The 121523-nt window shown below is 44.1% G+C and overlaps 7 protein-coding genes and 1 long non-coding RNA gene across 10 annotated transcripts; 4 read left to right on the top strand and 4 right to left on the bottom strand.

The window, feature by feature from the left end:
* The first annotated feature begins 40390 nt into the window (after positions 1-40390).
* Positions 40391-42441, top strand: LOC121202673 (uncharacterized). Its single transcript, XR_005898497.1, has 2 exons — positions 40391-41252; positions 42222-42441. It is a non-coding gene; the product is annotated as an uncharacterized LOC121202673 (long non-coding RNA).
* On the bottom strand, positions 42218-45218 carry socs9 (suppressor of cytokine signaling 9). 2 transcript variants are annotated; one of them, XM_029171115.3, is made up of 2 exons: positions 45067-45218; positions 42218-44255 (listed from the first exon to the last, which is right to left on the bottom strand). In XM_029171115.3, the coding sequence occupies exon 2, from the start codon at positions 44133-44135 to the stop codon at positions 42468-42470; it is 1668 nt and encodes a 555-aa protein (XP_029026948.1). In that variant the 5' UTR covers positions 44136-44255; positions 45067-45218; the 3' UTR covers positions 42218-42467. The 2 variants fall into 2 exon arrangements, with proteins under 2 accessions (XP_029026948.1, XP_029026949.1); XM_029171116.3 differs by lacking the exon at positions 45067-45218 and adding an exon at positions 44783-44971.
* A 105-nt stretch (positions 45219-45323) lies between these two features.
* On the bottom strand, positions 45324-56572 carry LOC114867933 (protein Smaug homolog 2). Its single transcript, XM_029171114.3, has 13 exons — positions 56217-56572; positions 54620-55131; positions 54027-54497; positions 53635-53877; positions 53397-53506; positions 52990-53076; positions 52495-52762; positions 52235-52320; positions 51908-52023; positions 51488-51686; positions 50709-50835; positions 49122-49205; positions 45324-48145 (listed from the first exon to the last, which is right to left on the bottom strand). The coding sequence occupies exons 2-13, from the start codon at positions 54813-54815 to the stop codon at positions 48117-48119; spliced, it is 2016 nt and encodes a 671-aa protein (XP_029026947.1). The 5' UTR covers positions 54816-55131; positions 56217-56572; the 3' UTR covers positions 45324-48116.
* Positions 56573-59449: 2877 nt separating this feature from the next.
* On the top strand, positions 59450-61197 carry gmfg (glia maturation factor, gamma). The gene is made up of 7 exons (XM_029170620.3): positions 59450-59599; positions 59983-60079; positions 60191-60240; positions 60321-60370; positions 60594-60676; positions 60832-60905; positions 61041-61197. The coding sequence occupies exons 1-7, from the start codon at positions 59597-59599 to the stop codon at positions 61110-61112; spliced, it is 429 nt and encodes a 142-aa protein (XP_029026453.1). The 5' UTR covers positions 59450-59596; the 3' UTR covers positions 61113-61197.
* Positions 61198-61278: 81 nt separating this feature from the next.
* On the bottom strand, positions 61279-66186 carry paf1 (PAF1 homolog, Paf1/RNA polymerase II complex component). Its single transcript, XM_029170619.3, has 14 exons — positions 65943-66186; positions 65098-65127; positions 64663-64755; positions 64462-64583; positions 64277-64343; positions 64093-64194; positions 63903-64008; positions 63695-63763; positions 63496-63599; positions 63291-63407; positions 63057-63185; positions 62485-62590; positions 62246-62324; positions 61279-62132 (listed from the first exon to the last, which is right to left on the bottom strand). Exons 1-14 carry the CDS (start codon positions 65987-65989, stop codon positions 61702-61704), a joined length of 1602 nt encoding a protein of 533 aa, XP_029026452.1. The 5' UTR covers positions 65990-66186; the 3' UTR covers positions 61279-61701.
* Positions 66187-70626: 4440 nt separating this feature from the next.
* Positions 70627-81191, bottom strand: taok1a (TAO kinase 1a). Its single transcript, XM_029170617.3, has 20 exons — positions 81051-81191; positions 78468-78722; positions 77387-77458; positions 77198-77299; positions 77051-77096; positions 76855-76951; positions 76631-76744; positions 76424-76515; positions 76146-76239; positions 75974-76055; positions 75711-75878; positions 75403-75603; positions 75162-75290; positions 74644-74880; positions 74410-74538; positions 74108-74311; positions 73752-73991; positions 73194-73406; positions 72901-73083; positions 70627-72780 (listed from the first exon to the last, which is right to left on the bottom strand). Exons 2-20 carry the CDS (start codon positions 78597-78599, stop codon positions 72238-72240), a joined length of 3078 nt encoding a protein of 1025 aa, XP_029026450.1. The 5' UTR covers positions 78600-78722; positions 81051-81191; the 3' UTR covers positions 70627-72237.
* Positions 81108-88923, top strand: tsr1 (TSR1 ribosome maturation factor). The gene is made up of 16 exons (XM_029170618.3): positions 81108-81249; positions 82441-82599; positions 83162-83265; positions 83356-83584; positions 84292-84426; positions 84517-84965; positions 85068-85215; positions 85574-85755; positions 86937-87154; positions 87267-87426; positions 87502-87612; positions 87691-87823; positions 87975-88091; positions 88249-88389; positions 88496-88570; positions 88656-88923. Exons 2-16 carry the CDS (start codon positions 82473-82475, stop codon positions 88832-88834), a joined length of 2508 nt encoding a protein of 835 aa, XP_029026451.1. The 5' UTR covers positions 81108-81249; positions 82441-82472; the 3' UTR covers positions 88835-88923.
* A 7510-nt stretch (positions 88924-96433) lies between these two features.
* hic1 (hypermethylated in cancer 1) lies at positions 96434-105606 on the top strand. 2 transcript variants are annotated; one of them, XM_029172101.3, is made up of 2 exons: positions 96434-96690; positions 102476-105606. In XM_029172101.3, exon 2 carries the CDS (start codon positions 102493-102495, stop codon positions 104659-104661), a length of 2169 nt encoding a protein of 722 aa, XP_029027934.1. In that variant the 5' UTR covers positions 96434-96690; positions 102476-102492; the 3' UTR covers positions 104662-105606. The 2 variants fall into 2 exon arrangements, with proteins under 2 accessions (XP_029027934.1, XP_029027933.1); XM_029172100.3 differs by lacking the exon at positions 96434-96690 and adding an exon at positions 97525-98330.
* The last annotated feature ends 15917 nt before the right edge of the window (positions 105607-121523 follow it).

The raw sequence follows: 121523 nt of genomic DNA, 5'->3' as shown, positions 1-121523 counted from the left end.
TGACATGCTTTGCTACCACACGCTGTTCGCATTTGGACTCGCCACCCGCTCCTCCACTCAGGCCTCGGCAGAGAAGTAAAATTGTAAATACACATTATCCTGGTTCCACCTGGCACTTAGAGCAGATCTGGGACTCGGCCATGTAATTGAGACTGTACAGAAATACATTAGTACATCTGTCCAACGGCGAGGCCCTGCTCTGTGCCGAGCGTCTTCGCGCTGAAAGCCTTGTGTAACGCTAGCGCACGTGAGCGGAGAGCAGCTGTTTCACGGGGGCCGTTTTGCGTCGGCGCCGCGGCGCACAGCCTTCACACGCTGACTTCAAGGACCCTCCCCGTGTTGCGTGTTGACAATGCTGTATCCATAAACCCCTGGGTTGGAAAATGATGCTCGCGGTTGAACAGCTGGTGTTGCTCGGTCACAAAGGAGCGTGCGCAGGAAGACAGGGAGGCGCCGCGGAGCCCTGGGCGCTAGCGGTTCTGCAGCATCAGTGGTTGAGACCGGGTGCGCTCAGCATTTGGCCCTTTCCTATTTCCTGCCGCTGTCATTTTAACCAGAGTTGTGATGAAACCTGTTTGCTTTGATAGCCCGTTAATTTCCCAGAGGGCTGATCATTCAATATTCAACAGCGACTGTTACGCGGCACCAACTGTGGATCAGGCCTGTGTGGCTCCTCCGCCTGACCGCCGTCATCCAAGCTCAAAACAAGGTGATCACAGGATCAGACTGAGCCATTACAATGAGAAAAGCCCCACTTGTTGCTATTATGTTGTTTGTTTATGTTGTTTGTTTTGTAACTAGCGAATCAGTGGCCGGTAAAATGTAGAACTTATTTATCCATATTCACATGTAAATCTATCTGGATTCCTGTTGGTAGCTACAGAATTCAACCGTGATGCGGCCACTGATGAAACCCCATCTTGGCTTTTGCGTCTTCTACTGAAGAGCGTCTTTTCATCGTTGCTATTGAGGAGCCGACATCCGCTTTTCTTAAAAACAAGCTGGGCTTGAAGTGAACATGTCTGACCACTACACATTTCCATTATCCGACATCACAGTCCATCTGACGAGTTCGAGGTTTGAGCAGTGCTTCTGCACAAAAATGCTTGTGTTGTGGTTTCAAGTTAAATTTGTGAAGATGCCGGCGCATTGTTTGACAGGACAAGATAGTGGATGAGACAGTGGATTCAAGTCCTTAGGTCTTGATAAATATTCTTTGTGAGTCCGAGCGACAATTCTGTGACAAAGTTGGGTCAAAGCTGATCTCCAACCCTTTGCCTGAAAAAGGTCCTGGGTGAAAGCAGTTAGCCTGTTAGCATTCCATTCATCCACAGTGTTGCTAGCCATGTGTTTTAGAAGCTCCTCGTGCAACGGTCCGTCCCGGCCAGTTCATATTTACAAAATGCAAATAAGTTGAACACTGACCACTGAAATCTTTGCTTCGTACTTTTATCAAATACACACAAAAAAGACAAGCCAGTGAGTGAGTGGGTTTGTGGCGCGCATGTTAAAACCCGTCCATATTTTCACAGAGTAAAGCGTCTTTCCAGGCGCAGCTCAGAGCTAAATGCTGCCGCTGTGTAGAGCAGAGCCTCATGCTTGTTAGTGCCGTTCCAGTATACAACACTGGTTGAGGCACGAGGGGGAAGATCAATCAGTGTTTAATCCTGTTTTGGTTCAACTAGGGACTCTTTTGAGCTATTAACTCTGGAAACGATGGTTGAGACGGTGTGTAATGTCTCCACACACGTTGGAAGCCTTTCATATGAGCAGAAACGCATTGGTTTGATAAAAAGATGAGCTATGTGCCATTCAACAGCGCTAAACATGTAAATGATTTGTTTGTGCACTGTAGGCTTGGCTTTGCAAACGCCTGCGTGTCCTTGAAGCTGAACAGAAGACGAAGAAGAGGGTGATGAGTGGGCTTAAATGGGACTGTTGGAGGCAGAGGAGAGTCTCAGACATCCAGGTGACGTCGTCTGGCCGCATTTTGCCTACGTCAAAGGAAGGAGTCACGACTCAACTTCCAGACGCGTCCATTAAGAAAGCGTTAATCAACTTCAATTGTCTTGAGCAAAAATTGTAAAGAAAACAGATTGGTGACATTTTCCAGCTCGGCTGCAGGACGCTTTGTGAGATTAGTGCTCCCAGGGTATCAAATGGCATTAGTTGTTTGCGCCAATGCCCCAAAATGACATTTGTTGAAATGACAAAGCCCTCTAGCAGCAGCTGGTAGTCTGAATTTAGTCTACATGCAAAGGAAGGAATAAGCTTATTATGAGACACCCAAGACCAAACCAGTCATTTAGGCTTCGCCGGTCGGCTGCTGCGTCCACACCTGACCCAGTAGAACCCTTAACAGGAACAGCGTCTTTAGTTTAGGCGGCGATGGCTTTCAGCACTTTTGAGAGGCACTGACAAATGATGTCATTGTGCGAACGGAGGCATCTAATCAGAACGCGCGTCGCCCTCAGGGCCAGTCGCCCGGCGTGCTAGTTTAACTGGGAGCGCCTGCTGAACTTCTCCCATGCTCATTAGAAGCCATCAATAAACTGCTGTTGTGCTCCCTGCTGGTTCCGAGCTCCACGCCTAGCGGCGCCGCTTGCACGGGAGAATAAGACAAGACCACTGCAGTGCCCGTTGTGCCGCGCGCAACTATATAAAATGCTGTAATGTCAGTTTAATCACAAAAGAAACTGCACCTCACCTCCGTGTGACGTCATCCTCCTGGTTTCGTGGGGACTCCTGACATATCCGGGAATAAAAAGCTGATTTGATCCTCCATGACGGAACCAGAGCAGTATTTTTACATCAGCGTCTTCACGGGTTAACAAAATGTTTATTCAGTACAAATAAAACCACTACACACACGTCTTACAGGTTCACGTCCGGTCCCTGACATTTCTGCTTCTGGTGTAAATGAGTGCATCATTATCTGTCTTTCACCGCTAATTACAAAGAGCACAAATTATAATAATAAATCCAAAACAAATCAGTAAATTAATAATGACAATGGTCAAAGAATGAATAAATCATATGCACCACTGAGGCTGTGGAATGGTCTTCTAAATTCTAATCAGTTTCATTAGTGCACTGACTGTCGCACATGCAGCTGTAGCTATTGAAAGCACACACACAGTAACCAGATACTGACCAGGTAGAGAGACAGCCTGTGGGTTTGAAATTTAAAAGTAATACCTAAAAAAGTCATACTTTACTTTTTATTAAAATTACAAACGCTTCAAATGACAAAAACAGTTCTTCTCCAGACATTAGAAGCATCTGGTACTGTATGAGCATATGAGAGTTTAATTAGGAACTGAATGTGGCAATTAAGTCCAATTTCTGATGTTCTTGTTGTAATGGATTTATGTATGAGACAATTTGTGAGATTATTAACAAATTGGTAATATTGGATTACACTGCAAATAACACAGCAGCACTTTTTGATGGAGCTAATACAAACAGTGCCTCCACCTCCCTTGTTTTTGGAGTTAGAGCGAGTTAGAGCGAGTCCCCATGTGTTTGTGAGGGATTCATCCAGCAGCAGAGCACCAAGCGCTGAATCCACCAGCAAAGCCAGGGCACAAATTGTCTTTGTTCGATTTCGACTGCTCTTGATTCACGGAGCCTCAAGTGATTTTTCAATTTGTTAAGTAGCAATGGACAATCTGAATGAAATAATGTCAGATCCAATACGCAATTTGAATTTCTGTCTCATTTAGGTACTAACACTGTGCACTGCCACTTTGCGGAGGAAACTAATCTTGGCTGCTTGCGTGGAGATCTCCTCCTCTTGTCCTCAGACACAGAGGCGCTGACGCTCTCTCCCCTTCACAGGAATAGAAGAAGTGATAAACCACCATGATGTGATGAAGCTACACATGTCTGTTCTTTAAACCCCATTTTATTTGGGTCACAGTGTGTCCTGTTGTGTGGATCTTTGATACTGTATGTACTGTGAGTCCAGGATGGAGAAGGTGGAGGAGGAGGAGGAGGAGGAGGAAGATGAGGAGGAGGAGGAGGAGACGCCCTTTAACAATTGGACCAACTGGCTCCAAACTCTTTTTGCATATTGTTGATAATATGCAATAATAGTGATCATTGAGTGATTAGTAGTGAAAAGTGTGTTTGTGACTGCGAGTGTGAGTTGTTTATACATTTGTGTACACTGTGTTGTGTTCTTGGTTTTCTCCCATTATCTTGTTTGGGAATTTAGATTTTAGTTAATGTCCTTTCATTTGTTTGTTATATTCTCATGATATATACAGTGGTATAATTCATTTGATCTTACTCTTGATTCCAATGCTGATTTTGGGGACCTTGAGGTTAAATCCATTACATCTCATCTGCATTTTCATCCCAACAGGTGACTCACACAGGTGAGTGTTTGTTATGGGTGAAGTGTGTCAGGCACAGAAGTCAAACAGCGAAGCACCACTTGGAGCTTGGAGCGTTGAACCCCTCGTCCCACCACCTTCAGCCATCTAGCCCTGGGAACCCAAGAGTCAGTTTGGCCCATAGGCACAAAGGACAGAGAGGAGCACCCGCCCCCAGCTGAGAAAAAGCTCCAACGCATGACGGCTGAGCTGGCTAAAACACCACTAATGTGATCATTTCTCTGAGGGGCTGAGGAGAGAAATTCATCTTCCACTGCACTCGTCCAAACAGAAAACAAATCAAAGTAATCAAAGTTGAAAAGTGTGCGACACAACAGTCACAACTTATCTTCATGAAACAATTTAATCCCAGAAACGGCTGCTTTGTGTTCACCAGTCACACCGGCAGCTGAAATGAATTTGTAGTTTGCTGAGTAGAATCAGAAAGCGGATGCTGAGCAGCTGAGCCCACATCAACTTGCTGCTGGAAACAAGGGCTTTGATAACTTCTTCAAAATCAGCAGATGCAAAATAGAGATTTTTTGTAGAGCTACTGGAGGAAGGCAAGACAAAAGATATTAGGTATGGAAATAAATAGAAAAGATGGATTGGAGGTACAACACTTATTACTTCATATTTCTTCAAAATGAGATCAACAACTTTCAGTCAAATGGAAAATCGTTATTCAACAATGTGAGTGAAATTATTTTTTACCTCAGTTGTCTAAGAAATGAGTCAAGACAGTTGGAAGGGAGTGTGGCCAAATAAACAGAATGGGTTGGGAAGGAGAAAATTAATTCATCTTGTTCCTCTTCATGAAATGTGACATTAATGACAGCCAAGGAAACGGAAACAAATGCCAACGTGGGCCTAAAAATATCTGCCTATTGAAAGGCTTAATACGGAAACATGATGGCAAACCTTAGCATGCACATTTCTGAGCACTTGGATGGGTTTTACTTTATCAGCTCTTGTTTTTACCCTTTTTACCTTCTTACCTGCTTTTGGCCTCATTCAGTGAAGTTCAGTCCAGACTCCTATTCAGTTAATAATTAGTCAGAATGCATTTAATAGGATTCCCTCCAGGTGTGAGGAAGGAACAAACACAAAGTCACAATGGACTTGCACCTTCAAGCACCAAGACCTAATGAGTCCATTACTGGGTCCAAGTGGACAGACCTCAGGGTGTGACTAAGGTCAGCCATGACTGACGTGTCAGATAGATCATCACAGAAGCATTTTACAGACATCTGAGAGAGCTGAGGCCTGATGTGACCTCCACTCCACCTTTAAGGATAAAGAGGGTTGCTTTTCTGAATCAAATCTAGCGTAAACTCTCACACCAGGTGTCACCGGAAGAATGGAGCAAGAATATGTTATATTATTAACGAGCATGGGTTGGTTCCAATCATTTTATGACTCTGTAGTCATAGAAGTCGGAAATCTGTATTTGCAGCTCTACGTGAAACCAAACTGCGATTTAGTCAAGGCCTCTAATTTGGTGGATTCTGATTAGGTGCTAAAATTGCAGGCGCCTTGTGCTGCACACAGTGCGACGCCACACTGTGTCACTGAAAAACAATCCAAAGTCGTTTCTTTGACCCGTCTTCCTCCGGTTCAGTTAAAAGCTTGAATTCTGCTTTCCCGTCGCACCAGCGACGAAGAGCAGGGAGTTTCCCTCAGAATGGAAATCACCACTTTACCAGTTGCTCTCGTATCGCTGTAACGCGTGAACGGTCCGTCTTTCGATGCCATTCAAACGTTTAAGCCTGTGACAGTCTGCGGAGAGGTGATTCTCTGCAGAGTGAAGCATAATTACTTCCAGTTTGCACATTACGGTCGGATGATACCGACGAGTAAGTACTGAGATCTCGCGCTGGGCTCTCATCATCCGTCACTTTTCAGATGGAACACTCCCAGCGCAGCTTCACTCACACGTAATGTATATTCAAGTTTTCATTCATTTAAAGGGAACCTGCCCCTAATTTGAAATGATGAATAATTGACGTCCACCTGACATTATCTCTTCATTATAACAAATCTGTGACTGTATATATAGCTATGGGTGATATTTAATTGGACACTGGTTGTCATGAAAACAGCAGCCTGACCTGGGGCCAGTCACATAAGACAGAAATAACCGCGCACCGCTCTGTCACCGCGAGGCTGGAAACAGGCGCTCACCGGCTACGATGAGCCGTTCACAGATGGAGCAACGCGCTTCATTCCCCGGTTGGATGTCGGCGCTCGCGCCTGCTCAACCGCCTGCTGGACGCGTTCGACGAAATAACAGAAATCATAAAAAGCAATCAGTGAAATGATGCAGCACTCGGGAGGTTCTCCAGCAGCGCCGTTGAGGGAATGTGCTTATTTATCTTATGGTTCTCATGCTGCTAATTCATCAGTCCACAACAATGTGTCAGTTATTATTAAATTGACAGAAGGACAATCAGCGATTGGTTTGAAGAGCTGAGGCTCAGGATTGGCACTGATGTTAAGTTGAATGTAAATCACCCAAAAGATCAAAGAAAAAATCATTAAAACCTAATTTAGTGATTAAATTGACATTTGTTTTTCAGACAAGTCTGGGTCAAAAACCAGATGAGGCCACGTCTAAACAGTGGAAGGATAGTCGTCGTTAATTGCGGCTGATGAAAACAAACATATTTCATATGTCTGCGCTGTACATCAGCTGCGAGCGGCGCTGGAAAATCGATGGGAGGAAACGGTCGAAGCTCGCCAGGCTTTTATGCTTACACACTGTTCACAATCCCAGAAGTGCAGTAGACCTGCTGTGGGAAGTAAAAATATACCTGCCTCCAAAAAACGAGCAGCTTCCACAACGCGTCTCTCAGCCACATTCCCATCACTTGACCACTGGGTGGAGGTCAGAGCTCCCACTTGAGTGGAGCAGCATTAAATTAGCGATGTTACATAAAGACCCGCAGATCCGTGCAGCGGACAGACGAATGGCCTCACTCTGTACAGATGTCTGGTGGGAGCTGCGTCTTAATGACTGTCATTATGAACGCCCCGTCCTCGCGCCCTCGTCCGACTGTCAGCCTTCCCTCACCGCCGTTCAAAGAGGAGGTGGAGGTGCTGCCCTATCGGCGTGTGCTTCGCTGCCTCCGGCTCCCTCTTGATTGCCTGACATTCTTTATCAACAGTCAAGTAATTCCGTTCCCCCGGCAACGGTTTCCTGCTGATACAAAGAAACAGGTATCACCTTGAAAGTTTAAGTGCGCTTGGCAACCTCTGCCTATTCATTTGCATGCAGCGCCGGCGATTCGAGTGGAAGGTTTCGCTGGAGGTTTGAGGTTCCGGCTTCATTCCCTTCCCAAACTGTCCTGCATTCAGGTCAGGATTTCTTTTTCTTCTTTATCAAGTCTGATCAGTAATTGCAGCACAGCAGAGAATCTACACCCTTCAAAGCGGGCTCTCTGCTGCCATTCCAAATGTGAAGCACTGATTAAATGGAGCTTCGTAATTGAACTTATTTATGATACAAAGCGCGGCTTGAGCTTTTTCTACCTGCCTCTATCTTAGATTACAGCCGAATAAATAATAAATAATATTCACCCCTTTGAAATAAGTCTATAGTCAGGGAAGAAAGTAAAAAAAATACATTTTGGGCAGTCCAGTATTTCTTGTCATTTTTGCATTTGTCGTTGATCTGGGTTTCGACCCTCCAGCCTTCAGGGGTCCCTCTTGTTTTGGGTTCGGTCTGGTGTTCTGTGTCTTCCTGTCTTTCTTCCTGTTTGCGTAATCATGCTAATCACGCTGATCGCCTACACCTGTGTCTCGTCACCGTCTGTCAAGCTGTTTTCTTAGTTTGACCTCACTTCGCTGCATTGCAGGGTTCTTTGGCTCTTGGTGTTGTGTTTCCTCTGGTATTGCGTTAGCGATTGTTAGCTCCTGTTCCACGTTTAGATTCATTTATGTTTTGCTGCTCAGCAGTGTTTTGACTTACTTATTATTTTTAATTACATACTTTATTATTTTCTTGTTTGCCTTTCTTCCTCTTTGTGTTCATATTTAATTAAATCTTTATTAGGTACGATCACAATCCTATGAGTGTTTGTGGTCTCTTTCACTCCGTAAACTTGTCTGGCTTCAACCTCCATGTAGAGCTTGTATTCATATTGTTGTTGTTTGATATTGTGGATGTAAAAGGTAGTTTTATTTTAGAAAACCACTGGAATATAAACAGTCTCAGGAAGTTAAATGGAACAGTTTGCTGGAACATCTTGGCAGACGTGATGACGGCGCTTGTCAAACTAGACGTCTCCGGCGCATCCGTGTGTGGTGCGTGTGACAATGGCTGACAAACGTGTTTGCCAGGTGTCATTTCTACGTGTTCACTCGCGTTTCAAACATTACAGTGCGAGGCAAAGTCGCCGTTGGAGGGGGGGTTTGAGGGGACGCGGCCATTTTACCTTTTCAGGCCTAAGCTCACGTCTCATTTGCACAGAGAGAACAGCGAACAGACAGGAGCAGCTGTCAAAACAAGGGAAATGTGAGGAGACGTGCAGCTGTATTTTTAGGAAATTAACATTTATTTGGGAAAAAACTCCGCTGGACGTTTTTACTCTCCGTCCGCTGATTTACAGATAACTCCCCCCATAAATGCAATTGCATCCTGATTGCAAATGGATCATAAATGACCACGTTGGTCCAGCGACAACAAAGATAATTTAGACGACTGCTCCTCCAAAAGCAACTCAAGGGCATTTTCTAACCGGATTACTGTGACAGGTTCCTATTAATGTGAAATACATGTTGTTTATAATTGGATTGCTTTGGGAGGAAAAGCACATGGAGCATAATTCACATTTACATTCTATGCTAGATGTTTATTGTGCATTGTACAATTGTGGCACAGCATAATATTGCTGCAGGACTCGAAGTATTCAGCCGTCAATGATGTATTTCAGTCAGTGGTGTGTTTGAGATCAGTCAGAATGAAATGCACTGAAATCGTCATTAAATCAGCCAGTCAGAGAACCGACAGTAATTGCCTGGACTTCTGTGTGACATGTTAGCTGGACCTTTGTCATGGAGACGTTCAGAAGCTAATATGTGAGCTCAGATGATTTGTAATTGCACAGTGGACTCTTTTTTAATTAGGGCCAGACTGCTGGTGCACATTATTTGCTCTCAGTCATCACATCATTACAGCAGCCCTGATCTCAGGACACGGACACTAGGTAAAGGGTTTTGAGGATGAAAAAAAAAAGAGCTCAGCTGTCCTCGAGCTATCTGTGCAGAGCCAAGCTACAACTCGTACAGAAGCGGCACGTTAGACTCCAGACGTGTCTGGGAAGAAATATGAGCCTCATTAGGAATTTTGAAATGTTTTACTTGGAAAAAGTGCAACTTAAGAAAAAAAGAAACCTCACGCAGAAGGTCGAAAGTTTGTGTCGAGCTGTGCTGGTATGTAATGACAGTAGGGATATCTTTGGATTTTGGGCCGGGGCCTTATTTAACATTATTATTAGTTTGCATCCTGTTTGTTTTAATGATGCTGCCTTTGCTGTAATTCAGCCCTCCAGCCTTTTGGGGCCCTATGTTTTTTTGTTGAGTGTCGTCTTACTGGTTGGCGTCGCGTCACTTCTTGCTTGACAAGTCAAAGTAAGTGTAAATGCTCCGACTTAAGTGACAGTAACACCTTAAACTGACAATGGTGCATTGGCATTCTGTGGCAATCTGGGAATTTCTATTTTGCTTATTTTGCTTTAAGATCACTGGTAACATGTTTTAGCATCATGTGTTTCATCTTGAAAATGTTCTGTGCAAAATGAATTGACAACCTTTGGTCACGTCACCCTGTGAACAACTGACATCTTAAAAAGGTTCAGTTGTCCTAATCCAGATGTTCAGAGCTTATGTCTCTGATTAGTGTGAACAGTGTGCTAAGGTCTGCAGATGAGATTGTGTCAGAGTCAAGCTTTTACAGGAACAGTTATGTGTATTATAATAAGTTTTTCTTTTGCACAAATGGCCTATTATTGAATTTTTCAGCATTCCGGCATCATTTCCTTCTAGTACTACTCTGAATCTTCCAACTTCCTGTAGATACTTCCCACATAATCATAAAACCTGAGGAATAGCATTCAGAGCCGGGAGAAGTTGGCTTCATTTCTGCACAGAGGCAGGAAGTGGCTGGTGACACATCATCCATCAGGGCTACAGTAGACGCATTCAGGGTTATTTCAACCATAATCTTATATTACACTTTTATAAAAACCCTGTGTCACATTGAGAGCAGTGTAAAGACAGGATTTCCTCCAGTACGTGTGCGAATACACGGTGGATTATACGTGTCACACAGTGTGCGGATGTTGTAAATATGAGCCAGAGATGGGTCAGCGCGAGGGGCCAGGGTGAGCAAATGCCCTTCAAGCTCTCGAAAATAAGCTCCGCACTCTGGGGGAGATTTGTCAAGGCAGCATTGATTGGGGCTGTGGTAGAATGGGTGACATGCACAATGTGCTGAAAAAGCATTCTCTCAGCCCAGAGCAGCATTGCCGATATTTCATCCTGATCTCTTTATAGGCGGCTACAGCAGCGAACACTAAACACATCTGATTTACGGCTGCTTAAGAATGTAATTATGAGCCTGATCAGCTGATCTGTGAGGATACTATGGAAAAGAATGTCTCATACTGTAGATGTTGTGAATTTCTCTATTTCAATTTGCCTTTTTTCTGCTCAGGACGTCACATTGATTATCGCAGATGTAATCAGCGGCCTTGGCAGCGCGGCTAATAAAGACAAATCTTAATACTTTGTCGGAAACACTGTCCTCATTGTTTTTGTGTACTGCAAAGGAGACGCTGTAAACAAAGCGGGCCTGTGCACAGACGCTGCTGTTGTCCTAATGATGCCGTTTAGTTTTTCACATGATGACATCGTGGCATTATCACAGTTGTACGCCCAGTGGATTCTAGACATAAGCCGGGGCTACTTGCCAAATGCTTCCTAATGAACTGAGTCGCATTTCTTGCATAGCCAAAAGCAAACACACGCACCCGGACATGGGAACCCTGCGTATGTCAGGTCAATTTCTAATGACTGCACTTTGCCCAGTACGAGCAACAAAAACAAATGAGGGGAACTAGAGGATTATTAAGGTAGGAGCTCCAGTTTAAAATCTAATAAACCACATTTGTGGTTCCAAGGAAACAATATTTGTGTGCACAAAACGACATCATTTCTTCATCAAATGTAAAATGTGTTGGCATTTATCTATAATTTGTTTTTATGCAAAGTTTTTATTATGCATGCAGTACAAGTTAACACTAGTAGCTATTATACACTGCAACGACATCATCGTCCATTCACGCGAGGCCTGAGTGACACTGGCACTTTGTAAATATGTTCCTTTTCTTGCACCCAATGGATTGATATGCATGAGCAGAGCAATTAAAAAGGAATATATGGACAATTAAATTAAATTGCACTAATTGCTCCAATCATCGGTTCACCGTTCATATTTCACATGGCTCTGAATTCATTCCCGCTTCTATTAAAGGTCCAACAGCAGCATAAAATTTCCATTAGCGGAGCCTGTGAGCCACAAAATCTGTCTTTCCAACGCTGACTGTTCACTATAAGTTTGCTACCAGATACAGTGTTAAAATTAACATTCAAGCTAGTTCATCATCCATCTGTGGATCAGATCGCTGGATGCCAACTTTAATAGTTAATACTGAGCTTTTCCACGAGCTTAATTTTGAAAAGCATGGAAGGCCTTCGTGGTGTTTGTAGGAACAAGGAACCCCTTGCTACCCACGCCGGCTGCAGATACTGAGTGTCCTTACAGCAGCGATGATAAACACCGTTGGACGTTCTGTAGATCCATCACTAAAGACAGCTATCACACTCACCTCGGTGAGTAATATAGGAGGGCTGTGATCGTGACACGCAGAGGACGTGGCGTAGGTGGGTTTTACCTTGTGAGACATTGCCAGCTTACTCATGAAAACTGGTCTCTAGTACAGTACCGTGCAGCAATCAGCACACTGTGAAGCTAGAAGCACTCATTCATTTGAGAGATGGCACAATCTGTCAGCTGGGACAGATTTAACTGTACCATTCATCCTGAGCTTTGGTCTTCCTTTAACATTGCTGGGTGCTTAATGAGCTCCAACTTCCTTCAATTTGATGCAGCACTTTAAGGGATCAGGGATTCCAATTGCTGGTTTATTCCAAGGTGTTGTTCTCCTTCCTCCCTCCACATTTGCACATGACTGTACAGAGGAGAATAAGACCATGTGTTACAGTAATGATGGCGACATGTTCTGTGTCAGTGTCTTCTCAACTGTCTGATTCCACCACTGCCCTACTGATGTACTTAAAAGATTCCTCTCATAGAAACCCGGTTTAATAATGCAGCAGCCGGACCGCCACGTCATATTCAATTCATCCCTGCTGCAATAAAGCTTTGATTATTTTATCAAGGCCATGATGTTTACATCTGACTCAGCTGAAAAAGCAGCTAACCTTGTACAGTGAGCAGCACACACTGTAGAAGTACATGTGTGCAGCAAGGTGCATATTATTTAGGACAAACTTTTGGCTCACAAACACGATAGCTAAGAGTTTAGACCCAGAATCTGCTGGTATGTAATGACAGTAGGGATATCTAAGCACTAGCAACTAGAACAACAACAAGGGTGCGTATCAATACAGTATCAATACTGCAACAACACACACCTGAACTGATAAGAACAGGAAACGGTACAAAATCTACGCAAATAAACCCACACTGCCACCAACAGGCTGGAGGCAGAATTGTAACACACAACAGAAAAAATTTAAATATTAAAAATAATTAAAATATGTTTTAATTCTGAACATCCATTAAAAATTGAATAAATACTTACAGGTGAACAATAAGTAACAACGCTGTAAAATGTGCATCCTGTGAGCAAACAGGAACGTCTCCACATTACATTGCACTGCATGCAGTCGGCCGCAGCGGAGCCACAAGCGGGAGAAGATGACAACCTAATGAAACCCACCTGGCGGTGATGAGGGCAGCCTGACCCCTCTTTGATGAATCAAGTGCTGCAGGTCTTGCAGAGAGAACCTGTTTAGCATTCCTGATGCCGTCTCCTGACAGTTTTCTGTACCTACATGATCCGCATTTCAATTGACACCCAATGTGATTTCTCCCCCCTCCGCTTCTTATCCTTGTCATTTATCATTCATTTGCCTCATGTTATTTCCTTTTATTTCATTCCTAAAATATGGATGAACTACTTTGCAAGGGCGTCATGGTTCAGCAGCCCTGCGGATTGCAGCTCCGGGTCCAACCACACATCCTGTCTGTTATCACAGCAGACATTAATCCCTTGAATTTCGGCGTCTTAAACTTTGCCTTGGACAAATGAAAGAATGGACGATAAGGATGTCCTGAGAAAATCCTGCTCACTCTGAGGCCTGCTTCTCTCGTCGCCATTTTAATGTCACTAAATCAAACGCTGGTCTGATTTTTTCTACCTGTGCTACTAACAAAGCTCCCGTGAACCCAAAGTGATGAAATGCAAGACCACACAACTTGCAAAAGCAAGTATACAAGCACTTTCAATCAGTCATTGCACAGTGGACAGCAACATACTGAACTCAGTGTGAATCAGTGCATCATTGATTGTAGCCTGTTGCCGTTGGGTGTCAGACACTATTGATACTCAGTCTGTGCTTTAGACCTCCTCCATGCTGGTAAATAGAAACACAGACCTGGCACCATGTTTAAGACTGATGCTAATTGAAGATTTGTGTGAAGAAGAGTCAAACAGGTGCTATGGTGCGTTCCTACTGGTCTTTGGTTTCTGGTGGAGTTTAAACTGTGACATCAGTGTTAACCGTTTTACAAAAAGGTGAAGAAAATGTATCAGTCCATGGAAAATGGGTTTACACATTTGCTAGACCTGTGTGATGTTCCGCTGGAATAGCGATTATGAAGACTGAGTGGATCCTAGTTTCTTTAACCAGGTCAAAGATATCAAGAAAAACATTTTAGAGAAACACACTAGATAGAGTTGTTGGTGTCCATGAATGTAAAACAAACAACAAACAGACAATAACTTTAATATTTTTAAGAGAAAGCAGATCTAGTTGTGTGTATGTGAGGTCTTTTCCTTTACTGTATCTAAAGGAATCATGGGGGTCGGATTCCGCACGGCGCAGCCTCCCGATGACAGGACACGTACAGAGGTGAAGAGTTTACACACGTGCAGCACTTAAGTCAGCAAAGTGCTCGTCTAAGTGTTGTGTTAGTTCACCACAAAGGTGCAGGAAATAGGTCTGAATATCAAATTCGAACACTACAGTTTCAAATAGAGATGTGATGTAGCTGAAAATTTTAGTAGTCAGAAAATATACCATGTAGCATCTCCATCAGCCACTCGCCCTGTGAGGATGAGGATGATGAAGGCAAAAAGCTTTAAAATGGACGTGACTTTTGCCTCCAGCTGCCGTTTGAAAGATTCTGTTTGCTTCACTGTGGACCGACGGCTTTGCTCGAGACAAGCGAATAAAAGCAACAGCGTCAACAGGTGTCTAATGCAGCCTGTAATTTACAGCGACGCGGTGCGGGTTCTGTTGTGGTGGCGCAGACACACCTGTCACCATGCTAAACGCTGGAACAATGCTGTTTTCTCTGTGCTCCGGAGGCTCCACAACCTCAGAATCACAATGCGCCGATGTGATCCGAGCTCACGACGCAACAGGAAATGAGAACAGATGCATGCTGGATAAAAAACGTTCCAAATGATAATACAGAAAATAATGATAATATTTCACCATTTGCTTTAAGCAGCAGTTCTGTCTTAGACTAAGTTCGGCTGCTCCATAGGGACGCTGCTGTGTGTTGAAACGACAGCACTTTGGCTGTGAACAGAAGCGAGGCGCAGTCAACCACCGCCTCCTCCACCCGGTGACCTCCCTCCAAACATCGGGCTCTGAGAGCAAACCGCTTTCACCGTTAGAGCTATTTCATGATGTAAAATCATGCCGTTTTCAGTCCATAACTGTTTTTACTACTTCCTCTAAGACACACACTCTAAAATGTAGGATCTGTCCGCCAGCTACATGTAACAGCATAAAAAATGTACTATGGCTATTTGACACAGCAGCTCAATATTATATTTTTACTGCAGAACTATAAGATCACAGGAACAACAGCTTTACTTGCCTGCAGCGCAGATGTTTGCTCTTTATTTCATATAATCATAGACATTTGACTGAAGGCCAGTTCCACCCGACGGGACTGTGTCTATAATATTTCCTCAATGTATAAAATTACACATAATGGACACACACATAGCAACTGAGGGTGTCTTGGCATCAGAAATGGCCTCAGCACGAAATCAATATTACATCTCTAAAAAGCATTTGGACACAATCGTGTATAACTGCAAATGAACGGCTGCGTGGTCGTATGTGTACTTTGAATAAAACACTGTTCACGAGGGAAGAGCAGCAGCACAGAGCCCTTTTAATAATGAATGGTGAGCTGGTGGTGTGATGGTGTGACGGTGGAAGCAGCCGTGGCTCTAGGCTTCTCCGGCAGCTCCGCTGGAGGATCACGGCCGGGTTGAGAGAGTCGATCCCGGCTGCAACCTGCCGTTCGAAGCTGAAGGACGGGCTCTTAACATCACGGCTCGTGTGGCGGCAACACGTCGTCAGCTCCCACACACGCGTGTCCACGGCTCAGGTTTGTCGGTGGAAATGTTAATGCTGTGTAATTGCTAGAGGAGTCTCATTTGAATGTTAAATCAAGCCCAGCTCACTGATTTATAAGTTTTATAAAGCGATTATTTGCAGTCATGATCAGCCTGTAGATTTTTCTGCCCTGCTATAGCCACCGCACCTGGTCCTAATATGAATATCACAGCTGCATTCAGTATAAGGGAATAAAGGCAATTATAAGAACTATAAAAAATTGTATTCTGTCTTTTTCAGCTTTGTGTGTTTAACTGTCTTGCTCAAGGACACATCAGAAAGGCAGATGCTCACCAGGGCCAATAATCAGCCGTGTATCAGCTCAAACTTAGACAACTAGACCTCACACTCCCCGGCTGGGTCCTCCCTCGTATCAATTTATATTAAAAAAACAAAACTCCGGCATGTCTAGAGGAGCTCCTTGACTCACAATGATCCTAATCCAAGGCCTAGAGGGAGGATCGACAGGACTGAAGGGGGGGGCGAGGGCGCCGCTGAGCGAATGCTGGAGTGGACTTCATCGTGAGGTCACAAAAACAGTTAAGAGTCCGGGCACTCGGCTCGCTGCAGTATGTCACAGCCCTGTAGCCACCACTGCAATTTTTATTTCCCTGTGGCCTTAATTTGTCAAACGGGAGTGTGTGCGTGTCAGGCTTCCTCTTAGAACCAGGGATGGTCGAGCTGCGAGGAACCAGAGGTCTAAACAGCTGGTCCAATGCTAATACCCCTCTACTTAGCGCGGAATAATCGCTGTCAAACAAGTCACACGACTGCGCTTCCTCGGCCCTGCTCCCTCCCGTTCCCCTTGGCTTCAGGGGGTTGGTGTGTCACGCCCGGCATAAATAGAAAACAGCATTTCCATCTGTCTGGTAAATAAGCTGGCTAAGCTGTCACCTCAGTTCAACCATTTTACTTATTTTCCGTGGATGAGGAATATTCGCATGCGTTGTGCTGCACAGAAGCATTTCGGCATTTGAGTTCTATAACATTAATTTCACCTAAATGAAATGAAATGAGCCCAAGGACCTACAAGACTCCAGACATTCTGAGTTAAACATAGTGCAGTGCCTATGAACCTTCACAATAAAGAAAATTTGTGTTGATGTACAGTATATGGAGCTAAATCAGGGCCACATGTTTTGAAAGCAAAATAAAACTATTTGAAACTGAAATCTGAAATACTTTTCAGCTTCTGTTTTTAGGTTTTCAAGTTTTTTCAGGATCAGCACTTTATTTCAGGTTCAGCTCTATTTTTTTCGGGTTTGGACTTTTGGCAAACGCACCTCGGACGAAAACATGTTATGGACATGTTGCCTTAAGGAAATGTAAAAGCTGGGACAATTATGACCGCTTAGAAGTCATAAGGAGAAGTTTTAAACTACCTACTGTACTTAAGTGTTTGCCTTGAACAAAATGGGCATCAACGACAAGAAAATACTTTTTTATCATCTTTTAAACTCCCATCACTTTAAAAACTGTTATAGTGTAGCGTATGGTGTCATGGAACGTGGTACTGTCGTATTGCCACAAATGTCCAGCAGCAGCCACAGCCTGACAGCTGCAGCTAGACACAAGCTCCCTGATGCAGAACGTGAGGCTAAAGATGTCCTGGCAGTGAGAACAGTGCTGTGCGCTTCAGAGCGAGTAGACATTAGTTATAGGAGCTCTCCCTGATACATCTAACTAATATCACGTTAGTAACATGTAGATTTGACAGATAAAAACTACGATACCATGCGCAAAATAGGTTTTACAGCATCGATTAAAGCTTCCAATCAGCAAATCTAATTCTCTGTTCATTTACTGTGGCAGTACGAAAGTACCATGTTGTAAAAACACCATAAACACGCTGTGCAGGATCATTATTAGCTTTTAAACAGGTTTTATAGTGATGGGAGTTTTAAAGATGGTACAAAAGTATTTTCTTGCCTTTGATGTCCATTTTGTTTGAAGCTTAGTTTGAAACTTGCAATCAAAATTCTTCCAGTTCCACAGCTTCATGGCAACGTGTCCATTAAACTTTTAGATAGGACCTGATAGGAGGAAGTGCAGGTGCCAACAAAAAACAGATCTGGAACTGAAAAATGGCTTGAAACTCAAAAACAAACTGAAGTTAAAAATAATCCAGTTTATATTTGAATTAAAAACTTTGCATAGGTTTTAATACAAATTTAGGTATTTAAGCATTCAGTTTTAAATTGCGTTATTTTTATTTCAAAACATACAGCATCAATTTAGCTCCATAGATGTGTTGCTTGTTCAGTGAGTTGAATAGTTTTTCTTTAATGTGGTATAGAATGAATATAAAAATCACCGTTTATTAAAAGTTTATTTAGTCCAGATCCAGGATTTCAGGATGTGTGGCAGCATCATTAAAGATGATTTTTTATATTTCTCAGACAGCCGAAAATATGTTTTTTTCTAAATGCTACAAATTGAGAAACTGCACTACACATATTTACACATCTACCTATAATACAAGTCATCATGATTGTTGCCTATGTACGATGTAGATCTGTTTATTCCGTACTGAACTGCCCTGTGAAATCAAATAACAGCTTAACATGATAACACACGATGAAATGCCACGCAGCGATAGTGGAAACAATAAACGGGCAAAAACAAAACAACAATAGAACAAAACAACTGCAGCCCAGCAAATTGGTTCACACCACAATCACGATGGCCACCGTCGGTTAAGGGTTCATTACTATCACACTTCGTCTGATTTATGTCGCTACATTTTCTCAGCGTCATTGTCGACGTTTTGTTCCTTTTGTAATGAGCGATTATGAAATTGAAATTTATTCAACACCTGAATGGGTTTCCAGCGCGAACCGGAGTCAACGGTGATTGGGCTATTTATGCAACTTCAACCAACAATTTGTCTCTATAATTATATGAATAATGATGGACCCAAAAAAAATCTAACCTTTCAAGGCCTGTAAGCAATTACGTCCTGTTAATGCTGCGCGTGCCACTCAAGCAGAAGCGTGCAGCGTATGCAGGCCATTCATGATCCTCGGGCGCTCATTGTATTCGCTTTGGACTTTTCCTCCACAGTTTTTGCCAAACTTCTTTCATGTCATTATCAGAAAAAGTGTTTTATTCACCTGCTCTAAAAAAATACTCGACAGAAATTCTAAATATGGAAAAGCTAATTAGACAAAAACGTGGTGGCACATCTATGATCTGCAGCGAGTATTTAATCCCGTGATTTCATGTGCAGTCACCGTAGGAGTCATAGTTAATTCTGCAGGCTGCTCACACACACAAACACACGCAGAGCCAGCAGAAAAAAAAAAACACAGATACACACCTCTTGCCTCTTGTCAAATCGGTTTACCGCTTCATAAAGAAGCCACAAATAAGCAATGACGCCAAGCACAAGCTTGGTAAAAAAAAAAAAGCGACAGCTGTATTTATATCTCCATCAGGACAGAGACGACTCCTCTCCTCTGTACACAACTTATTAGTCCAAGTAATCGCTTAACAGTGATGCAGGTAATCAGTGCAGACAGGATCAGATGCTCACCAATTTCAAATGTGGCCTGTTGGGCAAGGATCTGCATTTTAAAACGCCACCCAACAAAACAACACAACTGCTTGCTGTCACCAAACCTAATAACACGAAGATAAACTACTTCAATTTAGTTTCTTGGGGCCAAAAAAACAACGAAAAGTCGTGCATACGCTACCTCTTGATGCCAGAATCATGTTTTTCTCTGTGAAATCGAATCTGTTTTTATGACAGAGGTAGAGTCTATTGCACAATTTGCATATCATGAGCTGGGGAGGACTGTATTTGTCGTCCAGGATAACAGCATTGAAGACCAAAGTAGTTGTAGTTCCACGCCTCCACTCGCAGTAGTCAAAAAAAAGCATTTTTCTTTTACTAAAATTAATTAAATTGTTGATTGAAATTGAAAATTCCTAGAAAGCATCCCTCAACGCTCTCTCTCTCTTTCTCTCTCTCTCGCTCTCTCGCTCTCTCTCGCTCTCTCTCGCTCTCTCTCTCTCCTGGACTTGATTCATGCAGAATATAAATGAGTCAGACCAATATTTGTCCTCCTTTGGGATCAAATACGTTATGAGGAGTGCGGACAGCAAAGACAGCAGCGAGAGCAGCTCTCCGCTCCTCCCATGATAGAAGGTGTGGCTGCTACAGATAAGGTGTCACCCACTGGAAACAACGCACTCCATTTAGTCCGGTGGTGACCCCGCATCCCCCGATAGGGACGATTTACAGCCACTTGTGTTAACATCACATTTATTTACCCGCTGACCTTTCTCAAGGCAAGGAGAACTTCCTTAAAGTAACTTTTGCTGTTCCAGCTCTAAATTCAATAAAATGTCGAGATGCTACACCGCTTGGCCTTGTCATTGTCATTGTCACATAGAGACTCCGGTATCAGACTCTAGCTTTTGTATTATTGGGGGTTTACTATTATAGGTTTTACTCTATGGGTCATTTTCCCCAGAATTTAAGCTGAGACATCAGAACGTATGGAGCGACATGCTTTGGTCTTGCTGTGGCGTCCTCATTTCCTGGTAAGGAAAAACCTGCCTCCAACACGTTTAGGGAGATTAAGAGCGAGCTTGTTATCGTTCCACTCCACGTTCGTGTCTTTTGCAGGACTTGAATTTCAATGCGGGGCCAGACACCGGCAGAACACAGACGTCGTTCATCTGTTGCCGCGGAAATGTTGTTTAGCCACATCAAGGTCCCGCTCACATTGATGAGGCGCGCCGCTCTGAAGGTAAAGTGATGCAGAACCTTTAAAGACTAACAGGCCAGCTGTAGTTAAATTGCAGTAAAAAGCTTTATTATGTTGAGCCTAACAGTGTTGGGGAAAAAAAAACAACTCACTGTATTTTCTAAAGATGCTTTTTCAATGTGGTTTAATCAAAAGCATTTTCAAACTTCAGCTCGATTTGATAATTCTAGCATCATCTAAAAGAACTAAATAGTGGACAGGCTTCACTGGTTTTACCTTCGGTAATGTTCCTTGAATGAACAGAATGCCCTGGGAAAACATTCTTCTGCAGAAAAGAGCATAACTCCCTCACGAGCACCAAGTTCACGCCGAAGTAATACTCGGGCTCACAACAGCGTCTTATTGATGTGCAGAAGATCCGGGGGTAGGCGGAAAATCCCCAACCAAATTTCAGCAAGACGGATTGTGATCTCATCATGGGGGAAAGACGATGGCTGAGATTGATTGCGCTGCGTCTTTTACACAGAAGGAGGAAAAAGAGCTTTCTCTCAGTAGCCCGCGTTTCTCACAGGAAAATCGGTGTTTGTTCACCGAACAGTGGCTCTGTGGAAATGGACACTTCGCTCCGGGAATTAGTGTTTGTCAGCCAGCAATATTGTCCACGGTGGTATTTTACATTGACGGTTAGGCAGCCGTGTAGTTAAACACTTAGCCAGACTTGATGACCTATGACCTTTGTGTCTGCAATTATGTACCTACAAATTACAGTCAGTGCTCGACGCGCGTGTGAGTTGACAAGGATCAAATAAAAGGATGCGAGCGTCAGAGGGACATAAACAATCAGCTATCTTCCGTCTACAGCGTATCTGCCAGTCTTATCTTTCTCCTCCCACTACAGCAGCGTTATTGATATCTCACCCAGTGGTTACAGCGCACGAGCTGAACTAGGCCCCGTGCTTTGTAGACCTCATTTGATTTTCAGTGCCGATAGCGGATGCAGCAATTTATACCAGTGCTCGCTCGAGTCGATGAAGATCAAAGGACCGCATCGCGTCCCTGTCCTCCGTCCCGTCTCCCGTTCCATCACACGTGCAGCCGAGGATTCACGCGCTGAATCACCAGCTTCCGAACCCATTCCCACACGACAAATCTCTACTAAAAGCCTTGAGTTTACCAGGTGCACTTTGGGGAAGCGTCTGTGTTTACGCGTTTATAAAGGGCTGCATTATGAGTCGCTCTAATCCGTGACTGTGGTTAAAGACAGAGTGTGACATGTTATTCTCTTCTGCAAAGCCAGAGAAGACAGCGAGGGCTGCCGGTCGTTCCCAGGTATTACTGAGGTTTATGAACGATTGCATCACTCTTTTCTGGAAACAAACTAATCCACAGTGTAACCGAAGTTATTTCGCCTCATCTATCAGTGAGCTCAACATCTAACGCACCACAGATCGCCGCGGGGAAGAAGGCAATTCTCAAACCCAAATTTATTTCGGCATTTCATTTATGATCTATGCATAATGGATTAGACATAAATAGTTTTCTGCATTATAAATCCAAAAGCAATACACTGTACATGCTGTAGTGCCATTCAAAGATATATTCAGAGCACATTTCATAGCATGAGAGCTGTGCAGACACGCTCATCATCAAATGCTAAAGTTACATACATATGAATGTTGTACATTTTAGAGCCAGGAAATAGGTCAAGCTGAGAAACGCCTTGTTGTGACGAACTGCGCTACTGGGGTCCAGCAAGCGTCAATCAAACCTCCTCCCTCAGTGCCGCCGAAGCTACGCCCACCAACCCCTTCCTGATCACTCGCTCGGGTAAAACAAAGCGCGAGCACAAGGAAAGCTGCTGTGAAGCTCAACACAGACGCGTGTCAAGAGGAGACGGTGCGATAGACGCAGCACGTCTCGTCACGTTCCGAAACGAGGCTCGTTCCAAGCCGCGTTTCCCTCACATTCGTAGTCCGGACCAGCTCTGACGGCCTGTGAGATACAGTGCAGTCCACGCCTGAAGCTGCAAGCGTCTGCGCTTTAAAATGGAGGCCCTGTGCCTGGCCTGGGCTGGAGATCGCAGGGTGCAGCCTGGGATGAAGGGGTGAGACGATGAGTGAGTGAGTGAGTGAGTGAGTGAGTGAGTGAGTGAGTGAGTGAGTGAGTGAGTGAGTGAGTGAGTGAGTGAGTGAGTGAGTGAGTGAGTGAGTGAGTGAGTGAGTGAGTGAGTGGGCCGTCTGGCCCGTGGGGTATTTTGGGCTCAGGGAACGCGGCTGAGCGGCGGCTGCGCGTGGGCTGCTGGTGTGGGAGGTGCTACGATCACAGCGTTGACACCAGTCCTGCTGAGTTGAGAGCCAGGTGTTCACATCGCTTACCTGACACATCCATTATCATCCTTATCACCCATCCAACAGGCCAACTGAAAAGCATGTCTCTATTCCATCCACACCACAACACGCTGAGCAGTTATTAAACCTTTCAGTATTTTTATAATTTACTATATACAGTAGGTTCAAAACCCAAACAAGATACCAGATTTACCTTTTCAGTACCATGACTGTTTTTAATAATAATTTATATGATGCAGTTGCTGTTTGATTCTATGAGTTGGCTTTTTTAAAGCATAGTGCGTTGTTAAAACCAACATCCGGGAGCAACACACACTCTGTCCTTAAAACACTGACACGGGCAGGTTGGATCTGGACAGGAAGAAGGAAAGCATCAGAGTGGGATCACAGAGGAATGATGGAAGCAACTGACCTGTTCTAATGGGTCGTGTTGTCTTTAGTGTCACATGGGTGGCTGTGGAAGAGATGACGGCAGGACACACTGCAGGAGCCGCAGACGTCTGCAGGCACCAGAGCAAACCCTCACGCAGTGGATCCTGTGGAGCACATGCCATGAGCTGCTCATCACAGCGAGTGCTCGTCAGGAAAAAGGACACGGCAGCTCGATTAACAAGTATGTGAGACAGTAGACACCAAGCATGAACCATTACACTTAGCTTCACTGCAGCTTCAAAGCTCGTTGCCAAACGGAACAAAGCAGAAAATGATAGAAAACGACCCACATAGTAATATTTACATTATGCAGCCAAGGTACAGATCACAGTGTGTCATTAAATATAAACTAGGCCAGAGGTGTTAGACATGAGCCTGGTTACTGACCGTGAAAGGTGTAATTATAATGCTGTAATTCACTAATAAGCAAAAACATACATGTCTTTGTGATGGAAACCTTAGACCACCTGGCTGTGGTTCTGACTGTTCCGTTCTGTCTTTGGAGCAGCTGGCGATGTGGTTCTGTCAACATAGGACAATAAACCAACAAACAAAGGAGCCAAATGTTTTACCTGATCGTTAGGAGGGGGATTATGGGACGCAGAGACTCCATCAGAGGAGATGCAGTCGCACATCATCTGTAGGCAGCAAATCTCAAACGAAGGAGTCCCTGATGGCAGCCAACGTGTCACGCGCTACCTTGTAGTTAGCGCACAAAACACACACAGCCACTGTTAAGCATTAAAACACAAGGAAGTAGCACATCAAAATACTTGCATCTAAAAAAACAATGCACTTATTTAAGAGGAAACCGAAATTTGATGCCACGTGCACAGACAACCGATGGCAGATGACCTCACCGACCGCGTGTGGCCCTGATTGCTATATACTGCACAGAGCACAGCTACTCTGTTGTTTTCCAATTTTCACTGACTCCTCCAGGTGATTTTTTTTTCTCCCTCTATCTCGCACCTACTTCAAACAAGCGAATGAAGATGGAAGATAAAACTGTAACCTGAGTGGCAGGATGGAAACGACTCAGAAGAATCAAAGGGAGATTTATATGTTTTTCATTTTTCAAGTGTTGGGGAAAAGTCTGTGTTTGACTTTGAGCTCCTTCTCTCGAGTTGCTCTGAGGTGTCACACGCAGCTCAGCCTTTTCAAATGTCAGCTCCAACCTATAGGAAACAGTACAACAAGACTTTAATGGCAACATTGTTTAGCTTTTGCATCTGACGTCTCCTGTATAAATGAATAGATGCATACACAGCCTGCGTTTTGGATTTATCATGATTATTTCATGGGCCGGAGCAGTGACCCAGCAGCCATGTGATTGGTGGTTCTCATGTGTTTGTCCTTGAGCAAGACACTGAACCCTGAGTTGCCTCCGGCATGTCAACTAACTTGGTTAAGTGTGTGTGTGTGTGTGTGTGTGTGTGTGTGTGTGTGTGTGTGTGTGTGTGTGTGTGTGTGTGTGTGTGTGTGTGTGTGTGTGTGTGTGTGTGTGTGTGTGTGTGTGTGTGTGAGATGAACCATTCGTATTCCATTAAAAACAAGTAGGGAAGGAAGTATCATCCATTCAAGGATGAACCTGTGGATTTTAGGGCTCAGAGGTCAAAGGTCACTGAGGCCTCTCATTTGCCCTGATGATGAATTGATTAGCTTTTGGTGCTCAAAGGCTAAATGTCACGGACCAAGATCAACTTGTGTCAGTACCTGCACAGTTTTAATGTTGTCCCAACAGAAGCTGGTTATTCATATATGCCCCCCCCCCACACACACACACACACACACACCACCTTGCAGTGTCATGTAATCCACTGTCCGATCATAACACCAGCCACAGGGCACGCTGCAACCAGAGAGAGGAGAGACTCATTTGAACAGCAGCTGCACACGGGGGAGGTCTGTGCTCTCCCTGTCAAGATGCGATGACCCGTAGCACATGTATCATAGCTGATTTCCTTTCTTTATCCTATTGGTCATCCTTCCCTGAAAGCTCTATACGACGTACAGGGCACAGTTTATCCAGACCCACATCTGCTGTAAGAGCCGGTCACTTTCTGGGTTTGTGATGATAGTCGGGGGATCTAATTCACTAACACCACGTACAGTAGAATAATCTTATCGGGTTCTGCAGATGCTGCTACTGAAATCTATCTCCTCTTCCTTCGGTTGACACACAACCAGGTTTTAGAGGGGTGATGTAATAATGAGCAAATGTTGATTTTTTCACATTGCAGGCGGAAATCAGCATGTCCTGAAGTGTTTGAAACACACGCCCACAGTAGCATCCTATAGCCCGCGTCTGCCTCAACACAGCGCGTAACGCGGGTGATTATTTAATTAACCGCCGATGATACGGTTGTGTCTGAATTCCTAATGCGTGTATACATTTCTCCAAATCATTCTGTCATCTGGTTCACGCGCGGGATTCAGACTGTGAGAATGGTTAATGGATCCGCATAATATCATTTGCTAATGTCTGCGGTGCTAACAATTCAACAGCAATTACAGTGAAATGGATTCAGGGGTTAAGAATGGTGGTGTTGTTGATATCCACCGTAATGAGCCTCCTGTGTTTATGAAGAAGAAAAGATATAGTCAGGTCCTTTAGTGATTATGGTGCAGCATCATTTATCATCATAATAAAATGCTTTTGAGAATATTTCTTGTGAAAGAGAGAGCTGGAATCTACCAAAGTTCTACCTGACATATTTCACTGCACTTTTTGGCCTTCACAGTTGTTGCTCATTAACAACCAGGTTTAAACAAAGCAAAATAAAGTGAAGCCAGTGAGCGAACCGCAAAACTTTCTTTAATTAGTCGACTTATTGCCCAAATATTTATTCATCCAATTAGTATTTATTGGGAATTGTTGGTTAACTTGATCTGGTACAAAACCAGAAACCTACAAAAGCTAAGGCCATAAATTGTCGTTCCACTTCTTAAGGTGGTTAAGGCCAAAACCACTGGTAACTGCGGACTGATGTGGATCACAAAACCTCGACTACGCCGGCGTTTTCCCGTTTAAGCGCCGCTGAAGCGTGACAGGACAGACTGGCCTCCTCCCGACAAGGGATTTCTCTTCATCACACCAAAGGTTAACATCACGCGCTTAATTTCCTTGAGGCGGACAGTTAGATTTTCTAGCACAATGACACAAGTGTTATAAAGGGTTCTGTGTGTAATTACTTTAATGAAAATATTAAATGGGAATGACATGGGCTCTATGACTGGAGGCTCTAATGCTTCTGACTCACCAACCTAGACCGGGGTTCCAACTCCCTGCAGCTGCTTTGGGTTTCTTAAAAGTACAAGGTTTGGGAATCACACGCTTTCCTTCTCCTTGGCCACATTAAAATATTAAATGAGACTGTTTTACATTTTTACATAATCAACATTTTATTTTACAAAGTTTCAGTCAAATAACACAGCGATAACTCACATATTTGTCTTCCCTTTCATGCAACTACAAACTCTTGACCATCAGCTTATGCAGCTCAATCAAAAAGTAATGAAGGACAACATGAAACTAACTGAAAACACAACTGATTTATAGATACGGGTTCATTAAATACAAGTAGACATAATAAAGAGATCATTTATTAAGAACCAGTGGGAAACTGTAAAATGAATTATTGCAAACGTCCACCAGTCAAGGAGGGAAGTGTTTCTGCACCACATTATTGTTCAGGTATTTTCAGCCTCAGATTAATTTAGCTCATTTCTACATTAAGTGCATGATAGATATTTACCGAGGTGCTAATTGTTCCGGCAGCCGTCAAATGACTGTGTAGGAAAATCTGTAGGAATTAAGTTCAACCCAGGAACAAATGAAAATCTCATTCTGTACATTTATAGTCCAGTGCTATGTAGGTGTCAGCGCATTGAAAGAGTATAAATATTTGCTTCTGCAGAATATTCTATCAGCACCAAACCATGAGACCTTTTCCCAACGACGGCAAACTAGTCCAAAGTGATTCTCCACATAATCAATATGGCCTCTAAAGCCAGGGTCGACCCTTAGGCCCAGTAGATGTGGACAGGACCAACTCCTCAGCGAAAAGGGCACAACGATGCTTTCACGGCGTTCTGTTTATCGTTAATACGCATCAAATCTCATTTTAGGGTCGATGTTTTAAAATTAGTGTGAATTCAACTCCTCTCCGCTCAGAACAGTCCGACGCTGACACGAGGATGAATAATCCAATCTGGTTTTGTGTTAAAAGGTTAGCGCTCTGCTTTCCCTGGGCCCCTGGCCAGGTCTGGACCACCAGGTGCCCGGTCTCCCCTTACAAAGACGGCCAATGTGCCTTATTATACAAGACATTTAGAAATGTCACGGTCATTACCAAATCCAGCCAAAGCCGTCTTCTTCAGGGGGAACAGCGAGAGGCCGGAACGCGGTGTGATACTGTATATGATGCAATACATAGATAAACACCCTCCTAATCTGGGTTCGTTCATTCATCTACAGCCAATATTAGCTCTATACAGAGCACTAGTCCCGTCAAATCCAGCTGAGGTGATATTGCAATTTGGCACAAGCGAGATTTACTTAGTATGTTGGCAGCGGGCCAGCTCCAAACTATTGGTCTAAGACTTGAGTTTGGCGTCATGCCACGCGTGAGCACGGCCTGTGATTTACTGTGTTCTGCCCTTGGGCGCGTGTGCAAACCCAGTCACTTACACCCACGAATGGTTCGCTTGTGACACATTTATGACCCTGAGTTTCTCGCTATGATGTCTCTAATTCTGCGCGTTTATAAGGCTGGTAGTTTGAAAAAGGGAATCATTATTCATTATCTCTGGAGGTAAAATTGCAATTTGGGTCCCGGACCCCACAAAGCCATTCCCTCCAACCACCCACCGCACCACTGCGACTACTCCACATTAAAGCATCAGATATGAAATGTTACACGGCCTTTATTTTAAATTGTGGGAATGTAATTTCATGCTAGAGGATGCAGCACTAATGTGTGATGTCACCCTTGTATATATTCACAGTCCTGGCCATGACAAACAGAGACAGAAGTGACATATCCATTATGTCTACCGGAAGGAGGAATGACCTTTGAAACGCATTCTTCTTAGAGCACGGAGCATAGATTATTCATTTTATCATCGAATCAACCCTCCTTCATTTACCTGAAAACGTCACGATCAGTGTGAAACACAAAAGAAAAGAAATAAGACTGGAGGACTGTCCCAGGTACTGTCACGGGTCTAAAATGATTTATTTCACCATAACTGCTGGTTCTGTGCCTGGTTTGAAGCATATTCCAACCACAGGAACGTGGGAAACACACACGCAGCTAATAAATCCAATCACAGAGAACGGCCCTCATCCCTGAATGAGATGAGATGCAAACTCAAACCAATGTACTGTAAGTGAGCTCTACTGCCCTAAACGCCGTTTACCTTTGTTTCCCGCAGCCTGCTACCAATTCGCCGTTCAACTCCACAGGTTCGTAGAGAAATACGGTCCCTGGTGAGGATGGATGCAGCGCATATTAAACAGGAACTCCATGAAGTATACTTTAAAGTGTGAGCTTGGCTCGAGCTTTTACCGCCAATTAAGAGCAAAGCAGCCGACGCAGGGGTTTGCTCCGTTTAATCAGCTGACTGCTCGTTTGCGGCAGCGACGCCGGGAGGCTGCGTGACTGGCCGCTCAGAGGGCGCGCTAATGACCGTCTGCGCTCCATTAGGCCGGCCTGCGTCTGGCGCAAAGCGCTCTCCATCAGCCCGCATCCCGCACAAAAACTTTGCCGCGCGCACAGGCGCCGCCTGCGCGTCCGAGGCCGCGCAAATGCGATTTCCCAACTGAGTTGTGAGGACGCCGTGGCGGCGTCATTACTCCTGCCTCCCCACTTCATTTACCCGGCGCCGGCTCGACAGTGATACGTCGGAATGAGAGTCTGCTGCTGCGGAGACGGCGATAACGGGATGATTCATGGTCGTTCAAAAGGGGTCACTGATTCGTCTGCCTTTACAACAGGAATTTGGGATTCCCCGCGCGCACACGTCCGAGGGCAGCGAGCCAAGTCTTCCCATTGGCATTGGAAATGAGCTGCGGTGCGGACGAGGCGTCTCGCAATTCATTATCCCGAGGTCCAACGCTACCTTTGGATGAACATAAAGGCAGCGTTATTTCCAAAGAGTCACTTGAACGTGAAGGTTTAAATCCCAACAATACTATTATAGGACGGATAAAGATGGAAACAAGCAGCTACACTTGTTCACTGACCGAGGGGGGGAAATTGCATGAAGCAACACACGGCTGGCGCAGGATCAGCCAGACGGGCCATGAAAATTCACTTGGAATAAAACAAGGGGACGTGAAGGTTAAACGCGAGCTCCTTCCTCCATCCTCCCTGTTTCTAATTACTGGGAGGGAGCGTGAGAGAGTCACGCTCCTGATTGCAGCTGCAGAGTGACTGCGGCGGAAAGCGGATCTGCTCGTGTGTCTGCCGTAATGACAGCGACCGGACCCTCGGGCGCTCCGCCGGCGTCGCTGCGGGGCGAGCCGGGCTCCGCGGCGGTTCTCCGGCTTCACCCGGGTCCTTCCGGGGGAATTAGACGCCGTCTTGATTTCTGGATCATAACCGACGACAGCCGTCAGCGCGTGCTGTCATGTCGGGGACGCGCGCGCGCGCGCAGGGGCGGCGCCCGGGAACATCACGACACTTGTAATAAACAGACAAGATCATTAATTAAAGTGCCATTTTAATGAGACTGTCACTGCCTCGTGGCTAAACAGCCTACACCGTGATGTACTGCATAGTAGTTAATACTATTATCATTGGAAGCTATTGACTGATGAAACGGAATGCGTGTGGTCTGTCACAACACAGTGTGGTGTTAGATCTCATTAGGAAGTTATGCGTTATTTCTTCGATTTCAAATCACTAAAAGTGACACATCTGCATTAATGTTCCACACATCACACAGAGCATTTCCAAACACCGAGCCTCGTATATGTTCCTTGTAACATTTATTTTTTTAAATAAAGGCCAGATTTCAGTCGCAGATACGCATCAAACACTTTCAGATGCAGAATTTGAAACCGCTGCATTGAAATCTAAATTTATCAGATCAATTTATGCCTCGCAAAGTTTTTCAATAGATGTAATCAGTTTGTAACTCTTCAAAGTGCCGTCACACCAATGAGCCCTGTGACTCCACACACACACACTCATTCAAACTATTTAAATAAAGTTCTGTTTAGTTAAAGGCACCAAGTATCAGTTACACCATGAAAAATATTTTATTACACTGAAAACTTTCATTATCTTACTAATGAGTTTTACCCTGTAATTTGTTATTTATAAATATAATTTGTTCATATTAACTGCAACCAACTATTCACACACAAAAATAACATAATAAAATATACAATACTAGGAACTAACTGATATTTAGATGTTGACTGTTAAATGAACGTGAGCTCACCATCACATTGATTAATTGACAGATGACAAATTATGACAAATACATTATGTCAACAACACAAATATATTGAATAGATATTGAAAACAGTCACCTTTTGCTTTAATTACAGCTCTGTCCAGTGATGGAGTTCAAATACTGGCTGATCACGCCATCCAAATGAATGGCAAACAAAGCAAGCAATAACTAATTAAACAACAAAACAAAACAATTAAAACAAATCATTTGTCAATTCAGAGTGCACTACATGTAATTAAATTGTGATTATTGATCACTTGGCACAATTTGAATCAATACATACATAATGTTACTCATGAAGTGCTGAGTGTCTATGCAGGACTTAAATGTGTGGCAGTAGCACTGGAACATTTGATGAGACCGGGTGAGAGAGTTTTTTTTGACTCGCGTGTTGTTTACAGCCACAGGTCACTCGCTACAGATGACTTGTGGTCGTTTCATCTCTTTAGAAGCAGAGAAGATGCTGCCTTTAACAACTGCAAGATCAATAAAGGTCATCCTTATACCTGAGCTTTGCTTGTGCTACTGTTTTTAATGATTTTCACCATAGAAAGGCCAAAATGTTTCCGACTCGCCCCTTTCACAACAGATATTTGCTTTAATTTTATAGAAGCAACTGTCTCAAGGTTATAATTTAAAGGCTGCATCTTCTGCTCCACTTTGGCTAAATAAACCCATAGGTTTTGTCTGTCTATGTAATGTATACAGGACAAGCACATTGGACAAACTTGTGCGATTTCACAAACTCACGGTACGATATATAACCAAAATAATTCAACCTGTTTATTTTGACCTGTTTTTCACATTTACTTAATATTTACTAGCAGTGTCAGTGCCTCTCTCTTTAAGGTTGTTAAGGTTCCTAATTAGATTGGGCTTCTACAGTTAATAATGGCAAAGAGTGCTTGTATAGTAATGTTCACAAGTTCAAAGTAAATCCAGACAAAGCTTGTACAAACCCTGCACATACATCATTGTGTAACAGGGGACAACACAGTGAATAAAAATGAATGGGGAGCATAATTTAATGTCGCAACACAATATGGCGTGAGCGGAAATCCTCCCATGGAATAAACAATCAAATCACATGTTCACTGTCGCTTTACCAACACTCAACCTCAGCTCATCTTCATCATCTTGCCGATCTCATTAACTCTGCTAATGTTTTAATGTATATATTATTACCATTACTTGAGTTTTGTTTTGTCCATTAACTCTAAAAATAAATGTCAAAATAATGAATGCGACTTTTTTTCTAGCAAATATTCCCTAGTTCCCTGTGCTGCTCTTCTCCATTTATTACTAGCATAAATTGAATATTTTGGATTTTACTGTTGAGCTTTCCCAGAGGTGTAATGTTTTTTTTTTCTCACCCATAAAAAAGGCAAACAGATCCATCCCAGTTGAACAAGTCTTAAATGTAATAGGTTTGAATTTGTCATGCTTTAGTCTCCTCAATTCTACCATGCAATAGTAGGTTATTCGTAAAACTCTTGGTTTTCTAGGAAGATGTGAAGAAAATAACAGGTTCATCATTTCCTGGCAGCTGTATGCAGATGTTAGGAGGACGCACCATGCGCTGAATTGTTTCCTGGCTCTGGTGCAGGATGCCCCACGTTCCTTGTGCAGCAGTCCTACTATCGTCCCAGTTCTCCCAGCAGGCATGAGATTTCAATGGCTTGCACTTGAAATCATAGCTTTCAACATGGATTTTCATAAGTAGTTTACTAAAACCGTTTCCTGTTATTTGTTTGTTTCCCTCAGGATGCTAATGAGTTCCTGTCGTCCTGTCTCCAAGCGGCTGCCAGCTTCCAACTGCAGAAACAGAATATACTGTGTAGTGGCTGATGAGTTCCTGCAGTAGAGACGCATATGCTTCTACTACAAGTAGGAGGTTATGTACACACAGATATATGCGTAACCCAAAACTTTAAACGCATTTAGTGGCAGGATCCAAGTAATTCCTGGCACAGAAAAATAAAGTGTGGTGCTATAAGTAGAAATACTCAGTCACTTTCATTTTAACTTGGTGTTTTATCAGTCAAGTACATTTTATACACGACCAGTTCTTATGCATATCAAAGCACTGTGTATTGTAAAATATAGCTTACAACAGCATATAGAAAGATCATTAATTAGTGGTCTCTGAGCTTCATTTCAGTTATTTAGTCAAAGCACTGGCTGATGCACTGGTTGTGAGCCAGATAAAGGCCAACACGCCAGGGCAGGATGGGATCAAACCAGTTCCTCCTGTTCTTTCAAATCAACGATCTCCTTATTTCACATTCCCGTGTCAAGAATGAATCGTTTGTTCTGCTCCATGTACTGAGTAGTCATAGTTAATCTATTGACTAAAAGGTCACTATTACAACTAAATGAGTGTCTTGAATCTTGGTGCTTAGCTAGAAACACCTTCCTTCCTTCCTTCCTTCCTTCTTTCCTTCCTTCTTTCTTTCCTTCCTTCCTTCCTTCCTTCCTTCCTTCCTTCCTTCCTTCCTTCCTTCCTTCCTTCCTTCCTTCCTTCCTTCCTTTCTTCCTTAATTGGCGTGAAGGACTCAATAATAACATAATGATAACAATATTGGTGCCAGAAGAAATATATATATTAAAACAGTGAATTAAAACCGTTTAGCCAAAGCACTTTTTAACCTGAAGTGGGCGTGGGTCCATTGCACCTTATTAGTTCCTAGTACTTATTAGTTCAGAGTTGTAAACTGAAGTTGTGAAATCGTCATTCAAACCTCTCCCCTTTGTTTTTGTGTGTGTATACATTTACACTGATTGGAAAACAATTGAGTATTTACAGGTAATTTTCAGGCATATCTTGGCATAACGATGTAAAACTGCAGGCAATCATTGTATTTGTTTAGTTTATATTTCAGAGGCCTTGTGGGACTTTTGAGCAGAGTTTGGTGATCCTTCACTCTGCTGCCTTTACTTGCCTGTGTCCAGTCCGGCTTTCTAGCGCTGTCACCCAGAGGTTGTGAATGCCACCATGCCTTTCCTTCTGTTACGTCTGTGGGCATGTAGGTGGGTCTCTACATGGATGTAAATGAGAGAGGAGGTTCTTTGGGTCTGGAGTTCTCCAGAGTCATTTGTGGTTCTGTTGGTTTGAGTCATTCTGTCATTCTGTTGTTTGCATATCGTCGAGTAACCGTGGGCCATTTTCTTCCCCTGAATGAATGTTTTGGGATGAAAGCTGTGTTTGTGTCGTACGACATGTAGAAAACTCTGGCTAAATGTCATGTAGATTTTATTCTTTATTAGTTCCTATATTGAATACTACCGTGATGTAGCATTTAGGTTTCGATGCTCTCTTCATTCGGCCCAACTCTACTAATCTGTTCCATTAATCAGGGCCTGTCACGCAGTGAGTTTAGTGGGTTACACAGTTATCTGTGCTTGAATGGCTTTCTGTTCCCTTTAAAATGGACCCACCTCCATCTGGTCAGATTACCTGATAACCTGAAGAACGTAGTTGCGTCTGCCAACAATCCAACATGGAGACTTGAGGGGGCTAAATGCCTTCTGTAGAGTCTCCCAAGGCAGGCGGCTCATAGGTGTCGGTCCAGAGGAAAAGCGTTTTCCAACTTCCAAGTTCGGCCCCAGGCTTTAGCTCTTTGTAATTTAAGGTTTTCCCTTTGTCTCTGCAATTTAAAAACAGAACTTCTAATAAATAGAATCTCAAAGAAGCTGCAGCTGCATTGTGTATGCAGGATTCTTTCATTCCCAACTGGATTGCTTATCAAAATAAGAGCTGTTCAGGGGATTTTGATAATAGCGTAAAACTGCACCTCCATTATATTGTTTGAATGAAGTGTCACTGTCACAGTTCCGAGGATTTAAAATGAATTAAAATCAGACACATCTCAACAGGTATTATGTTGCTCTCGTCTTTCAAGTCACTTGTTTAATCTGCTTTATAACCTTATGTTGGAGAACAGCACCATCTGTTCTCAGACCCTGGATAAGCAAAACAGCTGACGATGAGTCCTCCTTTCCATATGTGCAGACATGCATTAAGTGTATGTACAGAAGCACCGGGACATTACTATTACGATTAATCTTAAGCTTGAAGTGTTTTCTCATTGTTCTCTGAGACCCAAACGGCCCCCAATAACTGATGATGCACACTGTGTAAATGGTAACTTTTAGATTCACCGACGTTGTAGACTCAAAAGGATGCAAAAAGCATCTTTGACTTGATTTCTGATGTGTGTGTGTGTGTGTGTGTGTGTGTGTGTGTGTGTGTGTGTGTGTGTGTGTGTGTGTGTGTGTGTGTGTGTGTGTGTGTGTGTGTGTGTGTGTGTGTGTGTGGTCCACATGATATTGTGTGGTCCACATGATATTGATATCTACGGTAAAAGTAGAGCCAGTAGAGTTCTGGCTTTTCTGCTGTAAACAATGAAGTTTTTTGCTGGTTAGTCCTTTCCAGTTCCAGCCTGTTTGATGCCAGTTCAACTGGCTGCAGGACAACGATTAGTGGTGCAACATCCCGGGTTTTTGAGCCATGACCATCAGGCCCAGGCCACGTACCTCACACCCACGGAGCAGCAGCTTGTTAAGGAGCTATATGAAAACACCGCATGTAAAAGCAGACAATATGCACGTTGCATCTATCGTGATCCACTACATCCCTTCAACTGCAGCCCAGTATTCATCCGCTGCCTCCAGCTCAGGTACATCAGCAGCCTCTTTAATTGGCAGATTTGGCTGAGTGAGCAGCAGAACTATTACCTGGAACACGCGGGTGTAAAAGCGCATACTCGCGCCGCCGGATGACGCGCTGTCTCCAAGAAGACGGTGGAAAGGAAACCAATATAAATGCTAAGCGCGTTAGCTGTAAATACCGCACGTCCAACGTCCCCCCACAAACGAAATAAAGTCTATTTTAAGGTAATGACTATGCTTAACAGTAGACAGGTAGTGAAAGGACAGACGGTCGATGCAGGCAACAAAATGTTACTGCTGCGCGTTGCCACCGTGGTGTAGACATTATACGTCAGCTTTTCATAGCGCTGCCTTTCACAGCATGTACAGGCAGATGCAAATGGAAGCAGACTTGTAGCTTTGAATATAATTAGCGTGTTGCTGGTCATATTTCTAATCCAATCTGCCTGCTTAACAAAGACTGAGACCTTAAGGTGAACTATTAACAACTAAAAATGATCCAATCCATAACTAAGATACACACACTCACACACACGACACTCAATCGACTACTAGACAATAATACCACAAGCTGCCAATTTGATGCTATCTCATGTGTAGAACATCAATGCTGGATCTCTTTTTCTTTTTTACAGAATCCTTTCCTTTAGCACAGAGGGTGAGGAGCGTCTGTTCTATGTTTGGCTTCCTCTTCATCTGCTCATATGGCACACCTTCTCCAGAGTCTCATTATTTAAATTTTTCCATTATGGCGCTGCAGCCTTGTGCGCACCTGTCTGTCTGTGCCCAATACTTTATTTGTCCTCGGAGGCATTTGTGTTGTCTCCGTAGTGCGTGGCTGTCTGGTGTTTATCAGGAAATGAAGCCTGTTATGAGAACAAAGTTTTTAGCAGTAGCTCCTGCCGGGACCTGGGACTTTAGCGTGGCAGCCTCTGACACACTGCTGGTCCCACGTCGAGGTCGAGAGGGAGTTTGGTTTCACACCATGGCATTGATCATGTCAATTAATACATATATAAACAATCTTATTTATTACTTCATAGTAGTAGTAGTAGTAGTAGTTTATTGTCCTCAGAAACAAAGGAGAAATACTCATTTAAATGTGTGTTTACAACCAAAAACTGTAATAAAACACTGTCAATAAGGGGCAAAATACCTCAGCAATTATTTCCAATGAGGTCAGCCACATTAAGGAAGTTACACACTATTTATTATGTGATGGTGAAGGGCAGGTCGTTTACAAGACAAACATCCACATGGTGCAAAGTGACAACAAAGAGGATGTGAGGGTTTGTCTGATTTCCACAGAAGTATCTGCTCCTCCCATGTGTTGAAATGAAACTTGACCAAGAAATTCAGCAAATTTGAAAAGACTGTAAAATGAACATCTGGAAACATCCCTGGCTCTTCATCATCAAGTACAACGCCACACACCCTTGCTTGTCTAAGACACAACGGGCTCACTAACTGCCGCACAAGAGAATAATTAGACACACAGAGCAGGAGTCATGCCATTTAATTCATCAACACCATGATGCATGGGGCTTTTAAGCAGCCATTGTGAAGGCTTATGATAATTAACCATTCCTTTCCAAGCAAACAATGCTTATCTATAATTATATCTGTGTTATCAGCTCCATTACAGGCGGCATGTACAAACACATTATGATGAACATTACAACAACATTTTGACATCAAATTACAGGATGTGTTCAGTTGAAAGGTTCATATACAGTCCAACATCATCATCATCTGTCCGCGGCAACGCCGCAGAATTATTTTCTGCCTCTTGTTTAATGGCTGTGTCATTTACACAGCAATCCCATCAATCTGTGCTGTATCCATTGGCTTAGTTGTAGCGAGCCCAGCACCCCCATTATTCCATCAGCGACCTGTCAGAGCAGCGGAGAGTGAAAGGCAGCGGCGAGAGGAACACAAGCAGGTCCAAATTAGAAAACTGATGTTCTGTTTTTTTCTGCAGCAGCGGCCGCGTCTCAGCTCCCTGACGCCGGAGAGAGCAGGAGTGCATTAGATCCGAAGGGAGGGGGAATATTACGTTGTCAAAAGGCTGCTTTCAGGGAAACAAACTTCAGATGTAAGCGTGCCACGCCGTGACAGCGCACCTCCCGGGGCACGGGAGCCGCGAGACTCGCGTGAAACTTTAATATCTCAGTTGTTCCCTATTTGTTCTGCGCGCGCGCCGATTGAAAAGGCGGGACTTGGAAAGCAGCGGCGCACGTGCTCGCGCTCGGGGAAAAGGAAACGCAGACACGCGCGTTTGCGCGCCGAAAATAACTCGCTCAGCTGCAGCTTCCCCTGGCGCGGACGTGCGTTCTTCTTCTCGGGCTGGATGGGAAAAATAACGTCTCGCCATATGCGCCTCACAACAGTTGGAAATCAATTTGATATGCCCTCCTCTGAATTAATGGCCTACATACGCAGCGTCCTCTTGGCAGCCGAGTTAAAAATTCATGTGTGTCTATACACACCACGGCGTGAAAAAGAAGCAGCGCTGCAGAAACGTCAAATAAGCCAAGCTCGTGCCAGGTGGAACCATTTTAGGGCATTTGTTAGATTGTAACAGTCAGATTATTGAGGAAAGTAATTGTCCCCAGGTGTTGAAGATTCCAAGCTTATTCTCCACCCCCGCGATGCTCCACTGTGGAGATTAGGCTTAGAGGAAAATCTCTTCCCTCGGTGGAAGTGAGGATGGGGGGGTGGAAAAGAGGTCCACAACAGGCACAAACACTAAGTATGTGTAGCCAATCAGCTTTCTGCTGCGCGCGAGCGTGCCGCCCCCCCCGGGCCCGCTGATCCACGCGAAGAAAAGTCCTCGTCCCTCCCCGGGGACCTGTAACACCTGCATGATGAGTGCCACGGCGCCGCCAGCTGCGGCAGACACGCTCAATCCCGCACATCTCCGCGCAGCCGCACGCGGACGACGCACTGAAGCTCTTTACAGCCACCTGCTGTGCTGCGCGGAGCACAGCAGACGGCGGCGACGCGGGGCGCGCGTCGTCCCGCGAGCCGCAGTTGTCCGTTTGATGGGCGTTCTAGCGGTTTCTCAGTGGAGTTTTAGAGGAAACTGCAACGCATGGCTTCATCGCGGAGCTGCTGTTGGACGCTTGATCTGCGGAACCGCCGCATTTCAAATGGTTCTGTCAATAAACGTTCTTCGCTGCTGACAACCAGGCGCGCGCGCTTACTTCACAGGCTCAGCAATCGATATCTCGGGTCATTTGAAGAAGCATCAACTTTCACTGCTCCTGTGCTCTTAGAATGTGACATATGTTAAATAATCCAGGGATGAGAGTTATTCTCCATCGCCCCACACTTGAGCACTCGTCCCTATTATTGTGGGAGAGACGAGACAACAGCCTCGAGCTGTCACGGGCCTGAAATTGCTTGTGCAGAGTTCACAGTGCAGCCCACACGCCTGACACATCGAACTGTACAAAACGGACAGTCTTATTTTGGGTTTCTTTGTTTTACTGTGACTTCATTAAGCTCACAAAGGTCAAAGGTCCCGAGGCGGCCGATTTAATGGAGGCTTAAACGTTGCTCTGGAGCTGCCGTTTAAATGACTGTACAGCAGCTTCATTAGGGGCCGAGTGCTCGGCGAGGACGATTTGCCTGCTGCTTATCAAATCATCCATCTCTGGGAAAATGCAGCATCACAATGGTGGAGATGATGATGTGGAATCCATTCTCCACACTCGGCCATTACCATTGGGACGGCTGTCCTTTGTGATTACTACTTAGCACATGTGACGACGGGCTCCGTGGTTTCTGTGGAGTGCTTCCACTAATAAATGCTGTTCACACACAGCCACAAATGACTCCGCTGGAGGGATAAAACCTGCAATTCATATTTGAATACGTCCTAGATGACAACAGTAGATGAAAGTACGTCTGGCACGATTTGCTTTTTATTCAGGTTGTGTTATGGGGATTTTTTTTTCACTCCTGGATTATATGTGCATGTCACCGCCTGCCATTGTAAACCAGTCTTAAACTTTTTTTCAGTTTTCGTGTTTGTGTTATATGAACTATTTGCACTATCGTAAAATTCTTTTCCAGGTAAAACTCATTTCACTGGAAACACTGAAGCAGGAGTAGTTACATTTCTACAGGCATATGGGCCAAACATATCATCTCTTGAATTGCGAATTCTTTTGCCTCTTGACTTAGACACATTGCGTTTGCTAGATTTTGATTTACAGCTGATTCTGAGTCTTCAGGACTCTGTCTCTGTCCCTGCTCCCCAGAACGCATTCCCTCTCAGAGGTTAGTAACTACAATCATGTGGGCAGTAGTTAAAAGATATAGTTTCCTGGTTTGCATCGATCACAATTCTGGAGGAATTTGGGCTCATTCTACTTCACATGGCTCCACTTAGATGCTTGTTTTGCACATCTCACTTTGCATTTTATTAAGGTTATTCCAAAAACCTTGACTTTTTTTAATTAAGTATGTAGATTTACACCCGTGCTTCAAATCCTCATCTTGCATGACCTCATTTTGATAAAGCCTGCATGACCTTCATGGTAGACCTGTATCTGCGTATTATACATATGATATGATACGTATGTATCTGTGAGAGCAATCATAAGTGGGCAGAGCAAATTCCCTCTGGGATTAATAAAGCTTTTTGAATCTTGAATTACATTTCATGTTTGTGACATTTTCCCAGAAAAATGTTTTATCAGATACTTTACTTTTGTGTATCAACTTTGTTACTTGTACTCCACGATAGACAAAAGTGCTGCAATTTTATTAAGAAACAACATTATTTTTTTGTGCATATTATTATTAAAATCATCAAGTGGGAAGATATGTCTTTATTTTTTGTTTTATATTTTATGCATCTATATTTTTAATTCCTCTTTACCATTTGCTTTCTTAATTACTTCAGTAAGATTTAAAACATACTTCTGATAGTGATGAAGTGGTACTTTGTGAGGGGTATTTTTGCGTACTTGCATTTATACGTAAACACTAAATACGTAAACTACTGCTATACTTAGTCTGTCTTACTGTTACTTTTCAATTCACGGTTTAATTTATTACAGCCTCATTTGACCCTTCGCTTCAAACCTATTTGAAACTATGACTGGTAAAAGGTGGAGGCGGAACTCAAGCATCACTTAGTCTTTAAATCTGAATCACAACACTAAACTAATGTGAGAATATATTGCCTTTACTATGTGAAGACCAGTCTCCTCCTTAGGCGCAGGCAGCATATGCACATCTCTTATAGTCAGCCTAGGGCCCATTTGGGAAATAATGATTAATACTGCAAACGTGCTGGATTTCTACACATCAATAGAACAACAACAACAAAAAAAAAAAATCAGTCAGTATGTGTTCAACCTTCTCAGCACGTGACTGATGAACAACTCTATTATAATCATCTCAAATCACACTAGGATACTTTCCCCCAGTGTCAGATAATGAAGCTGATTTAGTCACACTATGCCGAGGTAGTTCTTAGAACACCGAAGGTGGACTGGGGGCGGGCCCCACTCTGGGCGCGGGGGCATCTTCTGGCGGGCTCCCTACGGACCGTGGGTCCTCGGGCTCTACTCTTTCAGGCCGACCCTCCCGCCGGGGGGAGTGTTTGCCCCTGGTTCTCATGGGGCGGACAGCGTTGACCCCCGGTGGCCCACTCTGGCCTCGGGTGCTGTCTCTGTGGCTGCTGCAGCTCTGCCTGGGGGGCTCTGCCTGGGGGGCTCTGTGTGGGCGGCTTGGGTCGCAACACCTGCCCTCCTGGAACTGAAGGTGTGTGTGCTCCCTGGCTGCTAGGATTCCTTCCTCTGCTTGCTGGATGGGCGTAGTGGCGGAGCCCCTCACATCACCCTGGCTTCCACAAGTGGCATTGTTCATGCACCAACGTCTGCCTCACCCTTTGGGTGAATAATGTTAAGCTACAGCCTTACTAACCTTGTAGTGGGACACTTTCCAAATCCAACTGTAAGTATTATTGATACTTATCACTACCAACATGAATAATGTGTGAATATGGAATTTGTGGTGTTGTATGTCATGACTTTTATTAAGTAGTATGGGATATGTATAATAATGCACATATGTATGTATATTGTATGTATTCGTTTGTATTAGTATGTGCACATACCTTAGCACTATTATTGGTATTAGTATTAATCTCCAAGGTAAACCACAGCACAAAAATTGTTTAGTTATGAATGTGTTAGCCTAAGGTACATCCATGCTTCTTATTTATTTTATTTATTTTATTTTTTTTTTTTTTTGCTCCGATTGTTTACTTAACAGATTTGCTTGGTTTCAGCAGCTGGTTGCACCCCTTACCCCCCCCCCCCCCCCACCCTCCCGCATACACACCCTAAAGCAGAAACCTAACCTGTCCACCAACACAGCAACATCACACACATTTTAGAAAAAAAAGAGAAAAAAAAAAAAAAAAAAAAAAAAAAAAAAAAAGAACACCGAAGGTCAAAACAGGTTTAATCTGAGCGCAGAACTTGGGAGTGTGGAAGATCAGTAGGGTTACATATTGTATCAGTGTAATTTAATAGGATTGTTAAGACAGGTACAGCAGGAATAAAAATAAATAAGTACAGTGTGGGTTAATACGGCGTAAAGAACACAAGTTCTTCAGTTCAGAGGACTCCTGCAATAAAAATGAATTTAGTATGTTTTTTTTTTTTTAAATCAATATTCTTTTGCTTTGCTGTTCTTCATTCCCACCAAGTATCCATTCGCCGTACACGTACTCGCTGCTTGTAGTGGTATTCTTTCAGATGCTTTTTCAATGCATTTGGGATTGGAAGCATGTTAATGCCATCGTAGGTGGTGCAGCTGCTTATGACCGCTCGGCAGATGTGCTGCAGGCTGAAGGGTTGCGTGCGGTGTATTGGATTGGAGAGCAGCGGCTCGAAAAACATGCAGGAGTTGGGGTCCTTGTAATGCTCAAGCAACCCGGTGACTGTGGGCGCGTGGAAGACGCTGGGGTCGTGCACGTCGAAGCTGAAGTTGTGGTTCCACTGTTCGATGCGCGCATGGAGCGAGCGGCCGTAGCGGCGGAAGCTGACGGAGAAGAGGTAGTCCTCCTGGGCGGAGTCACGCAGGAGGAAGGTCCCTTCTGGCTTCCCCTCCAGCAGCGTCTCTGCCTCGTAGCGGTCCATGACGCCCCAGTAACACGGGAGGGTCGTAATCTGCAGCAGGTCCGGAACCAAACAGTGGATGTAATCAATCTGCGTGTGAATGCGGTAGCCGTCGTGAGATTTGTGATGTTCAGTCTGAGGAAGAATGGTTGCGGCGGGCGTGTTGGTCACTGTAACCTCTGGATCAACCAAAGGGTCGGAGATTGTATCACAAGTATGGACGGAGGCCGACGCAGAGGCCGCCACCTCATCCAGAGTGTCCAGACAACTCTGAAGCAAGAGCTGGTGCTGTTGCTGCCTCTGCAAAAGAAGCTGCTGCTGTTGCTGCTGCTGCTGTTGCTGCTGCTGCTGCTGTTGTTGTTGTTGAACAGAAGCTCTGTCAGTCCCAGTTAATTCATTCATACCATGGGCCAGTTTAGGGCCATGTTTGTAGAGGGGGTTAATTTGGGCTGTCACCTCAAATGTATGAATCTCTGCATTGGGTGGTGGCTCGACACCTTGCTCAATGCTGATGCGCCTGCGCTCTCGCAATCTGTCATCGACGTCCTCTACGACTGTGGCCATGCCCAATGTTGGGGGGCTGCACACCACTGCACAGTCGAGCACGGGAGGCTGGGTAATGGGGGCCGTGTGCTGCTTAATGAGATACCACTTTTGAGCGAGATCGGATCCTGCAGGGAAAGGGCAGTCATCCAACATCAACTCGCTGAGATGGATCTTTCGCCTTGAGGCGGCACAGGCCGTTGATGAAAGAGCCTGTGGAGGTGAAGGTGGTGCTGCCGCACTGTGTGTCTTTATTGGAAAACACTGCCCCATTGCATCTTGGATTTTCTGCCGAAGAGTGCGACTGCTGCTCATTCCTCTGCCATCAAATTCGCCTGGCGCAGATAAGTCGCTGACTGAGCCACCTGCTGCCAGTCCGGGCTTGGTCATTAGCATTTCCTGTCCCAGCAACGAAGCACTGATCTCCAAATCCTGCAACCTCCAGCTCTCCTTCAGGGGAGAAGTAGTGGATTTGTCTCTGGCCTCTAGGTCACTTAACAGCTCACCGTATTCAAAGCCATCGCTGGCAGGCCGCTCGGCTGCTGGTTCGTGGGAAGCGAGGCCTTTTTTCTTGGCTTTTCCACCTTTCCGGCCACCACCCGCGTCTCGTCTCTCCTCTGATCGGCTCTGCCTCACCTTGGGACGAGCCCCCCTCTCGCGATCCTTCCCCCGACCTTCTGACTCTTTTGGCAATGACATAATTGACGGCAGTTGTCAAAAAATAACTTGGCGCTGAGTAGGAAAATTCCCATCCACATCCTTGGTATGACACTAATATGTGCCCATTATGGTCCCACAGAATGCAACCGGAATGTAAATCTGCAAAGCAAAATGAGAAACAAGACATATGTGCATTAGTATATAGAGATAGAGGGTTGAATGTTAGGACGTTTTTAAGCGTTAATAATTTGCTATAGCGTTGCCGTCCTTCACTTTTATAAACAAACTGTAAACACTGCTCATGTTTACTATAAACCTGGCTCTACCGTTGCAAACATCCAGTTGTTATTCAGTTTAATCATTTAGTAATATCAAAATCTTTAAAAAGAACAACGCTAAGAACATCTATTCACATTTTACAAACGTATGATCGCCGTATATGAAGATAGCTATTACAACAAGTAGGGCTGCAGAAAGTCTTCCAGCGGGTATAACTTTAGATGATATGAATCGTTATAGAACTACAGTTTTCTTCACTTTAACTCAGTTATGTCCAGCTAAAGTCCTCTCAATTTTGTTATCTTGACGGGATCATGGACGCACGACGAACGGGATCGGACTCTTCTCTTGTCATACGAAAGATAAGGGAGCCGAAGGGCGATTTAAAATCCTTGAACTTTTCTCACTTCGTCTTTAGTGACTTGGGCTCAAACTCCGACAAGAAGAATTTCTTAAACCAAACCGGCATCTCAATTATACAATTAAAGCTAAACCGGCGACATTATAAGTCTTAGCTGGCTACTAAAGTAAGCAGATGTTCACGGTCGGCAGGCTAAGTTAGCAGAGCAGCTAACTGCTAGTTATGTGCTAACTTGGGCGACACCAAAATTCAGTGTAGGAGGAAAGGTTACGTTGCACTTAACGCAACTTCTGTCAAACTTTAGCAAGAAAACACACACGGTGAACATACCTAAGCAGTTTTTATCAAGTTTCCGGATGAAATCGCCCGTCTTTGGTCTCCCATAAACTAATGACGTTAACAAAAAGATAGCTAGCTTACTTTAGCTTTATAAATAAACTGCTGCAACCCGGAAGTATAACGTAATTGGCGTAATTCTCTTCTGTGACGTCGCAGCGCGCCGGGTGCCTGGAACGTCAGAGTGAAAGCAACACACGGTGAACGTTTCCCACGAGAGTTGCGAAAGCAAATACACATAAACCACAAGGTAGGTTGCAAAAGAACTGAACTTCTTTATTTGGACTGTCAATGATCCGACGTACTGCAGACCATTCACACATATGAGTGACAGTAAAAAAGTAGAGTGTAAGCACGGGATGCAAAAGGTTCATAAAATGTTAGAAAAGATCCAGGGACTCATCAGAATTAAATATGGATCGTAAAAGACAAATATAAGAAATGTAGCCTACAGCTGGCTGCATTGACTCAATAACTAAGCCTGGCAGGGACAATAACATGATCTAAGGACCACTTGGTAGATGTCTCCAAATGACACAGGCTTGGTACCTCCTAGTGGATGCCTGGTATGAGAGAACACACCAAGCTGAACCTATGAAGCGCATCTCCCCCAGCTCATTTCATGCATCACTGGAATGTAAACATGGAGTAAACATATTCCTTGGCCTATTATTAGTGTTCCGTTTACTCCTAATCACACCATTCGCGGCTCAGATAAGCATTGTCATCCCCTGCTGCATCTCGACTGTGCACAGACACTCGCAGCGACGAGCCGCATTGTACCTCTGTGTCTCTGCACTAACATGTGGGGCGTCTTCAGAGGCTACAAAAAGGATCATCTGAGCCATCTGTAACATGACACGATTGAGATACAGTAAAGAGTGTGGTTGAAAGCAAGGTCGCCAACATAAAAGTTGAGTCAATTGCTGACTCGCTTAAATTCTTTGTGGGCATGAGTATGATGCTTTTAGTGAATCAGATCTATCCAAGAGCCTGCTCTGAAGAAATCCAGGACTATAATACCACTCAGGACCGTTAACCAACTGAAAATGCTGGAGCTGTGCATTGCAGGCAGCACACACAGGAGCTAAAATGCCAGGGAGGCCAACTTCTATAACCACCACATGGTCGGCTCACACCGCTATCACTTTATCTACTGAGACTCATATGGAGTCCATGGATCAGTGGGTAGAAGGCTTGCAGGCTCCACCCAGCCAGCTCATGTTTGAGAAGGCTTCAGTTCTTTAATGTTGGATACTCATGACATGATTTGGGGTGTTATCCCAGAGAGATGTAAACTGTGACATTTAGGCAATATAAACAACATTAGTTGCAAAGTTCCTCCTGTCTACTCGCTGGCAAGTGAGCACCAGCAACCATGTCCTCTATCTACAACAGTGCTGTATTAGTGTGGCAAAACATGCGATTATAGAAAATAAGGATAAGTTATCATTATCAAGGGAGAGTAAAAAAAAAAAAAACTACAATTGGAAAAGATATCTGTAAATAACCATCTTTACTAGACATACGTCCTATGGCTCTGCTGAAATAAAATGTGAATGGTTATCCCTGCCTCATGATGCAACCAAAAGTGATCTAAAGGTTAAGACCATATTACACATACATGCACCTCCATTCTGCCACATTCAAAGGCAGAGGCTCACAGAAAAGACAGTTTTTTTTGATTCAACACTGATACCACATGATAATGTTTGGGTTTTGACTGAAACACACGGGAGACACAAACAGAAAATATGGACAACGTCAAGCACCTTGAAAAAGTATGATTCATCAAATCATCACATTGGCCGTTTGAGGAAGAGGGCACCGAGACGGCAAGGCGCTGCGCACCAGCACATTTATTACGAGATCAGGTTTCATTTTTCCACAGCCAATCATAAAAGGGGGCCACAGGGTTGAGATGGGTTTCATTTAGTTTTCTCACCCAGCATTAGAGTGTAAATTGAACACACTCTACCCTCCTCACTTTTATCAATTCAATATCCAATCACCTCACAGTACAAACCTCACCAGCCCTTATTCATCCCTCTGGCTTTTCCTCGGCACAAAATGAGATTCATCATCATTTACGTAGTCGGGCATAAAATAACAGAGACAAATTGCAGCTGGCATAAATTCTTGAAACTGCTTTTCTTCTTAAAAAGAATTATATCATCCTGTTGCATGTCACTACAAATATTCCTTGCAAATGATCAATCACACAACCCCTCTCTTTGGCTTTGTAGACGTTCAGAGGAGGACAGTTATTTCTACTAGGACTTCATGTTTAAGTCGAACAACCAAGACAAAGGCTATGCTCGGGACTTGGGTTACAGGTTTGGTTCTTCCATTTCCTGTCTTCGCCACAAAAGGTTTTCCTGAGAGGAGAGAGAAGAACCAAGGGAAGGGATTTCCTTGCAGGAAAAAAGAAGCTTTTGACTAGCATCGCATTGCGAGTTGTTTGGATCTGACCGGTGTCTGTTCGTCGACGTCTGCCTACGAGTGGAATCTCAGTGAGCATAGCTGTGGGCCAATTACAGTTCAGTGCCTAATATCAAAGATACCATAATAAAAGTGCCATAATTCTGGCCGACATTTCTGCATCTACATATCATGTGGTGAAGGGGAGGCTGAGGGTGTCAGTGTGTTCTAGGTAGAAAGCCCTGCTCCAAGGAGGGGTAGAGTAACTCAGAGGGCACAACCCCTTTAAGACAGCACCAATCCACCTGTGTTTTTTTCTCAGACCACGGCAAACTGAGCCTCCACATCATGTCACAGTCCTGCAGGTGACATGGAACGGTCTGCACACTTAACCTCTTTGTTTCTCTGTCCTGCAATATAATAATCATCTGTATTCCATTTTTAATAAACTTAGTCGTATATAATAAAGTACAAAAATATTAGAGAACATATACACAGTTTTTTTGTCATTTTGTAGTGAGTGCTTTGCCTGTTTTTGTTTTTTTTAAGCGTATGTATATCTTTGTGCTGGGTGATGAGGAACTGAACACGCCTCAACTGAAGTGTTTCTTCCTTTCTTCTTTTCATATTGTTGATGTCCGGTCTGTTCCATCTGAGGAAGACATTAAAGACATTTATGAGGATAACATATACTGCACCATTTATTTATCTTTGAACGATTACCTCCCTGTTTCTTTCCTCCAGTGAGTTCTAGCCTCTTTCCCCCTTTTTCATGCCAGGAAAAGCTAAGTATACCTTCTTTAGGGCCCATACCTTCTTACCTTTGCCACATAAGCCATTGTAAAGGGAAGAGACATAATGATTTTCCAAAATCCAAAATTTAGTTTAGACCCAGATTTTTGAGCCATGGAATAGTTAATTAATTGCTTTCTGTTGTTTTTGCTAATTGGGTTATTGGGGGTTTTCCTAAATGCAGTGGACCAGACATGCAGCTGACAGACAGCGCCACTCGTCCTTCTGAACAGACACACAGCCATTCTGTTAATGTAGGCTGTCCTCTTATGACAAGAAAGAGCTGATTTCTGATACAATTTGTTTGTATTTGGGAGATTTCGTATTCTGAGCTATGTTACATGCTCTGCATCATTATTATTAAAGATCCTACCAATAACTTCCTTCAAAATTTGTATTTGTTAATCACATTTATGTATGTAATCAACAGTGAAAAGAACATTTATCAAAGTGAATAGTGTAGATAATAAAAACATCAAAACAGAACACACACACACATAATACCGTCCAGAAAAATAACTAAACTAGGCTGAACCCACTGTCACATTACCTTTAGCCTCTATTCAGACACAGCAAAAGGCAATAATAACCTTCACCTGTCTCAAACAAAAGGGAGACAATACTTTAGTTTCTCCACTACTCAAACTCAGAACATTCATGGAACCCATATTTCTGTCCAGACCTTTTGTGACCCTTAAAACTCTAGACCTGTCATCTCTGCACAGGTTAGTAAGTTATTTTATACTTTTCGCTCCCTTGCTCTCTAGATGCATTGTAGCTACACGCTGTGAGAGATTTGCCAGCCTATTTAGTATCAGGCTGCTCAGGACACTTACCCCCTAAGGCATGCTCTGTCATACTGAGGCACAGTGACTCCAGCGTGGGGTTGATCTCCAGGTCAGCACCTGGAACTTGGCATTCTGAGAGAATGAATATAAACAGCCCACAGGTAAAAGAATGAGGGTTTATACTATTGGATTCTATGCAGCCAATTATAATCTCACTCTACATTTACAAAAACAGTCTTATCTACTGTAAAAAGGTTGTGTTTAAACACCATTTAAATATAAATAAATAATATAAAATAATTCTAGTCCAATAATATCTAAAAGTAATGCAACTGAAGTAATTTTTCAGTAGGTTGACAGCATACACTAAGCATATTTCTTGTTTGATTAACATTGTCCTCACAAATGTTCAATCAACGTTTGATATTTTAGTTTGGTAATAATAGTGACAACATTACAAATTTCTTTTCCAAAACAGAACTATTTCAATATGGCTTGATCTTCTAACACAACCTGTGAACTTGTCTACATATAAATAAATAAAGTCATCTGAGTGAGATTTAGTAGCACATCTCCAACCTCTGGCTCTGAGATACTGAGAGATCCTCAACGTCATAGACTAATCTATGTTACCACTGTAAGAAGTCATAAAGGCAGCTAAATGTACAATCTACAAGTCACAATAAATTGCAAAAGTGTGCCATGGTCTACATGTCTTGTACTGTCATGTCACATCTAATAAATGAAGCATAGCAGATATAGACCATCGCGCCAGAGAAAGGCCTGTTGGAGAAAGACACCACTGCTTTACTGCCCCGTCCGCTGTCACTGTGATAACTACAGCAGATCTGGACAAACTGACAGTTCACAGATTCTGATTGTACATGGTAGACCTAGCAATTTAAGTCAAAAATTGTCCATTTTTGTGCAGGCTGTTAGAATTGATCTGGGGAACTAATCCATTGTATTGTGGCCCAAGTTCTTTTTTTCTGAACTACAACACGTTATAACCTCAGTATGTGTTTATAGTGTTTCTGAAGTAAACTGCAGTATGAAGTGGTCACAATCTCTTTCAGACATGGACTTTAACAATGTGAGGTTGGCCTGTTTAACGGACGCATTATTGGCTTTCCCACAAAACCCCGTTATGCATAACTTCACCCTGATTCAATTAAACACAACAAAGCCATTACAAATGAATTTGCAGTGCTTGTATATGGCACCTGGCACACTGAACCAAAAGGTTATATATGCTGTACGAGGTGACAGACTGTTTACTGCAACACGCTGTTAAGCTGTCTTGTTATTTTGTCCTTGGCACAGAGGGAGAGCGGCTCTTTATGCTGGCATCTGACCAAATGGCCTTTTTTTAAAAACAAATGTTGTGTAGCTTATGTACCTCATTAAACTCCCTAACAGAATCAGATTTGCCACTTCAAAATAAAGTTTCCTCCCTAAACTATTTCCAGTTTAGCTTGACAAAATGGATAAACAACTTGCAGGTTAACCCATGCTGTAAATTGTAAATGTGAGATTAAAGGAAGCAAGGCAGGAAATATTACAGTATACCAAAATGGAAATGAGGGCAGCAATGAACTGATAAGGAGTGAGAAGAAGCTCTGCCTAATACTATACCTTGTTGCTGGAACATGAGCATGGTTTGCGGGGATGTGTGGACAGGGAGTGAGTGAGTCCGCTGCACCGAGCTGCGACTCTGACTTGGCATGCTGTTACTGCCCCCAGGGTTGGCAAACCACAGGTTCTACAGAGAAAAACATAAGTACCCATCACACAAATGCCATTCATTCTGGGAGGCCGACACGGTTGGCTTATCTTTCAGCTAACTCATTAAGCAAAAACTCTTCAGGCTATGATAACGAATCAATTTCTGTCAAAATAAGATGCCTGAGCCCTTGTACTGTCTCGTGTGTACTGATTAAACTGCTAATGCCTCTTTTTTTCTACTTGGTGTCCTTTTAAAACAAGACTTTGCTATATGATCCTGTGAACCTCCTTCAACTATAAAGAACAGTGATACTAAAGAAAAATACTACATAAATTGAAATAATTATAATATCATATAAAGAAAAAATAAAAAATAAATGACGATTTATTTATAGCGGTTGCCACATCACAGCTAGAAGCCCCCTAGTTTGAATCTAGGCTGGAAAAATTTTTTCTTATCATAGTTGTCTAATTTCTCTCACTTCACTAACCCTAACCAGTTTAGATTAGAATTAATGCAGTTACATACCATAAGCATAGTATGGCACCTTTCACCTAAGGGCAACTGGGATCAGAACGAGCAACACTTAGCAACATAAGCAGCAGAGAAGATCAATACTCTTCCAAAATAAACTTGTGTTCAGCTTTTTTTGTTGTTCAAACGTCCATCCCCTAACAGCAATACTAACCTGTCTACCCTGGCCTGCCAGTGCAGGATTGGTGAGTGTGTGGCGTGGAGATGCTCCCCCAATCCCACCAGGACTCAGAAGGTTGATGCGCCCAGCTGGTAGTCCACGAGGTGTCATCTGGAACTGCCTTTGGCCCCGCCGCCCTACACCTCCGCTCACAGAGCCTGCTGTGGGGAGGGAGTTGGACCCATATGTCCAGCTGGAAAAAAAGAAAACATGCACCATGCATCAGAAATAATTAGTGTTAAAAGAAGTCCATATTATGTGTTATACAATTCGGGGACTAAAAATTAGAAAGGAAGAGAAACAGAAAATCAGAATAATAGGCAGTGCAGTGACAGGATGACGTTCAGCTAGTGTGACACCTATGCTGCTAAAAAGAGGCAGATCAAAGGTAAAAGAGGGCAATCAGAGTTTTACCCTTTCTGACGGTACACAGGCATGTCCAGCATAGCTTTCCGAGGGAATAGACGGAGCAGTTTAAGGACCTGCTGCTTCCAGGAGACCAGTCTTTTCTTGTGAGTTTCCGTGAAAGCCTGAAAGAGCGAGAACGCGACAGCCGAGGGAGAAGCGCAGCAGATTTTCAAAGAGCATTAGTAGTTTGTCCTCACGGAGATGCCTTTTGAATTTATAATTAGAAAAACTGAGTGATTTTCTATTCATTCACAAATGTTTGTCCAGATTATATCAGTAATACGTAATGCTGTAAAATATCATTAAGTCCAAACATCATGTGCAGGATCTTACCTCATGTGTCAGACACTTCTCAATGAGCTGAAGGTAACAGCTAATATTCTCTTCATCTGGCCTGGACACGAGCAGCTGAGTGCACACTGAAACAAAAAGAACGACGTTTGGATATATTTCAATACCAACTTCCAACTACCAACTTTTATTTTGGGTCCCATCTGCTTTGTGTATTTGGATATAGACTGTGTATTAAATATCTGTGTTTTGCACACTGTTTACTGGAGTCTGTTAGTTTACTTCATCCACGTCATTATTACCTTTGCCCATGACACGGGTAAACTGTCCAGCAATGTCGCCGTCTGAGATAGGTGTGGCTGAAGAGTCTCCATCACAAGGGGGTGGGTTGTGGGACTGGAAACCCTCTGTGGCTGACTCTTTATCTGCTTTCGTGTTTTCCGAAGGAGAGGGGGGGGCGTCCGAGGCAGGCTGCGCTGTACTTAGTGGGCTGTAGACTTTTATGGGCGTAATGATGATCTGTTGGAGCTCCTGAAGGGCGTTACGAAGGTTTCCTCCTTCCAAAATATCCTGACAAAACACATATGCAGATTTGAAATTTAAATTTAAGCCAACATTTGGTGCCCAGTCAGTGTCTTTAGAAGACAAGACACTGACCGGTTCTGCTCTGTGTTCAAGAGGAAAACCAGGATTTACTACTTGAACTAAATTGTAAGGTTATAACCAATAACCACACTTAAGTGCAAGATAAAACACAGCTGCTTCACGAGAAAAACAAGCCATCCCATTTGAATTACCTTTTCTAAAGACTTGAGCACACACTGCCTCTCTCGCAGTTTCTGGATACTCAAGGCAATTTTGTGCCGTGCTCCTTTCGTGACATTCTAAAAAGGATAGACAGAAAATAACAAGAAGGCAGGAGAATGAGACAAGTTGGTACTTGTGGGAACACTGGGCCATTTAGACAGTTACTAAATAACAAACCTAATCACCATCTGTTTCATTAAAGCCAAGGGGCAGAGTCAAAATCGCACCATTTGTATGTGTGACTGGCTCTATATAACTGTAGGGTGCGTTGCTTAATTTCATGCCTCATTGAGAGTTGATGTATCCTCAGGTTTAAGGACAGTAATGTTCACAATTGATAAGGAGGGTGGAATAATCAAAGCCCGGCCCCAGTGTAGGTAAAAAGAGGGTGAAAAACCTGCGTCTCCAGGTGCTGCTCAGTGAGAATCATCATCTCCTCGTAGGTCATCTGGGAGAAAAGCGATGCATATTTATGAAGGCGGAGACTCTTCAACCAGGCAGGAACATCTAGAACAAACCCACAAGAAGGGACAAATAAGATTATGCTATATTCAGCTTACATTTCTGTAGTCGACATTCAATTCTTCCCTATCAGAGCCAAATACCACAAACTCATTTAAGTGATGCACTCTGACCTTTCATGCCACTACCATCCTCTTGAAAAGTGTTGCGATTAGAGCCCTGTTCTTCTGTTTGCTCACTGCCTGATGAAGCTACACTGCTCTGAGGGGAAAGAGGAGCGTGGTCAGTTGGAATCAAGTTCTGACGGCCCCCTGCATCATCCTGGCAAACCCACTCAGAGCCACAAGCCTGGGGACTGGAAGGAATAACGGACATGGACTTCTTCAGAGGACTTGGCTGCATCTGCCCAATCAGACCTGGAAGAAAACATGCAAATAAGACAAACAAACTAAAACTGTTATAATTACGAAAAAAAATTACATGTATGTTTTATAGGTAGTAATTAAACTGTAGAAATTGTGCCCCAACAATAGTTTATAAATCAATGGTGACTGAGAAATATTACCAGTATTATTGCTGTTGATAGGAGAGGACATTCTGCCTGGGAAAGGCATGTGTCCGTTCTGGTCTGCTGGAGACGTGTTTGATGAGGGGGACTTGTCATGCCAGGCATGACCAGGGTCCAGGGACTCAGCAGAGCTGGGCCATTCATCTGAGGCCTGGCGTGGGTGATAGGGGCTGGATGGGCCCCGGGGTGCGTAGCCGCTGGATAGATGCTCCTCGAGGTGATTCAGCCACATGGCCAGAGAGGTGCGGTCATCCAGTGTGGTAGCAGGGTGTATAAGAGCATAGGACAGCAGCTGTCTGCTCTCTTCCACGAACAGACTACTCTCAATAGTGTGACTCAATACCTTTTGCAGCAGCTTCATGTATTCACACTTGGCCTCGCTATTGCGTGGTTGCAGTAGCGGCAGATGGGACAGCAGCAAGGACACCACTTTCTCCTTTGGCTCCTGATGCCACTGGCTGACAATTGCTAATGATAAAGAGCAAATGGTCAATTTCACTAGTGATCAATCCTTTTTACAGATTCAGTAGACAGACACAGTTAATAACAGCCAATTAATTACAATTAACTCTGATGAAGCTCTTCGTTACCTGCATTGTTGGCCTCAGCTTCAAGGATGTGAATCTCTGTGCAGTCAGCCAGCCAGTGTTCAAGGCAGATGTGTAAGAACCGTGCCTGGGTGCGGGACACCCTCTTCAGGAGGGACAATAGTGCCACCGTCTGTTCGCACTCATTCCAGCCTTTGAACCAATCTGTAAGGACACCAACCTGGTCTCGGAACATCATGGCTTATCTCCTTGATAAGGAGACCAAGAATGTATGAATGACTAGGAATCTACTAGAAAGGCAGTTCTCTATGAGACAGAATCAGTTCCACCCCGCACAGCAGGGTCGTATCTGCAAGTCCCGGGCTCCCCTCAGACTGCACCGAGGGGCCCTCACATTGTTCAAATGCAGTCCAATCTGCAGACAGGTGTGCTGCCTGGATTACTGGGATGCTGTCCTATGATTTGATGATGACTGTTTGTGCCAAGTTGTAGATGGTAACAGGAAAAGCTTTCTTCCTTCACTCTGGCATGTTCAGGATCACATCATTCACGCCCTAGCAAAGTAACACACAGGGAAGAGAAAAAGCTATGAGTTCAGCTTCAAAATTTTAACCAAGCTAATACTACACCTTTTAAAAATGTGAATAAATCTGACATCTAATCTGACATCTAATTAGACAGATGAGTGACATGACACATATCAGACTATGCCCCTCAAGTGCTTAATTTTCTTAATGCTTGCCTAAATAAATTTCTCCATCAAGGAGTTAAACTGTTGTTCATGTGTCTTATTGATAAATGGAATAACTGCAGCAACATTAAAGGATCTTCAGTCTATTACTATAAAAAAGGAAAGCCTTAAGGATGACAACGACAACTTGAAGATTCTTATCTTTTTCATACTTATAAAGCTCTAGTGCCCAATAAAATGTGACGCCATATCAAGGCAAGGTAATTTAGGCATGTGCTATTGGGTGAGCGTGCAATAATAAATTTCACTTAAGTTTATGGTGCTCTCATTACCTTATTATGATAACGGTGCAAGATAATAACAAAAGAGCCAAACACAGCGCGAAGACGGGTCAGTAACGCTACTGAAGGTAATTAACACGTCAAGCTAATACAAGCTTCACCAAACATGTGAATTGACAACTGCTGACTACAAAGCACCGTTTATCGGCCACATAATAACTGCATGCGTAACGTTACATGTCAAAAACGACGAAGTGCCAACACTGCAAGTGGTAGTAATACTTTTAACATTGTGAACTGTTGTTTGGATTAAAGATTAATCCCCGTGTGTCTAACGTGCTCCGTTCAGCAGACTGTTGCTGTGATCATCCATGCGAGGTTTATTCATTTGAAATAGGCTAACATTACAGCCGGCAGCTTAGCAAAGGATAGCGATTAGCCAGAGTTAGCTCGGTCGGCCTAACTTAGTGCAGAGGGATTGGGTTTTGTATTGTTTTGCGTTGACGCTGTTGCTGCCCCATTTCTCCGTTTCGTAGTTCTGTCTTCGCGGTAGCAACAGGGGTGTCAAAATACAGTTTCAATCGACAACAGATTGTAGACATACACCTAGGTAAAGTTATGAAAGTGTCGTTTTGCAATAAACGGACTCAAGAGGTTAGTTGTTTACCTTTGTCATTTGTCACTGGTTAGCGAGCTAGGCTAAAATGCTAACGCATAGCTAGCTCGACGGGTTGGGTAGGGACAGCTAACGTTAAGCGCTAGCGTCTTAGCTAGCAAGTTTTGCTAACAGATGCAATAACGTTAGCTTAGCTGAAAGAAGCGCAGATTTCGATCCCAGAGGTGGTATTCCACAAGAGTATTCCTTTACAGCGGCGGGCCCCCCGCGGATCCACACATAGCGTGTTACATAGGTACGTACAAATGTTTATTGCAATACACGAAAATAAAGAGTGTACGCCTGGAGAAGGCTACTTCGATTTTGAGTTGACGTAAGACGTGAGCACAGCGCCGTACGTCTGGACGGTACGTAATGTTTGTTCCGCCCATAGTCATTAAAAAGGTTCCGACCCTGAAAGCAAACATGTTTCGTTTGTGTCAAACGATATATATATATATATATATATATATATATATATATATATATATATATATATATATATATATATATATATATATATACAACATCAACAGAACTCTAAGGGCCTTCATTGCAAACTCGATGAGGTTGTGGAGAACCACCCTTGAAGCCAATGGGAAGCCACTTGCCCAAGTATCCATCAAACGTGGCATATACCAAGGAGATGCACTGTCCCCACTGCTGTTCTGCATAGGTCTGAACCCCCTCAGCCAAATAATAAACAAGACTGGCTATGGATACCGACTCCGGAACGGGGCCACTATAAGTCACCTCCTCTACATGGATGACATCAAGCTGTACGCCAAGAGTGAGCGAGACATCGACTCGCTGATCCACACCACCAGGATCTACAGCTCGGACATCGGGATGTCATTCGGACTCGAGAAATGTGGGAGGATGGTGACAAAGAGAGGCAAGGTAATCCACACAGAAGGGGTCTCACTCCCAGAAGGAAGAATAGCAGACATTGAGGACAATTACAAGTACCTTGGAATACCACAGGCAAACGGCAACCTTGAACAGGCAACAAGGAATGCGGCAACAGCCAAATACCTCCAAAGAGTAAGGCAAGTCCTAAGAAGCCAGCTCAATGGCAAGAACAAATCCCGGGCAATAAACAGCTACGCTCTGCCAGTGATCAGATACCCTGCGGGAATAATAAGGTGGCCAAAGGAAGAGATACAGACCACAGATGTTAAGACACGAAAGCTTCTCACCATGCATGGAGGGTTCCACCCCAAATCCAGCACCCTGAGACTGTACGCTAGCCGCAAGGAAGGAGGCCGAGGACTAGTGAGCGTGAGAGCCACTATCCAGGATGAAACATCCAAGATCCATAAGTACATCAAGGATAAGGCCCCGACAGATGACGTGCTGAGTGAATGTCTCAGACAGTGGAGAACGGAGGATGAGATGCTGGAAGAGGGACCATCATGGGAGGACAAGCCCTTACACGGGATGTACCACCGGAACATAACTGAAGTGGCTGATCTCAACAAATCCTACCAATGGCTTGAAAGGGCTGGGCTGAAGGACAGCACAGAGGCACTCATCCTGGCCGCACAGGAGCAGGCCCTGAGCACCAGAGCCATAGAGGCCCAGATCTACCACACCAGACAAGACCCAAGGTGTAGACTGTGCAAAGAGGCCCCAGAGACGGTCCAGCACATAACTGCAGGGTGTAAGATGCTGGCAGGCAAAGCATACATGGAACGCCATAACCAAGTGGCTGGCATAGTATACAGGAACATCTGCGCGGAGTATGGACTGGAAACCCCAAGGTCAAAGTGGGAAACACCTCCCAAGGTGGTAGAGAATGAGCGAGCCAAGATCCTGTGGGACTTCCAGATCCAGACTGACAGAATGGTAATGGCGAACCAACCAGACATTGTGGTGGTGGATAAAGAGCAGAGGAAAGCCGTAGTGGTGGATGTGGCAATACCAAGCGGTGGCAACATCAGGAAAAAGGAACATGAGAAACTAGAGAAATACCAAGGGCTCAGAGAAGAACTGGAGAAGGCTTGGAAGGTGAAGGCCACAGTGGTGCCTGTGGTGATCGGAGCACTAGGGGCTGTGACCCCCAAACTGGAGGAGTGGCTACGACAGATCCCTGGAAAAACATCCGAAATCTCAGTCCAGAAAAGTGCAGTCCTAGGAACAGCAAGGATACTGCGCAGAACCCTCAAGCTCCCTGGCCTCTGGTAGAGGACCCGAGCTTGGAAAGTGGATGAGACCACCCGCGGAGGGTGAGAATAGAGTGTGTGTGTGTGTATATATATATATATATATATATATATATATATATCATACTGCATTTTATGTTTTGTATTGTTCAAAATACAACATTTGGCCATCAACGGGCTGCACCCACTAATTTCTATTATTTTAGATTATAAAATAGTCTCTTGTTTAAATGTTCAGATAGGAATTTGCTTTTAACATTATAGATAGCAATGCTTCATAATTGATAGAAGGGCTGATTAACACACTGAGATGTAACTTCATAATTCTGACGATATTTCGGATGTTTAAAATAAATATCAAATAAAGACAAGATCAACAAATAGAACACGTTGTTTTATTGATACATTTTTAAGGAATGGGTAGATTTGAAACTTCCACAAGAAGACCTCCGAAAAAAGGATTTAGTCCCTTTGTTACCGCATCCAAAAAAACAAGACAAAAAAAACGCCACCCTGCAATAACGGGATTCCAAAACTAGTCAGAAGGCACAGCACTGACACTTCCAGGAAGTCACAAACCATTTGAGGAAGCGTCCAAGTATCTGTAGGCCTCTGAACGTTAGTAAAGGTCATTTTAAAGTCCCGTTTTGAAAAAGCTTCCATAGTAAACTCAAATGGGATGTGGCTCAAGTACACGGGAATTAAATAAAGCACAGTAAGAGGACATAAAAGTGTAAAACATACTTTATATTTTTCTAGTTCCACATATTAGTATTGTTCTACTTTGGTTGTAGTCATCAAAAGATTTGAGAATCGTTTACCTCTTTATTCTATTAATCTTTGGATATTTTTAGGGGAAGTGAAAATATCTGTATACAATACAAAACAAATCCTGTAATCCAATACATGAAATTTGGTAAGTATGTGATAATAAAATGTGTTTTAGTGACAACCAGTTTGTTCAGTTTTTGTTTAGTACTTGAATAACACTGCCATAATTCATTATACATAAAAAGGGTGTGCCTGAGTAACGTGGTGCACAGCAACACACTGGTGTCATCTTGTGTCGCTGAAAAGAGGAAGCAGCAGCGATGCATGTTGGGTGTCTCCCCTCCCCTGACAGGGCTAACAGCCTCCTGACAGCCTCAGAGTAGCTGTCAGTTTGTCGTGGATTGTTTCAGTAAAGCGGTGTCACCCTGAAACCCTGAAGAGGAGCAGCCTTTGAGAATGGTAGGTGAACATGATGCAATTGCTTGAAATATCTCCCTGTTGAGTTGGAGCGTACCGAATTTGATGCATTTGAACACATTGAGAAAGAAAACAACATATATATATATATATATATATATATTCTGTTGTTTTAACACTGCGACACCAGTCCACCGTCCCTCGTGATCTCACACACAGGAAACTACATTCTTGCATGTTGCAGTAAAAACATTTCCTGCCCTCAATATGTCAGAATATGACTGAACAGCTCCTGTGGAACAGCTTTGTTTCTATTTCTGACCTTTTGATCCAGCCACTTTACCTGAAGAACAGGAGCATCAGGAGACAGCTTTAATATTTTTTAGGTTGACAAAATTTAAATAATGTTTTTACACTGTTTGCAGTCGAGCTCTTTGGTTGTGTGTGAAGTGGATGAAAGTCTGAAGGCTAAACTGAAAAAGTTTAGATTTCGAAAAGAGACCAATAATGCTGCCATCCTGAGTAAGTGTCGTATACAGCGGTGAATGTCACAATCACTTGAAACAGACAATAATAATTGAAATTCGATACTAATGAAATATATGATGCAACATGGACTCTTTTATTTCCTAGTGAAAATAGACATGGCGAAACAACTTGTTGTTCTCGAGGAGGAGTATGAGGCAAGTAAAACACGGCTGTACTTCTCCTCAGAGTGATTACGTACAGTTCAAAGCCACCTGAACTCCACTTTGTGTTTCAGGACATCTCAATGGACGACTTGAGAAATGAACTTCCTGAGCGGCAGCCCAGATATCCTCTCTGAATGTGTGTGTGAATGTGAAGCGATGAGGAAAATAAACATTCGGCCCCCTCCTAATTTCACGCCAACTTGCAATAATAGGACTCTCAAGTTAGTCCGAAAGTGCAGCAACGACTCTCCCAGGAAAGTCAGAGAACATCAGATCAGAAATCTTCTAAAAGTTTCATTCATATAATAAAGGACTGTATTTTTAGTTCCTTGACAACAGGGCACGTTCATTGTTTACAGCTACAAGTATATCCATGCTGATGGCAGGGTGTCCTACCCTCTGTGTTTCATATTCTCCAGTCCAGTGGGTACGTGATATCCGTCTCTATATACATCTATCTAAACTGCTTGACTGACAGATGCCTGTTCATGTTTGTGGTGTAGAGTAATACATACAATGTTGCAATGCTTGAGGTTGTAAGGGGCTTGGTCTAATTATAATTTACTGCTGTAACTCTAACAGGTTGCAAGCCAGAGCAACAGATGATGTATGCAGGCAGCAAGAACCGGCTGGTGCAGGCTGCAGAGCTCACAAAGGTAATTATACCATATCATTATTATAAAAATGATACCCTTTGTTTTTACATACATTCATTCTACATATGAATCTATAATTATTATTTAATTGAAACCCTAATTATACATTTCTGCCATGTTCTGCTTTTCTCTGAGGTCTTTGAAACAAGAAACACAGATGACTTGACAGAAGAATGGTTGAAGAACCACCTGGCATTTTTTCGCTGAATATACATCTTATCGGTTTCTTTTCATAAACACACCTTTCTATTTTTTTTCTATTGTATTGTAATAAAATTTCTGCTATATGCAACAGAGTTGTAGTGATTAGTTTTTGCCATAATTCTATTAATCCAATAATTCTGTCAATTCTGACAAAGGTCTGAACTGAGCATCAACTAAACAAATCAATTATTTAATAATGTTGTAATAGAGCACAGGCAGTCTTACAATAATGTGGCTGAAAACAAGCAGTTACAGATACTTGGAAAGGAACAAACTGTGATGTAAAGTTTCTTACAAAATGTCATCTGCAATGTATTATTGGTTTTACAGCAGCAACATAATGACATAATCCAGTACCGACTTTCTGGCAAGAAAAAGGTGAATAAAACAATAGTGGGAGCCTGTGAGCGGAATCTACAAATTTAAAAAAGGCATTTTAGGAGATATTCCCAGCCCAAACGCTACGAGTACAACACAAACAAATGGAATCTGGTATTTGCATCTACTGCTCCAGATTAGGCGACTGTGACACGTGACAAGGTAACACTGAACGCACATGTGACAGTTGGTCTGGCTGTTTGAACAACAGATCTCATTCGCTGTCACTGGCGTCACTTGAGTCAGAGCCTCTGTCACTTCCGCTCCCACTCTGAGCTTGGGCCTCCGAGTGGTCACTGCTGCGGTCACTGTGTGCTGGAGAGGCGCTACGGCTCCTGCTGCCTCCTCTGTTCCCTCCTTCATCCTCACTTCCGCTGCCCTCGTCGCCGCTGCTCCGGGCCGAGTTCTTGGGCTCGTTGTCGTCGCTGTCGTCGTCACTGCCAAAGATCTCTTCCTCGTCTCGCATTTCCCTGGTCCTCTCCTCGCCGCTTTCGCTTCCACTGCCACTGGGTTTCCTCCTCCTCTTGTCTCGGTCCTCATCTTCGTCGTCGTCTTCTGCCCTTTGCTCCTGGTCTTCATCGTCCCTCTCTGATTCACTGCCAGAGTTTTCTGCCTCACTGCCGCTGTCCTTCTCTTTGTCATCGCCTGAACAAAACAATATTGTACAGCGATGGTAAATAATTACCATATGCTTTGACAAAATTATACTTTACCCAAGTAACTAATGTGTTAGTGACACATGGTTAAGGGAAACTGACCAGAGTCCTGCATGTCTTTATCCATGTCTTCCTCTTCATCTTCTGGCTCATGGTTCTCAAGCTGAGCTTTACGTGCTTCCTAAAAATCACAGCAATAGCAGCATTAATGAAAAGATTTGCACAGAAGAGATGATTTATGCTAGATACTTATTGAAATACGCACACATGCACACTTACACACAAATAAATCTGCACATGTAATGTGAATAAAGAAAACTGAAAATGACAGGCACACTCACCTGGGCTTCAAGCTCCTTCTCATTCATATCTCTGTGCTTACACACCAACACAGCGTTTGTGGTTGACTGTGCTCCGGCCTTGGCTCTTCTCTTGCTCAGACGCACTCTGCAGAACACAAGACAAGCTGTCAGAGGACAAAACAAGAGCAATTCTAACACTTAAACCCATCCTCAGGACACAACTGTTAGCTGACAATATGAATTTATTGGATGAATTCATTAATTACTCTTTTTTCAAAAACCTAAAAATGTTTTGTGATGCAGATCCTAACTGAGAAATGCGTCACACTCAACCACAAACAAACCATCTACTACAATCAATCAATAATTGTGTCGTGATGAAATAAACCTCTGTTCTGTACTTGGAGTTTACACAGTGATAATGTGATTCATATAAAGTCCTGTCTCTGAGGTCTGGAGGCCTAATTGCAATTGCTTAAGAAGAGAATGTGAGTGAAAGAGGGTTATCCCACTGTGCATGGTTAGCAATTAGTAATAGCAATCTGCTGCAATTACTCCTGTACAAAGTGACTTCTTCGCGTTGACATGCAACAACAAACATCTCTTCTAACCTTGTCTCAAGCTCATTGTAATAAACCCCATCGCCATCTCTGAAGATAAAGAAGTAGTTCTCTTCGTAGCCCTTGCTGGCTTTGTTCTTCACATTCCAGTTATACTCCCTGGCTATCTTGTAATCGTACCTGGAAGGAAAACAATTAATTAGAGACCAACAGGTGATAATAATTAATAAGTACAAAAAAACCTAATGTATGTTTAAATACATTAGTTAGCACATGTATGCTTACAGATCTTCAGGCATGTAATCCAGACCCTCATCCACATCTCTCTTACGCTTGCGAAGCGTTTCTTCATTGGGCAGGAAATAGGCCACAAACTGATTTCCTTCCTCATCCATCATACCTCTGTATTTTATAGAAAACAAATTAAAATGTATTTGTTAAAATGTACCTTTTGTTGCACACATATTCTGAACTGGAATTTTACAGGCACCTGATCATAGCCTGAGACATCATTTCCACTCCTGCTGGCCCTGATATATCCTTAGGTGCAGGATCAGAGTCAAAGATGACCTGAGCACATGGGTTTATCCACATCTGCGCAGAGACACAAGAGAAGAGTGTTTGCATGACCTTAGTTTAAATAACACAATTTATCTGAAGCAACAAGTGAGTTTTTAGAGATAGCTCACCTTGAAGTCAGGGAAGACAGGAAGAATCTCCACAGGAGCGACTCTGGGTTTACTGTAGTGCTGCGATATCTGAAAGAAGTAACACAAACCATCATTCAGCTTAATGTATTTAACTGTGGGTCAATGTGTGGGTTTGTAACTTCACACACCCCTTGCTATATAGACAAGCAGTTATGTATTTGAACAACCTAATAATAAGATCACTCACTGATTTCTGTGCATCCTCAAATGTCTTCTCAATAGCAGAAATTTGACTGTCTCTGTCCTTGTAGATGTCTTCTTCTGTGAATTGTTGTTTGACAGACACTCCAATCCTAAGTACAAAATATGTATCGGTTAATTTTTCACTTTCACCCAATAAGAGATATTATCAGGAGGAACACATTTTGATGACTTACTTGACTTCCACTTTCTCATTGGAAACGCCATATCTGTTAAACTCTGTTGAAATATATTCTGTCTTTCTCATCCATGGGACCACTTTGGCATGTTGCTGTGACCTTATACAAAACAAGATGTACTTCAACAAAATAATTCACATTAATTTAAAATAATACAAAATAAGCTGTTTGCTAGGCTTACCTCTTTGAACTGGATGGAGCCTGGATGTCCTCTTCCAACAATTTTTCATCAGCTGGGTCCAACAGTACTGACAATTTAAACAATCATTTCAGTTCACACTGATATTTTACAAGGCTGCAATGTTTGTTAAAAAAACAATAAAAGGGAAAACTATGTAAGGTGTGATCACAGATCAATGGACTTACTGCTAGGATCTATACGGTATGTGTCTGGGTTGATGAGATCAATGGTGACACCAAGGTCTGGTTCAGTGAGGAGCTCATGCTTGTGCTGCTTCTCCAGAGATGTGGCTTTATACTGTACAAACCTTCAACAGGAAAAGAAACATCAGGCCATGCTTAAGTCTATAACCAAGTGGTGGCTGTGATGCGAAGCTGGTCATTTACCTGTGCTGATCAAATGGATATGTGATGAACTTGGGGTCAAAGGGGATGTCAGGAAGGCTGTTGCAATACTTCACTCGACAGACCACTCCTGACCTACAAAAGGAGAAGACAAATTCACTTGTGGTTTGTTGTGTTCAGACCCTTCACTCTGAGATTATATAAATTTAAGAGCTTTTTCATAAAACCGTCTATGCTCATAGAAAACACATATGGCATTTTGAAACATCTTCACCTATGAACCAATAGAAACAAAGTATTGGACTAATCTTTGTTTCTGGGAGGAGCAGTTCATATTAAGTTAAAAGTAATTTGCTGTATTAAATAATATACTGTATGATGCATCAAAAGTAAGATATAAAATTAACTTTCCCAGTACAGTTTCAGTATCAGTATAGTACATAAAAGCAAACACAGGACAGTGTTAAAGCCACTCACCTCTCAGGGACAGTTCTGTGGGAGGATGCCCTAACAGAGGAAAAACAGCAACATTTGACAGAATTGTTAGATTCTTATAAACTACTTTGAGTGTGTGTGATACATATTTGACTGGAAAAGTCAGAAATAGCTAAATGCTGTGATTACCCTTGAAACCCCCCAATTACAAAAACACCTGTGAAGCTTCTAAATAAATATGTTCAGAGCAGTTTGGTCGCAATTGTATTTATAATTTAAGATACAATATAACCCCAATGAAAGAGATTTCACTTTTTCCTGGAAGCGATTATTACAATCTAAGCTTTACCAAACGCAAATTCTACTCCTAACAGAATAAGAATACTAGGCACATGTAATTAAAACGCAACGTAGAACATATTCTAGACGGCCGTGGATGCTCAGTTACGCAGGTTCGATGACAGCTGAATATGAAATATACTCACTAATAAGATGTGAATTTTTTGCGTAAAGCTAACGAGAGTTTCGAGATGCTCGTTTCATTAAATTAGCTGGTGGCAAGTGGCTAGCTAGCAGAATTAGCTTCCGGTACGTCTATTATTAACATAGTTAGAAATCGGTCATTGACTTTAATAACTTTAATTTTATACAGAGTTGTAAATTATATGTTGCTGTAAAGTATGTTAATTGCAGCTCAAATGAGGAGTGTTCACTTAAGCATAACGTGAACCTTGGCGGGTTTCATAGCTAATGCTAGCCATGCTGTGTTATGTCAAGTTAGATCCACGGTAAACATTAAAGCAACTGAATCATTTTTGGGGTTAAACCCATAGTGCAAGTATGTAAAACAACTAGACGAACTCATAGAATTATTATTTTACTATTACCTGTGTCCGTCTTCTCGTTGAGCTTGTGTCTGAATCGTTGGTGCCATGTTAATGACAAACTACTCACAAACAAAAGCCAAAGACTTCGTTTAGACTAACAAGCGACGCGCACAAACCCAGGCAAAACAAAACTAAGGCGATACAAATACAAACACACTACAGTCTCCTCTAACGTCTGTCACGGTGCATATTTATTTTTGTCCCTACAGGACGATGACCCGGTGATGTACCCCGACATAGGAAGAACCGCCTCTATGGTGCGCCCCCTACTGGTGTGGCATGAGACCTACGTAAAGAATCTTTATTTACATATTAATATATCCTCTGTTTGAATTTAACGCATGTTAATACCAACACGAGAAAAATTAAACAATTCCAATCTACTAGTTTTGTTTAAAAGCAATCCTTTTAATGTAATAACAGCATAGACTGAATGGAAATACAAAAAAGTGCACAGCAACAGCTTGAGGCAAAATCCCAAATACACCACTACTGTTTACCTCTCTTGATATCTCCACATTTTTACACAGAACTGTGTAATTTGCAGGTGGTCTTGATCTCTTGGTCACTGACGGAATATTCAGTTGCTTATAATGGCCATAAGATGTGGCCAAGAGTTATTTAAATTTTCCAGTCCATCACTGAGAACTAAGATTAGAGCTAGAATAATGTTGCTGTAATTTCCAACACTGCACATGGCGTTTTATTACATCTATCATAGTGAAATCATATAACAGTCTTAATAGAATCATAAACTCTGAATTATTTATGTTTATTTATACTTCTATCTAAACGTAATGACGTCACCACCTCCAATTGCAAAATTTGCCCCCTGTTAAAACATGGCAACAAACATACCAAATAACGTAATTGCTAACATGCACTTGCATATTTTGCTTTTTGCCATATTTAGTACACAAAATAATTGATCACAGAATGAACTGTCTCTCCTTAGTGCAAATGGAGCTCACAAAATAAAAGAATGATGTGCTGAACTTGAATCAAGCATTACACTCTACATTCATTCTGTTTCTCCAACATCTTAAACTCACTCTAAAACTATAAATGTTTTATATACAATGCACGTCCTACAAATCAGAGGACATTTCTCTGTCTTATTTACATTTTTACTCATGCTGCATTTTTCCATCACTTATTACTAAAAGTGGCTTACATTTATACATGTTTATTAGCAAGTACCATGCGCAACACTGGGCAAGGCAGTCAGTGCAAAGAAAAGCAGCTACCGCATATTAGGTTTTCTTTCGCCCAATAACTGCAACAAATGTCTATAGTTCCACTAGACTTCATTTTTACCCGCCTCAGGTCTGCACGTCTGTCTGCATAGGGGCATCAACTCTGCAAGAAGAGACAAATAATTGAACCTTGCACGTTCATATTACAATGCAAAAGGCCCTAAGTTGTTGAAAATTAAGACAATGTTCGTACCAGCTCAACATGTAGAACATCTGTCCAGGATCATCTGCAAATACGCTGTCAAAACAAAAGACCATTAAAATATTATGTTCACTTACCCACTGAGTACACAACTTTAATCCCATAATGGACATTGCTCATTAGGTTTCTAGTAATTCTCTGTATACTGATTCACAACAACGTTTGAGGACTTTTCAGGTATAAATTTAAGAGCTTATCAGGACACTTTCAAGAAGCTGCAGCAACACTAAAAATAATTACCAGGTAGCATAGTTAGTTCTGTTGTTGCTAACACCGAAATACTCTAGGCCAATTTAAACAGATTGTTTTAACTGAATGTTGACAACAAAAGCCTTGTGGGCTCAGTGCTAGCTGTGGGTGCCACAGTCAAAAGATGTTAAAATATCTTCTCTGTCTTTTCTATATAGGGCTTTTGTTTGTTTCATTGTTTGATAAGGGGAAAAAATAATAAAAACACAGAATGCAACAAAGAAACAAGTCTCTTACCCATCTCCCCAGTGGTAAAATGCCCTGTCCTGATAGAACATGGACAGGAACAACCACACACTTATGGTCTCGAACCAGAAGATAACAAATAGGAACCATAGCGATGAGAGCAGGACTTCACACAACATCCTGGAGCTCTGTAATGACAGACACAGAGTTAAGTTAATTAGGACACAGTATGTGTAAGCTCATTTCAGTAGGGACAAAATACAAATGCTTCCAATCGCAGACCAGTTTTGTGACCTTTAAACCCTGCTGAGCTGATACTTGGATCTATAACCAACCTGTTCTATGAAACAGTCGGCTCATTTCCTTTAGATCAGTGGGCTGAACCTTCTGCAATGCACAACCATTTCTTGCTTTGATTTTTCAGACACTTGTGCATAAGACATAACTGTGTAAAAGTACAATTAAAGGAATCATTGCTTGCTGCTTATATGACTTAACGGCCAGATTGTGTAGGCTTAATATATTGCTTGACTTATTCGAATATTAACCAAAACCAATAATCACTCTGGAACGTATTGCTCGACTCTTCAGTTGCAATGCTCATGTTTTATTTCTCTTATTTTGCTTTAAAAAAATAGCATCTTAAATATTGCCACCAAACAAGCTACGGTTACCTATCGATGTTTAGGGACAAACAGCCACGTTAGGTACAGGAAATAATCCATAACATACTGTTATAACCAATGGTCATTGATGCAAAAAAGTGATCATAACAATGTTAGCTTGACGGCTAACGGATAGCAGTCTGCTAACTTTTAGCTAATGCTGGATCTATGCCATCTGATTTAAGGTTAGGGGAGTTAAATGCTAACTGCATTCCAGCCTTCAAAATTAACGAATATTTACATTGCAAGTAATTATTGAGTATATAATGTCACATATTTCACAAATGCGGGCGAAGGGCTGAAGCAACTGTTTTACAGCTAGCGGTTAGCATTGCCCATACTGTAAATAGTATTTATGATAAGGTGAAGCTAAATATATTCATTCGCGTTAGATAACATTAACTACTTACTCAAGGCAAAGAGTGTTGAGACAACATTCCTTATCCAGGGTAGCCAAACATTCACAACTGTTTGAAAATCTTGTCACATATCGCGATGCATGAACAGTATTTCCGCTTCTTGTGCCTCAAAGCTGTGGTTCTCGTTACTTCACGGACCCTACGGAAAACATGTAACGTCCAAAGAGCTTCACACGGTAAAGAAACATTCATAAAACACACCCAAGGCAGGTTATACTAAAATTACTTTATTACAGCTCATTTCTGTTCAATATCCCTCTGCCAACACAATGGTAAATATAATACAAACAAAATAGTAAATTTGATCCTATTTTAATTCTGCTGAATGAATCTTTTTACACAAATTAAATCCACTTCGCCGTCTCTTATGTAGCATTTTGATAATTTCTCTGACATCAAATTACAAGTTCCATCAGCTATACATTTAATACAGGTTATGAGTTGTCATAGTAGTGGTAATGTGCCAAAGAAGAATACTGACATCTTTAACCTAATGCACTCTTATAATCTGCCTGTCATAGTTTCATCTTGTCAAGGTTCACACCTTGAGGCACTTGAACAGGGCAGGCTTGTTTTTAGATTTCATATATTTCATGCCACCAGTTTGCTAATCTACACATCTACACAGGGAGCTAATGCAGTGGTATCTGGGCTCGCCAACTCAGGTATGGCACAGTGTCTGACCGTAGAAAGGATCACCATTTTACATTGCAGATTGTCATTCACTATTCCAAATGCTTTCAGTGAGTAGGACAACAGTTGACATGAAAGTTTAGTTTAAAAAAAACAACAAAAAAAGCTGACAAAAAAAAAAGAAAAATCCAGGTTGGTGGTTCTAACAGACAATACCCGGACTCTCACAAAACATTGACATTAACAAACACACATGTGCCTACAAAGTAAAATTGGCATGTATGTGAAGTTTAAACAGCCAAATATTCAAACCTGTGGCCTTGGCTTTTGACTTAAGGTGAGATGCCAATAATATACATATATATTCCTATTATATTAATAAATCAGAAAAGGAATAGTAATGTATTGCATTAAAGAGACTGGGACCGCTAACTTGGCATAAAAATTGAAGGCTTCTGTGATCAAACCATATGTAACTTGATATAATGCATGTCTTTCCGTGTCCGATATCAACATTAACACAGGATTTTGAAATCTCACCTGTTTAAAAAATAAAAAGACCCCAGCATTTCTGTGTCCTCAAGCATGGCAGGGACATGTAACAGTATAACAGAATGAGCCATCCACCACATGAGTGCAGTCGCGACAAACTTGTGAGAGGAAGCGCAAACTCAGCAGTGTTGGTACTCAAGAGATGGTGATTAAATAAATGCATTTAAAGGCAATGACAGCAAATACATGCATACAGGCATTTAGTCTGTACATAAAACCAAGAATGAACTTGGAGTAGCAATGTTCAGACGAGGAGAATTTCACTGTCAGTTAAATAGTTAGTTTCAGAAATGTTCTTGTCTTGATTTTAGTTTTAAAACAATTTTAATAAAATATACACATGAACATTTAACTCCAGCTATGCGATTCAGGAGAGCATACTGTACATATGTATTATCTTCTATCTATTCTTCGAGGCCTTCTCAAATCACCGTTTCTACATTTCCTATTTATGGATGTTGTTCCATATTAGGGAAAGGAAGTAGGAGTTAATTAAAAAGAATTATTAAAAAAATACCTAAGTGCTTTTTGACACGTTTATTTTGGGTTTGGCCATGTTTACAGTGAGAGTTGACTCAAATGACATTTACATGTATGCGGCATAAATCATCATGCTAGAATCTGCTTGATTCGGTTACCGTTCATAACTTGGCACCTTTTTAGATTTGTTTGTGTTACCTAACTTGGCCCCAATAATGTTAAGTGTGAGTTCTCTTAGTATTGCCAAGCCTGCTGTCATGGTCAAAACAATCACACAAGCGTCCTACTTGCTCATAATGAACACTCAACTCGGTTTGATTTATAGAAATTGTAGCCAAAACACGCCTGAAATGTCTGCAACAAAATCTCAATTTATAGTCCCTTAAAATTGTGCATTGACACAAAGGAAAAAAAGGAAAACCAACAAAGGCAGAGAAGAGAACAATTCATTCACACACACACACAAACACACACGCTCAATGTTTGTTACCTAGGCCCTGTTCGTACTTGGGAAATTGCTCTTACAAGGAGAAAAAAAAAAAAAGAAAAAAAAAAAGCACAGGTTAGCTTGACACTTTAACAGAAGTACCAACAAACACTCCCCCACTAGGTGCTTCATTTTACACACATCTATCTGCATAAAGTGCTTTCAAAAAGGCAGTAGTTTTATAAAGGCACTGATAAAAATTAATAGATCAATACTATGATACTTTTTGAAGGCAAATGAGATTTTCTACCTCTCCTGTGAATGTATACAAGGACATTCTCTGTAAAAGTACCAGTTTCTTATATTATAATTACTGATATGCACAAATAGTTAACTTTTTCTCACCTCAACTTTACAGCATACAAGTAAATATAATGTAAGAAAAACTTTTGGAACTCCAACTAAAAACGGGCATTAAAACACACTGAACTCAACAATGACGATGAACCGGCTCTGATGACATAAAACTATCTGAACTATATACATTTGAGGCTGATTTCTACGATAAAGGATAGATAGAAGGCACTCTAGTAGTGTTGTAATCTTTGACTGAAAAAATTAAGACAAGTTTAATTTGGCAATAAAAGCTTCTTAAATAAAAAAAGGAGGCATTGAATTTCTCACAATGACCATTACAGCAGGCTGGTATCACAACAGCAAAACAAAAGAAATCTTACTTGGGTCTGCTGCGTTAATGACCACCATCCCAATCGGTCAGTGTTGCGTAGTGAAAAAAGGGAGAAAATGAAACAAAGTTTACATGTGATTGTTTGAAACCACCATCTCATGGACATAGTTTGCACATGTCAAAGCTCTTTAGACTGTGTTTTTATGTGCAAAATGAGAGCAATGGCTGCATACAGAACAAGATATATCCTAAACATTCCATAGGAGAGAGCTGTAAATTAAAACAATTGGAGTATAATGTACTGACGCTGACATTGCTTATGTAACTAAGGATCTCTTTAAGTGTGTCCAAAACTGCTGTGAGGACGGGCTCCTCTTCTTCCAGCCCTTTTGACCTGAGCAATATTTATTTCATCACACATCCACAGCTGTACACAAGACAAAGTGAGGGGAAGTGTTGCAGAGACGGAGTAACAGAGTTCAGGACTGCTGGATTACACGTCCATGTCTAAACTTGGACTCCATGGCTGGGAGAAGATCTATGTGTAGGAGAGGTGTGACCCATTAGATATTTGAGAGGTGACGCTGGAACTCCTGCTCATGACCTGCTCATTGCGCCCTCCTGAGGATGTCCTCCCCATTGCTTGGGGGCTGTTCTGTACACCTCCACTACTGCGAGAGACCAGAGATGCAGCTGATGAGTGGCTCCAAGACTGGGGACCTCCACCTCCTTGCATGCCCTGGGTCCAGCCCTGATGCATAGGCATCCCTCCCAGACTGGAGTGATACTGGTGAACGCTGCCTTGGTGGCCTGACCCTGCACCTGAGCTGCCACTGCTCCAGTGTGAACCTTGTGTGGAGCTCCCAGGTGGATAGTGCTGTTGATGGTGACTCCAATTTCCTGGAGCACCAGGAAAGCTATTGCTGAGGCCCTCTGGGGAGATGTTTGCTAGCACCATGTTGCTGAAGCCCAGACGCAAACTCTCTGAATCGAAAGCCTCAACTTCTCGGGCTTGACGTTCCAGCAGGCTTCGAATTCTTTCAGAACGTTCATTCTGCAAGGACATCATCTCCTCCTCAATCTAAAGAAATTCATAACAAAAAACAGCAGCTGAAAACAATGTAAACTATCTCTAAAACGTAAATCTTCATGTTGTCAAACAAATTTAATCTTTTCATAAGAAAAATCTAGAGAGAGCAACCTTCTGTTCCAGAAGGGCTCTGCGAAATGACACGCTCTGCTCCAGTTCTTTCTTCTCACGGTTGTGTTGAACATCTGTCTGCATCTTGATCTTGCTTTGGTAGGCGTTGAGAAGCTCCAGTTCCTGTTGTAGCTGCATTCGTAGTGCTTGACACTGTGTCTCCTGAGTCTCATCCAGACGAAGCTATCATCAAAGAGAACCAAGACCAGAAACCATAAAAAGAAGTTATCAATATTTATCTTGGTAAAGAGTGGGATGCTAATAATATGCTAATTGATGGTCTGCAAACTCACAGCTTGTGTTGAAAGCATCTCATTGATGGAGTGGTCGTACTGCTCGGCTAAGATGGCAAGTTTGCGATGCTGCTCCTGCTTCAGCCGTTTAAGGACTGCCTTATGCTCAGACTTTGGTGTGGTCTCCAACAGATGGTTCCTCAGTGCTTTGTACTGTCTAGTCTGAATCTTACATGTGTCCTGGAACTGCTTCTTGATCTGTAACTCTTTGGACTATTTTGTAGAGAGAAGATAACATGAACAATATTTATTATATATATTTACAGTAATGACTCCTTTAGTTATGAAGTATTCTTTCGATTATTCCATTATTCAGTATTAATAAAATAACCTTTAGTTTATTAGAGCAGCAGACTGTACAAAATTAGTTCAATTTTTTTAGAAAATGTGTATGATAATATTTGTCAAAACCACCGTAAAAGCCACTGTGTTTGGGTATATTACATTCCAGGTTTTAATAAAACAAAAACACTACTATTAATGATGACGTTGATAGGTTGACCCGCTTTGTGATATTAAGCTCACTCAAAGATATCTATAATGGGAAGTTGTTCAAACCTTGAGGCTCTTGGGCTGCTGGCGAACCTCCATAACGTGCTTGCGTCGAAGTTCCCTCTCCCTCCTCTTGTTGTACTCCTGCTGATTGGTGAGCTCTGTCTGGTGTTGCAGGCGAATCAGCTCGTTCCTCGTCTTCTGGATGGTATTGAGATGGCGGATCTCCAACTCTTGCATTGACTCATGATGTCGGAGAAGCATGGCGTGTTCCAAGTCCTTTTGGGTCTGACGCTTGTTTAACTCCTAAAATACAACACAAATCAAAATGTCACACCGAGAAGAAACAAAACAACCATTTTTGTTCATTGACTCATCTGATAACAGAGACTCAGCAACACGAGTAAGCAGAGAACACTGACCTCTCGCACTAGGTCCTGTTCAATATTGTGGCGAGCAATCAAGATTCTCCGTTTAAACCTGCGGCACTCCAGCTCCAGATATTGTCTCTGTCTGCGCTGTAAATTAGCCTCCTCCTCTGCCTGGTAGTGTTGGAAGTTTTCCTTCTGCTTGGACAACCACTCCTGCTTTTCTTTCTTGGGTGTTGATTGGTTGTCATTCAGTTCCTACGTGAAAAGATTGCAGGTTCAAAACTGACTTCAAAATACAGTAAGTAAAGTACACAATTAAGTTTTCATTAGAATATGCAAATAACTGTCCCCACCTCTTTCAGCTGTTCTTTGCGAAGTTTATACTCCCTTTTTTGGGATTCTTGGAAGCTGTTGAGCTCCTTTTTCTGCTGACTCTGAATGTGTTGTTGAAACTTCTTTTCATCATTGCTAAATGTTTTTGCCTGATGGAGAAAGTGCATTAATTACCACCTCAACTGATGAAAAATTATAGTCGATCCACAAATCATAACGGTGAATCTAAAGACAAAGGTAATTTGCCAACATACATCTTTTTCCATGGATGCCTGGTGTTTCTTGATCAGTTTCTCCATCTCCTGGGCAAAGCTATTCCTCTGGTTTTCCAGCTCCTTGTCCAGGCGTAGTCTGTGTTCGTCCATCTCAGCCTTTAGCTTGTTCTCCAGAGCCATTAGCTGCTTCTGGTGCTGCCGCCTCATGCGCTTGTAGCCCAATATCTGCTCCCGTAACTCAGAATCCTGCTCATGCTCCTTAATTTGGCGAGTCAGCTAAAACAAACAAAAAAACAAACAGAAAATGATTGTCTTTACATCCCAGCTGGGTGGAAAGAGCCTTTAAACCCAATTATTACTTAACTTAATTACTTAATTATTGTGTGCTTATAATTACATACTATTTACTATTAAGTCAAAATCATTTAATAATGACAACAATAATATTCAAAACAATTTTGACCTTTATACCTATATATGAAACAAAGCAAACTGAAATAGGTAAACAAAACAATGATGTAACTTGCAGCCACTCTTTACTAGAACTGTGTTATTACCACTGAAGCTGTGCGTATAGTGGCAAAGTCTTTGCGGTCTCGTCTTGGCCGTGGCGTTTGTGCAGGCGGTGACTGTGGATCAGTTGGCCTGGTGTGAGGTTCTGACTCTGGATTATATGTCTGTTCCTCCTGAAAACAGCAAAAAAATGCAGCGGGGTGGTGTCATGGTAATGTAGTTACAAAAAAAAAAAACAAACAAACAAACAACAAACAAACCATGCAGACTAGAAGCTGAACTTACTGGTTTGAGGTGTATGACAGAGGTGTTGGACATGACTGTGTGGTCACCCTCCATGTCCGCCTCACTCTTATCATCACCAGCATCTGTCAAACTGTTGACAGAGCTGCTCTGGGAGCTGGCACTGATTGACATGCTGGGAATGGACTGGTTGCTCCCTACGCTGTTCACTGTACCTGTCCTACCCACATTGTTTTCTGGATCCTGAAAATAACACATTAGACAGAAGGAAAGTTACAACCACATCATTTAAGCTTAGACAGACATATGGAATATAACTTCCCTAAACTAGGTAGGTTAACAGCACATACCTCGTCTTCATCTTGTGCCTCAGTTGAAGGGCCATTGTGGGCTTCCTGAAACAAGATCTTCTTCATTTTACGATACTGTAGATTGTCTAGCTCCCGCACTGCATCCTTAGTACGGTTTATCAGGTCTATTAGAACTGATTCTGGTCGCACGCGCTGTACAAATGCATGCTGGAGAAAGAACACAGAAGATACCTGTTGCATTAAAATTCTGAACTGAATATAGCCATAAACCTTACAATGCAACTACCAGCTTTTATTTTTACCTTTAATAACTCCTCAGAGTTGGGCCTATCCTGGGGAGGTTTCTGAAGGCAAGAATCTACAAAGTTTCGAAAATAGTCTGTCCTGAAGTTGAGAAAAGAACAGGGTTGTAGTCAAATATTTAGACTCTGTTTAAGAAAGAACAGATCAGATCTTACATGATTCTAAACTCACCATTTGTTGGACTGTAGCGTGGGGCTCTCATTCTGTGCTATGTGGTATAAGGCACTCATTGCATTCATGTTGAATAATGGAGGCTTCCTCTCAGCTACAAAACCATGTGATGAAATGAGTAAATTGAAACAATATTCAGTGGAATGCTAATTGTTTCAAGGAACATTAATATACATATATTGAATAAAAGATGTGTGCTAATGGAAATTAACACAAAATTAAAGGTCTAATTAGGTCTATGTCATATGTTAATCAGACAATATAAAAAGTGATCATACCTAATTCAATGCATGTTATTCCTAAAGACCAAATGTCCACCTTTCCATCATACTGACCCTCATCCATAGCTAAAATTACTTCTGGGGCCATCCTGAGAAAACAAACAGAAAGTAGAACAACCATTTAGGTATATATCTATAATACAATATACAAAAATGCTCTCAGCATCAGCTCTAATACTGTAAATATACATTTTAAAAGCATACCAATAAGGGGTCCCAACAAAAGAGTTGGCAGGGCAGGCAATAGAGGCAGATCCAAAATCTGCTAGTTTTACCTGCCCTGGCTCTGTCAGCAAGACGTTTCCTGCCTTTATGTCTCTGTTGAAGACATAACAAGGAACGATTACAGCTTCACAGAAAAACTACTCAACGCCAGAAAACAAAAGCACTTTGTGTTCAGTCTGCTCCTCAACGCTTGACACACTCACCGGTGAATCATGTTGTGGGAGTGAAGATAAGCCAACCCCTGAAGAGCACCATGGGTAATTGCAGCTATCTCAATTTCTTGTAGAGGTTTCTTGTGAACTGGAGATGTTAACCAACAACAATCAAGAAAAAGGGAGGAGTATATAGATAAAAGGGTACTACTACTGTACTACTATATCATTTCAAAGTGTTACTTACCCTCTAACAAATCTGAGGCAGAGCCCAGGCAATACTCCATTACCAGCTGCAACAAAGTAAAGAGAGGTTTATTCTGAATTCAGTTTCCCCCATTATCATTTACTAAGTATTTATATTTCATCATTTTTAAAACAGACAGAACTTTACCCAGGCAGTGTGCTCTCGCAGGTAACATCCTTTGTACTCTATGCTGTTTGGATGCTGTATTCTCTGCAGAAATTTCACTTCTTTGATTATGTCTTGCCATTTCTGTGTAAAACCATAGATAACCATAAGTAAAACAACATTCACGAGACAACTGCCTGTAACCTACGATAAAGGTTAAAACTTTCATACCTCACTGGATTGCTTTCCACTATAAGACATCTTCTTAATGGCCACCACCTCATTTGTCCGCACATCCCGTGCCTGAATAAAGATTTGTATAAGTGTGCTTTAACTGTTATTTTCCACATCACATAGATAATGTAGCCAATTATCACATTTGAATACAAAAACTGCCAAGTAACCAAAACATGACATTTTTAAATCTACTGAAACAAAACCACTACATATAAGTTTACTGTTGACATAATTTAGTGTGTGATATTGTTAGGTTGGCAAAGCAAGAACAAGGTTTTGATCTTATAGGAATTTCAAAACTATTCTAAAATATAACACCAAGACTGCAAAGCCAATCAGCCAGATTTACTCTTTACATACAGAAATTCATTAACAGAAATTCATTAATAATTTATGTTTATATTATAAGTCAGGGTTTCATGGTAAATTTTTTTCAAGTTGTTTGTTGAAGTGATATCAATGCTATATTATTGACAATGGTAAAGTAAGACTACTGAAATAAATAAGCCAGGTTGCAAAGTGACCCAGGGTTTAGGGACACGTCTGTTTATTTACTAAATCTTATTGTCATCAAATACTTTGAAAGCCGCCCTAGTAAGTATTGACAGTATATACAACGTCTCAATTAGTGGCGTGTTCCTCTGTGCCACTAAACTCTAATGTTGCACAAAATCTGCACTGGACAGTTCCATTTCCCTCAGGCTAAAATCTCACTAAACCACATCAGTGTCTGAAAATAACACCAACTGAATCTATAGCTGTGTAAGAACACCATTTACCAATTATTTGAAATATAGATTAGTCATCTTTAGGAGACTATGCAAAACTGCAGGTCAAGCTTGGAGCCAAATACAGGCAGAGAGACAAAGGAGTACTGATGTTCCTGGCATAAAAACTGTTGACAGTAATGAATATATAGAATAACACCAAACTCATCTTTGACTTTTTCTACCCTGATACCTTTCTGTTGGACCCCTATGAGTGTCTCCATATGTCAACACAGCAGTTTCAGGCTGACTGCATGTGTTAAAATATCAAAGACTCATGCCAAAGCTTTATTGTGTAAAATACTTACAAAATATACAGCACCAAAGCTGCCATGTCCGATCTCACGCAGATCTGTGTAAAGCTTTTCTGGATCCTCCTTGTAAAAGAGCTCAGCAATTTCGGGGTCCTTCAGGCTCCCCGCCCGACTGCTGTTGGGCATAATGGGGAGTTTGGTGAGGGGGGCAAATGCCGCTGCCGGCAGCAACTATGGGAGTCTGCGACAGCGACTGGGATGCCCCCACTGATAGCTCATCTGCAGGACAGTGGTCTCATGTGTTCAGAGCTAAAGGTACAAGGAAAAGAAGAAAGAGTACAATGTAAAAATGCTTGTTACGTTGTAAGTCTATGTTAAGCATCTACCCCCTGACTCTTTGCGAGTGGCAGCAAAGATTATCAACATGAGAGAAGTTGACCTGATCCACGATGTCAGGCACAGATGTAGGCAACGGCCTGTTGGAAATCATTGTGTAGCAAGAGATAAGTCTACTGTTACCACAGTAACGGCAACACAGCGAGGGAATCAGTGGGCTGTGTCCTGACAACCTCCTCTCACACCTTTAGTGGTGGTTTTGTAGTGAGGCAGATGTGAGGAAGGACAAAGCTGTCTCTCAACTGCCAATATACAGTTCTTACTATGAAATCCAGGTAACAATCAGCTGATTCACTGAACTGAAACAAAGCATTCCAGTGACAGGAGCACAGTACTTGTTAAACCTGTAGGCGCCTGGTAAACACACATACCAAACATTGTCCATATACCAATTTGTTAAAGGGTCAGTTCACAGGAATTCTAAATCCACCAAGACACCTGCTCCCCAATTGTCTACAGTGAGATTCATTAGAAATATTTTGGCAATCTTGCTTAATACAAAACAAAACAAAGCAAAGCAGGTGTTTCTAGTCCTGACTGTGTTGGTAATGTGCATTTAACTGCATGTAACAGTTAAATATGAACTGTATGCAAATATGAACATTAGTTAAATGCATTAAATTAGTCTGACTACATACCTATCCGTGTGTAGTAATGGACATAATGTAAAATAGGCCTGAAACTTTTAATTACTTTCAGTCTGTTAAATAGCCTGTTATACAGCCTTCCTGCTGTAATACAGATGTCGACTGTAAAAGATCACTGAGGAAAGTTTACTGGGTCCACGCAGCTCAGATGATCAGCTGCAAACAGATGCAAAGCTGACGCTAGAGTCACAAGACTCCCTTCCCAGCCTGGGAGAAACAGCCCCCAGTTCAAGCAGACGTCTTTTGTCTCACGTTGACACTGAACAACTCACCATTTCACAGAGATGCAGCCACGGCTCTGAAATAAAGCCTCATTACCATGTGGGACTGTGCCTCTTTATTGCCATTGTTCTTTGCTAGATTGTCGCGCATGAATGAGCTTAGCTGTCATATGTCATGCTGGCAACTGTGGACGCGTGAGCATAAAGTGACTGATGACCGCTCAGGCCTTCCTTAAACATCCTTGCATTCACACTGACACACATACACCGTGCACAAGAATGCGGCAGGACGGGAGACAACAAAGCTGGAGAGCTGGAATTCTCAACGCGAGCCCTCATCGCCCTGCGTCTCTCAGCATTTCCTGTTCACACAACTATATAGAGGTAGGAATGGGCCCTGGTGAACATTTAGCCTAGCAATTATCTGCATTTCTTTACGGGAATGTGGTGCTTTTGGACATGCAATGTCTGTTTTACAGTAAAAGAAAGCCGGATAAATCTTAATCCTTCTACAAAAACCCATCTGCCTTCAAATGGCAGCAATCTACAGTTCAACCCATTAGTTATCAGCAATGTAGGTCTGTCAAATCACTTCTTACCACTCCAATATACACACAAAAAACACAATATTATGCATATTGTCAGCCATCAAAAAGTGTTCAGCCCTGAACTCTTTAACCCAGTGTAAAAACAAACAATACCTGCCTTACAGCAAAGTCAAATCCAGGATAAACTGACGCTTCAGCCTAACCTACAGTCCATCCCTACAGTACCTGCAGCTCCAACCTAAGTGGATCTGGAAAAATACAATTTGATGAGTGTTGTCACTTCCCAGCAGCCGTGACACAACAGAGTCAGGCCACGGCGATGTTAAGTAAAGAGCACTCACAAGTGTAACGTACTCGAAAGGGGCTCCAGAGGCTCCCAAAGAGCCAAGAGTGACCGTAACGCCAGCTACTGTACACATCAAACTTCACGTAAGCTAAGCTAAGTTACGTGTCACACTCGCAAACGACAAAAGCAGCGTTAACAGCGTGTTTACCCGGAAAGCAGCTGCATGACTACACACATGATGTGCACTGACGACAAACTTTATGAGTCACGTACCATATATTGCCAAACTAGCAGGCTAACTTGTGGGGTGTTTGCTAAGTTAGCTTAGCCAGTTAGCCCAAACTCACCCTCTTCTGACAGGCCAGGTTTCAGCGCTTTGGAGAATGTCGTGTAATTCAAAACAGTTTGGGTTCAGAAAACTATTTTCCGCGTTTCGCTCCCGGCCGTGCGACTCTGTGCGGCAAATCCGTGCGCTTCCCGACGCTGTCAGTCAATTACAACACACACAGAAGTGGTTTAGAATAGGTTAAAATCCCCACCCTTGAAGTGACTGGGGTGCCAGAACAGTCGAATCCCACTCCCAGGTCCAAAGATGGCTGCCGAGCGCTCCGCCGCCAGCTCCCTTCGTGGAAATGCGTTGGGGAGAATGTGAGGGAAGTTCAAACGACCTGAAACACGCCACGAAAATATCCGCGCCGCGGTGAAGGAAGTGGAGGCCGAACCTGTCACACTCGCATGGTGAGCACTGGGTGGTTGTTGAGCTACGGGCCTGGCTTATCCCCGCTCCTTCGACATGCTGCACGCAGCAGTTCCGCCCTGCCTGTTGCGCTAAACTCTCTCTGACCCAAAAACACGCGGAGGCGGAGACTCTGGGTCATAATCAACACTTTCTAGCACTATAACTGAAGAAAATCCCGTGTTTGCCAAGTTACAAAACTTGAGAACGAGCAGGATAAAACACTGATAAAAATACAAATTATGCACAATCATCCCAGTTGCATTTCATTTTCTAAAAATTGACATTTTTTTTTAGTTTATATTAGGATTTTGTTTTGTTTCCCTGTCAGGTTTTATGTAAGCAATTTTGCTCTTAAAGACATATTCTGTTTATATTTAATGCCAGAAATGGACAAGATGGAAGAAGACGAGTATAGATATAAAAAGAACACTGCACAATTGAGATTATATTTCCATTAAACAAAATTGTTTCTTTAAAAATGTTGCTCAAGCTCATCATACTGATAATACGCTTGTATCCTATACTATGTGAAGGTATCATAGGATTTTGTAATAATGAAAATATTTACAAAATAAAAAAGTGTATTATCTGTAGTGAATGAGCAAGATATCAAAAGCCTAGTGGTCTAGGCAAAGAATGCCCACAAGCACATTTCTTTGTCATGTGATCCTGCCCTATATTAGAGCACAATTCAAAAACACACTCACACACTCATGGGATGATGAATAACAATAAACCAGTACATACTCAGGTGTTCTGCTGGCAGCTGAGCAGCACCAGTGAATGAGCGTTTTATGCGCTTTGCCCTGGGGATTCTTGTTCAGAAGCCAATTCAAGGATGCACCCTTTGGCCCCTGCTCTGTTTTACCAGTTTTACCAAAAAACAGACTGCAAATCTCTCCTAAAAGCCTGACTGTGTGAGGAAGCTGGAGAAGTGCGAACACAGACACCATGCTCATCCTGGAAAAATAGTGTGTTTAATAATGTGTTTTGAATGAATTTGTTTTGTTTGTATTTATCTTTGATCTGATGCCTTTAATTCGATTTGTAATCCATTATAATAGCTAAACCGGCTTTAAGTCATGTCGACATATTCACAAAAAACGGTCAAATACAAAGATACTAGTGCAGACTGGCTAGGGCTTTTATTTTGAAGAACTGGTAAAGACACGCCTCTGTGACGTTGGTAGGATACCGGAAGTTGTCCGGCAGATTTTTCCACATGGTGAAAATGGCTGCGAACGAGGAAAAACAACAGGGCCACAGACCCGGTATATACAAACAGAAGAATAAAGGACACAAGCATGGCAAGCACCGGACGAAAGGTGAAATTGAGAGACTTAACAAAGGTACGTAGGTTCTGCTTATAAAGCGTTTCTTAACAGCTGTAACAGCTGCGTTGCGCTAGCTCCTGGCTGTGGTATCAGCTCTGCCAAGACACGTGTTTACTTTTTAATCAGACAGTTAAGATGTGGAATCGGTTCAGTAAACGCTGGGGTACATTTAAACTCTTATCAATGAAAGGTCTTAAAGGAATATTGAATTGATAATGAACTCTTACTGATATATGACCTTTAGTGTATTAGACAGCACCTATTAATCACCAATGAGGGGATTTGTCCTGCTAGGGCATAATTATAAAACACTGGTAAACTAAACTGTCATGTAAATCATACTATGCATAATGTAATAATAAATAATGTATTACTAATAAATTATTATTGCAAATAATAATAATGTACACATGGCAGAAAATTATTATCATATTGAATATTTTTATGGAGACATTCTTTTGAAAGTTATTTTGAGGTTCCTAGTAAAGCATCTAAATCGGCATTTGGACATATACTCCTACACATAAATTGACCACTTTGCTTATGACTTTGGACAACCTGTCATCGTGTTGAACAGGGAGAGTGTCTGTGATGGCGCTAACCAAAAAACAGAGGAAGGAGCAAAGGAAGATGGACAGAAGGCACAAAGCCAACCAGTTACGCAAGAATAAGAAAGCCATGGTAACGTTTTGAATTTTTACTCTCTACTCTTTCTTGAATTTTTAACTTAACTTAAAAGCTGCAGAGCTTTAAAGGCTGGTGTCGTTTCAGGTCCTGACAGAGAAGCGACGTCTAGGATCCAGGGATGGTCCTCCACATTTAGTTGCTGTGGTTTCGCTCCATGCTGCAGCTGATGCTGGTGCTGTTACCAAGCTGCTGCGCGGAGAGGATGCCGGGGGCGTCGTACATCAGGAGCAGTGCATCAGTGGCGTCACTGACAGTTTTGGTCTAATCCTGCCTCGTTTCAAACAAAGGTTTACATTTCTAAGCCAGAACACAGGTAATATTCAAACAACTCAACTAATATGTAATGAATCAAATTAATTGTTGAGTATAGTTCCAAAGTAATACACCTAATTAAATTACCAATTGGTGGGTTTAGCATTGGGAAGTTGAACTAAACTCTAGTGAACTGAGTAACGGAGCAATGAGGGACATGTCCAATAGGGTTTATCACATACTGACGCCATCTCTGCAGTGAATCACGGTGCTGGTACTCTATTACATCAGCAATGTCCCTGACGGTAACTGAGATTCTTGTCATATGTTAGATTGTAGAAACAGTTTGCTTACTTGAAGCACCTAAACAACTGTTCGCAGGCTGTCTTTCTGTGTGGGATTTTTGGATTCTCTCCGCATCTGTTGGTTTTCTTTGGGTTCCAGCATCCTACCACAGGATGTTGTAGACAACACCCAAGAATAACTAGGATTGAGTACCCTGGCCACCCTTACAAAAAGCTGTAAGGATATTGGTTTGATTGATGAAGGTCGACAATGACTCTGAAATTGTCCTTGGGCATCTCAACCAAATCCCAGATACATCCTATAGAACAGTTGTGGAGGTAGCTAAAGTTAACAGATGTTTTCCACCCAGTCTGTCAGTGGTTGACATTATTTGAGAGCTAACAATTCTCATAGACATTCATGGATTTCACTGTGTTACATGCACTGTGTTTGTGCTGAACCCTGTCTTACCTCTTTGAACAGCTGACATACACGCCCTGCTGGATGTGGCAAAAATTGCAGATAGCATTGTATTTGCAGTGGATTCCACTGAGGGTTGGGACAGCTATGGAGAATACTGTCTCTCCTGTCTCTTTGCCCAAGGTCTTCCCAGTCACGGTGATTATAAACATCTTGGTCAAGCTTTTAATCATTGATTTGCTTTTTTTTAATCAAACATTCTGAGCCCATGTGTTTCTCCTCATGTAGCCTTGGTGTGTCAGGGCGTCACTGATCTTCCTGTAAAGAAAAGGGTTGACTCCAGGAGAGCTCTGTCAAAGATCATAGATGCCCGTTTCCCTGATGCCCGCCTTTTCCCTCTGGATACGGAGCAGGATGCCACTCTGCTTCTCAGACACCTGGGTACGCAGAGACAGAGAAAGCTTGGTTACCGTTCTAGGCGTTCCCATCTATTGGCCCAGCACGTCACGTTTGTGCCCAACGGTCTCGCTGAGGGGACAGGAGGTGGACCGACTGGCCTAGGCACACTCTGTGTCTCTGGGTATGTTCGAGGCCATTCTCTAAGGGCAGACAGACTGGTGCACATCAGTGGACATGGAGACTTTCAAGTCATTCAGATTGATGCTCCACCAGATCCTCTTCCCCTCAACTTAACAACACACAGATCAGCAAAGCCTGGCAAAGACGTTGACATGACGGTGCGTGATTTTTGACTCAGTCACTCAGCATTTGATTTACTGATTAAGTATCTGACAACTGTTTTTGTGCTGTGAGTTTAACAACCTGTTGGTTTCACACAGGATGGAGGGGAAAATGACAATGCTCCGGTGCGCGTACTGATGAAATCAGACCCCTCAACCAGGGAGAGCCTGCAGACAGAGGCAGAGGTGGATCCCATGGATGGAGAACAGACTTGGCCAACTGAAACAGAGCTGCTGGAAGCTGAAGGTGCAGAAAGAGCGTTAGCACATAGTAGCCTACTGAGAGTGTCCTATAGTTGAGATCGGTGCACCTGAGAACTTTGGTAAAAAGTGGAGATGTACTAGACACATACACGTATGTACTTCTTTAAAGGCTTGTTTGAGGGTTAAGTTGTGATTTTGGGGCTGAGGTTAGAATTGAATTTTGGTTCGGTTTAGAGCAAAGGTTAGATGTCAGCCTTTACTTGTGATGGTTAGACTGAGGGAAGACATTATGTCATTATGTGTGTGCGCGCAAACATGTTTATTATTCATCTGGCTATATACCAAGACATCAGTCTTGCTGAAACAGAAGTTTAAATTGTTTCTCTGATGTTTCTGTTCAGAGGCCAGAAAGAATAAGCGTGTCATGAAGGTCCCAAAAGGAACATCAGATTACCAAGCGACGTGGATTGTGGATGATGATGAAGACGAGAACGGAGAGATGGATGAAGAAAGTAGCGAGGATGATGACGATGGCATGCTGGACGATGCCATGGATGGAGAGGATGATGAGAATAACTCTCAGGTACATGTTTAAAGTGTTTTTATTGACGACAGCCTAGATCTCTAAGTCACAGTAGCACAGTACTGTAAGATGGGTGTGTCAACACACAGATTTGTGACACTAGGTGGCAAGTGTGGAGATATTTAAAGTTTTTTATTCAATGTCTTCAAAAGGTAAGTTTAAGAAAAAATAGCATACATTTTAAATTATACATTACCACTAGTAATAGTCATTCAGTTTGGTTTGCCCTTAACTCATCACTTAATAGTTCGAGCAGGAGTTCCGCATGAACACAGGGGTCAGGGTTAGTTTGTTCAGCTGTTTGCGGCTGTCATGGCAACAACATGGCTACAGTGTCTGTGATCTCACAGGAGGATGTTGAGGGCAGAAATGTGCGGAGAAGCTATAAAGGCTGAGTGTCAGTGGTTCCGGTCCCGAAGCAGTGCATACGTGACCCACGGTCAGTGCACCTCTCCGTCCAGAGGCACTGTTTGTTTTCTCAGTGTCTGCCTCGGGCCTCTAATGCCAGGCTGCTCACAACAACAATAGTGTTTGGAGCGGTGGTCCTGAGAGAAGCCTCCTGTCTTCCTGTGCTGTGAACTGAATTTCCTGTCTGGCCGAAGGGAGGGGTCGACCATTTATTTATTTCCAGCGCTGCTTGAAAAGGAGTCGGGGAAACTCTCCTTATGCAACGTGTGCGCCCCGATTCGTAATTGTTACTAGCAGGTGTTTGATGTCTAGTTTAACGCACAGGAATATATATTTGGCAGAGGGTAACAATGGGGAAAGGGGCACTTCAAATGATAGTGATTATTATGATTGCAGCGGGGATGTCGGAAAGGTTGTGAATCAACCTCATGCTGGGTCTCTTCCCCTCGTGTCTGGCTCCTCCTGTAATTGCCAGTCAGCGGAGCATGTCTTGGCATGGCTGGATGTCTGGAGGCAGTTGTTGGTAGACACTCTGGAAACTGCACACATTTTAAATGTATGCAAACCTGCGTTCCCCATGTGTTTTATTGGCATCTGCTTCATCATTCTTGTTCATGTTTGGCTATGATACAATTGCAGTATTCTTGGAATCTCTTCGGCTGCTCTTGTTTGTTTTGTTTTCAACGTGTGCATCTGGTCATTGTGATATAAAAAAGTATTACCCGTAAATCAGATTGTGTTGTAATATGAGAAATTGAATTTATTTTGCTCAGGCTCTTGACTCAAGCTGTTCTTCAGAAGCAGAGGAGGAAGAGGAGGAAGAGGAGGAAGAGGTGTGCTCCGCTGAGCGAGGTGGAGAAGAGCAGCGTTACGATGAGCACATGGATGAGGCTGCAGAAGAAGAAGGCCTAAGACTCTACCGTGAAGCTCGAGCCAATGAGATGTTCCCAGACGAGGTGGACACGCCCCTCAACACACCAGCTAGAATCAGGTCAGTGCTGCTGCTTTTATACATATACGCCAAAGGTTAATATAGGTATATAAAAGGCATGTTTTTTTTGTATACACCGACTTTTTGGTTGATTGCTGTCTCGCCTCCCCAGGTTCCAGCGCTACAGAGGTTTAAAAAGTTTCCGCTCCTCACCCTGGGACCCCATGGAGAACTTACCTCTCAACTACTCGCGCATCTTCCAGTTCCAGAGCTACGAGCGCACACGCCACCGTGTGCTGGCTGAGGCTGCAGCTGAGGAAGAGGGAGCCATGGTGAGAGCAGCGCTAGGTTTTTACTTGGGCTTAAATCCTACATTTGGGCTTTTACTGACTGTTTATTTCCACCAGGTGGGCTGGTACGTTACACTGCACATGAGTGACGTACCTTTTTCTGTGATGGAGAGCGTCCAGTCAGGCCGACCTCTGGTGCTGGTGTCCCTCTTGCCCCATGAGCAAAAGGTATGAGCTGTGGTTGTGTGTGTGATTTGATCCCTGCTTCCAGCTCTTGTGGTGTCATATTTTTGCCCCTGTGCACAGATGTCAGTGATGCACCTCTTAGTGAGGAGACACCCCAGCAACACAGAGCCGATCAAATCCAAAGAGGAACTCGTGTTCCACTGTGGGTTTCGAAGGTTCAGAGCATCTCCCATCTTCTCCCAGCACACTTCAGGTACAACACTTGCTAAACAAGGCCACGTGTCGTTGTGCTGCTTGCTTGCTTGTTTTCAAAAATACAACCACACAGGAATAGATTTAGCTGCTCGATATGGAGTAAAGCAGATGAATTATGCAGTGTTAAATTAGGCTCTGCTCTTCTTTAGCTGACAAGCATAAGATGGAGCGCTTCCTCAGGCCAGATTCCCCTGCTGTGGTGTCAGTGTATGCCCCCATCACCTTCTCCCCTGCAGGAGTCCTGCTCTTCAAACACAGGGATGATGGTGAGATGAAAACTCTATTTTAGGCTTGGAATATAACTACATTTCATCATTGATCGGACTGGTTTAAGGCTAAGCTCTCAACCATTCGTTCTGCTTTCTGTCTCTTCTATTTAATTATCCACTCAGACTAATCCTGTTGTGATATTTGATATTCTAGGTGTCCAGGACCTAGTGGCCACAGGCAGTCTGCTCAGTTGTGACCCTCAGCGCGTTGTGCTGAAGAGGATTGTGCTGAGCGGACACCCGTTCAAGATCAACCGTCGCTCTGCTGTTGTCCGTTACATGTTCTTTAACAGAGGTCAGAGGACGTTCCCACGATTTTGTTGCTCTGACTAGTAAATATTGCATAATGGTTGATTTCCCTACTTCATGGTTTATTATTGTTGTTTTTGTTTTGGATACAGAAGACATCATGTGGTTCAAGCCAGTGGAGCTGCGAACAAAGTGGGGTCGGAGAGGCCACATCAAAGAGGCTTTAGGTGAGGCAGAGAAACGACACATCCCTTAGACAGCTGTCTGTTTTCTTCTCTGACCATCGTACTCGTTTTTCTCTACGTATTTCAGGAACACACGGTCACATGAAGTGTCTGTTTGATAATCAGCTGCGCTCCCAAGACACTGTGCTGATGAATCTGTACAAGAGAGTGTATCCTCGCTGGACATACGACCCTTTTGTGCCTCGATCTCTTCCCTGGTTCAAGAGGGAAAGTGCTGTGGAACTGGATGACTCAGACATGGAATAGCACGACGGACACAGTTTTGACAGCAATTGGGGTCGTATGACATTTTGAAAAAGATTGTCTATTGATTAAAACCACTTAGGTTGAACATGGCCTTTCTCTGGTTTCATTCTTGTTCATTGTTCACATTTTCTTCCACTAGATGGCAGTAGTGAATTAGCGTTCATCCAGCTTCCTCATGAGCAACTCTCACCTTCTTTGAAATGGGTCAAAAATATTTAAGTGACTACCGCTGAAGAAATAAATGCAGAGTATTTTATGATTACACAAATATCGAGCTGTTACCACAACAACGGGCAGAAATAGTTTTTATTCCAGTCATGTTTCACTGGCAACGCTTTGATGTCATGCAGATGTGGCTCAAAGCCTGCAGCCACTTAAAAATGTAACTTGGCAAAAGAAATGGTATTGTAGATAATGTTTGTGATATTAGAGTAACTTTAATCATGTAGAAAGGACTCCCACGTTGTACTTGTTTGGCAAAAAAGTGCTATAATCTCAGCGAATGACTTATGATCTTTAGATCTGGACAATGGCAACTGTTGGATTTATTTATGCACATAATCTTTTACGCTTAACATGACTCTAAACTTCAAGAAATAGTAGTTGTGAGGTCCAGTTAATTGTCAATGTATGGACCAATTCAAGGCAAAATAAAACAATGCACAATCAAATTCAGCCATAAGACACCAATGAGAACTGTTCTGAACAGTTCCCAGTTCACCAAACCATATAATTTACTTGTGTCATTTTTAAGTGATCTGATTAAAGTTGTACAAACATCTACAAGAAGTCATTTTGATAGCACTTTGTTGCCTATTGGCAGTATATATACACACATGGACACAAACATCCTGCCTTTAGTCTCTCCATGGTGGTCTTGCCCTGATCCGAACCATCCTTTCAGCTTTAGTCAACACACACACAGACTCCAATCATGACCTCTCTTGTTTTCAAACTCAAGCTGATGCTCTTCCCTGCCCCATTCTTTGCTTCTTCTCTGATTTATGTATTACAATATTTATCATAAAACTAAGCTCTTGCATGCTTTGCTGCAACATGATTCATTTGTGGGCTCTGTTGGGACTGCACCACTGAGGCATGCCAATATGTCTGGGAAACCAGAAGGTGAAGACTTTGGGATGGAGAGGAAAACGCGATCCAAGAAACGAAGGGGAGCAAAAGTTCACTCGCTGCATTTTTATATGATTACAGGGGAAAAGTAGAAGAAAAAAGATAATACAATTGCAAAAGACAAATGTCTCTATTACCCGTGTGTGTGTGTGTGTGTGTGTGTGTGTGTGTGTGTGTGTGTGTGTGTGTGTGTGTGTGTGTGTGTGTGTGTGTGTGTGTGTGTGTGATCGGGGGGGGGGAACTGGGAGCTCTGGACAGTTTTGTGGCAACACTTAATTTGCTTCTTTTTTTTCACATGCATTAGGCATGGGCACAGCTACAGTGATGTGTTGAACACATCTTGTTGTGTGCTCCACTGGCCAGGAGTTCACCGCGAGGGGAGGGGAAAATTCATTACCCCCAAGATGGAAAACGCTCTTAAAGTAACACATGGACAAAAATGGGGCCGCGTTTCGATGCGTGCGCTGCATTATTTCCCTGACACTATCAATTTGAAACAGATAAACATTTAGCTGCGACGTGGTGAGCCCATAAGTGAAGTGTGTGTTTGGCACGGGCCGCCGCCGTCACAGGACGTGAACGCTGGTGACTTAGTGCTGTTTGGATCAGGAATTTCTTGCGGTTCTTAGTTCACTGCCACCACACTTAGTTGGCTCCCACCGAAGATATAATGGCTGAGAGATTTTTCTGTTGGATGTGGATGAAGAAGCGGAAGGAGAGAGACGGGGCAGCGAGGGAGTGAGCGATAAGAGGAGAACCGGTCGAGGCGGCGGGAGGAAGCAGTCAGTGGAATATAAAGGGGATGAAGAGAATCTGGAAATTGTACTAAAAAGCTAGAGGGAGAGAGAGAGAGAGAGAGTCTGAGGTGGTGTGGGCGAGCGAGTAGGAGAGCAAGAGTGGCTGGCGTTTATGGATTGCAGATGTGGTGCTGTGGGGTTTGGGCAGGGGCCACGCAGCCCGAATCCTGCACTGGCTGGGTGGCACCGGGGTGAGAGGGAGGTCACGGCGCCGCAGCACACAGCCCATAAAACACTGAGAATAGCGGGGAAAGGGGGAAATAGACCGGGCCTCAGATGCGCACGGGCGGCGAGCGGCGCACGCTTTGGGTCCAAACTCACGCATCGTGAGTGCGTGGAGCCGGGTCACGGCTGCAGGTCCAGGAGGAGACGCGTCCTCCAGCCGCGAAAGACCAGCCGCGTGTGTGATTTCCTCCTCTGCAGGAATCAAACCGGCTTCACTGTGTGCGGCTTCAGATGTTCTGATGTGTGTTCCCTGAAGTTCATCCACCCACTTCTACATTCCATGCAAATGCGGAGCGAGGCGGCAGAAGAGGTTCTGTTTTTACTTTCTGCAGCGTCATTAGACAACAGACTGTGTTGTTCTGTAAAGTGATCCTTTCTTTGTTTGTGCCACGTTTCTCAAGCGCACATATTTAAAAATACATAATAGACTCTGTGCTGTACAACGGGCCAAGGTTTGTGACTGACTGCTAATGGCTAAGATGACGCTTATGTTTCTGTGGGCACTTCAAGAAAAACATGAGACAACATGTAATATTTTTCAGAATTGTTAAACGTATTGTGAGGTTTTCCAGACAAATCCTGCTTGAAACACAACCTGGCGCCTGTAACGTGTTCCTTCAGTTGACAGTCAGTCGCTGAGTAGGTGCGGGAAACTGAAGAGCCTGCGGAGCGACGGCATCCAGAGGTCAGACAAGCTGCTTTAAACGCTCCACGTACAGGTGTCAGTCCCCGCGTTGCCTCTAACGCCACGAGCAGCATCTCTGCTCCGTGCTGTTTGTGGAGGTGCTGCCGGACAAGGCTTCAGTATTAGCGCTGCTCTGTTCTGCCCTTCCTTTCCTTTTGTGATGGCCTTCCTTCTCTCCTGTTTCCCCCGTTTCTCCCCCTCAGCCTGGTTCTGACTCCTGGATCCTGGATCCTGGGGCCTGTCCAAGGCGCGTGTCCCTGGGGGAGCCAGAAAGGGAAAAGGGGGCAGCGCAGTGAGGGGGTGCAGAGGTTGGCTCCAAAACCCCAGCTGCAGCTAGAACCCCCCCACCCCCACCCCCCCGTCCTGGCGCATTCCCCAACTCTGCCATTAATCAGAAGCGAAGGGGTATTTTAATGCACGCGTGCTTGTGTGCGCGATGGAGGGAGATGCTGACTGTGTGCGAGGGTGACTGCGCGTGTGTGAGTGTTCATGTGCAGGACTTGGATGGCTCTCTGCTGATGGTATGGAGACCAGAATCTCACAACAAAGCCCGAGAGTTCACCCAGAGAACAAAGGGGGAGTGGGAGGAGGAGGAGGGGGGTGCTTGAAAGATATAAAGCCTGGTGAGCAGATTGAGATTGCCAGTGACTTAAAGGAAGAGGTAGACAGATGAGCTGCAGAAGTTATTTGCATCACAGGATGGAGCCAGTACATCTGACGAGGGCCCAGACTCTCACTGAAATCACTGTGATGGGAGATGTTTGGAGAGAGCGGGACGCGAAGGCCCTCTAGGCAGCAGTCAGCGATCTGACAACTTAACAAATGACATCAGGGTTTCCTTCAAGGTGCACATGGCCTTCCAGCCCCTGATTGTGCAGGTGGGAGTGAATTCTTAAAAAAAAAAAACCAACCTGCTGTGCTCTCGCCCCCCAAGTGGCCTCCCAGAGTGCCTTTTTGCTGACATCACCGCCGAGACCTGGCAAGGCAGCCTCTCTTCTGCTCCACCGTTCCCCTCTCCCTGCTTCCTGCCCTGATGATGTCACGCACACCATATGGTTTTCAGCAGGATCGAGCCGGAAAAGAGATTTTAGCGAGGGGAGAGGAGAAGGAGAGAAAAGGAGGAGGGTCGGAACGGGGGCGCAGAAGACAAAGCCCCCCCCCCCCGTCCATGCCCACGCTGGGACGGGTGTGGCACGACTGAGCCACCGGAACCCTCAGAGGATTCGAGGCCAATCAAAGAATCAAAGTGGATGGTGATGTGATCGAAGGCTCGCTTTCTGCCATCTCTTCACTCTGCTTCTCGCTCAGACTGAGCTAAGAGCAGGCAAACTGCAGAGCTGCAATCCTCCGGTGCCTTCAGCCGTCTGGGCCTGAGAGTTGCACCCGCTGAAAAACACAACCTTTACAGATTCAGGTAGACAAATGTGTTTCAATTTCAAATGTGGTGCAATATTGGAATGTGCCGTGGAGCCAAAAATGTTTGGGGAATAAAATGTGTTTTCATGAGCGTTTTCAAAACCAGAAATCGTTCTGTGTTCATAGCTGCTGCATTAAGGAGAAAAATACGGCTCTGGCTCTAATCATGGCACGATTATCATAGCATGATAATTGGCCGTCACCAGCAGATGGGCGAACTAGAATAGCGAGCGAACGCACACAACGGCGCTGCTCATTTAAATGACACGCCTCGCAGGCCATGCGCTCTAAAGCTGTCGTTAAGCCGCTCATTACAATGAATTAGGGGAGGCCTGTGTGTAAATGTTGAGCCTACCGTTCAATTTCTGGTGGAATCCGACGCTGGATGGGGGTGTGTCTGGTATGGCGGGGCGGCCACAGCCAGCATCTGGAGATATGTGTGGCCGTGTCCGCTGGAATAGAAGCAGGAGAGAGGAGAGGAGAGGGGTGATTGATGGGCGGAGGGCAAGATGGAGGAGGGGAGGGGAGGGGAGGGGAGGGGAGAGGAGAGGAGAGGAGAGGAGAGGAGAGGAGAGGAGAGGAGAGGAGAGGAGAGGAGAGGAGAGGAGAGGAGAGGAGAGGAGAGGAGAGGAGAGGAGAGGAGAGGAGAGGAGAGGAGAGGAGAGGGCCTTGTGTGAGTCATTATGAGGAGTGTGGGACATTACATTCACATGGTCTGTTTCAAGGTGTTTTGGACCGTCCTGTCTAATGTCCAGCTGTATTCGGCCTCAGCCGGCCAGAGATGGAGCAATGACTGCAGGCATTCATCATTCATGAGCTAACCTGAGCCCCCCCCCCCCCCCTGTCATGTCGGTGTCAGCCAAGCTCCTGCATGATATACGTCACACGTGGACGCCGCCAGCGCTCCCACTCGGAGGGACGGTGGGAAAGGTGTGTGATTTAGAGGGTGAGGGGCCGCTGGGGGGCGGAGCCCCTCACGAGGCCTTATCTGCGGCCTCGCGTCCTCGCCCGGCGTCGGCCTCCGGGCAGGCGGCCTGCACTCGGGCCGAGTCCTCGCTTCCAGATCGGAGGCGTTTCCAGTTCATTAGAAGTTCAGCGTTTCAGGTTTGCCGCGCGCCAGATTACGGTATGTTAAATTGTGTTTGGACAGACCGGAGTGAAACGTCCAGCCGCGGGCCTCTGGGGGCTGATTGATTAGAGAGATAAGAGTCCGTCTGGGAAGACAGCAGCTACAGCCAGAGACACACAAAGAAACAGAAATTAGGCAACTTCAGTGTCACACTGGAGGTCACATGGACGCTGATATCAAACTCCTGTTTGTTTTAAATCAGTTAACATATCAGTGGGTCTGGTCCTCATGAGGAGAACAAGCCGCCACGCATGGCTGCACTCCCTCATTACTTATTATTGTGGCGATCCACTGTGGCCTGAGTATTGGTCTTTTATTGATTATGATGATTTTATAGTTTACTGTTTACATTCTGGCTTCGACCCGCGGCCCCTGGGAGGCCAGAAAGGCTTGGGAAGTAATGCTGTTTCAGTAAACAGTCCAATTTCTTTGCTGATGCACTTAAGCAACATGTTAGGTCGTTTACAAGCGATGGGAGAAATGATCACGTCCTTATTTTATGATGCGGCCATTTAGAAGTGAAATGTGTATTCAAATTGTTACATTAAGAAAAAATACAACGTACGCAGAACGCTTCACTTGAACATTAATAAACATGATATTATTGGAATCTAAACACCAATGCATTACCAACATAATGACTTTAATCATAACAAATGACTGGTGGATTTTATGTGCACACTTTATATCCTCGATTGCAGTTTTACCTGACTTATTGCTTTGCATCCTGCTGGGTTTTATAATAATAGTAGGAAGTAAAGTATGAATACATTAAACAAGTATATGTGCAGTTATTGCCAATAAAATGTATATAATTATTGGTCTATAATCACTTATGCATGTAAACCAGTTTATGAATATTTGAGACGCAAGTGATACATCTGAAAACAGCAAACTAAAGTTTTGTAAAGCAAAAAAAGGAAAAAATCGAGTCCAATAAAAGAAAAGCAGCACTGTGTGCTTCCTTTGGTGGAAACAACTATTTTGGAGCATGAATTGAAACATGCTGTCACATCCTCGACAGAGAAGGCGTCTATTCTGGTGCGACGCGCTACCTGCCTCTGTCTGCCAGGTCATCATCAGTTCATCGGAGAACGTGGAAGTGAGAGACAATACCTTCCTCCACGCCACCGCGCTGTCACTGGAGGTGGCCGCGGGCGCTCCAGTCACACCAGCACCTTGAACTGGGACGATGACAGGAGGGAGAGCGGCCAAGTCAGCTGCTTTAGTGATCAAAACAAACGGGAGCGGCCCTCGGCCTGGCTGCTGCTTTCACCGCGACGCAGACGGCCCGTTGGTGAAAACTCGATGCGCCGAGGCTGATCAAACCACTCTGGGCCTGGGAAATAAAGAAGGTTAAATATAAGTTACAACCAGTCTCACTCCTGACCTGTGTCAACGTGCAGATTTGGCATTTTTGGAGCTGGATACTTCAGAACCTCTCTAGTTTTTATGTCATATTTAGGTTATTACAAGGCAAGTATTGTCCACAGAAGGAATGTGGACAAACTAACACCTATATACTACTAATAATAACTTGTTATTAGTGTCATTCAAGTATTTTTAGTTTTTCGTCTGTTCTACCTTTCAGGCAAATGTCATGTTATTTATTTGCCAAACTTAGTTTTTGAAATTGGCTGTCAAGATTAAGTCCTAACACTGAACACCCTAAACTCCCAAGCAGAGTGTAATGCCAGCCAGACCATAATAGTTACGGCTGATTAAAGTGGTACCCATGACCAGTAATTATAATCCAATAATATCATATCTAAACGAGTCCGTGTTATGAGCACGTAGGTAATTTTACTAACATAGCTCTGGTTTTCCACTTCAGGGACCAGATGCATGTGAACGAAATTTAATAAACATAAAAATATTGTTTATTGTTAATGTGCCAGTTTGTTGTCTTGCTTTTAACCCCATTGCTACTTTTAATTAAGTGAATATATGCCAGTGCACGTTTTATTGTGAACATGAAGCTTTGTCACCAAACGTTTCATGGCCTGTCTCGGTTCTTTGCGCAGGTTCTGTTTAGGTTTCGTTAATTCATTGAGAAACCTAATTAGTTCGCACAATTTCCCAGTGTTCTCCCACATCACACGGTCACAGCTTCCACGGTCACGGAGCCGCAGGTCCTCCCCGTTTAGGCCAGTGGGACTCGCGACCGTGTGGTGTCGCTGTGCGCGTAAAGTCTCCGCCGGCAGGTTTTACGGTCCGACCGGACCCCAACGCGGGCTCAAGTGTGAGTGCTGTTAACACGTGAGAAATTCAGTGTGTGGAAGCGGGCGAAAAGAAGAGACAACCCGGGAGACGGGCACAGTAAGGGAAGAGGACGCGGGCGGTGCAAATTTACGCGGAAGACGCAAGACAGAAGGAGAGAGAGAGACAGAGAGACGGAGCTGGACTCGGGGAGAGACTGCGGAACTTAATGAGGGAATGCCGCAGAGGAGAGAACGCCAGACATGAGTCCGAGGTAAGATCACGGTCCGGCAGAGAGACAGAGGTCCATCCACGAAGCCGGACGAACCCACGCCGCGGCGGGATGAGCCGCTTTTGGAGGACTGACACTGACGCGTATCCTCAAACATGAGAGCGGTTTCTAGACTCCTTTCGTTTTGGGCCGCTCTCACGTGTAGTTTGTTCTCAGATAAACTGAGCATCTTAATCACTTGGGCCTGTTAATACATTTATAGTAACTTAAACACACATGAGACTTCTTGCTTTTTAGTTTCCGGATGTTTTATATTTTTAAAATAGTTTAGCTTTAAACAAGAGATAATAACGAGACATATAAGAAATAAGACAATTTAACAAAATTTAACGGAACTAACACTGAAAACATAAAATAAAAATATTAATCCTTTAATTCACTAGCTAATAAAGAAGAGGGTAAAATTGTCGTTTCAGTAACAGTGTCTGCGTTTGCGATACAACACAGCTGCGTTTGTGAATTATCATAATAATATTATGACATAAATCACCTCAGGGGCAAATGTGTTGTAACAGGCGGGTATTTTTGAAATGTAACCACACAAAGGTCCAAGTTGCCACTTTTTTTAAGGAGCATTCATTTAGAGTTTGTAATATTGCAGTCGTCCAGGTGAGGGGTTGTAGCGTTTATTGCACAGCAGGTGTTTTACCTCCTCGGAGAGAGCGAGAGAGGGGAAGAGAGAGAGGGGAGGCAGGCGGGGAGGGGGAAATGTGAGAAGGGGGAGAGAAGGGGGGAACGGGGCGTTTTGAAGTGTTTAAAGTGGTTCATCGAATCTCCCTTTAGTTTCCACTTAGCTAATTGTTCTCTCTAAGTGAAGCTAAAGGGCCTACGTATCTTCTTAGGGGGAGGTCTGCAGAGAAGGACAAAGAAACCGTCACTGAGCAGCTTTATTGGCTTTACTGAGTTAGAAACGCTCAACTGTAAACAGATTTTCGAAATGACTCAAAAGACGCAAACAGGAACCGTGGCGCAAATCAAATTTCTATTTATTATTGTGGTATATGGAGGCGTTTAAGGTCGTTTGTTCCCTACCAGTCTTCCCCAAAGCCGCAGGTCTGAGAAATACGTGGTGCATATGTAGCTACGTATACAACCGCCGCCTGTCTCTTTAAGACGATGTGTTGAGAAGTTCAAGTCAGGGTCACTTGAAGTTCCTGCCCTCGCTGTTACCTTTTAGTTTTATTATAGACTGACATCACACGGGGCGCTAAAACACTTAAGGCGCATAGAGGCTCCATTATCATCCCGGTGCGCCTTATTGCACCGATTCAAAAATAGCTAAGGAAATTGCTAGAAAAAAATTAGGAAACTGATGTTGGTCCGAGCACGTATTTTTTTTTTTACAGGAGGAGACGAGAAAGAGGGCAGAGGAGGGGCAGAAAGACAGAAAAAGAAGGTGGGGGAGAGAGGAAAGTGGGTGGGAGGACGGACCTAAGGAGCGACAAGAAATTCATATCAATTAATAATCGTAAAAAAAGAGCTGGCAGACGTGTTCGGAAAACTGGCACGGGTTTTGGAGGCTGGCAGTTCAAAGCTGAAACGTCAGATATGACTCCTAGATTCTGCCGAGATGATCATTAAGGGAGACTTAGATCGGATGGCAGAAGACATCGGGCATGCAGGTAAGAGCTGACGCGCGGTCACGCATCCAAGCAAGACCGCGGGCAGCGATGACACGTCGGGCTTCTCGTTCGTCCGACGGCGCGTTGCCTGCTGTCAAGAAGGTTTCTTTTTGTAAGCGCGTCGCGGCAGAGTTTTCCTCGCGGTGCTGCCGTTCGCCCCGCGTTTCTATTCAGGGGACGGACCCACAATTTGGAAAACGACGAGCGGCGGCGCTTATTTTTTACCGTTTGTTTTGAGTGGGTGTCAAACATTAGACCATGTGTGCAGCGGTGATTTTAGTTGTAAAACTCCACGCCGCCACTTATTTAAAACGACTCCACGAATTTACGTTTGCGCAGAGATGCGCAGAAATAATCAGCGAAAACGATTTAAAAATACAAAGCGCAAGCACAATTTCATCTGATTTCATTCGGACATATCCCTTTTAACATGTTCCAGTTTTAGTGGGGATATTTGCATTTTTGTTAATTATATAAATGTCTGTGTTGAGTTTTGTCGTTTTAAAACTCTAATTTGAAAGTAGCAAAATACAGATAGATACTTTATTGATCCCACTGGGGAACGTTGGCTTCTGTTACAGGCTTGTTCTGTAATAATATTCCTGTAATAGAATTAAGAGCATAGTTGCTGCAAAATCATAAAATTGTGCCACGGTTTGTCACCGCTGTGTTCACGTAATAAAGGAAAAATAGAACAGGACTGGTTTGTGGAGATTTTTAATAATCATTCAGAATTTTCTGCGTCACGGTATGAAGCTGTATTAAAGAGATGCGCCCGGGAGCCGCTGACAGGTCTGAAGACGCGGAGAGCCGCTATAAGAAACAGCTGTGTGATGGAAGGGCGGTGGGCTCAGAGCGCTCTCCCTCTGCAGGAGACTCAGGGCTGCGTGTGGCACAGATATAGAGACGCACTGTGAACGCATCGGGACCCACGGACCCACTCGTGATTCGGTTTTACATGCGTAAAGCGTGGACAAGAGGCGTAAAACGGATTAGAGGAGATCAGAGACGCGGGACAGGCCCTTCAGGCGACGCTCGGAGTCTGCGCTTCGCTCCCAACTTAGCGCTTCGCTTGCGAAACGCGAAGTTCGCCAGTTAATAAACAGGCCCCACTGTGACACCGTTAAAAAAATCAAATGCAATTTTCCATTAAACACCCAAGAGGAATAACTCTAATGCGAATAAGACACGTTACAATCCACCAGCCTGATAAACACACGCAGCATCACATGCTGTTAAAATGATTCTATTAAGATTTTAAAGATGCGCGTTGGACCGCGGGCACTTTATCAATATGATCTTGTTTTAGATGCGCAACTTCAGCATTCAAACAGGAAACTTACGCCTCCCCGATCTCTGCTGACCTGACGAAAACTCAGCTCCTTCACCTAATGTGTGCGCTCCGTCGTGCACATTTCTCTCTGCCTTTAATGTAAACTCACGCTGTGCTATTTCACGCACGTGACACGCGCATCTCCCCAGCGAGAGTCACAAAGATGACATAAAAATTCATTTGCTGCCTTTAATGTGATGTAAAAGTACGTTGCAGCATCTCCGGGCTAATTTACGCTGACTTCGTGCTGCAGCGTCGCCTCATAAATTGAACAGAACGCATGTACGAAAACGATCAAATGGGCTCTAAAATAAACGAAGCCCAACGAACATGGGCCGCAAAGTGAAATGTAAAAAAAATAAAATAAAATGTCAGCTTAGGGTTTGAAGTAGATGGTTGGAGTGTTTATGCAAGTATGAAGTTTAGTCTCTACCCAAATCCACAAACGCAACAAAACAGACAAAACTCAGGGATGGTTAATATTAATCTCATGCATCTCATATAAATGGGCGCCATTGCTGTAAACTATCTGTAAAGCATCAGCGTTTCCTGCATGTTGAAAGATGAGGGGTCATAGATGAAAACAGCCCTGCATCAGACCAGGAGTCAGGTAAACTTAGGTGACCCGTGCAAAATATAAATTTAAGCTCTGTGTCACGTACAGTTCCAAATAGGAGGTTTGTTGTGCTTTCTGATGCCGTCCCACAGAGTGAAGGGTGTCTATATGTACTTGATGTTATTTAATGTTTGACTCTGGTTCTAAACTTGTCATGGTTCTAACAGAGCAGACCCTTGAGGAGGTCGACTCTGATAACCGCAAGGGGGGAAGGATTCTCATAGTTGGTGGGAAAGTAACACCTAAAGTTGACAGCTGTTACCACATGTTGTTACCAAATATAGTTTGTTGCAGCCTGTCTGTAGGGCCTTCGCAGGTGCGTAGAAATCTTGAGAAACATTCTGCAAAAGGACGCAGCAAATGTAGATTTGAATGTCTTAACCCGTAGAATCGTCCTGAACGAGGGTGTCGGCGATATTGTTTTCTGCTGTTGCCCTGTTTGTGTGTAATGCAGCCCTGTTAGAGCGCGTGCAGATGACGACGTGCATGTGTGTGTGTGCGTGCGTGCGTGCTCGAGAGCCCAACGTGTCACCGTGCGTCCCTCATTCACCAGCAAACAGTCAGCTCAGCGAGCGTTCATGCAGAGGACCTGCAGACGTTCACCCAGTTATGGAAAATACTTGGCCTGCTCCTCATATCGCACTTGTTTCTAAACATGTTTGATGTGACCGACACTGAAATTTATAGTAAAATACGAGCATTAAGGAATCAGAGCCAGACACAAACCAGAAGTGGAAACACTTTAGTTGACAACTGGGGGACATGATGGAGTGTAAACGTAGCATAAACCTTCCATATCTGCCTTTTGAGTCAGAGTCTTTTTTTTTTATTTTCACTGTTTGAGAAGAAAATGCTAATTATAAGTCATACACAAGTGGGGCAGGACCTTTCAAAATAAAATAATATAAATATTGTATTTAACAGACATATTTAACTTTAAATTTATAGATGAGTTTCACATACTCTGAATTTTCCACTTCATCAATCATGACATTTCCCTTTTTTAGGCCAAATGCTGAAGATGCATTTACAGACATACACTGCTAGAATGTACCATGGACTGACCCCACGTTAAGCCTGGCGAACAATAGACGACGTATGCGATTTAGTTCAGAATTCCATTGTATCATTTTTTTTAAATAAAAATTCCTACTTCCCCATTCTCATGCTGAGCGTGGACACTGAATGGAATAAACAAGAAGTGAATGAGCTGGTGTCAGGAAGGCCGCGATCAGACGGATGACATGATATTTATTTAGATGCTTGTTTCCCATCAGTGAGACCAAACCCCTCAGGGACAGTTTGAGACGTTTAATCTCATAAGTAAACTATCCTCAGATGCCACTGATTGAACAATACATGGTGGTTCATGTATGCAGCTGATGTGGTTTATTTTAGGGTTGATGGAACAATTAGTGTTGATGTTTGAGTGTGTGTGCGCGTGTGTGTGTATCAGAACTCCACAGAATCGTAGAACCACGTAGCCCTGAGCTCCATCCAGGCTGCTCAGTGTTCCTTATAAGACTGGGCAGAGTGGGAGCCGAGAAGCCAATCTTTTTTTGGATGTGTCCTTATACCTGCTGTTCATCATATACTTGTGAAACATTCATCCCTGGCTTTGTTTAAAAACTCTGTACGCCACTTCTGGAAGACTTTATCAGGAAGCCAGCAGTTACAAAAGATAGATGTGTGGCTCTCTGACTTTAGCCCGTTCTCTCCCTTCGCTCGCTGCAGAGGAAGTGAAGGCGTAGACTTGAATTTCTGATAATGAGAAAACCATTGCAGCCGCTCACCTTTGAGCAAAAGTTCACTTTTACAGCGTGGCCTCCATGTGCACTTTCCATGCAGCAGTTCTCCTTTCTGCGAAATGTTGAATGGAAAACTGAAGGACATCTATAAATTACATATAATTATGCTTATTTAAAATGTGATATTTAGACTCAAAATTTGTGTCTAAATATAAAGATGTTTGAATGTTCAGAAATGTATCATATAATAATATTTATATAAATCATATAAATGTATGATTTTATTTTACTTTTTAAGCACTTAAACTAATCATAAATCATGACTTTTCACAGATTCCCTTTACAAAACCGATAAACAGTAATCACTGTGGTGTAGACAGTTGCACAACGACTGTGTTACTGAACGCCCGACTGCTGCATGACTTTTTAAGGCTGTCTGTTGTTGCAGGTGGCGGACTGAAGACGATGCTGGATGCCATGGAAGTGCCAAGTCATGCTAGGGATCTCCTCCTGCAGCTCAATAGCCAGCGCACCAAGGGCTTCCTCTGCGATGTTATCATTGTGGTTCAGAACGCCCTCTTCAGAGCTCACAAGAACATTCTGGCTGCCAGCAGCCTCTACTTGAAGTCGTTGGTGGTCCATGACAATCTCATCAACCTTGACCATGAGATGGTGAGCCCAGGGGTCTTCAGGGTGATTCTGGACTACATCTACACCGGCCGCCTTAGCGAGGGAGACCCCACCTCTCCCACTGAACCCAATCTAGCTGCCGTCTTGGCAGCAGCCAGCTACCTTCAGTTGCTTGACTTAGTGGCGTTGTGCAAAAAGAAGCTGAAAAGAAATGGCAAGTACCCAGCGCGCACAGGTCCCACTTTTTTACCCTACCCAAAGATGGGGCCCAATAGTTTGGGTCCGGGGAATGGCAGCAGGTATAGGATTTCCACTCCTGTCATTCAACCCTGCCCTCCAGGAGGAATTTTAAATAGCCACCAACCCCGAGTGACGCCACTAGAGGAGCTAGTTCCCCATCGAATGGCCATCCACACTGGGGAGCTGTATGCTCCCTCCTCCACCCAGGGCCCCCCGATATTTCCCTCTCTGCCACCACCTCTGCCTGCCCAACTGGGTCGCTCAGCCCACCCCGAGAGAAACTGCTCCCCCAACTATGGCCTTGACCTCTCCAAGAAAAGCCCCAACTCGCATTCTCAGCTTCCACCCTCTCAGTCCCACCTGGTGAACGCTCACAATGAAGAGGAGCGAGACGGGACTCTGAGCAGCCGTACGAGTCCCATGCAGGAGTCCAATGGAAGGACTTTCCCCTCAGAAAAAATGGAGTCCACCGATCAAGGAAACTCCCTAACTCCTCCACCTTTCTCACATCTCAACCAGCCTCTCGGCCCCCACCTCCCCCATCTGCACCGCTCAGGCTCCCAGGGTACAGAACGCTACCCTTGCCCCCCCAGCCCAGACACCCCTACAGATGGGGTAGACGCAAGCAACATCTACCGCTGGGTGAAACACGAACCGATATCGTACACAGCTGAAGACGATGAAGAGGATGAGGATGAGGAGGAGGGGGGTGAAAACGGAGAGCAGCATCACAATCATCACAAGGCCGGGGAGGAAAGCGAAGGCGTAGATGACAAGAGCGGGTCGGGCACGGAGGAGACAGGCAGCAGCGAAGGCCGCCCGTCCCCGACCGGACCAATGGGGAGGTTTCACCTGCCGTATGAGCCAGAGAGCTTCGGGGACAATCTGTACGTCTGCATTCCCTGTGACAAAGGCTTCCCGAGCTCCGAGCAGCTGAACGCACACGTGGAGACGCACACAGAGGAGGAGCTGTACGGCGGAGAGATGGGAAACAGCAATAACAGCAACAGCAAAAACAACAGCACCAATACAAACGGTTACAGCAGCTTGACCAGCCTGTCCCACCTGGAGACCAAGTCGGGCCAGGGCCTGGGCTCCGGAGGCATTGGCGAGATGATCCGACCCTACCGCTGCTCCACCTGCGACAAGTCCTACAAGGACCCGGCCACCCTGCGCCAGCATGAGAAGACCCACTGGCTGACGCGGCCGTACCCCTGCAGCATCTGCGGCAAGAAGTTCACGCAGCGCGGCACCATGACGCGCCACATGCGCAGCCACCTGGGCCTCAAGCCCTTCGCCTGCGACTCCTGCGGCATGCGCTTCACCCGCCAGTACCGCCTCACGGAGCACATGCGCATCCATTCCGGGGAGAAGCCCTACGAGTGTCAGGTGTGCGGGGGAAAGTTCGCCCAACAGCGCAATCTCATCAGCCACATGAAGATGCACAACAGCAGCGGGACCGCGGGGGGCCTGAGCGCGGACGGAAAGCTAAAGCTGGACTTCGCAGAGGGCATCTATCCCCTCAGCAAATATGCAGCGGAGCACCTGGGGCTCAAGCAGGAGAAGGCCAACGATCTCCTCATCCAAGCCCAGCAGCAACTGGTAGCCGACAAGGTCATGGAGAGCCTCTACCCACTGTCCAAACTGGCCTCAGAGCACCTGGGCATCCCTCACAGCAAGATAGACGTCCTGGGCCAACCCTTGCCGCCGCCCCCACAAGCCCTGTCTGACGCCCGCACCATCGACCGCTACTCCCCCAGCTAAAGCACACCAGCTGTAGGAATGGCGACCAACAGTAGGTGTTTGAGCACACACACAACTTGCAGTATTCTGAAGCCAGCCACCTCAACGCAGTATCTCCTCTGCACCTCAGACTCAGGCCAAAAGGAAGTGGTCTGCCAATGCACACCCAGATGTGCGGACTGTAAGTGCCTTCTTATACATGTAATGTATCGATGCTTCCTCCTCCACACGGGGGACCTGTGCTATTCAGTGACCAAGAGACACTCGGACTCGCTCAGAAATGTACAGTGTTTATGTACAAGTGTATGCAAAGAAACAGCGTAGAAGAAATTCCAGCCATTGAGCCAAAGTGACAAATTGAAAACCAAAATGAAATAGTTTTTATTTATTTTTGTATCATAGTGAAACCCAAAGAGAAACTGTTGCAATCTAACCCCAAACCTGTGTACTAAAACCTGTAAAAGCACAAGATTCAGGGTTTGGGTCCAGCCCTGAGTGGAACCTTTGCCAAAATGATCACTTCTGGACTTTAAAGTATTCGGATTTTTTTTCCTTTTCTTTATTTTTAAAAATGTTCATTTTTGGGGTACTGGACAATTCATGTATCTCACCCTCCAGCGTCTTCCGATTATGTTCCCACTTCTCGAGTTCCAAAAGGAAATGACTGAGCGATAAAAGCAATTGCTTCAGCATTTCGGTAAAGTCTGCTCTGCTTCATTTTCCTTTTTAAACCCACTCCCACACATATTTGTTGTGGATGAAGGCTCATGCTAAGTGACAGTAATGGTAGCTTAATGAGGCCGGCACTCAGCCTGTAACCCTTGTTGAGCTAAAACTTCCTTCGCATTTTTCACCCTTTAGCTTTCGCTTGTTATTGAGTTATTGAGACGCGGCGAGCACAGCCCTGTGATCTCATAACTGGGACATGATTGCGCATACCCAACTGATGACACACTAATCCCCCCCCCCCCCCCCCCCCCCCCCCCCCCCCCCCCCCCCCCCACCCCCCCCCCGCTCATGATGAGTGCAGCTTCATCTCGTGGTGTAAACGAAGCATGGGTGTTGCCTCAGACTCTGTGTGTAATATTTACATCCACAGCTGAAGGGACCGGGTCAGAATTAATGACACAGGAATCTGTCATTTGGGGTGATTGCTCCATTCACAGCCGGCTGATGACTCACGCCGTGGCGCTGGAGGCCGCTCCGCTGTCCGACCTTTCCATTGACCTTACTCCCATCTAGCCGCTCGTCTGGGAGCCCGGCTACTGTTGACAGGCCCGCGCGAGCGAGCGCTGTTCTCAGCCCCGCTGCCTTGAAAGAGCGCAGTGCGCCGCGCGCTCGTGCGTCCGGCCGCTAATCTGTCAGCGATATGAACATGGGAAGGCGCTCGCAGGTCCTCTCCTGCGGGCCGGCGGGCGCACAGCACGCCCCAGCTGCCGGGCTTCAGTAATCCCTGTGAAATCCCACTCGCTCCCGGACAATTCGCACTTGTTTGTCAGCGTGATGTCCCATTTCACGCCTGCCATCTTACCCATCTGATCCACTTATTAACATCCCGCCCCCCCTCAGCAAAGGCCTCCCCGGCCTTTATCGCCGGTATGAAACACAGCAACGGAGAGTGACATATTTTTGTGTCGTCTGACCAGCGGTTCCTCCAGCTCAAAAACAAAAGAGCACTTAAAGGTTGTGGGTTGGAGGAAAATATTTGCCTCCAAATGTTTATTTCAAAGATCGTGCTGGTTTTTCCTTTTGTTTTTTTTTTCTTCTTTCACCTTAACTGGTCTTTTAAACGGATTAGAGATGTCTGACCACTATAGTGCCAATGCCAACCTCAGAGGGTGAATGTGAAGACTAAAGCCATAAATACACTGTGATAGACCTAGTGAATCTTAAAGGCTCAAAGGAAAAGCAAAGACAATGTGCCTGACTTACAGGATTGTGTTTGTTCAAATGTATCAAAATTATTTAAGGGCTTCTTTTCTGTAGCATATGATCATATCAAATATGTTTTCTGTCACTTACATTTCTTTGTTTTTTTATTTTAATTTTTCTTTCTTCTTTTTTTAAAATTTTAATTTAAAGTGAAAGCAACGCACGTGAAACTGATGCTTACCTCAGGACTGATCCCAGCATGGGGATGCTAAGCTTTAGTAAACCTTCCAATAACAGTGACACACACACACACACACACACACACACACACACACACACACACACACACACACACACACACACACACACACACACACAGGAATCTCGTCCTGTTTTAAACCTGTGGTTATTTCTTTGTTTAAACGTCTTTCTTGTTACAATTTGTTGGTGGAGAAAAAGCCTGATATCGTTTTTATTTTACTTTGTGATGTACATTTTGTGTTGTGTCGTCCTCTAAGAGGCTCGTATCGGTCTGACCAGTTCCATTGTTCAATCTTTTGTGTATTTTGTGTATTTTCTGAACCACCTTCTACTTGAGTGAGCATAATAATGTCATGTTTAGTCTTAAGCCCACGTGCAGCAAATTGTTGCGATTTCAAATGTGTTCACCCACAGGACGATGTGCTGTCATCTTGTCATCGTGTTTGGTCATGTTGTTTGAGTCCCCCTCCCCGATTTTCACAAGAGGTTTTTGACGTTTTCAGATGAGAGTCACACAGGAAGTTGGGCTTATTTTGGTTAATGGTTTTAGTTTTGGTATTTAGTTCTACATTAAACAGCAAAAACGTACAACTGGAGTTAATTAGCAAAAAACATGTATACATGTTAGAAACATAGGAGCAAGTGGGTGTTCACAGTCCACTCTCCCCCTCTAATTCCCCACTTTAGGTGGAATCTGGTTTGCACCGTGACTTCAAATCTGTGCAGGAGGCAAGAGCAAGATAATGCTTGAAGGTTTCTGGAGGACTTGTGTGGATGTATGGGGGGGGGGGGGGGGTCTGTTTGTGTGTCCCTGTGCTATTTGAGCCCAGCGAGGGCCGTTAATGCACGTCCTGGGAATAGGGCCGGGGTGAAGGAGAAGAGCCGAGGAGCAGGAAGTGAACTTTTGGCTGATGCGTTGTGTTGAGCAGGATGTGCCGTGTGTTTCTGCTCAGAGGCAGATAGACAGAGGCGGACGGGGAGCGGGGAGGGAGAGGAGCAGGGAGAGCGCAGCGGGGTGGACACGAGCCATTGTCTCAGTATGAAAGCCCGCTCGTACTTCTGAAAACCTCTCCCTCTGAAAGCAGCTAGACTGTGTCTTCTCTTTTCCTTCCCCCGTTGCACTCTGGGAACAGCCCTCCGTTCAGCAACCCCGGCCCAGCGGCCTTTCAAGGTTTCAAGGACTGGACGGCGAGGAAGCCATTCAGACATTTTGTTACAATTTCAGGATGTTGTGGATGAAATCGTGTGGCATACTTTTAGTCACAGAAACCTATTACTATATAGTCCTGATTTTATACCCACATTTTGTACAACCTTTCAAAATTGAGTCATGTGTTAAGAGCGAAGCAGCGCTAATATAAATCATAATAAAAAAAAACCAAAACAACTGCCAGTATTTCTGTTGCTCTGTGGTTGATTCAATTAGTGAAATGAGAAGCATCTTGTTTCAGTTATCTGTGTAGCCACTCACCCCCTGGGGCTTAATACCATCTGCCTGCGTTAATGTCATTCAAACCCAACAGTCAACTCACATAATCATTTATTGCCACCAAAGTCGTAAAGATGAAGACGTTTTTTCCGTGACATTAGGGAGCATGCGCGAATAAATATGTGCAGACAAACCACACGACTTGATCTTTTAATTCTTCTTGACCTTTCGTCGGCCAGTTTCATCGCTTATCAGCTGAATAGTATCTCTCCTGTGCCTTTAAGCTGTGCAGCAGAGGCAGCGGGCTGGGGTCACCTCCACAGCGCCAGCAACACGCCGACCTGAAATCACGCCGCTGACATTTTCTGTCGTCCTCCACGGCCGTGCAGGCGCTCGGAGGCAGAGGACAGAGGAGAGGAGAGGAGAGCAAAGCGTGAGAGCGCGGCCACGCCTCCGATGTCCAGTGGACGTGTTTCTTTTTAGCTAGAGCCAGATATTATTTGAGGTCAGTTTGGCCTTCGGACCGAAACCCGTCCGACCTGGTGCCTTTGTGGAGGATGCAGTCTTTCCCCTGAGCCGGAGCTTGTAGGTTCTCACCACGGTGCACCTGTCCACGTACGTCTCCACACCTTTCCCACAGCGGAGCAGGGCAAATACGAGCACAAGCAGCTGTTTTAGATTTATTTCCCCGAACTGCACTTTTATGGAAAAATCATAGTATTGTGATTTTTTATTACTCGTCTGATGCCTTCGAGGTCCTACGGTTGCCTTTCCTTATGCGTTCCTCCGTGTGTGCAGCGCTTTGCCGCACTTGTTCGCCGCCTTCTTCCCCTTCAAAAGGCACGGCTCTCTCCTCACTGTTTGTCCCTTCCGTCCTCTTACACTCAGCTCCACACAAACCGCTGACCCGCGGCGCCCGCCCCCCTCCCCCTCCTCCTCCAGCCACTTACTTCCAGCTGTTTTTCATGCTGTAGAAGACAGTTGTCTAAATGTTTATGTGAAGAGCTACTTTCTCTTTCTTTAAGCCCTGATCAATTTCCAGAATGAACTTCATGGCATGTGTTAAAATCCAGCAGATGATGGGCCAAATAATAAAAAAAGGCAACGCGCGGATGTTGTTACGGTTGTTCTGATCCCGAAGCCGAGACACGGCTCACCAAGCGGAGATTAAAGACGCCGCTGTGGAGGAAATGCAGAATAATGCGAGGGGGAAATGTTCAGGGGAAAATATGCTCAGAAAGATGTCAGTAAAGTAAACACGTATGAAATTGCACAATTGAGCCGGGACTCGGCCAAGTCATGCGCCGAGATGGAGAGAACGGGTGAGGGAGAAGGGTTGACAGGAAAAGAACCAGAACCAGGCAGGAACGTTGCCTAAGCTCGATAATACAACAGTAAAAGTAGAACTCTTTGCTTCTTTCCACTTTTGGAAACTGTCTATTTATTGCCTTCTCTGTTGTAGCATCTTGTCTGTTTTTGCTCATGTCATCATGCCCTCTGAGATGCCATCGCTCTCTCTGATTTTGTCAGCTTATCAGCACATGACCCACAGTAGGGCCACTGTAGTTCAGTAGAAGTCAGTGCGGGTGGGGGGTGTGTTACTGTCCAGTTCTTCCTCCTGCTTGTGCTTAACTTGAATCCCAGTCTTCTCTCTAAGACACTTCCATCTTAAAAAGCCTTAATTCAAAGACAAATAAATGGGAAAAACAAGCAGGAATTCGGAGGAGTGAGGTTGGTGAGGGGGATTTTCTACATTTGCTTATTACACACACACACACACACACACACACACACACACACACACACACACACACACACACACACACACACACACACACACACACACACACACACACACAAAGCTAACGTGTAGGAAATGATGGATTATGATCTCATCTGTAGTGTTTTCAGGTGGTTGTTGGTGGTGTCGACTTGTTTTGTTTCAGAGAGAAGGTTCTGCAATAGTAGCTTAACATAGAAAACTATGCGAGAGATCACGTGCCTTAGACATTTACAGTGGATGTTTCAGTGCAGGACAAAGTCTCCTTCGAGGAGGCACCATCAGTAATGTGTGTTTTATTTTGTGGCTTTACAACTGTTTATAACAATAAAAACCAAACAGTATTCGTCTGATTTTCAATGTCAATATTGATTTCACATTGCTTTAGTGAAATGAATGTATTTATTGCATGTCTAAATGTTTTATAGTTAATTTTTATGAAAAGTTCAATTGTGTGTTTTTTGTAGTAATTTCATTTAATTAAGGCATCTTGATACAATCATGTTGATGAGGCTTTTATTTTCTTTTTTAAGCCTATGTGAAAAACGTTTGTTACTATATTCAAAATCATCTTGGCAATAAAGTGTCTTGCATAATGGATTCAAGAGGAAACATGAGACATTTGTGATTTTGTTTTGGAAAAAATGGTGAATTATACTTAAAGGTGCATAAATGAATGTCTACAGAATTTATCAGTTATATGAATTTTTTGAAAATTTTCTTGAATTCAATTAGTCAGATTTTCAGCGACCTTTCTTTAAAGTTTGACATGTTTACTATGCATCATATGCATTTCACGTTGACAGAAAGTACGAGACAAAGTCCCATGATCAGCAGCGTTTTATAGCCATCGTGACCGCAGCAGCCAGCAACTCCTGCTCATTTCCCTCTCACACGTCCATTTTCTCCCATACGGAGACATGTGAGGGCCTCATTTAAGACAGAGAATTTCAAATGAATCTCATACATCACACACGGTCTACATGCAACAATGAGCAGATCCATTACTCTGTCAGCAGGAGCAAAGCCAGCCAGCCAGGCAGCCAGGCACTCACATCCCTCTGCACATGGTGAAAATCACCTTATTATCACCGGCACATAAGAAATCAGAGCGCCTTCCAGATGTTTGATATGAATCAAGCGGCTTGACACAAATTGCATTTTGACATTAAACAAATTAGCAATTCTGCTCTCAGGTGCTGTAAATCATCAACATTCATGAAACTGAAGGTGCTTCCTGAGAGATCAAATTTACGCGCTGCAACCAAACGCACCATCAGCTTTACATAGCGAGCGGCACAATATGCATGACATCTGAAATGAGTCTGACAACTGAACCAATGAGGCTGAAACAATGGTTTTCCTACGTTGGAGGAAAAATGTGGTTTATACCAACGTGGATATTATTCTCGTAGTTGTGGCCGTCGTTTAATATACGCAGCCGTGCCAAAGAAATATTATTACTCAAAATCTGATTGCTTGACTTTTCCAGAACTTTTAAACCAGTAAGTGTTGGTGCAGTGGTGCTGGACTCCAGGTAAGACCTATAATGTGAGAATGAGCCCAGAGCACCTGAGGCCCAGCACAGTCACACTCTGCTGGGCCCCTTCGCTCCTCAGGCAGCTTATTTCAAAGGTCTGAGCTGTCTGGTGCCGGATGTCCTCCTTCGGGCCTGGTACTGACACATCTTGGGTGCCAGGTTCTATGGAGCATTTGCAAATCAGTGGTAAATGTGTGAGTGATGTCTAAACTCTGGACGAGGAACTGCTGTCAACACAAAGAAAAAGGATCAGATCGTATGAGATCTTTCTCCAGGAACCAGAACACATGGAGGAAAGGAACCACCGGTCCCGGGTTCAGGGCCGACCGCTGCGTCACACACGACAGGAAGCCCCGAAAGCCTAGTACAGCGTTAGCTTCAAATGATGCCATCACAGTCTGAAAGAAGTGACGCTTCGTCTTCCAGTGGCTTCTTGCAAAGGCTGCGGCCGCTGACGAAGCAAAGGTTAGTTTGTGTTATTATTAGTTGCAGCTGGTTCGTTCAGCAGAGATAGGCCGCGGCGTCTCAGCTTCCTGCTTCGCTGCTGCACTATCTGTGTTTTCCTCTCGCCGTTCGAGCTTCAGCTCAAGAGGCACGTTAAGACACTTCCTCCGTCGGCCGCACCTCAGCCACGACAAGAAGCACGTGCTGCAGACAAAATGAAGGAATAAATAAGTAGGCACATGCAGCGTAACTGTACACTCTCAACTTTAGTGCATTGTATTGTATTGTAGCTTAAAAAAACAGGCTTTGCTTTGATGGGTTCATCCAGTCCTCAGTTTAAACTCATTTTAACTTGCAGACGCAGCGCATGTACAGGAGCATCACTGTGACCTTTACACGGTGCGTCTTGTGTTTTACCATCCCTCCCTCCCCTCCCTCCCCTCCCTCCCCCCGCCTCTCCCACCCCAGCTACATTTCACCGCTCGGACTCCCACCGAATGGAAAACAGCTGGGCCGGGGACTGCCCGGAACACATTATGCCCAATTCTTCAATGAATTCTCATCCACCTCTCCCCTCTCCTCCCCTGTCCAGTGCACTCCCTCGCTCCCTGTCCTCGTTTAAGGTGGGGCCGCGCAGCTGAAACAAAAGAAAAACAGCTTGTATGAGAACATGCTTCTCACCCACATATGGTACTCGCTCCCTCTCTTCCCTTTCTGTGAATTTGTTTCCCAACCCTACTCCCTGGTGATACTCCGGTGTTATGGCTGGTTCTGCTTTTGACAAGTTGAAAACGGCTGCGATGCAGCGCAGCCGAGCTCCACGGCCAAACGTGCCCGCAGCTCAGTAATGCGTCGCGGTTATTAGTTGGCCCTAATACCCAGTTCAGGTCACCTGCTGAGAGGACAGCCATCAAAATAATCCACATAAGTCACTTATTTGATCTTCGTGCCGTCTGTGCTGAAACAAAAGTTTGTCGAGACGTTAGAAAACTAAAATCTTAATACGACCAAAACAGTGAAGTAAGAGAAGGGTTTCACCCCAGGAAGCTGCTCTGTACGCCTGATGGCAATAAGTGCCTTGCTCAAGGGCACACAAGTGAAGGTTGGTATTTTTCAGGTGTTTCACCCTGATTTTATTCCATTGTAATGGGACAAGCGACCTTCCAGCCACGAGCCCAACCGTGATGATTACTTGTTTGTCCTTTGCTGTCTGAGTCAGTGTTGAATTCATTAGCACTTGAATGCACCCATACACTCATCTGACATGAGACATGAGCTCTACAGCCTTTTATGGAACTTTATAGGCAATGAATAACGTTTCTGTGCTATATGTAGCTAGCAACTCAAGCAACTCACGATAGATCGAGTGTGTCATCCTTACGTAGCTTCACTTGGAATATTTCAAGGTGGAAAAACCTCCACGTTATCAGGCGATAAGACAGTTAAAGGCCACATGAAAGTTGTGATGTAGGGTTTCTAATCTTGTGAGTGAGGCCCATTTTATCTGAAAGGCCGAAGCATCGGCCACCGGCGCTGCGTCACTGGGACGAAATCTACAGAAGCCGTGTGCGAATAAGAGCGAGGTCAACAGAAGTACGAGGAGGAAGTGTTGCATCAGCTGCCGAGGGGCCTGGGCGACAACTCGGGTGTGCGCTGTGGGCAACGTGTGTGTTTTCGCATTCATGCCAGTGCAATTTCCTGCCTGCAGATTGACTAACATGTGGGCACCTGTCCTGACAAATCCGCCCATCCTGTTCCTCTCGGCGCACACAATGCGCCCCTTCGTTCAGCTGTTGCACATATTGTCCCGGGCCAAAAAACATGCGAAGAGAAAAACCCGAGACAACGTGCAGCGTATAGAAGAGCGGAGCGTTTTGCAAGACAGGATGTCATAGGCCGACTACAGTATGAGCATGACCTTAACTTTCCAGTAACTTGTGTTTCAGAGCAGCCCACATGGCGATAAGAGAAACTGGTATAAGAAGTTCATTAATTAGTCATTCACAGACGCCGGAGGCCACAGGGAGAGGCCTGCATGTAAACCAAACACATTGTGCATTATACATTTAGTGCGTTCAGCGTTGTTGAGTGCAGCGGCCAGGCAAGCCCAGACAGGGCTGCGTGGCCTTGGGGGAAAGGGGCTGATGGCCATTGATAGACACACACACACACACACACACACACACACACACACACACACACACACACACACACACACACACACACACACACACACACACACACACACACACACACACACACACACCTATGAATAGAGACAGGCTAAATATTAAAAAGCACTGATGAGATCTTTATCTGTGAGAGGGTGAGGTACAGGAGGCCTGGGGGGAAGTGGAGCGCAGACGGGGATCTAGTCTTACTATAAGAGTGCTTTGGTGGAAGGCTCAGGGATGTGCGTGTGTGCGACCTTTCACTTCACCAGAGTGACGTCATGTGAAAGTGGCGGCAGCGAGATTTGCTGTGTGCATGACACACAGGTGTGAAGGTGAGACTTACAGCATCGTCGCTGTCACTTTGATGCTATTGTGTTTGCTGATGCACTCGCAGGCAACACACCGAGCGCGGGCACCAAAAGCTGTGTGTGCGTCTGTGTGTGTGTGTTTCATTTAGTCAGAACAGAGAAAGTCAGTGAACTGTGAGACGGTAACAGTGTCCGTTACCGTCTCAGGGCTGGAGTTACACACTTCTGTATCTGTTCAGTTTGACGAGTGTAATAAATCACCCAGCGCTTCATCACTTTCACTTGCGTGTGGGTTTTTGTGCACAGAAGAATGTCAAAGGTGAGAAAGAAAGCAAAGGCTGCTATTTCGGTGCGTCTGAGCGTCCGTCTGTGTGCGTGTATTCGTTTCTGCTCAGACATCCGTCTTTAAAAACAACACAAATAATGAGAAGATGCAGATCACACGTCTGAGTCCATGGCCTTAGATCACGCCGAAGCTCAGGGCCCTTTCCCTATAGATGGAGGAGCGTTGTAAGTGTGGCATCAGGGAGGAGGAGGCGCTCGGAGGATGACGGGTGTGTCGCGCAGCTGTAGATTAGAACCCCATTAGCCTCGGTGGCTGGTCTGCTGTTTAGACGGAGCGTAAACAACGGGGAGAAAGATGGCCTCCGCTGCCTCCTGATAACACGCACAAGTGCAAACGCACAACAGTGTATGTGGACCGTGTGCCACGTGTGTGTGTGTGTGTGTGTGTGTGTGTGTGTGTGTGTGTGTGTGTGTGTGTGTGTGTGTGTCTGTTCATGTGCATGTGTGTGTGCGTGTGTGTGTGCGTGTTTGCTGTGCATGCGTGTGTGTGTGGGAACGCTCCGCTGGTTGCTCTCATGCCCTCCGTTGGCAGCATCCTCACATCCTCACTTCCTGTACCAGCTGTTGCTCATCTCGCGTCTTCTTTGCCTTCGCTCTTCAGGCTCCTCTTTTTTTTTTTTTCATTCCCACGGCCGCTTTTAAAAACAGTGTTTCTCAGCTGAGTCACGAGCAACAATCCCTTATCAGCTATAAATATTATCAGGCATCGAGAGGAGAGAATGAAGAAGCAGCTGGATTACGTTCTGACGCTCGGTGGCAAAGAAAATAGGTGAACACAACAACATCACAGCAAATGAATGCATTCCACACACTGCGTTTCTGAACCTCTCCACTGAGGAGCAAACAAACATCTTCCACTAATCCCTGTCATAGTTTACTGTAGTGAGAAAAACAACGACGGGTTCAGCAGAAAGATTAGAAGCTGGAAAAGAGAGCGAGCTGAGCAAATTTGCCTTCCAGCACATTCAAAGCTCACTAATTAACATGTTATGTCTCATTTGTTTAATCTGTACAAAAACCAAGTGTAAAAACAACAGTTTGAGGTTTTACGAGGGGGTAAGTACCAGTATTTCTTGGCTGGAAGTTTCTATTTACATACTTTGGCTAAACAAATGAGACATGCCATGTTAATTAGCCGGCGTTGGAGGCACTGGTAGGCAGATTTGGTTTCCCCTCGCAGCCTGTGTTAAGATAACATGATCGTCTATCGGTAGACAAGAACTAGTGTTCTTAGTGTTTTAGCGTCACAATTTGTAGAGTTGAGACAGCAATTAAAAAAAAAAAAACCCTGATCGAGCCCTCTGTCTGAAGCAGCATGTCACAGTCAGGACAGTGCAGCGAGCGAGTGCACATCTTCTGCCCCCGTTTGCTGGCAGCGGCCCCACTGTCTGTGCAAGAAGTCACGTCGCGAGGAGAGAGAGGAGAAAGCGGGGTAGGAAGGAGGGGGGGGCGGGGGCACAAGGAGCAAGACACAGGAAGTGGAGAAAGATGAAGAGCCCAGAGACAATGTGATGCACAGGGGTGCTGAACCGGAGGGAGGAAGGGGGGGGGGGGGGGGAGGAAGAGCAAACAGCTGAGGGAGAGGAGGCAGAGGAAGAATGCTGGAAGAGGAGGAGGAGAAGCGCAGGGTGTGTGCATCTGGCACTGGGAGGCAGGGAAAGATAGCGTGGGCCAGGCTGGCCGGACGTGTGTGTTTGTGTTTGATTGAAGAGGGATGTGAGGCGCAGACCCCTCGCCGTTCCTGGAACGCTGCCACGCGGAGACGAAGGAGCGTCCTCCTCCTCAGCCGCTGCCGTCGCACGCGGCAGGCCCAGCTCAGCGCAGACGTGGAGGCTGAGACCCCATCAGAGCTGGAGCTGGACCAGCACCAGAGTGTTGATGCAGCGGCTCACGGGGTCACGCGTGAAGCATTTGTTGGCGAGCATCAGTCGTCAGGCAATCAGCAGACGCTAACTACTGACCGATGGAGACCAGGAGATAGTCTGGCACACGAGCGCCTGCAAAATACCGAACTGTCATCTTCACACATTTCATTTTTTTGTTTTTTCTTGCGAAAAACAAGCAAGAAGTTGCGTTTTAAATAGTTTGGTGCCTCTGGACTCCAGTCTGATTCACAGAACAGAGGGGGGGTCCGTCGTGAGTGCTGGTGGCAGTAACATCAGCTGAGACGGCAGGAGACAGAGGCGATGACCTATGGAACCGCCAGCAAGGCTCACTCATGGACGCTGATGATAACGGCCTCTGTTTTTACCAGGAAAGTGACACGCTTCAAGGTTGCGGCGGCCACCAAAACAGGATGAACCCTGGCTCACCCCCGCCGGCTCACGCTAGCGCTGCCGAGGCGGCGTGGCCGCGGGGCGACGGGCAGGTGGAGGCGCGGTGGAGCGCAGTCAGGGCCCGGTTTACATAACTGGACCTAACGGGTCAGTCAGGGAACGCTGATGTAAACGTGTCTGCCCACAGGAAGAGGTATCCTGTCCAAAATGTCCTCCGCTCGCTCCCTACGGCGTCTTTGTGTGCCCCCGTAACGTCACACTGGGCCGTATGAGAATTCCTTCGCCCCCGAGAGCTGCTTCCTGTCCGCAGAGGCAGAGTGTCCCTATCGCCACGGAAACAAAGTGAGTTAGACGCTCTGTTCTTCCTTATGGGACTCCAGAGGCCAGATGGACTCGAAGCGTTCATGCGCGCACGCACACACACACACACACACACACACACACACACACACACACACACACACACACACACACACACACACACACACACACACACACACACACACACACACACACACACACACACACACACAATTATTGTGTCATTATTTAATGTCTGCCTCTCTCTGTTTAGGTGTGTGTGTGTGTGTGTGTCACTGTGCACTGGGTGGGGGAGGATGGGGGAGGTACGTAGGAGGTCTATTGTTTCAGTCTGGAAGACAAAAGTGTTAGGAGGGGGCCAGGGAAAGTCAAGGGGATGCTAAATTTAGAGCACCTCTGCTGAAGTATTCCAAATATTCTTACGTGGATATGGAGGCTCACGTATACAGTCGGTTTCTTCATCCATCAACTAATGTCACGTCATTACACTGCACCCACAGACGGATACTCCCCGTATACAGTTGCCATGACCTCCTGCAGTAGAAAAAGTACTCGTCTGTTTCTAAATACAAACCTCTGCTTGTGTTGAGATGGACGACACGCTTTACCTTCAGATGAGTCGACAGCACGGGACACGGGGGGTTAAATCTTGCAGATGCCTTGGGGTCATTTCCTGCTAGTTCTACAGCCCTGACCTACTGGTGAGGACCTGGTCCCACAGACAGACGGACTTACGCATACACTCATGCGCACACACAGACACACACGTCCAGTGTTGACCTAGACTTCCTGTCAGACAGCGACACCCCCTCAGAGAGTGAGTGTTATGTGTCTCCACTACGTCCCCTGTAGAATCCTCTCATCCACTTCTGTCCGACCCATTGTTCTCTTAACACCAGGGACCGCGTCTGAGAGGATGGCAGCTTCCAAAACAGGTGCTTTGTTACAAAGAAACAACCCACTCTTTGTCACGGTAACGCCGGCGGCTCTTGAATGGCTCAACAGGAGCCGGTGCGTTTCAGGCTGACGTATACCAGCGCTCTCCGTTACATTCAAACTGTTTCCACAAAATGTTTATTTTCTGAAAGACCAACAAAATGACTTGTGAACGTGTCAGACATTCTCCTCCCCCCTCAAGCGCATGCAATAATATTTAGTGGACTGGTGGTCGTGCGCCTTCGCCAGGGTGTCAATTCGTTGCCTATGAGCTCATCTGCCCAGATTATAATCAGGTCAAGCATGGGTTCAATGGACATTTGTGCCAGATGTTATGAAATTCCCCCTCAGGTCTCTTACAGTAGATTGGATTGATTGGTTGGTCCACAAAAAATCAAATCAGTTAAGTCTCAAGTCCAATCAAGTGTTTAGAAGAAATATTCCTTTAAGCAACAGGTGGTGATGCTGAAGGTGGGACGTGGTACAGAGGAGTTGAAGGGACAGTGAAGGAGGATCAAGCTAATGATTGATAAGTAGGTTTGATGGTATCATGTAGTTACATAAATTTCAGACCCAATATTGTCAGGGCAGGAAGCACAGCTGAAATTCAATATTTTAGTTTCTCTTTTCCTATGTAGGAGTTTGATCAGGCATATAAATATCCAGACGTGTGCCTTCCTTCAGCACATACTGGGAGGATACACTGGGAGTGGAGACTTTGTGTTTGAGAAATACTCCATGACAGGCTTCTAAACCTGCATCACGTGATCAAGTTTGCCTTGGATTACAACTTTGGGCACTAAATCAACAAGATAAGCTTTTCCGAAACGGCCTATTAAGTTGCCTTGAATGAGAAAGTCCTGTGATTTGTTGTGCCCCAACCTCCCTGTTAGGACCATGAACTAAACGTATAGTGATGGCTGCCGCAGCGAGACGTGTCATTTGGGAGAATTGTGAACATACTGTACAGCACTGTCGTGTTGTTAAACAGAATCAATTGTTTTAAAATGACATTCCTGCATTATAAGTATGTGAGTTTAGTTTGGCAGAAACGTTACCTTTTAGCAAACTGAGCTGAGACACCGCCATCAGGCTCAGGCCACATCTCATTTAATTGGTTGATGATATCTGTTTCATTTTATTTTCAATATCTAGGACATATGTGCACTATAAGCAGGCCTCTGTTTATGAGCTTATGTTATTGAGTGCCCTGGCGATAAGAACCTGCAGCCGGTTGCCTCATCCTTTACTGTACATGCATATGTGCTCTGGGTGTGTCCGTCCATACCTGCATCTGCTTTACCCATTACAGTTCCAGTGTCGGGTCCTTGACCTGCAGAGGGGCACCGCGTGGTGAAGTACGTGTGGACCGCGTTTCCGCCCATGGCCGGGGTCTGATGTCAGCCGTGGTAAGGTGATGGGGTCTGAGCAAAGAATAGCACAGTCTGGGAGGTCCGTGCAAGACGCCGGCAGTCGAGTGAGAGCCCCAAGAGGTTGACGTAATAGCCAGAATCAGGACAGAGTCCATCCGCAGACCGTCCCCGTGTGTATGGATGTAGTTTTAGTTAACCTGCCTAGGAAATACAACTTTAATCCTAGGAGATCATTAAATCAGCATTTCCACCTCCAACACGTGCGTCTCCTCATCTCATTGTGATCAGAGCGACCACATGCTGAGACCTGTGATTACAGCTGAGTGTTTACAGCCCTCTCATATTAACACTTGTGTTAAAGCAGCATGGGGTAGCATCCTGGACTGGGTTCACGGTACCTGCAAAACCCAGAGCCACTTCATCCTATGGCTTTCGTAGCTGTTCCCCGGAAGCTCCTGTTGCTGTAACGACAAAAGGAAGCAAACCAAGAAAAACGACATTTGACAGAGTTCAAAATTTATTTGAAACCGAAGAACCAACAAAAGCAAAACGTTAGAGGAAGAACAAAACGCTCTGCATGGTGTCATATAAGGACTCATCATAAATTATGTACAAGAATGTGTTGCTTTTGCTTTCTTTTGGCTTCCTTTCGTCCACATTATACCGTTGCTCAATTCCCCCAACGCTACAGCTGCTAATGCCCAGTTTCACAGTACATAGGTAAATTAGAAATGGCACTTCACGTTTGAGATTGCACATCTGCATCTTTGTGTTTGCGTGCTCATACATGCGTGTGTGTGTGTGTGCGGGGTACGCTTCTACATGTGTGTAATGAGAACCAAATGGTGGAGTGTGTGAGTGCATGGTTTCTCTCCCCAATCTCTAATCAGACAGCCCCCAGGAGTACGGTGTGAGTGCGGACTCTGGGCTCAGAGTGCTGAGCTGCTACATAAATCAGCTCTGCCCATGGAGAAGCCTGGATACATACGGGCTCTGCTAACCTGCCGACGGAGCCACGGCTATTCTGCGCCGGGTGCTTTTGAGCTTTTCCCTATTTGTTATAGTCAGTAATGATAAGAGGCGTGAAAAGCAGCGTGAAGCTGCAGCCATAATGAAATCAGTCGTGTCTGAGTGACCACAGCGTGACCCGGTGAGCTGTGGGTAGGTGGTCTCCAGCTCAGGTGTGGTGCTGCTGGTAATTTATGTTATAATCCGTGTTTATCGTGATTATCTTTTCTCTCTCTCTCCATCGCCCCCTCCTCGTCTCCCTGTTTCGGGCCGTGTTCCCTGCAGGAGGTGTTTTCGCCCTGTCCTCCACGTCTCTTTCTTCTCCCTTTTCTCTTCTCCTTCACATCTGGTCAGGCAGCTGTGGCTGGCCAGAGTTCAGTGGGGTGGGAAGGTGTGGAGGGAAATAGCGGAGAAAAAGGAGTGGAGGGAGGCTATCAATTGCAAAGCCCAGGGCACAGTAAAAAAAAAAAAGAAAAAGAAAATTGACACAAAAAGTGCAGGGTAAAAAAAACAGGGAGCAAATCTCAGTTTCTCTCAGTCTATCTATCACACTGTCTCCCTGTGCACTATTAAACTCTATTAAAGAGAACAGCAGTGCAGGGATAAGAGGTGTAAGGGAGACTGGGGGTTTAGAGAGAAGCAGGGGAAGAAGGGGGCGGATGGTTGGGGCAAAGATTTCAATATCTGATTTCCACATCTTAAATACATTCGTTCATCTCACTCTGGGGCTTTTGGAGAGTTGGAGAAAGTAGAGGAAATGATTGAAGAAGGGAGAGGACCATGGACGAGGGTACGCATGACATTTTCATTGTGGAA

This window comes from Betta splendens, chromosome 13 (genome assembly GCF_900634795.4).
Source record: "Betta splendens chromosome 13, fBetSpl5.4, whole genome shotgun sequence".
Classification (NCBI taxonomy): domain Eukaryota; kingdom Metazoa; phylum Chordata; class Actinopteri; order Anabantiformes; family Osphronemidae; genus Betta; species Betta splendens.
This window is presented reverse-complemented; position numbering and strand designations above follow the sequence as displayed.

What these genes read in the sequence shown, in the direction of transcription:
- socs9 (XM_029171115.3), bottom strand. Translation starts at nt 44,135, where the DNA reads ATGTCATTGCCAAAAGAGTCAGAAGGTCGGGGGAAGGATCGCGAGAGG.
- LOC114867933 (XM_029171114.3), bottom strand. Translation starts at nt 54,815, where the DNA reads ATGATGTTCCGAGACCAGGTTGGTGTCCTTACAGATTGGTTCAAAGGC. An exon ending in TACCCGTGTCATGGGCAAAG is followed by an intron (nt 52,321 to 52,494) that starts GTAATAATGACG and finishes TTTTTGTTTCAG; the next exon opens with TGTGCACTCAGCTGCTCGTG. An exon ending in CCTGTGTACCGTCAGAAAGG is followed by an intron (nt 51,687 to 51,907) that starts GTAAAACTCTGA and finishes CTTTTTTTCCAG; the next exon opens with CTGGACATATGGGTCCAACT.
- gmfg (XM_029170620.3), top strand. An exon ending in TTCTCGAGGAGGAGTATGAG is followed by an intron (nt 60,241 to 60,320) that starts GCAAGTAAAACA and finishes TTTGTGTTTCAG; the next exon opens with GACATCTCAATGGACGACTT. An exon ending in CTTCCTGAGCGGCAGCCCAG is followed by an intron (nt 60,371 to 60,593) that starts ATATCCTCTCTG and finishes ACAACAGGGCAC; the next exon opens with GTTCATTGTTTACAGCTACA.
- paf1 (XM_029170619.3), bottom strand. Translation starts at nt 65,989, where the DNA reads ATGGCACCAACGATTCAGACACAAGCTCAACGAGAAGACGGACACAG. An exon ending in CAACGAGAAGACGGACACAG is followed by an intron (nt 65,128 to 65,942) that starts GTAATAGTAAAA and finishes TTCCTCTGTTAG; the next exon opens with GGCATCCTCCCACAGAACTG. An exon ending in ATACCGTATAGATCCTAGCA is followed by an intron (nt 64,344 to 64,461) that starts GTAAGTCCATTG and finishes TTAAATTGTCAG; the next exon opens with TACTGTTGGACCCAGCTGAT.
- taok1a (XM_029170617.3), bottom strand. Translation starts at nt 78,599, where the DNA reads ATGCCCAACAGCAGTCGGGCGGGGAGCCTGAAGGACCCCGAAATTGCT. An exon ending in AGGCATCCATGGAAAAAGAT is followed by an intron (nt 74,539 to 74,643) that starts GTATGTTGGCAA and finishes TTTCTCCATCAG; the next exon opens with GCAAAAACATTTAGCAATGA. An exon ending in AGATGCTTTCAACACAAGCT is followed by an intron (nt 73,084 to 73,193) that starts GTGAGTTTGCAG and finishes CTTTGATGATAG; the next exon opens with CTTCGTCTGGATGAGACTCA.
- tsr1 (XM_029170618.3), top strand. Translation starts at nt 82,473, where the DNA reads ATGGTGAAAATGGCTGCGAACGAGGAAAAACAACAGGGCCACAGACCC. An exon ending in CCAAGGTCTTCCCAGTCACG is followed by an intron (nt 84,427 to 84,516) that starts GTGATTATAAAC and finishes CTCCTCATGTAG; the next exon opens with CCTTGGTGTGTCAGGGCGTC. An exon ending in ATGATGAGAATAACTCTCAG is followed by an intron (nt 85,756 to 86,936) that starts GTACATGTTTAA and finishes TATTTTGCTCAG; the next exon opens with GCTCTTGACTCAAGCTGTTC.
- hic1 (XM_029172100.3), top strand. Translation starts at nt 98,279, where the DNA reads ATGATCATTAAGGGAGACTTAGATCGGATGGCAGAAGACATCGGGCAT. An exon ending in AGAAGACATCGGGCATGCAG is followed by an intron (nt 98,331 to 102,475) that starts GTAAGAGCTGAC and finishes CTGTTGTTGCAG; the next exon opens with GTGGCGGACTGAAGACGATG.